We start from the raw sequence: 122,122 nt of genomic DNA, 5'->3' as shown, positions 1-122,122 counted from the left end.
TCCAAGCATGGGTACACTTCACAAGGGATCTCGAAGTCTTTCTTGATCTGGCCCGGCACATAGGACCTATTTGCCCCAGGTGACCTTGCAGGGGGGCATAAAGCCCCAAATAACTTTTCTGCTTGGATCAGTGACACACTTTAAACCCCTCCGCCACGATAAGGTGATGACTCCTGCAGGGGAACGTAAAAACCTAGCTTATCTATGAGCGATTATGTTTGTATACAAATGGAGAGCAAAAGCCATGTGCAAGAAGCATCGATAGAGAGATGATAGACAAAGGAAGACCAAGATAGTTCATATTCTACACATTCACAGAATTTCTTTTGTCTTTATGCAAGAATGGAACAAAGAAGCTCAATCAGAAACCCCTGCTGCCACGCCAGCTTAAATTAATTACAGTAAAGTCTCGTTATATCGATATCGGTTATATCGATAGTCCCGGTTATATCGATACTATTTCTATGCACGCACGGAGAAAATTACATGCAAACAGGGTCGGATATATCGATAGTCCCGGTTATATCGATATTTTTTCGGACTCCCTTGAATATCGATATAACGATTTATTTACTGTATATGTGGAGTTGGAAAAAAACACAGATACAAACCTCTAAATCCATTAACTAACTAATCAGAGCGCAAAATAGCCCAATTTGTCATCTCATCAGGGGATTTGAGTATTTGAATATATGTTTTGTTAGGACTGTGTTCATATGAACAAAGAAAAGCCCATTCAGACTTGGAAGAACTTTAAGCTCATGGATGAAGAGTGAAAGTTGTTCTTGCACTGCAATCGGATTTTACATTCACATAAACAATGTTTAACCCATTCACTGCCAGGCGTGCAAACATGTGTCCACTCTAATGCCAAGGTTTTTGTCATTTTCACTCGCATTCCAGGACCCACAGAATATTGAGTTTTATGTATATAAACATTTATTGCAGCATTAGAAACCCTAGACTTTTTCTTTCATCAGAAAAAAAGACTTAATTCCCAAGTTATATGGGTCTGGATTTATTTGAGCTTGAAATGAGAGCAGCTGTCCAAAATACAATGCAATACATGGTGATTTATATCGCGCTTTAACATCAGCTGAATCTGGAAACAAAACACTAACAAGGGAAAAAGGGAAATGCCGCCCCTTGTGGAAGGGAAAAACATGACCAGAGGCCATGGCCAGCACTTTATCGGCACCCAAGCATGAAAAAAAAAATCGAACAAATTCGGGAATGGCGCTCTACGTCATATTTTCAATTCCGGAATTAATTCGTGAATGACAGTGAATGAGTTAAAAAAGTCATTGTAGTCAACTTCTGATTTCAAAACTATCCATTAATTTGTTCTGTGCTGTGTATGTAAAGCCATTTTCAATTACACTACACATTCCAATACACTTGAAGCATCCAGTCAATAATTTGCTCTACTGCTTATCTTGTTCAGGATGACTGGGGACTGCAGTCCATACCTGCTGACTCTGGGAAAGAGTTCCTCCTTTCAACAGTCTGAAATAGCGGCCAGTCAATCAGAGACCACTTACATTCACAGAAATACCGAAGTGGGAATGAAGCCATGCTGTCTGACAAGTGAGACACTCACGAGTCAATCAATGACCTGCTGTTGTGATTTTAATGTTTTTAATGGTTCCTTTTAATCTTCATTTCGAATATTGCCTTTTGTGGAGAGTTAGAATTAAAAGGGGAATAGAAGTATAATTAAATACTGCATGCGTTATTGGCCACAAGTGGGTGGTAAATAAACACCACCATTTTACTTTTATTACTAGTACAATGTTTATGTTTAGGTCACACATTCTAAATTAGTGTTTAACCAATCAGCTATCTCAACTTTGTGTCTTCTCCAGGTGTTTCCTATTGTCTTGTCATTTACATTTGTATTTAGTTCCCTGGGTTCTGTCGGTCATTGTGAATTTGTATGTGTGTGTGCGCCCATGTGTCATATTTTGTTTTGGCCAGTTTTTGTTTGTTTGTTTCTTACTTTGTTTTGGTTTTCAGGACTTTTGAGATTTTTATTTGATTTCTCCATTGTACTCTGCAAGTGTTTTTTAGGAATCCGTTTTGTTCAGCTCACCCTCTTCCAAGTCCTCAACTATCTTGTAAAAGGTAACAATTTCTCAATCTGTCAAACAAATACATTTGATAGCAAATAAACAGATCTTAGTGGTACAGTTGAGCTGTTTCGTGCGCAGAGAACAGAAAGTTCAACCAAGCAATATCCAAATGAAAGGTGACAGTACTTTTGAATCCTTTACTTTGTTGTTGACTCTTTTGCTTTGTGTTGAGCTTCAACACAAAGCAAACATCAACGTGTCAATTATCATAGGCTGTAAGACTGTGCTGATGGGTCTTTATTACCAAGGTGTTTTATTGACTGTGAACCACATAATCGACTTGGGTCAATTTGCTAGCCAGAGAGAACAAATTCCTGGCAGGCAATCCACTTGGATTGCATTTAAACAGCTGGGATATACAATAAATACACTGCATGCCCATCAAACACAAACACGATTTGTCTTGTAAACTTATATTAAACTGATTCATCATAAAATACATGTGTACAAGAAATCATGTCCTTGTTGGATTATGGTGCCTTTGTGAAGTGATAGCAAATAGTTGACGTTTTAGCAGTTTCACTACTTTTAGCAATTTTAGTTACTTTGAAGTGATCCTCACATGAAACATTGCTCTTTTTAGATGCCTGTTATCTTAAATAAAACTATTTTCACCAAAATATTTGAAATGATGTGCATGGCTGGTGCGTCCTGGTATTTATATCAATTTGCAGAATTTGAAAAGCGCTGAAAAATTAAAGAGGCGGTTATTGCCTCCAAAGTTCATTGCGAATGCAAACGGATTGGGAATGCCGTTTAAGATCGTCCGCAGCACCTTTACAAATGTAACGCATCTAGCATGCAGTGAAAACATTCACTACTTAATTGATTAATTGATTGATTTGGAAGTAGTCAGTAGAATGTATGTCGTGATCTGGTTGGCGACTAACGGGTTCTGTCAGGGAACCAATTAAGTTCATAAGCCAAGGCCCCACTGTATATGTCAGCGTGAAGCACAATTGAGTTCAGCACCATGGACAGTTCATGTCAACGTTAAAAGTATTGTATGCAGCATCATTGCAGGTTATTTTTGTCTTTCCAAAACAAAATATGCACACAAAATGACTCAAATGATTTGCAAATTCATGTTTATACTATCTATCAGTGTTCGAGACACGTCAATGTATTAATCCGAGCTTTGGCACTGTTTGGAGGTGATGATGTTTCTTCGGAACTGTAACTGTACATGGGATGTCAAAAAAGTTTTTAAGTGCTTCAATATTTTGCCCACCCCCTAGAAAAATATGTTTACAGACTCCTTAATTCCTATTGATTTTACCCCTACTGATGTTCACTTTTGTCATATCGATCATCAAACCATTTAAACAAGTAAGCACTCTACATTATTTGTAACATATACCGGTACTGTTGTTGTTTTATTTTTTATTTTATTCAAAGAACTCAGTTTTCTGTGGCCATTTGTTTCCTCTCATGGTTCTTTCTTTTCTTTTTTTTCATGGAGTCTGACCCAAACGTACACAGACACACGAGGCAACTTTGGACCAATGCTTCAGTATGGATTGCGTTTGACGCAGGAAAAATCCTTCATTACAACTTATCAAGAGAAACAAGCTAATGTGTCTTTTCCCTTGTGACTCGTCAAATGAGACTAACACAGATCCGTAATCGCTCCGAAGATTACAAGCGTGTAAGAAAGTGTGCAAATGAGCGCCCAATCACCAGCAGCTACACGGGGGAGGCAAAAGTATATGATGTAGAAAGAGTGCGTGTGAGACTGAAAGAGGGAGAGAGAGCGCCAGGGAGGAGGTGGCGCGCATGTCCAGTTGCTCCATGCAGTCTGCTCTCCAAGCTCGCCAATCTTGCAACGACTTTCTCTGCTCCTTCTGCCCGCCTCTGTCTATCCATGTGCATCGGACGCACAGCTCTCTCCTGAGCGGACCGTAGATACAGGGGGGGAATAACCGCTAAAAGCCCACCATGGAATAGGAATACTATCCAGGACAAAACGTACAGCACGCAGACAAAGCCTGCCTCTTTTTTTCTGCCGTCTTTCCTCCCTTTTCCTCCCTGTCAATGTATCGCAACACTTTTTGAAGGAACCCAAGTGAAGAAACATGAGGATTAATATTTTCTCTCGGCACTTTCTGGGCTTGTGTTCCGTCTGGTGGGGGTTGTCGACGGGAGCGTTCCCCAGCTCAGTGCAGATTGGTGAGTTTTATATATGGTGCATTTAAAGTCTCTAAAAAAAGAATCTGGAAAAAAGAAATGTAAATTGTTGCAGGGTAATATTTGGACCAAGGTTTTTTTAAGCTCATTCTCAAAGTCATAAAAATGAAAGACATGCAAAGTGTTTGAATTTGTCCATGCATGAAAATTTCAAAAGCTTTTTCCTTGTTCAGTGTCATCTCTCTTTAGACACTGCAGTATTTCTCTCTCTTATCTCTCTCACTCTCTCTTTCTGTCCCTCTCTCACTCTCTCTCTTGTTGGCCCTCGAGCTCTCTTTACTTCTACTTATTGTGCAAGGCATTTTTTTCTTCGTCAAGCCCATGAACCAAGTGATGAAGTTTGCAAAATAGATATCACTGTTGCAGATGAACGCGGGCAGGTGGTCAAATGTGTGATAATGAATTCAATGCATCACTCCTTGCGGGGTGCGGGCTGCAGTTGGAACTTGGGAGGTCCTATAATGGGATTTGTTTCCTTGACTGCCAATAAACTGGGTATGCGGACTATATATTTTTTAAATTGGCACCCCATGCACGGCTGCATTGCTTTCTGAATGCACACCATATAACATATACAACGTGCACTGTACTCGCCAAGGGTACTTTCGGCTGAAAGGTGGCTATTATTGAGGGTCATAACTTACAGGGGGCCTTCAACCACATTAGAGTTTTACATTCGCGTAATCGTTGTCCTAAGTTGGATTGGATATGCCTTTATTAGTCTCACAGTGGAGAAATTTACATTTCACAGCAGCAAAGTGATGAAAGGAAAGTTCATGCTGTCTACTTGATATCTAATTTAAAGCAGATTCTTTACTTACAGACGGTGTATTGTAGGTGTTCAAATACCTGACATGTTTCGACGTAGGCGGAAGTATACGCCGAAACATGTCAGGTATTTGAACACCTACAATACACTGTCTGTAAGTAAAGAATCTGCTTTAAATTAGAGTTTTACATGGTTCAGACTGCTTCATGTTTTTTTTAGTGTGTGGGTGTTGTCATTGCCTTCATGCAAGGCGGCATGTATACAAACGCCACTTCATATGCGCAGACGCTGTTGATAAGGGGGGAACAGTTCTGTGTGCACATCAGTGACCTTTTCGTTTGCCTGTGGAGCCATTCAAGTGAGGAAATGAATCTGCGGTGTAGTTTCGGAGGAAGCTATGCTCTGCGTTTTTCACATTGAGATTCGGCAAAGTGTAAATCTAGTCAAGAGAAGTGTTGTGCAATGAAACCTGCCTGGAAAGGGTGTGGGGGGTGTTTAATGTGCTGCCACTTTCAAATTGTCCAATACGGGGAAGCCTATTGCAATTTGAAAGTGGCTTTTTTGAAGCCTTTTAATGAGGACTTCGGATCATCCATGTCTGGCTATTAAGACACCGATCAGGGAAACTGACGCCATCTAAAAAAAGGGTAGCAGTGTGTACCACTACACTACCAGTGCAAAATCCCAAAGGCCTTTATTAACTGAGGTACATTTTCAGTAACGTTTAACATGCTTTTAATTCAATCGTCATGCAAGATTGAGTCTATCACCATAAACCAGGCCATTCCTACTTAACAAACAATGTGAACCATTCACAAAAAAAAAATAAAGGGATGGTGTGGGTTTATTGCCTCACAAAGCTTCCTTATCTTCTCAGGTTACTCCCTGTATTTTGAAATAAGTCAATCAAAAGCCACAATAAAGCAAAGAAAAAGGAAATAGTCAAGTCTTTGATGGTACTTGAACAGTGATTTCTAGACATGGCGTCAGACAGGACGGTCATCCACCTTTTTGGAATAAATGCTGTAAAAAGACAAAGCAAAACGCACGGCAGGAGTTAAATCTAGCGGATGATGGTTTTCCGTTTGAAGTTTTGTGTGTCACCATGCATAAAGGCCATCAATGATGATTGTCCAAAACAGAGTCAGAAGCCAAACACTTTCAAACCCCAGGACTTCATGTTGGCATCATCATAATGCGATTAATCGGCATCGCGTTTCTAGTTTTGATAATTATGAGCTAATTATCTGAGATGCACTTGCAAAATGAGACACACTCAGGCAAAGGTAGTTGGCACATTGTGGTAATAATGACTGTTCATTAGGTGCTGCCTGCTGACTCCTCCCTTCTCATCTTTTCTTTTCTCCTCCCATCTCCTTTGCTCTTTTGCTGTGAAAAGTCAAATCAATCATTTGGTTTCCTAGTCAGTTCAACCCCTGAAGCATTGACCAAATCTCAGAGGTTAACATAAGTGCGGAGGAAAAAAAGGGAGTTTAGATGCATGGACAAAAGTATTGGGATAGTGCACTAGGCCCATTAGTTGCTCCTGAATCATGGTGGGACCAGCTGAGGGAAGGCCCCGTTTTGTTTCAATATTTGGCTCAGTAAACCAAGTAATTTATGAATAGAGTGGCTGATCAAGAAAAAAAAACATTTTGTCATGATAAACTCATTCCCTCCCAAACATGCAAAAATATGTCCACTCAAATTCCAGGGTTTTTGTCATTGTCACTTGAATTCCAGAAGCCACAGAATATTGAGTTTTGGGACTACTTAAACATTCAATACAGGTTTAAAAACCTTAGACTCTTTTCTTTCATCAGAAAAAAAGAGGTATTTCCTAAATTATATGGATCTGGAGTTGTATGTGCTTAAAATGAGTCTGGCTGTCCAAAAAACAATGTACAAACACAATGGTTTATATAGCGCTTTAACAACAGCTGAAGCTGGAACAAATTGCTAAGATTGAAAAAAATGCTGCCCCCTTGTGGAAAAGAAAAAAACATTGCCAGAGGCCATGGCCAGCGCTTTATCGGCACCCAAGCATTAAAAAACTAAACTAGAACAAATTTGAGAATGGCGCTCAATGTCATACAGTATTTTCAATTCCCTAATAAATTTGTGAATGGCAGTGAATGAGTTAACAAGGCTTTGGACAAGCCACCGCGTTTGTTGATTTTATGTTCTGTGTGCATATGTTTATTCTCCGATTGCATTTGTACTAATGTTACAAGTCATATTCTATTCATTTTCACTTCATTAGCATAGTGTCTGGTGTTAGTCAGACAACGATGTCTCTGGCTTTGTTCATAAAAGGAGCCCCTCCGGGACTCCTTGGGAATTTGTCAAAGCTTTTCTTTGCATGAAACCCAGAGTATGCAGCGTTGTGCTTTTCACAGCCATTCCATGCTCAAACGTTCCTTCTTTCCTGCTCATCTTTGCGCTCCTTTTTTAATAGTTTGATTTTGTCTCAGTTTTTTATCTTTCATCTCATTCTCATTTGGTCCCATGGGATACGAGTCTCTCATAAAAGGTCAAGTGACACTTTGTATCCACATCGTCATCCTTTTTTTTTGTGTGTGGCCTCTGCTCTTCCTTGATGTGGCTGACATTTTGGTGATCTGGCCTTTTCCTGTTATCTGCTACCTCTCAACTGATTCTCTTTTTTTGTCTACTGACTTCTGACAAGGGAGTTGTTTCAATTTTTTTCCTTCCCTCACATTCCACTCCTTTTTTTTTCATCAATGAAAATGCGCAGCACTGGTATCCGTGAATTTTTCTTTCACGGGTGGATATGTTTGTGTGATGAAAAACAAGTGCTGAATGAAGGTCTTACTTTTATTGTCTCTCTCCTCTCTTTCTCGCATGCTCTTTCTCTGTCTGACTCTCTCTCTCAAACCGTCTCCCTCTCCATTTTTGACATCCGCCCTCTGTCCTTATCAATCTTTCTTGGTGCGCATCCCTCTTTCTCTTCTCCATCACCTCTTCCCTTGTCTCACTCACTAGGTGGCTTGTTCATTAGGAATACTGATCAAGAGTACACAGCGTTTCGACTCGCTATCTTTCTTCACAACACCAGCCCAAATGCTACGGAAGCCCCTTTCAACCTGGTCCCACATGTCGACAACATAGAGACGGCCAACAGTTTTGCGGTCACCAATGCATGTAAGTAATTAAAACTTTTTTACACTCTGCTGAATATGAGTCAGTATTTGGAACTCCTTATGTGTAAACGGGTCTATCCGGTGCTGTCTTTGCATTTTAGTTGTTGAATAGCATCTTCTTTTGTTTCTTTTTTTGTTTTTTTGTTTTTTTGTAAAACACAGAGATGTTATTTAATTGTGATTTTCTTTTTTTTTACATCGGGTAAAACACTTCTTGTAGGCCTATAGAAACGTTGCCAAACAATCATATGATCTAAAAGTTCATTACATCAAAACAAAAAAAAGTGAAGACAATTTATCATCCATCTATCCATTATCCAATTTGCCTGGTATCAATCATTATGCTTCTCGTGTTCTGCTCGGCAACCGATGGTTCTGCAGCATTTATAATCATCCAGATTATAGTTCATGCTGCCTAGTTAACATTTTATTTCAGTCGTTACATTTTATAATGTAACTACTGATCATAAATGATTTGTGGTTTGCGTGATTCATCATGTGTCTTCTCTTCAGCGCTTTGAGAAAAAAAAACCTCTGAACAGTAATTGTGACGACAGAGGTCTCCTTAAGTGCTCGGTTACCCCACCTGTCTGCCCTCCAAAAAATCTATCTGGTGGGGTGTGGTCTTTGATAGCCAGGATGTAAACGAGCAGTCATGCAATAACTACTGATTCAATTAAAAAAAAATATATACAAACTGTGGAGCAAATCTGCAGCATTATTCTTGCTCTATCAGTTTGGCCTTCTCAGAGGTCTCTGCTCTCTAAATGGTGCATTTTGTTAAATAAATACCAAATGCAAACGGCTAAATTGTCCTTGAAAATATTTTTTTTCCTCCGTGTAAAATGGATGAAATGTAACTTGAATGTGCTCAAATATAACACTTGTTCTGGACCACTGGTGCTAATGTTACATATATTTTTTACCATCATAAAATAAGTCTTTGTGGATTGCCAGAAACGTTTTTTATATATTGATTGCCACCCAGGTTATTTGAAGCAAATTCTTTCAAATTATCTTTTGATTGGGTGCTTGAAATCATCTCAACCTAGAGAACCACTTGTGGTACTTGTACTGCCCCGTCAACAATTTCTTGGGGTCAGGTGTGGCAAGTCTTCGTGTCCAAAAATATTTGTTTGGGAGATAATGAGTAAGAGAAGATGTTGAGTGAGATATTTAGTGAGTGTATGATACATCCATTCATTTTTCAGAGGGTCGCGGGGGTTGCTGGAGCCTATCCCAGCTGTTTTTGGGCGCTAGGCGGGGGACACCCTTAAATGGTTGCCAGTCAATGACAGGGCACACAGAGACAACTCACACCAAGGGACAATTTGGAGTGTTTAATCAGCCTGCCATTCATGTTTTTTTGAATGTGGGAGGAAACCGGAGGACCCGGAGGAAACACACGCGGGCCCAGCGAGAACATGTTAACTCCACACAGGAAGGCAGGAGCGGGGCTCGATGCTGCCCTGTTTATGATGCATTACTCAGAAAAATGTTTGGGGTATTTGGCTTTTGGGTGAAATTTCAGGACGACCCAGAACTACATTCTAATCTTGGCAGGTGAACTCCTCGAAGCTTGAATGCATGTGATCCAACTGTTAAGTGTTTCAGTTGTTTTTGCGCCAGTTGCTGTTCTCGGTGGCGTTTGATCGTTGAATCGACCAATGAATGTCCTGATTCACTTAGATCTGGTGTTAAACTGTCATTCTCATCATCGAAAGTGTCTCAAAGTCTGAATAAGAATCAGGATTATCATTATTGGCCAAGTATGTAAAACACACAAGGAATTTCTCTCCGGTAGAATACGCTGCACTCGTGTCATCATAAAAAACATATGACAAATAAGTATGGGTGTCATTAATACAGGTGAATCTAATCGAATCGAATTCCTTAATGCAAATGGCACCTCTCAGAAAGATACCTCTGTGGTACCTGACCTGAAACATAAAATAATTAAATACCGTATTTTTTGGATTATACGTCGCTCCGGATTATAGGTCGCACCACCCAAAAAATGCATAATTAAGAAGAAAAAAACATGTATAGGTCGCACTGGATATATACATACATATATAAGTCGCATTTTTGGGGAAAATGTATTTGATAAAATCCAACACCAAACAGCATACATGTCATCTTGAAAAGAAATTTAATATAAATTAATTAAATTAAAATAAAATAGAGAACATCAGGGTCCGTTTCACTTCTTTTTTTTCCAACATAACACCGCAGCTCTCGCTCTACGCAACTCCGATGGACACACCTCCTTTTTGGTAACCCAGAACAGTCTTTTACAAGAGTTATTCAGATAACTCTAGCACAAAGAACATGCTAACAAGTTTACCAAAATATCAGGTTTTACTCCAAATCACCAAATCCAAGGAAATCTTCATCCTCGGTGTCACTTTTAAATAACGCCCCCAACTCGGCAGGTAGACAAGGCGCCACTTCCTCTTCCCTGCGCTCTTGCGGTTTAATGTGAAAATAACATGTGAAATCTTATACAGTAATAAAAAAAACATATAAATCGCTCCGATTTATAAGTCGCACCCCCGACCAAACTATGAAAAAAACTGTGATTTATAATCCGAAAAATACGATACCTACTAGAAACGAGCTGTTGTTTCATAATGCGATATGAATACTGTCACAAAAAACTCCCAAATCGAGTCATGCAAAAGCCGATACTGTGCTGTGCAGCATGCTCTTCCCAATGATTAGATTTTGTCTACATGTGCGTCATTTACCCCTGACAAGAATTTTACCATAAAACCAGCTAAGAACATTTTGATAATTGATTGTCCATTTATTTCCGTAATCTCACGATCTCACAGCGAGCATGTGTGCGTGGGAAGGAGCACAGTGAATACATATCAGATTGCACCCCGTTGTATCATGGGGACATAGGAATTACCATTGCGTTAAATGGATGCGAAGCTTTTGGAGAGAGCAGAAGAATCCAACTGGCATTTTACAATGCATCTGTGCACGGCCGTGACAGTTCATGCATAAAATGAGGAGCCGGCTCTTCTCTCCTTGTACTGTATTTACAATTACATCCTCATTCAATCCTCAAGTCATGACCAAGTAATGCAAACAAGGCCTAAAGTTGCATAAACATTTTGTTCAGTCCAAAGGACACCCTTTTTTTGTTTCATTTCAAAGAAGTGTGCACAATCATAAAAAATTAAATTGAAAAAATACCAATGGAACGCTGCTGGCTTGTTTCAGTGTTCTTCATCTCTTTGCTCTACTGAGGGAGTGTGAAAGATTACACTGAATAAAATGTGAGGTCAGAATATTTAAATACATTTGGCCAGAGAAAAAATTGAGAGGGAAAGAATATGAATAACAGTGTCTCTTTCTCCCACTTTTGAAATCAATTCCTGACAACCTTTTGGATTAATCTGCCTTTATCTCTCATTGGCCGAATGGCAGCAGTCCAAATAACTGTCCATCCATCCATTTTCCAGACTGCTTCATCCTCATTAGAGTCACCGAGGGTGCTGGAGCATATTCCGGCCATCTTCGAGGACTAGGCAGGAGACACCCTGAATTTGTTGCCATCCAATCGCAGGGCACAGACATACAAACAACCATTCACTCTAACATTTACACCGAAGGACAATTTTGAGCGTTCAATCAGCCTGACATGCATGTTTTTGGAATGTGGGAGGAAACCGGAGGACCTGGAGATGAAATGCAAACTCCACACAGAAAGGCCGGACCAGGTCTTGAACTCACAACCTCTGAACTGTGAAGTCAGTGTGTGAACCACTCGACTACCGGGCCAGTATCTAAGTGTCTATCCTTCAAATGAACAGGCTCATTGTTAGGCTTCCGTAGAGCTTGCTGGTGATGTGATCATTTGAATCAAGTGTTTTGCAACAGCGGAGGCTTGGAAAACATGCAGGGTGGTGGCCCGCCAGGACCTGAGTTTGACACACATGAGGTAGAGTGTTCAATCAGACTGCCATGCACATTCATCTACATGTACTTGCATATTAACCGGACAGAACATTCTTGTAAAGTCTGAGGAAGCTGTAGGCCATGGAGAAAACCAGGCCAAGTACATGGAGGACAAGAAAACTGCACACAGGAAGGCTACAGCCCAATTCACGAAATGTCAGGCAGGTGTGCCAACCACTCTGTTGCTTTGTTTGTTTTTTTCAGCCTCTCCTGGATTGACTGACTGTTTTGTGTCTGTTACTATTCCCTTTTTCATACATTTCCGGTGTTTGCTTTGTGTAATTCTATGTCGGATGCACTCACACGATCACACCCGAGCGATTATCCACACGCGCACACGCCCACTGCTTCCAGTGAGCAATACGGCGAGAAGTGTCTGCCAACTGAAGCTCTTCGAAGTGAAGTAACTGAACACTCAAAACGCTGAAAACACTTCGCCTGTGTCTTGGTTATAATTCTCTCATTCTTTTCCTCCTCCACCTCACTTTTGTCCTTGGCTTTTCCGCTTCATTGCTTTCTCTAGATTTCTGCATGTTTCCCCACCTCTCCCTCAGCATGGGCGCAGTGAATGGATCTCTAAATTAATTCATCGCTCTTGCTCCTGGGTGGTGAGAATTCTCCCACTGACCTTGACCAGGTCCCTATTTTTGGGAGGAGGGAGGTATTCAATGAGCCTGTGGAGATCATTTTGAATAAGTCACATATCTTCCTAGCATTGCCACACGTTCACACTGTGTATCTTCTGCTGCTGTCTATCTTTTTGGCTTATTTGTCGATGAATACAGTACATTGAGTGTATAGTATATGGATGGTTGTGTATTTGTCTCTTTTTCTCCTAAATGAGGCAGCAGAGTGCAGTCGCTCACATTTCTGTGGTTGTGTGTGTGCACTTCGCCTGAGCTTGTGTGGGTCTTGGCTCTGCACTATTTTTCTATGATATTCCATCAATAAATCCCTTACCTTTATTATATCTTTCCGTTTGTGGCACTGAGAGTTTTAGGGACTATTTGTCACCTCATATTGAGTCTCTGAAGCAATGTATTTGCATTCATATGTCACGCCGGGCACAGGCGCATCTTTTGTCGACTGGGCTTGACTTCAGTCTAGAAAAGGGATGGATAGATGTCACGCCGAAACCTATAGAATATATTTGCAATACACCATGCATAGTGCCTTTGAAGGAAGGCCTCTCATTTAACGGGTCAGTAATCCTGTCAAGTTGATAAGAGACGTTCTGTAAAGCGTACGGTGCGATCATCGTCATAGCTGATGTTTTGTATGCGTGTACATCTTCTTAATGGCTACACAGGAGAAATCGAGTGAAATAATATTTCAAAGCCAGGCGTGGCAAGGAGATTTACAATGCAGCAGGAACTGCTTTTTATCATGTTATTTACATATACAAGTGGCTGGGTGACTTTTTGCAAATACTAAATGTTTTCTTGCAACTGTGACTGTAAACTGTTTTAAACATACATGTTGTAGAAACAAACGAACAAAAAGCCTTGATATACATTTACTGATTTTGTCATGGAACAACTGTCATAAGAAAAGATGAATGATATACATACAAACAGAGGCATTCCATAAAGGCTAACAACTATTCATTCTCATGTTCGCATAGAATTTGAGCTTTATAGGGGATTTTTTTTATCACGCAACCCACTACTGGGTTCTTTTTATCCCCCTCCACATTGCATTAAAACAAACGCTGCCTTGTTATTTATTTCCTTGATGATTCCGATTATTCTCTCTCTCTCTCTCTCTCTCTCTCTCTCTCTCTCTCTCTCTCTCTCTCTCTCTCTCTCTCTCTCTCTCTCTCTCTCTCTCTCTCACACACATATCAGTTTTAAATTTGCCCCCATTCCTTTCATAAGTGGTAATTTAAGCACTCGTTTGCGCTCACTGGTGCCGTGTTAACTGACCCCCCACTAAGTGTTTCTTTGTCAAATGTTATTGTAGCCTCAGCATCATCAAACAAGTCGGAAGGAATATTATTAGTGCAAGCCCTGTGGAGCTGGGTGTTTGCTCCTGTTTATCTGATTTCATTTCGCAGACCAAAATTATTAAAAAATCTTTATTTGACACAACTCTTTCATTGGAAGGTCTACTGGTAGGAAATTATACAAAACATACATAGTGAAAAAGGTTGTTTGACAGTAAATAATGTAAATATATCACGATTCGCAAGGTGGTGGTGAGCCCCAAAAAAAGCAGAAGGAAGGAGCAGGGTGTATTTGACAAATAAATAAAGTCAGCAAATCTCAAACAACAAAGTAATCAGAACAAAAAGGTGCAAAGTAGCAAACAAAACCATGAGTAAAACATGATAAGATGAAACAAATCTGACAAGGGTAAAATAAACAAAGACCGGACACCGAATGGTCATGCCGGAAGTCCTTTTAAATGCCACTGATTAAAACGACCAACATCTATGCACCTGCAGGCGGAACCTTACAGTACCACCTGTAGGTCACGAACTGAAACGTGACAAAATAATACAATTCACTAAAGAACGGAAGTTGTCATATGCCAGCCGGTTTCACTGAAACCTGATGATGTTATGATCTGGTTGGCGACCAATGGGTGGCGCTGTCGGCCCCGCATGCACATGCACAGGTGCTGGTCGTCCCGATCAGTGGCGGGCTGCCACGTTCGGATTGGCGACCAACGGGTAGCGACGACAGCCCTGCCTGCAGCCTCGCAGGTGCTGGTCGTTTTAATCAGTGACACTTAAAAGGACTCCCGGCACGACCATCCGGTGTCTGTTCATTGTTTGTTGTATGCTTTGTCTGCAATCGCATGCATTGTATGTTGTGCATGTGTTTGTTTAACCTTGGCGGACTTTTACACTTGGTTTTCTTTTGATACTTTGTACTTTTTTTCTGTTCCGTTGATTTTGATGATTTACATTTTGTTCCTGCTGACTTTATTTTAATACAATTTGTCAAACACAACCTCCTGCTCCCTCCTGCCTGCTTTTTGGGATCCACACCCGCCATCACCACCTTGCAAACCGTGACAGATGAGGTGACACTTTCACCACAGACATGAAACTACTGGCAAAATGTAGGTAAAAACACATATAAGCTGTCCTGGCTGTGTGCAACCTTGAGGCTTGACTCTGACTGTGTTACTGTGTACTGATTTAATGGTCAGAGACCAAAGTTTTTTTTTGAGACCCCTAACACACCTTCATTTTTAGGGCAATAGTTGGATCATATAAGTCTCCCATTTTTTATTTAATTGTTTGCATCTACTTACTTGCCCACTGCGCTGTTAATTAAAGTGGGAACAATGTTCAGACACCTGCAACGGAGCACTCAGCCCAGAGAATTTCAGGCATGATTGATGATGGGATGGTATTTTTCCACCGACATCATATATTCAGTATGAGCTTCTGAGATGAAGCTATGATGACCAAAACACTTTGTAGCATGCTGAGGAAATGAGTCTGGTGCTTGGAGCTGCATCGAAAATCATGTTAATGAAATTTTGCTTTTTGGTCTGCAGTTTCTTGAGGAGAGAAAAGAAGCAGAAGTCAACGACTCTTAATGCGCCATTTTAAAGCCGCCCAAAGCTGAATTAAGCTTTTTGACCAAAACCTCCCAGTATTTGTATGGTTCAACCCAGTGAGACTTTATGTTGGGGTCAAGAAGCAAGTGACCCAACCAAATTAACACAATTGGAGATCTGAACATTGAGTGTTGATATTGAATTCAAGTCACTTCAGTGATTTTTTTTTCCCGCCAAACTGCTGCTCGTTTATTGTCAAACTTAACATAAAAAAAGGGCAATGAGATATTGTAGATTGAAACAACCACATAGGTCGGTTATAGTGGACTGTTCCAGATGAAATTGGAGTACACAAGGGTGAAAATTCATTTTTGTATCTGCTTTCAAATTTCCGCACGTCAATCTCCATTATCGAAAAATCATTCAAAGGGCATGTTGCGCCCCTTAATGCGCTGAATTTAAAGGTAATGAGGTGAACAACTTCTATTAGAATGCAAAAGATGTAACTGCGTTCCCACCATGCGCAAATGCCCACTTATACCCTTGAAAAACTCCCATGCCTATGCGTACAGTAAGAGTGCACTCCGCCCTCCCAATTCACCTTGTCTGCCTCAAACATTATTCCAGTCCCCCTAAAATGTTATTTGATTTCAGTCCTGAAATATGAGTTGAGATCCAGGATATTTGACTTACTGTATGTGCATGGTCAAGAAATAATTTAAACTCACATCTGGCACCAGTGAAATGCAAATTAACTATCACCATGATGAAACATGATTATAAAAAGCGATTTTAAATTCCTATTTTCTTTTTCATTAAAGTGGTCACACAGTCACAAGTGGGACGGAGGCGGGGGGGGGGGGGGATTCTTGCCCAATACAATGCTATGTTGCCTGTTCGGCCAAGATTTGTTTGTAATGAAGAGTGAATAATGTCATTACAGCATGCGCCCACTGAGTAGATGTTGCCTTCAGGAAATCTGACTTCATTGGGATAATAAGCAAACTGAGTGCCTTTCTCCTCAAACCACACACACATGCACACACACAATTCCCCTGTGCAGTCATTTAGGTCTCTTGATTTATTATCTTCCCTAGTGGGCAAACTGGTTCCAATGTAAACACCATGTGCACCATTTTTTAACACTTGTTTTCGTAAGATGTAAAGCATGCTCAGAAATGTCAGTAAATTTTAAACATTACACGCCGCTTCAGTCACAACATAGGTTGTGAACAAATAGTCATATTCACTGTAATTGCCGGTAACATCATCGTGTTGGCTCTCACTTCCCACTCTTGTTTTCATGTTCTAATCAAAGCATTTGCATTTACCGACTTTTCGCTCGTCACTTTTACTCTTGCAACTTTGCGTTTTGGCGCTGAGAGGCATAAACGTTCACGAGTGTGTAATCACAAACACAAGCGTTGCATATTTGTGCATTTTACCGCTGCTCATTCTCCTCCTTGATTGTATCCCGTTTTGATAAGCTAGCTGCTGTTCTATTGAAATTTGTGACAGACAAAGCACTTGCATTCCTTTGTGATACAATTACTTTCATATGGTATTTTAAATTACACATGATTCTTTATAAATTGAAAGCCTTCTCACAAACAGAAGTTCAGTGATTCACCTCGCTCAAGAGAACTTTCCAAATCAAATACGAAAGCTGCATCAGTTTTTTCCCCATCCATCCGTCTTCTGTCTCTTATTCGGGATCAGGTCGCGGGAGCAGCAGCTTCAGTAGGGAAGTCAGACTTCCCTCTCCCCAGCCTACTCCTCTTCCAGCTCTTCCTGTCGGATCCCGAAGCGTTCCCAGGCCAGCTGGGTAACATGGTCTCTCCAACGTGACCTGGGTCGTCCCAAGGGTCTTCTGCTAGTGGGGTATGCCCGGAACACCTCACCAGGGAGGCGTCCAGGATGCATCCTAATCAGATGCCCGAGCTACCTCATCTGGCTCCTCTCTATGTGGAGGAAAAGTGGCTCAATTCGGAGCCCCTCCCGGATGACTGAGCTTCTCTGGAAAGCCTGGACACCCTACGGAGAAACCTCATTTCGGCTGCTTATATCCGGGATCTCGTTCTTTCCGTCACAGCCTATAGCTCGTGACCATCGATGAGATGGTTGGGACAAAGATCAACCGGTAAATTGAGAGCATCATTCTTTGGCTAAGCTCCTTTTTGACCACAACGGATCGGTACAAAGTCTGCATCACAGCAGACGCCGCGCCGATCTGTCTGTAGATCTCTTGCTCCCTCTTACCCTCATTCATGAACAAGACTCACAGATACTTCAACTCCTCCACTTGGGGCCATGTCTCCTCTCCAGTGACAGCTTGAGACCCCCGCCTGAAGGCGCCAACAATACCACATCATATGCTAAAGCAGAGATAATACTGAGGCCACCAAAACTGAGCCCTTCAACGCTTCGGCTACATCTAGAATCCTGTCCTTGAAGGTTCTGAACAGAAACGTGACAAACAGCAGCCTTCCAAACAAAGATAAAATTGCTCATTTTTGATTTGCACCGTAGAATTATTTTTGATCTGGTGGAATGTGTTTCTCACAAAGGGTCGATGTGTTTATATTTCTTTCCATAGATTTAAGGGGTGGAATAAAAGTAAGGGCATTCGTTAATATGGATAAGTGTCACGTGGAGCCACATCTTTGGAGATGAGAAGATTGACCTTTACCAACCGCAAAGGTGTGCAAGCGCGCACACACACGCATACACACACACACACACACACACACACACACACACACACACACACACACACACACACACACACACACACACACACACTCAAGGGCAGCCACATGCGCTGCAGGGCAGCAGTGCAGCAGTGCATTGAACAGGCTGTACTTGTCCTCAAGCGCAGATGCAACCAGGGCTGCTGGATTCTAATTCCATCCCAATTAATTCTTGTCAACAAATACAGTCAGGTTTGATTCCATATGAAAGCACAATCCTCCAAGTTTGGCATATTAAAAACATGTGCATCGGTAATATCATATTGATCATGCAGATCCATTATCTGGTCACTCAACACATTGCTGACGGCCGCTCATCTTCTTATTGCAATCAGCATGTGGGCTGCATTTCCAAAATGAGATCCCGTATCCAAGTGGTCAAACTGATTTTCCTCCGCATGTATAGATAAGGTGAGAAACTCGGTTACACGTTTTTTTTTTAATTTATTTTGTTTTGTTTTGTTTTGTTTTTAGAGAAGCCTGATGAGGTGGCTAGGGCGTCTGGTCAGGATGCTTCCTGGCCTCCCCTCTGAGATGTGTCTGGACATATCACACTGGGCCAGAATTACAGTCCTGAATTAGCGCAGACACACACACACACACGTGAAACAGTTGTATTTACATTTTGCATTCTGTTTTCAGGACGTGCATAGATGTACAAGCACACAACACAACACTGCAAAGTGTACCCATTGATAGCATGACAACACAGCCCTCAAAGGCAGAGTAAGCCTTAAAGCATTGCATCCCTAATGGCCCATTGCTATTCTGCGGGGGTAATAGATTCTTTAGTAACCACTCGGTAATTCATCATACTTACAAACACGAAGAGACAGAGTACCAAGCAAAAAGCTATTAAATCTATCAGAGAAGGACCAGGGCTTTTCTGAAGAAACGAATGCCTTCATAGAAATGAAAGGAACACAATTAATTATGCAATCTCTGGTGATTATGACAGGGGGCAGATGCCTCGGGAGGGAATGAGTGCACATGAGCAAAGATGCATGTACTTGTCTTCTCGTGTGTAAGCGGGGCAGAGAGCCGGCTACCGAAACGCTATGGAGAATTTTGTGTGTTTTCTCACAGGTCAATGTCGATTGGACAGCTTTGGTATTTATCTCTTTAAAATTGATACTTGTACATTGCTTTTTTCCCACTCAAACACTAATTTCTCGCTTTGCAAGTGCAAATGCGTATGCCACATACAAGTTAAATTTGCACGCAATAATCAATTGGGCCTTCCAGGCAAGTGATGGAGGGACACTCCTTGTTTTCTAGTTTTATCCATCTTATGCCTGCCTTCTTATCTTCACCAGAAACATATTTTGTATTATGAATATACTTTGTACAAACCAAACACTACAGCAGCCTTTCCTGACCTACCTGGGAGATATTTATGGTTGTATACATTCCTGATACATTTAAATAATTGATGACTAGTGTGTGTTTTTGCCTTGGCAGCAGCCCAGTAGTTTTCCCTCAGCAGCAGTAAAGCACAGCACCACGTTACAAATGGTAGGAGACTGCAAGCATAACTGCTTATATGCTGCGTTCATCAGTATATTTTTGAGGACTAAACATATTTTATATGACTATAGAAGTTGATATGATGTTGTTATGGCGGTGACAAAGATACAATCCGCATTGTAAGGTCTTATCTTATAAGCGTTTGTATTATTTTAAAACACCTTTGTGTCTGCCTATCTGATAGTTTGAGGGGGTAGTAAAGTGCAACATCTCCAACGTTGCCTGTATCGGACCTCCATTGAAAGTTGGTAAATAAAAACTAGTTGAGCATCCACATTACCTCTTGGCAGTGTGGAAATAGTTCAAAACAAGGTCAAATTTCATCCCATCTGGGGCCCTGTTAGTTGGAGGAGTCACCAGAGGCTCTTCACTAAATGGGTTCACCAAGTGCCTAAAGGAACCTACTGCAGTTGTTTTTTCCCATGCAGCCTATAATTTTCTCCAACTGACACAGAGGTCACTAATTGTAGTTTTCATTAACAAAAAAATGTACTGGCAAGGCTTTGATTTTCAGCCTGGGTGTGTCCATATGTCTGTCAGCAAGTGTATTTCAAAAACCTTCAATTTGCAGCCATTAAACATTGTAAGAAAGGCACTTCACTCTGAAAAGATGATTTGGAAGTAGAGAAAAAAACTAAAAATTATTATATTACATTTAACACCATTGAAACAATGAATGAGACCCTGTAGAAGACATTAATAACATATTACACTTAAAAATATCATCATATTTTATCTATCGAGCTAGCTATCTAGCTAGCTGGCCAGTTAGCTAGCTAGCTAGCTAGCTATTACTTGGAGGTTGGTACTGATGCACTCGTCAGGATTGAGGGAAAGAGGAATGCAGCAATTAACAGACACATCCTGGATCAAATCTTTCTCCAGAGCCCTCTCAGGACCTCAAGCCAGGACAAAGGTTCACATTTCAAAAAGCCAACGACCCTAGGCACACAGCCAGGACAGCTTCAGGAGAACTCTGTGAATGTCAGAAGCCCTGACTGCTCTGGAGAGATTTGAAAATGGCCATTCACAGACACTCTTTATGCAGGTTGGGAGGTTCTGTGACCAAAAATAGGTTTGCCAAGCTAGTGGCTGGAATGACTGCCAAAGGTGCATCAACAGTCATGAACGGAGGCTGTGAATATCCAAGTACATAAAATGATGACTTGACCGTCAACAGAGGTGAGCGTGACACACTTTGCGTTCCATTAATTATTGTTGTAAAAATTCCACCTATATAAACATGGCACTTTTATTGAATAATTATCATCTATTCTGCTACCTGCTGCGAAGGTTAGCAATCTTTAATCCAACATAAACCATATGGTTGTCTGGGTAATAATTAAGTTACTTACAGTGTTTCCAGCAGGGGTTATTGTATTTATGAGAGTGACAGCTTTTCTTTTATTAATCATCACAAAGACCAATGGAAATGATTACAGTGTCGTATCATGGCCACATTACGGTAAATTATATGCATACATTTAAATCTTACCTGACTGACGCACTCAATCATACACCTATTGATACATGCGTTGTCTAGTTCCCTCACCCATCGTCCCACAGACTCGCTCCCTCGCACACATCGCCCGCACACATGGTCACATGCCGGAGGGGATGATGGGATGATTGTACAGATGGCTTACTAGAGTAATGTTCTCCATATGAGAAGGTAATATAGCATCAGAACAGTCATCTGGGGAGACATAGTTGCTGATTAGCTCTGGAGACACGAGATGCTACATGATTCAACTGAGCTGCATTGGGTCAGATAGAATAGGTCAGGGTTGCAAAATTTAATGGGTTTAATGCATGTTTGTTTGTTTTTTGCAAATTCTCAACTACGCTAGCTGTCCTACTCAGAAGTATTCATAATTGTTCATATTTGTATGTGTTGTAACTATTTAAGATAACTCCGACTTTAGCAAACTTAAATCCTAGTCTATCTTTTAGCGTGGTTGCAAGTGGGAACTCATGCAACTGCCTCTCTTCCCTTTTTTTCTACAGCTTTCACCGTGTTTTTTTTTCTGATGACCGAAGCAATAAAACATTGAGTGCCGTGTTCAAGGACATCTCAAAAGTGGCTCTTCTATAGTGAAGTTTAGTCAGAAGACTACTGATTGCAGTGTCAGCCCATACTGACTCTAGCTTTTCTGTGTAATCATAGTCTGGTCGAATGCTACTCTTATAAGATGCTGCCATCGTTTATGGCCTACTGAATATTTAAATGTCTTGCGCTAATTCAGGACTATAATTCTGGCCCAGTGTGATATGTCCAGACACATCTCAGAGGGGAGGCCAGGAAGCATCCTGACCAGACGCCCTAGCCACCTCATCAGGCTTCTCTAAAAACAAAACAAAACAAAACAAAACAAAACAAAATAAATTTAAAAAAAACGTGTAACCGAGTTTCTCACCTTATCTATACATGCGGAGGAAAATCAGTTTGACCACTTGGATACGGGATCTCATTTTGGAAATGCAGCCCACATGCTGATTGCAATAAGAAGATGAGCGGCCGTCAGCAATGTGTTGAGTGACCAGATAATGGATCTGCATGATCAATATGATATTACCGATGCACATGTTTTTAATATGCCAAACTTGGAGGATTGTGCTTTCATATGGAATCAAACCTGACTGTATTTGTTGACAAGAATTAATTGGGATGGAATTAGAATCCAGCAGCCCTTGTTGCATCTGCGCTTGAGGACAAGTACAGCCTGTTCGATGCACTGCTGCACTGCTGCCCTGCAGCGCATGTGGCTGCCCTTGAGTGTGTGTGTGTGTGTGTGTGTGTGTGTGTGTGTGTGTGTGTGTGTGTGTGTGTGTGTGTGTGTGTGTGTGTGTGTGTGTGCGTGTGTGTGTGTGTGTGTGTGTGTGTGTGTGTGTGTGTGCGTGTGTTCGTGTGTTCGTGTGTGTGTGTGTGCATGCGTGTGTGTGTGTGTGCTTGTGTGTGTGTGTGTGTGCGTGCGGGCGGGCGGGCGGGCTGTTTCTCAAGGGAGCTGGAAGTTGAACTACTCATCCTGTGAGTTCAGCGGCAGTCAGAACTCACAGAACCACAGCCATTTAAAAACAAATATTGAACCGATAGTTTCGAGTAGACACCGTAGTTTCAATCGCTTTAGTCATAACTGTCATATCCTTTATTTCAGAATTTTACATTTCACCAGGTAATGTGTTATCAGATCACGAGGTCACTTGTACAATCTCACTCATATTGATTGAGAGTACATCATGCATTGGATATCGGCATTCACTATGGCATTTCGTGGTAGACACTCAAAGCTAGTTTGGATAGCAGTCTGGCACCCGACATGAAAAGAGCACATGATTAGAGACAAAAATGTTGAAAATCTAACACACCGGGTTGACCTTACAAGCAGAGTTTAAATGTAACGAGAGACAGAACAGGCACTTCCCAACTTGATGAGACCGAATCCCGAGCCCCACAGTCTGTCACAACCCATAACACACACTTTTAATAAAAATTATTATCATAGCATCATCTATGTTCATCATCATCATTATCAATGCATCCATATATTTTCTGATCGGCTATATCCTTAAGTGTCACTGATGTGCTGGAAGCTATTCTAGCTGTTTTACGAGATAAGGTTGGGGGCACTTTGAACTGGTTGCCAGTCAATCGCATGGCACACAGAGACAAACAACAATTCATTCTCACCTCCACTGAGGGACATTTTGTAATGTTAGTTTAACCTGCATGTTTTTGGAATGCAGGAGAAAACTGGCGTACCCGGAGAAAACCCACATAGGCCCAGAGAGAACATGCAAACTAAATAGATATTTCAGCCATGTGTCACTCGAGAATTGTTTTAAAAACGATCAGGAAATTGTATTTGAAAATATTCCTATCACCCATCGGTAACAAGATGCAAAGGGCGGCATGTACAGACACACCAAACGCTCACACAGTCAAGTGTTAGGTTCTGTTGTACCGATACACCGTCTCTCATATCTTACAAGTTTTGATGAAACATGACTGCAAGGCAGTCACCTTGAGTCCCTTTGATTCACGCCTTTGATTTCAGTCAGCTGAGTGTGATAAACTGAGCTACTTTGTTTTTCCCATGAAAGGAGCACCAGCTGCACCACCACCTCAGGTAACAGACACTCATCAAAGCCGTCACTGCTGCATTCAAATCTGAAATTACTGTTATTGAATAGTGGCCAAATTTCCATCGCCCTCATTTGATTGTTTGTGACATGCACATGAGAAAAAAATGCATCCCCTCTAGGACAAATTGGCATTGAAGCCGTACTTTGCTTTTACATTATGCTCATGCATCTACTTCAACAAATACATTCAGATACATGAGGATGGTACAAAAACCTTGAAAGTGCTTGGTGGCTCTGTGGCGTTTAGGCAGTGTAGTTGACAAGTTGAGCATACTTAAAGGTTTATGCAAGATGACAAAATTGCTGGCTAAATGAAAAAGCAAAAAGCATGCCGCAGGAGAGGCTCGCTTGCCAAGTCCACCATGTCAGTGTGAAAATGTGATTGTCCTTACATGCCATATTACCTACATACTGCCAGAGTCTTGTGGGTACCTTTTTCTCCTTACTCCCCATCTACCTGCCTGCAATGACAAATGGTTTTGATATCAAGAGGGCATGTGTTTGTGACGAATGACTGCTCATACAGAAAAGGGCCACTCGATATGAGTTACTGTTAGTATCGCTTAAAGTTGACCGGGTTACAGGGATAAAAGCTTATGTGTCACATTAGGGTACCTCGCCACTGTTTCTTCCTTGCAAAGGCACAGAAACACAGATTCTGATACATTTTTTGGTAATAGCTGATCAATAAAATTGTAAAATAGGATGAAGATTTCAGGATATGGTCCTCGTAGAACACCACAAATTGCTTTTTATCAACAATTAGCATATTTTCCATACTGTAGGGCGCACTGGATTATAAAGTGCATCTTCAATGAATGACATATTTTACATCATTCACCGTCAGACATGCAAAAATCTGTCCACTCCAGTGCCAGGGTTTTTGTCATTGTTACTATAATGCTGGAGTTAATTGAGCTTGAAATGAGGATGGCTGCCCAAAATAAAATACAATACAATACTGTACATACATATTGGTTTATATAGTGCTTTAACAACAGCTGAAACTGGAACAAAGCACGAACATGGAAAAAGGGAAATGCTGCGCCCCCGTGGATGGGAAAAACATTGCCAGAGATCTGGCCAGCGCTTTATCTGCACCCCCAGCAAGAAAAACCAAAACCCGAACAAATTCGGGAATGGCGCTCTATGTCATATATTCAATTCTCGAATAAATGTGTGCATGGCAGTGAAAGAGTTCAACCTTTTTCCTTATACATACATTTAAGGCGCACTTGATTATAGGGCACACCATCAACGCATGACATATGTAGAAAATCTTTCCATACATGGACGCACTGGATTATAAAGCCTATGGTGTGCTTTATAATGTGGTAATATTTACTCTTCGCTCAGAAACAGAAGAACTTCCAATTAAGACATATTTTTTGTTGTTTGCACATTTTGCTCATTATTCTTAATGCATAGTCATTGTTGACAAATGATGAGACCCCTCCAAGTAACTCGGTTAAGATAATGATACAATGCTATGCTTGGCAGCCAGACACAGTAGGATCTGAAAAGCGGAAGAATGGATTTTTGCAAAAGGTCAATTTGAAAGTCTGCCACTTTAGACATTAGTTATTTTCAATCACAATATATCCTGCACCATTCGTCCCATCACATACCACCACTTACCTTAAAAAAATAGACAAATTGCAGATTGAAGGTGAATTCTTCAAAATAAGGATCACAACAAATGGTGCCTTAGAGCCTGGTCATGACTTGGATTATTGGAGGAAAACTGGACACAATACGTATTCTACGCAGAAAGTATTTCTGTGTACACCAGAGGGCTTTTCTCCCATCTGGGTCATTTGCATGCTTGCCATGACTACTCAGAAGAAAAATGTCGCTCTAACAAGACGCTTTCATTTTCATCAGTCATTCCGGTTCGTTTTTTTGAGTAGCCATTTCCAATGGTAAAGGTGAGCAAAAATGGATCACTTTTTTGTACCAATGACAATACCCAGTGATTGAAGCGAGACACAGCTCAGTCCATTGATTGATCGACAAATTATCTCACACCACACTTGTTTGTTGTATATCATTTCCCTGTTTGAAACACACAAATGTTTTGTCAGTTTAACACATCTCATCTCATCTCATTTTCCGTACCGCTTATTCCTCATTAGGGTCGCGGGGGTTGCTGGAGCCAATCTCAGCAGTCTTCGGGCACGAGGCGGGGGACACCCCGAATTGGTTGCCAGCCAATCGCAGGGCACACAAAGACATACAACAGTCACTTTCACACTCACACCTAGGGACAATTTGGAGTGGTCAATCTGCCTGCCATGCATGTTTTTGGAGTGTGGGAGGAAACCGGAGGACCCGGAGAAAACCCACGCAGGTCCGGGGAGAACATGCAAACTCCACACAGGGAGGCCGGACCGGGACGTGAACCGGCGACCTCTGCACTGTGAAGCCGGTTTAACACATTTTAAAAGAAAATACACTCTATTAGGTGGACTAGAATCTAGCACTTGGAGTACCTCCATCGATCCACCCATCCATTTTCCAAAAGGTCGCAGGGGGTGCTAGAGGTTATCCCAGCCGTCTTCGGGCATTAGTCCGGGGGGCACCCTGAACCAGTTGCCAGCCCAGCACCGGGCACACTGGACGTTTAGTTCAAGTTCTGCTTACTGTTTTAATGAAAGTCGGAACCATTGGAATCACCATGTGACTTTCCTATTTTTAACTGTCCCTGGGACAACATCGGGGAAATGGCCGTATGTCAGGAACTATTAGCATATTCAGGAACTGCGACAATGCTTAAGACTATGAAGATAGCATCTTGGGTACCGGCTCTCATTTTCCCTGATCATGACTTCTATTCTTAGATTGTGTATTCCATGCTGCCAGGGGGAGCACGCCTGCACATGAAGGTGGCAGGGAAGGGAGCATGCAGGATAAGGTGCAGGGCAAAGAAAATATATGATCAAAATGAGTAAAGAAGTGAACTGTGCAAGTTTTATCCAAAAGCTTCTTCTCGAGCTCTCCCTCACGTCGCTGATTTGACATTCAGCACATCTTTTGGACACACGGATGCCATTTAAGGAAAACTCCTTGATGTGGCTTTGGTTGCAACTTCTCTTCAGATGTATGGTTGTAATACGGTGGCTTCATTCACTGCATTTCACTTTGAGGATATCACAACACAAAGTGAACATAGTTTCATATTTAAAAAGTAAATGGCAAGTCGTGTCTGCCGTAAGATGTCCGGTTTGGCTGCACAAATTTAGACATTATTTGTTTCTTACACTTCACTCATTCTCTGCCATTCCCGAATTAGTCTGGGTTTTGTTTTTTCTTGCTTGGGTCCCAATAAAGCACTGGCCATGTATTTTCCCTTCCACAAGGGGGCAGCATTTCATTTTTTCCATGTTAGCACTTTGTTCCAGCTACAGCTGTTGTTAAAGCGCTATGTAAACCAATATGTATGTATTGCATTGTATTTTGGACAGCCACCCTCATTTCAAGCTCATATAACTCCTGACCCATATAATTTAGGAAATAACTTTTTTTCTGATGAAAGAAGAGAGTCTTAGGTTTCTTATTCTGCATTGAATGTTTATGTAGTCCTAAAGCTCAATGTTCTGTGGGTCCTGGAATTCAAGTGACAATAACAAAACCCCTGGCACTGGAGTGTACACATTTTTGCACATGTCTGGAAGTGAATGAGTTAATCCCAATATTATTTGTCAATGTTACTATTAACTGATATAGATGCACAAATAAACTATTCTTATTTACTTGACCCCTGTTATCGTCATCTGCTTATGATTACTCATATGAAAAACTGGACAAGACAATTTTACTTTGTGCAATCAATTTTAATTCTGTGGGAACTGCCAATTGTGGCTTTGCACATGATATACCACGACATCTATGTTGCCACATTGTAGTAGCAGGTACAGTAAATAATTATGAGCTTTATTTACAAGTCCTTACGGTTCAACAAATTGCAATTATCCGCCTGAGCTGTTAAAACATGAATTCCTGAATGAACAAAAAAGGGCTGTCTGGTGCAGTGCAACGGCTGCAGAAGCAAAGATAGCTGCAGAGTGTTTTTCAAGGCTAACTATTCTATACCTACAATGAAAAGGCAAATGATGGCGTAAAGACATGACAGCAAAACCAAAAAAAAAAAAAAATTGTTAGTCAAATGGTTATGTCTAGAGAGAACAGGTGAGATCCACGGAGACCTATTATGTCAGATGTGTTAGGTGTGGTGCTGAGGCACAACCACAAGGTCCCCTATTCTCATTAAAACTTATGAGGCAAGGATGGTGCATGTTTTATTGCAATGAGGCCCCTGTCTGGCAAGTTGCAGGTTAGGAGCCTTGTGCTACAAAAACGACAATGCCGATGTATCTGAGGGGAAGCGAGGGACTGGAGCATCTTTGAACAAAGACAGCTGATGGCAGACTGAGTCATGCTGAGAGTTACAATTCAAAAGACCATCTAGGCCAGTCACTTTTGAATAAAAATCCATAATAATATGTATAATATAATGTATATAATCTGTATAATCTAATAATCATAATCTGTTTTGGGAACAGTATTCCAAGACCCATTATCCTTTTTTGGGGGGGTTCGAATGTTTCAGCACAAATCAAACATCCACATATAAACCAAAAAATATATAAATCATCCCACAGCATGGAAATGTCATTTTCCACAACCAAGCAGTCAAAGAAATGCCATTGCATGTGGCTCCGCATTTGCCCATTTGTTAAGCCATCATGTATCTCAGTAAAAAAGCAACTTTTATCATCCAAAAGCCATCATAGATTTTTCTTGCAACTTTCTGTAGAATATGAATATTCGATATTTACAACCACACTGTCTGCTTGCTGATAACGACTCTCAGGATTGAAGGTTGTTTTCAGAAGGGGAAAAAAACCTCCAATGTCCACATGTTCAGGTGGGGAGGCAGCAGACCATTCCAGCCAGTGGGGCTGAAAAAAACATGAGAAAAATGGATGCAGGCTGGGTAAATGTTAAATAATAATAATAATAATAATAATAATAATAATAATAATAATACATACATAATAATAATAATACAGTTCATTTATAAGCGCCTTTCAAAACTCTCAAGGACACTAACAAAAAGCACGTGTTTTATTTATTTATTTTACTTTTTTATTTATAGTTATTTTTATGTATCTATTTATTTATTTTTATTTTTTTGTTTATTTATTAGTTTTTTTTTTGCATGTGTTAATTTTTTAACAACCACCTCTTTGTAAGCAAAGATGTAAAGTTTTAAAAATGTAAATAAAAATGTCATTCTCATGTCTGTGTTTTGGAAGCACTTGCTCAAACACAGCTAAATGTGACAATTCCCTTGTAAATATCAGAAAACAATGAACTTACAAAATAGTGTATCCAATTTGCTCACAGAAGTAAATTATCTGATGAAGTAAATAAAAATCTAAATGATTGGGTGAAAAAAAATACATATCATATTGTACTATTATTTAGAGGACACTAGTTTGTGCTGAATGATTAATTCCAAAAAGGTTATATACAAGTCATCTAAAATTAAGACTTTCAGTGTTGCCCAAAATCAAAGACGAAATCCCTGCCTTTTCGCGCACAGGTCTCAGCTTTGCGTAATTGCCACAGGGCGAAGCGTGAAAGCTGCATGTCCCTCACTATTTACCCCACACTGAGGTTGAGCGCTGATAATGGAATTACTCTCGGGTCTGAGGAGGAGGGAGGGAAGGAGGGGACCAAACAAGAGGAGGCGAGTGCGGACTGACATTCAGGGTGAAAACAGACAAGTGGAAGCTGTCTTAAAGATATGAAGCTATAAACACATGGCATTATTTGACGACAACCTGCAAGAAATAAGTAAAAGCAATGGCTGACATTTTATTGGCTTGTAATTTCTGTACATGTTTTTAGAAAGGCTGGCGTTCCCCTAAATATATGCAAGGTTCCTCCCCAGCTATATTATGTATTAACACATTTTGTAGGCTTGGGTGGTTTCCCTTCAACTGATATGGAAAGGTCAATCATTTGTGTGGTGAGCAACAATTGAATCTGTGTGCGTACTCCCTCACGAAATGCGCGAAGGCACTGCCTGCGCTAAACATCTTATATTCTGCTGTTGCTATTGATGCTAATTTGATGTTTGAAAGCTCGATCAATGAGTTAAAACACATGCAAATGGGAACTCGATACACCTGTCATTGGTTGCCTGAAAGGGTTGTTAGATAATATAGGCGTATGGACAATAATGTAAATATACAGCGGAACATTTCTTCATCAGCATGTATAATCTTTGTTTGATTTTAAGTGACTTTAAGTGTGTAAAGTCAACGTTTCTGATCACATTTGCCTTTTTGTTTCATCTGCATCCTTCATTCCTTTTCCCTACTTTCTCAATCCTCCATTTATAACCCCCTCGCAGTCTGCTCCCAGTATTCAAGAGGCGTCTTCGCCATATTTGGCCTTTACGACAAACGCTCAGTCAACACGCTGACGTCATTCTGCGGGGCCCTGCACATCAGCCTGGTAACACCAAGTTTCCCCACCGAAGGAGAGACCCAGTTCACCCTGCAGCTGCGACCATCCATCAGAGGGGCTTTGCTGTCCCTACTGGACCACTATGACTGGAGCCGATTTGTTTTTCTCTATGATACGGATCGAGGTAAAAAGCCACAAACACACCAATTTTGTTACTCAGGCTCACTACACTGACATTATGTACTCATCACTAATGCAAATAGACAAAGCATTCTCAATATAATGAAATAAAGCAATTCTCAAAACAGAGAGAGGAAATAAAGGTCAGACGTAATACACCACCGCCTTTATGTGAGTACACTTGCGTATATACGTATGTTGTGTGTGTTTTTTGCTCCTTTGGTCCAGGCTATCTGAGTTCGTACCCTTACTGATGATTGATGAAAGTAAAGAGAGAGGCGGAACACAACAGTCACTCAAGTTGGCTAGGCAACCCGAAAGAATGGAAACGTGAAGGACAGGTGTGAGATGAGAGAGGAAAAGGACAAACTCGTTGATGGGAAAGGGACAGCTACGATCAGTCATCAAAAATGCAAGAAAGCGGCGGGTGGGCCTCGGTCGTCGGTGTGATTACATTGACTGGATGAAAAGGCGGGAGTGGGGGGGGGGGGGGGGGCGCAGGGCGACTGGAATGGCAAGAAGGAGAACAAGAGAGGAAATAAGGGGAAATGCAGCATAGGATGGATGTGAAGACTTTTTGTGTGTTCACTTGGAAGGGTCCCATATTATAAGCTCTGCGTCTGGTAATGTGCTGGAAAATGGGTAGCAACACTGTGCTAGGTTTTATACTCAATACTGTGCTAGACACAGAAATATTTACAGTAGAGTATATTATATATTGTTATTATATATACATACAGTTGGTAAATACACAGGACTCTTATTGTGACACAACTGCACAACCTACAAAGAGCAAAGCGTGCCTTTTTGAAGGCAAATCTTCAAATAACATGTTGACAAAGACAACCACAATGAATTCCGTTTCTTGAACTGCAACATGAGAGGCGTTTTTTTAACATCCGCAAATGGGTATCTTGCAGTTCCTTATAAACCTACCTTGCACGTGCAAATCGCCTTCGTGGACTTCAGTACATTTTCTGTTTTGGCAGTTTTAACTGCACATCTAATCTGCAGTTAATTCATATCACGGGAACAAGGGAAGTCGTTTCAATTGGCTGTGAATCCAGTCAGCTTTTACAACAGGGCAAACGGCTTTTCGTAACTGCGGCCGTCTACGAAAATACAAAAAAAAAGAAAAGGCCAGTCATGCACACATTTAGATTGCACTTTGCACTACACTTATGTTAGTTTTAAAAATAGGGCCTTTGTGTTTTTATTGGCATATGAGTCATTCGCGCGGTATATCGTTCTTCCAGTCATGCATGTCCATTGCATATTTAACTGCATTTACGGTTTTCGGAGAAAGATGATAACACCATTCATCTGTGCTGTATGTCATGCATATTAGCATATTTGACAATAAAGCTGACTTTGACTTTGATTTAATTAGAAATGCTGTGGTCCTTTATCATTTCTACTTTAAGAAAACATCAATTATGGCTGAATTGTTCAGATGTTCGCGAACAAACAATTCTTACTTATACAAATACTGGGGATTGTGTTTTGAGAATGATTTTTTTTTCATTCTCATCGCTGTATGTAGCTACAAAACAGTTTTTTTTTTGTTTAACTCATTCACTCCCATTCCCAAATTTATTTGGAGGGGGCTGAAAATAAGCGCCTGTCAAACCTCTGACAATGTTTTTCACTACCACGAGGGGACAGCATTTGCCTTTTGTACTGCCACCCCACTTGCACTCCTGTTACACCAGATCCATATAACTTTGGAATTAACTCTTTTTTCTGACGAAAGAAGAGAGTCTAAGGTTTCTTATGCTGAATTGAATGTTTATGTACTCCTAAAACTCAATATTCTGTGAGTCCTGCAACTTGAGTGAACATGACAAAATCCCCTGACACTGGAGTGGACACATTTTTGCACATAGCCTGGCAGTGAAGGAGTTAATCAACTCAACACAGAGTTCGATGCATTGATACCACTGAGCGAAGGTCATGTCTCAAATCATGTAATTTATTTGACATTTTCTTAATTTACTATATTTAAATTCAAAGCGTTCCACATTGTGCGCAAATGAATAGCATTATAAAAAAGAAACATTCATTGACTCACAGTCGAATAGTGTCTGTCACATCATTTCCTGTCGTACTGATGTGATGGTCAAGAGGAGGTTGTTGCGAGGGATTGTACAGTAGGTTCTTTAGCCTCTACCATTGGAAGACAAGACATTAGGGTATTGTTTCGGTAAATGAGATGGGCTGATGACTCTGCCGGATTTTAATGTACACCTGCAAGCACTTTGCTGATATTGCCAATATGCGCTCCCTATGTTGTAATTGTGATGAAATCAAACATTTTCTGAACACTGAAGGGAGTATTAAGCGAGAACATTTATTTTGAAAAAACAGCAAAACATAATTGCTAATTCACATTTTAAGCATGCTTCCGTTTTCTCACGTGTCTAGGTTATGCCATTCTGCAGGCAATCATGGAGAGAGCGGGGCAAAATGGCTGGCAGGTAGAGACACTCCAAAATAAATACACACATGCAGTGTTTAAAAATGGTTTACATAACCATGCATGACTTATTTTTTATGCATTGTTGTGATCTGAATTATGTCCGTTTACTTAATTTGTATGCAATATTATCTCAGGTGAGTGCCATTTGTGTGGAGAGTTTCAACGAGGCCGGATATCGCCGACTTTTAGAAGACCTGGACCGACGACAAGAGAGGAAGTTTATTATTGACCTGGAGCCAGAGAGACTACAGAGCATGCTCGAACAGGTGATGTCAATAGATTTGTAGATATCGAAAATGCATGTTGTATCTGCAAAAATCACATACAGTAAAGTCTCGTTATATCGATATTCAAGGGAGTCCGAAAAAATATCGATATAACCGTGACTATCGATATATCCGACCCTGTTTGCATGTAATTTTCTCCATGCGTGCATAGAAATAGTATCGATATAACCGGGACTATCGATATATCCGATATCGATATAACGAGACTTTACTGTATATGTATTTGCGCTTAAACCAGTGTAATTGCCACCTCCACCTCTGTGTGCCCAGTGCCCGTCTCATCATGATGGGGCACAGGGCTTTCAGCTGCTCTGCCCCCCAAACTCTGGAACTTTCTTGCTCTCAATATCCGTAATATTGATTCTCTTCCCACCTTCAAATGCCATCTCAAAATCCACCCATTTAAAATCACATTCTCCGTGTAGTTTTATCTCTTGTTCTTATTTAGAATTTTATTTGTATTTTTGTCTCTGTTTTTTTGTTGTAAAGTGTCCTTGGGAGCTTTGAAACGTGCATATAAATGAGATTTATTATTATTATTATTATTATTATTATTATTATTATTATTATTATTATTATTATTATTATTATTATTATTATTATTGTTATAACTGCTCAACTACACATACTTTGTCCCAGACGTTATTTATTGATTTATTTATATTTATTCAATTGGAATCTGGTGAGTGAACAGACAGACGGCGATACACACAAACGCACGTTAGTGTTTACAACAAACACACACTTGTGCCATAATGGGCTCAACAGTGTCTGTGTTGGCTGGCATCCCTAGTCGGAGACGCTTTTATGTTTTTTTCATCAATGTGTGTGTGTGGGGGGGGTCAATGTGTGTGTGGGGGTGTGTGTAGTAGAAATACAGTACAGTACTTATACATTGTTAAAAAAATAAACAAATGAAACAAGCTTCATGTTATGATCGAATATTGTCCTCCATTCATTGTTCAGAGGATTGTATCCACAAAATTATATCTATATACAGTTTATTGCCAAATGGCAATAAACATAGCCAAAATGGAACTGTATAGTGCCACTTAGCAGTTTTTTTGACGACGATACTAGTGCAGCGTGTTCTACCGGAAACAAATTCCTTGTGTGTTCTACATACAGTAAAGTCTCGTTATATCGATATTCAAGGGAGTCCGAAAAAATATCGATATAACCGGGACTATCGATATATCCGACCCTGTTTGCATGTAATTTTCTCTGTGCGTGCATAGAAATAGTATCGATAAAACCGGGACTATCGATATATCCGATATCGATATAACGAGACTTTACTGTACTTGGCAATAAAGATGATTCTGATTCTGATTCTGATTATTGCAAGATTCAACAGCATCACTTTTTCAACCAATATCATTGTGCCTATTATTGCCAAACTAGTATTTCATCATTTTAATGTTGCATTTTGTCAATGTTTCTTTCAGGCAGTCACTGTGGGGAAACACATAAAAGGCTACCACTACATCATAGCAAACCTGGTAAGATACCTTTGGGATTTTGCTGGTATTATCCTTGCATTGTGTTTTGAAGTTGCCCGACATGGGCGGTGGTGGGGAATAACAAACAAAAAATAACAGATCAGACGATGTTGTGGTCAGAGTCTTATGATGTCAATATTAGTCCAGGAAGTTCCAGATGTAAAAATCAGATTTAGAAAAGTCTATTTAGCAATGCCTCATCTTTAATCTCTCAGTTACTTGAGCCTAGGCTGTGAAGGAGAGAGCTGGAAGATGAGGTCAAGTTAGAAAAAGCTTCTCGGTGCTTTGAGCAATTACTTTTCATCACTTCAGGATCAAGCTCACATGTGTGTCTACCTTGTACTCCACCTTTTCTCTCAATGAATCACTCGACATGACCACCCTTCAACAGAGAATTGGCCCGCACGAAATTTATCAAGTAACAGAAGCGACATCATATTCATTAGGGATAGATCGTTGTTGATAATCCGTGTAAATACGACAAGTATGATTATTTGGCATGAGATCTCTTATACTCTTGATAATAAGAATTGGAGCATAACAGTTTGTTGTTGCAATTTTGCCTTTTTCCAGGGGTTTAAAGACATTTCTCTGGAAAGGTTCATGCATGGTGGCGCCAATGTGACTGGTTTCCAGCTTGTGGACTTCAGCAAGCCTATCGTCATTAAACTGATGCAGCGTTGGAACAAACTAGATCAAAGGGAATATCCTGGATCGGAGAGCCCACCCAAGGTATTTGAGCCTTCTTACAATGAAATAAAGATTAAATGACAGTAGCCAAAAGCGCTTCTATCTACTTGAGTCACTTCCAAGTTGAGTGAACGCTGGCGCATGTGGCTGCTGCTGCTCACCCGCAGAAAAACATGTAACAGTGACTGTTAAGTGACTTTGAGAGTTTTGAAAGGCGAATAAAATATGAACAAAATAAAATAAACATGAAATGTATTATTATTATTATTATTATTATTATTATTGCCTTTTCCCATATTGATGACAAAATTATTTTTTTATGATTGGCATGTCATTCATTCAGCCAATCACTCGCGTTTATTGGTTTATCGCATTCTCACTTTCCAGGATGAATCCTTTTTATTCATTTTCCTCTCCAGTTTGCACAACATTTGGTTAATGGTGCGTTGTTATCTGTGTCTATGATAAATAAGAACAGTCTGTGTGTAGAAATGCCCAACAGCTCGCAAAATGACAAAATTGATCTACATCTAAAAGCAGTGGCGGGCCATGGATTTCATCGCTAGGCCTTCGGTAGTGCTACTCTGAATTAATCCAGACTGAAAAAAGTGTGGTGTGATTTACTATGAGTCCACTAGAGGATACCTTTGCCAGGAAATAACTGACCGATCTTTCTTAATGATGTCCATTTTTTTCTTGAAAAGTCAATCTTGAAAATGGATTTAATATAAATCTCCAACCAAACCAACAAATTAATTTATTATCCTCCCTCAGCCATTATGGGTTGACAAAGCTGCTAAAATCAAATGTATTTGCTTATGCAGCTCGCCACCGATACAGTGTGCTAGCTCTGGCCAGTATGCATTTGTCACTAGAGGCTGGTGATCAAAGTAGTTTTCACAAACTATGATTAGCTAGTCACTAGCCAATCATAGTTTGCAAAAACGATGACCAGCGCCTTCAAGAAGACCTTGGTACCCCTTTTGGGTTGCCAACTCGAAATCTGATTGCTTGATTGAGACATGATGCTTCAGGGCCCGCAAAACTGATTGTGAAGGCATCCAGGTAGATTTCTGACCCTGGTAGCAAATGAATGTTGAAATATGATTGGTTAAATACGAAAACACACATCTGGAAGCAGAGCAACAGGGCAAAAGTAATGAAAGGAAACTGAAAAACAAGTTGGAAATATTGAATAAGAATTCATGGACAAAATATAATTAACATCAGTCCGTGATTCAGATAATTTTAGGCCAGCAGAGAATGCTTTGCAGGCTTTGACAGTCCACCACCATCTACAAGTAGTTTTTAGATTCTATGCTTGTCTTATCAGCATAGTCATGTCGCCGAACCTGATGAGTTGGTTGCGCAACCTTCTGCTGTACTCTTGAAGGAATCCAAATAATCAAGGCATGTCAGTGCGGACAAATCTACCTGTTTAGGTGTGAAGCACATTTGCTGACTTTGTCATTTTGCTCGTCTCAATACTCCAATCACTCTGACGCCGGTCGTTGCTGCTGTGAAGTGAAGGCTACACGCTGTGCGGTTGAGTGCCTCCAACCGAGTGTCTGCATGAGGCCTGGCATGTGGTGCCGCAGCTGGATGAGTGTAATGATGTTCCCTGCTGAGGCATGAGTTCCTTTTAATGAAAGAAAAAAAACATCAATACTTTTCAAACAGATCACATATTGAACATCTCTGAATGTTAAATTCTTAGTAGAGTTTCAAGTCTTATTCCAACGCAAGTTAAACGACCGTTACTTCAGCAGGAAGTCGTTTACCCTGTCCAGTCACAAAGGATGTTTCATCATTGAAAGTTGGAGTGAAACGCCATGACAAGTTTACGATTGGAAAAATTCCCAAACAATCATTATGTTTGGACCTGTTATTTCTCGATTGTGTCAATAGTCAGTCTGATGAGTTGCACTTAAACACTTAGGGGAATGAAATAATTGATTGTTCATGAGTCAAAAAAATTGAAACATTTTGTTCCATTTTTTTACTTCTTTTTTGCACACGGTGGCTAACTCATTCACTGCCAGACATGTTTTTGTCATTGTCACTCAAATTCCACACAGGATATTGAGTTTTAGTACTACATAAAAATTCGATTTAGCGTAAGAAACCTTAGACTCCCTTCTTTCATTAGAAAAAAAAGTTACCGGTCATTCCTAAATTATATACGTCTGGGGTTATCAGATTGAAATGTGGGTGGCTGTCCAAAATACAACGGAATACATAGATATTGGTTGATCGAGCGCTTTAACAACAGCTGAAGCTGGAAAAAAACATTGGCAGAAGTCTGGCCAGCGCGTTATCGGCACACAAGCAAGAAAAATCCCAAACCAAAATGATTCTGGAATGTCGCTCTACATCATATTTTCAATTCCCGAATAAATTTGGAAATAGAACTGTATAGTGCCTCTGCAACTTTTTGATGATGATACTAGTGCAGCGTGTTCTATGGGAAACAAATTCCTTGTGTGTTGTACATACCTGACAATAAAGATGATTCTGATTCTGAAATGGCAATGAATGAGTTAAATGGTGCATGAACGGCATGTACTTTAGATATCTGTATTAGAGTTCTAATACAGGGATTTCCCGCTGTTTTTTTTCCCGCTTCTCTCTTCAGTATACGTCAACCTTAACTTATGATGGTGTTCTTGTGATGGCTGAAGCCTTTCGCACACTTCGTCGTCAGAAAATTGACATAAGTCGTCGGGGAAATGCTGGAGACTGCTTGGCCAATCCCGCTGCTCCTTGGAATCAAGGAATAGACATGGAGCGAGCACTCAAGCAGGTACTGATTTCAATTCAGTTTTTCATTGATTGAAAGTCGACAGTTGTTTTTTTTTTTCCTGCTTGTACTTGTTAAATTTAATTTCAAGAAGTGGATGATTAATTATGAGACATCCGTACAGACGTTCCATGGACCATTTAAAATATTTGTCTTTTGACTTAAATTGTTGTGATAAATCCAGGTGCGAATTCAGGGCCTGACTGGCAACATCCAATTTGATCATTTTGGTCGGAGAATCAACTATACAATGGATGTGTTTGAACTGAGGAGCAATGGACCACGCAAGGTAGGCATTTTGTGTGTGTGTGTTTGAATCAGTAACAAGATAAACATTTCAGAATGATGTTTTTTTTTCAGAGAGCACAGATTGATAGTGTACGATGCAATGTTGCTTTGATAGAAAGAGAAACAAAATAGCAAAGGCTGTCAGAAAGCTTGAAAAATGTTGTTTCCTTTGACTCATGTCACAATTCAAAAGCTGCCAAGCTGAAACCACAAGGTCACACTCAGCTAAAGGAGCCAACAACAAACATCAGGAACAGAAGAGAACATAGGCTGTGCCGACAAGTACAATTTGTGCGTCTGCGGTTGCTCCCCCGGGTGTCATGAGCCCTGACATTTAACACAATCTAAAAGTGGAACTTTATTCTGTAACTGTTATTGCGGTTCGTAGCTCTGAAAATTTCAACAAACCACACTGCAAATATTTGGGGCGATAAGGCCAAACAAATTTTTATTATTTAATTTTTATTATTTAGACTCTCATTTTTGATTGCCTTAAGACCTTAAAAAAATGAATAATAGTCAGGCAAGCAGTCGGAGAGAGACAGAAAAAAATATATAACAAAACCATTTAATGATAACCTTTGACAGGGGTAAAAAATAATCCATCATGATGAACTAAGAATCTTCTAATATTTTCTGATGCGGGGAAACACATTCTTACAACAAAGAGATCAAATTCCTTTGACAGTGTAGCGCAAGTTATTGAAAGTTTTGAGCTCATACTCAATATCGTCAGTTCCAGGGGGAAATTTGAAGCTGGGCTCATTCGGTTGGCTTTTACTTTTTTATTCTAGGTCGTGTTACTTGTTTTAAAAATATTTTCCCCTTGTCTTTACTGTGATTGTTTTTTTAATTTGAACTATAAAAGACACTAATTGAATTATATCTTTTTTGTCACTCTTCTGCTCCACATGTTTGGGTCAGATTGGTTACTGGAATGACATCGACAAACTTGTCTTGGTCCAGAATGAAAATTCCTTGTCCAATGAGAGCTCAGCGATGGAAAATCGGACAGTGATTGTGACAACTATCATGGTAATGTTTCAACTGCCTGCTTTCTTTTCTCTGCATAACTCTGGTGATATATACGAATTGGGCTGCTGTAGTATTTTTAGCGCTGAATTTTACCAAATTTGTATCACGTTTAATTTCCACCACATTACACAAAATACAATATAACGTATTTTCCACACTATAAGATACATTTAAAAGCCTTCAATTTTTTTGAAAAGCCATGCGCCTTATAATCCAATGCACTTTATATATGGATTTTTTTTAAAAATATGTCGTTCATTGAAGGTGCGCCTTATAATACAGTCCATCTTATATATTGAAAAGGTTTTAAAATGTCATTCATTGAAGGTGCACCCTAAATGCGGTGTGTCTTGTACATGGAAACCATTTTTAAATATCATTCATTGTAGGTGCACCTTGTAATCCTGTGCGCCTTATATATGGAAAAAGTTTTTAAATGTCATTCATTGAAGGTGAGTTTTATAATCCGGTACGCTTTATAGTCCAGAAAATATGGTACTTAAAAGCAATGGACTTTCTGTTTAGATGGCTGGATTTACACTGCAATTGTTTTTCTCTGAGAATGATCTACGTGCATCTGTGTTGCTATTGTTGTTTGTTAATGTGCCTGTTTGTGTAGTTTAGGCGGAATGGGTATTTATCAGCTAGCAGTGTGTTTGGATCATCCTTGCATTGACAGGCTATATCCACTGTATCTGATTTGTCCATTTGCACCACTGTCACATTGATGGGAACATAATGCATTTTTCCCTGACTATGGTCCATCAGAATTTGAACAACATAGTGTAAATTCAGCCTAATCGAGGGAGACCAGAGTGAATTTCCTGCAGCAAATTTCTTATTCACGCCTCAGAAAACTCTGAACAAGTTTTAGCAATCGTCTCAGAGCGTGGCCACAAAGGGAGTGACACTTGATTAGACTAATGGCTCATTAATAGGCAAATCTAAAACTGACCTCGGATCAGCGTTCGAATGTGACCTCGGTCTGGACTGGTCTAATGACTTTCACATGCCAGCCCACTGTCAATTAAATAAGCGTGGCACGGTGCCAATCAAGGAAAAGGGAGGGTTGAGCGTGTTTGTGGAAGTGATTTGATATCCTTCATTTGTGGATGATTTGTGGTAGGTCACCCACTTTTCCACTAAATGGCTTCTGTTCAATTTGGCAGACAAGGGCTCATTTCAGCGCATAGGAGCTATCGCCTGTATGACATATCTTAGAGCTGAGGCAGATTCCCCCACCAGTCCCGACAAAAATAAATAAATTAAATAAAAGCGGAAGGGATGGATGGATGGATAGAAATGTGCCTTTACAAGTTATTAGAATGACATGGCCCAAAATGCAATAACGTATTTTCATTATGAGCCGAATACTTTCATGAGCTTATTTGACTCATTCACTGCCACACGATGTGGAAAAATGTGTCCATTCCAGTGCCAGGGTTTTTGTCATTTTCACTCAAATTGCAGGACTCACAGAAAATTGAGTTTTAGGACTCCGTAAACATTCAATGAAGCGTAAGGAAACTTCGACTCTCTTCTTTCATCAGAAAAACAAGAGTTAATTCCTAAATTACATGGCTCTGGAGTTATCTGATCTTGAAATTAGGGTGGCTGTCCAAAAGACAATGCAATAGATACATATGGGTTCATATAAGGCTTTAACAATAGCTGAAGTTGGAACAAAGCACTAATATGGAAAAAACAGAAATGCTGCCCCTTTGTGGAAAGGGAAAAACTTTGCCGGAGGTCTGACCAGCGCTTTATCGGCACAAAGTAAGAAAAACCAAAACCCCAACAAATTCGGGAATGGCACTCCACATCAGGCTTTTTCAATTCCCGAATTCATTCGGGAATGGCAGTGAATGAGTTGTCAAGTGATAGATTGACAGTGGAAAACCCATGGAGGTACACACAGCTCTTAATATGGTTGCAAGAGACTATGTGTGTGCACCCACACATTTTTGTGGGAATTGTGAACTTTAAATCACTTGTCTCTGTCTTTTAAAATGTTGTTTGCGGTGGGGATGAGGGAGTGAGCGGGGGGGGGGGGGGTTTGGTGGCAGTGCATTACTGTACACGTCTTTTCGATGTGGCTTTCCATTTTCTCCCCAAACACGCCTGTCCTCTTCCTCTCCCATGAATGCATCTGCTCCACTGTTGGCTCCACCTTGGCTAACGTTAGCTCAGCCACCTCCTCCTCTTTGCAGCCTCTGATGAAGAAGAAGCCTCTCCTGCAACACTGAAGAAACAGCGTCTCAACCGAGTGCTGGCCTGGAGAAAGACATAAAGGGTGTCTCCAAAAACCTTTACACTCAAATGTGTATTTACTTTTGATTGCTGTGTTTTCATTGGCATGTGTGTGGCCAATTGATCTTTGTGCAACATGTTACATATCCATATCCAAAATATAGCAATGTGGAGCATAATGAATGATACAACTGTCTTCCGTGGGAAAAACTGGTCTACAAAATTGTTGTATATACTGTACCGTATTTTCCGGTGTAGAAGGTGCATCGGAGTATCAGGCGTATGCCCAATGAATCGTGTATTTGCAAACGTTTTTCCATTTATAAGGCCCACATGACTATAAGGTGCGCCTTCAATGAACAAAAAAGGTTTTCCAAATATAATATATAAATACATGTATACAAACGTTTTCCAAATATTAGGCACACCGCATGATAAGGTGCTGCAGTAGAGGCTGGGGTTACGCACTACTTCTTCTACACGGGGGGTAATGGAGTCGGTGGCTGCTGACAGTCGTTGCAAGACCTGTTGTGACTCAATATGACTTCACATACAGTAAAGGCACACTGGCGTATAAGGCACAGATTCATTATTTGAAGAAAGTGAAGGGTTTTGGGTGCACCTTATACACCGGAAAATACAGTATATATATATTTGTTTTTATGCAAAACAATGGTGATGTAGTGAGAGCAAATGTGGGGGATGTAAATTAGAATTTCAGTTCTGCGATTGTTCATATTCAATCTGCATCATTTGTGTTTTCTGCGGTGCAGAGAGACATCGGCCCTCCTACACACTTCTCTCACTACGGAAATACAAACTCCTCATTGAACGCAACCGTTATTAATGCTAACAAGTGCTACTTTTATTGTGCTTTTTGTCATTTTATCCAGACACGTACTTTGTTTACAGCTTTGCGGCTGAGCCTGCTTTAAGGTACTCGAGGTTCATGTGACGACATGGTGACTGGAAAGGAACAATAACAGCAAATAATGTTTAACGAGGGCAGAACAGGTTGTGGGGTTCGAATTTCAGCTCTGTGTCGTATTTGCATTTCCTCCAAGTGCTTGCCATGCTACTTCTCAAACGACTGGAGCATATATACACAGTCATAATCTGTAGAGCGTCATTCCATTGTATAACATCAACCTAAACCATCGTACCGCCATATACGCATTCATCCAGCAACTTTTGTCATTTTTCTTTCTCTGTGAAAAGGATCATGCCAACTTAGCCCTATTGCATAGAATTGCTGTTGACTTGACAAACCGACACAAAGACGAAGGAACTAAATGTATGTCAAGATAGCTCAGACACAAACATGCCGACTCACTTGGACAATACATGAGTGCGCAATTATTTCTTTTGACTAATTGAGGCACCCTGTTGTCCTTCTGACACACTGAAAGTGGGCTGTGACCACCTGGCTCGGCCTCTTAGGCTGACACATATTTTATGCCTCGGCCGCCGGTTATTCATTTAGCCACATTCTAGCGTATTCGAATGCAGAACTGATTGTTTTAATGTGAGTGGAATTTTCAATGTCCGGCTGTTTGCTTGATGGAGTAAAATTGGCCCTAAGAGCAAGTCATAGTGGCCTTTTTGGCATGTTTCAGAAACCTTTCATGCCTTATCAGTCCCAAACATTTGCTCCTATAAAGTATTCTTTCAACCCAACAAGTTTTTGTACTTCATAGCCGTTTGGATCTTTTGTTGTCAATTGCTCCCTTCTCTCATTTTGTACCTTTCTGCACGCGTTTATATTTTCAACTTTTCCATGTTTAGGTCTGACTTTACTTCGCATTTTGCTTTCATTCTTGTTGAAGTTTAAGTGTTTCCAAACTTTTAGCATTTTTTGTCTTTCTTTGTATTGCTTACTGGCCAATATAAAAGTAGTCCCGCAGATTCACTTTGTGTGTGTCTGCAACAAATGTTGGTGTAGTAAACATGTACGCTGTGAGCCAGGCGGTTTTTGAGGTTCACTTTGTATAGTTAGCTGATTTTTTTTTACCCCTCCCAACCCCAATACAGGTAAATAAATAGTCAACATGAATTGAAATCACGTTAGCGAACAGCCAGCACATCACTTTTTCATCTTCAGATTCACATTGCTGATTTTGCATTTATTTGTCCCCATCGCCACATTTTTTTTGACTCATTCCTTGCTTTGGGACAACACAAACAAGCATGATAATATTGTCCCCAAATAACAAAGTCGTGCACACACACACACACACACACACACACACACACACGCACACACACACACACACACACACACACACACACACACACACACACACACACACACACACACACGCACACGCACACGCACACAGATGCACAAGTGCGCAGGCACACAAACGACCTTCTCAGTGAGACAAAGGCATGTGATACAAACTAATAAAAAAAAGGCAGTGAACAAGATTCATGCATATGTTTGACTGCTTGTGTATGTGTGTGCGCGCACGCGTGTGTGTGTGTGTGTTCCTTCATATTATCTCCACAGAGTGGGCTTATCACATTTTCACCACTTAACCTTCTAACATGATGAACTTGAGGGCAATTTGAAGAGGAGACAAGGGGAATGATGAAGTTCTTCTTGTTGGCACAGATAAAGTAAACGATTGATTTCATCGATGAAGAGAATGACCGTAATTACGGCAAACTCTGGGTAATGCAGTGGCATTGATTGTGTATCCATAGAAATATTGATTATTATTGAAATATGCTGTCTTCCATGCAAATTATTGCAAGTGAAATTAGTCTGTTTTACTGTTCTTTGTGTGCACACCTGATATAGATACACAACCTGCTTCAGGATCATCATGTTCCTTTTAACTTTGTTAAAACTTCTGAGTCAAACAATTGCAAATGATGTGATGGCAGTTCATTTGAAGTAAACAGCAAATGAGATAAAATTGCGAATGACTACAAGATGCTGTCAAGCTCTCATTTGGGGGATATTCGAAGTCAGTGAGCATCTAAGAAGGCTGTGTTGATCTATTAGAGGGTGCACGCCTGATGTTCATTAATTTTATGATTCATGTTGAGTCGATGGAATGAGCACCCAGAGACCTGCTAATGTTATGTTTCGACTGATGTCATTGGAGATCTTTTTTTTGTGTGCGTTCCGACACAACGGGGCAATATATTAATGTGACGGTTATATTAAAGCACATTAAAGTGGAAAATGGAATATCGTAATGAAACTAAGAAAACAATGACATGTATTATTATTATTAAAACAATGTGCTTATTTTTGGTGGAGAGAACTTTCATAATGTTTTAAAGGCATTGGAAATGGTTTCATTAGACCAGATTAATTGTTTTTCCAGTGACTACGAAGTACAGACATTAGTTCAATTTCTCAATTTCTGAACATTGCGGATGGCGCATTCAACATATTAAGTGTGCGATTCGAGGTTCCATTGTATCTAAAAAACAATTGTGCTTTCATAGAGCCTCCATCTTCCATCCTACTCATTGCAATGCTATTTCAAGTAATTCCTTTGCACATTTCCATTGCACTGCTCATTTGAACATTTCAAGGCTGAAATTCGCCATTTTCTACCACACCAAAAAAGCCGACTTGATTCATTGGAGGACATTTTTTTTGTTTGATTAAAAGAGCCCAATATCATTTTAATAGGCTTGGTGCAGTTGGATTACCAGGGGCAACAGCCTCGGGAATAATACAATAATTCACAACTTCCATCAATCTACGCAGGTGTGTGTGTGTATGTGCACGTGAGTGTGCATGTGCCTGTGCATGTGCCTGTGTCTGATTTGGAATTCTAAACACGCAACCGCCAAACCCTCAAAATCACGCTTTGCTTTCATCTAGCAAACTGTATGCTCAAAAAGTCATTTTGCCTTTTAAAAACGCGCCTTCAAAGCAGCAGCCTCGTCCGTATTTCCCTTTTGTTGAACATCTCTCCCCTTTGCATCGCAACACTGCAGCACTGAGGCAGGTTCACGCCCCAACGGAGGCACGCCAAGGCTGATAAAGATAAGACAGCGCACGAGCAGTCTGAATACTTCACATATAAGGCATCCAGAAAGATGTGAAAAGAACTGTAGTAATCGTTTATCCTCGGTTTTATCATATAGTTGACACTTCAGCGGTGTTTTCTCAAAAGAAAAAATGTATGTCACTGTCCATTTTTCTTTTTGCCTCTTCTGCCGTTATCCCTTGTGAGTGATTGTAAAAAAAGTATGTTAGAAATCAAACTTTTAGATTAAATATCATGTTGTGAAGATGGACAATATTCACTAGTTATATAAATAAATAGAAATACCTGTATTAAGATCTGCTTGGAGAAATTAAGTCAATATTGTTGTTGTTGTTGTTTATTAATATGGAAATAAACATGCCTGACACCACTCTGTTTGTATTCTCATCTTTTTTCATTTTTAGCATTTTTTTCCCTTTTTCCTGTACATCAATCAACAACCTCCAAACGGTGTATTTGTTGCCTTGTGCCGCTTTCATAGGAGGGCCCCTACGTGATGCTGAAAAAGAATTGGGAGCTATATGAAGGCAATGACCAATATGAGGGCTACTGTGTGGATCTAGCCTCGGAGATTGCCAAACACATTGGAATCAAATACAAGATCTCCATTGTACCTGATGGGAAATACGGAGCCAGAGATCCAGAGACTAAGATATGGAACGGGATGGTGGGCGAGCTTGTTTATGGGGTAAGTGTGGATGGATAATATGAGAATAATATAGCACCATGGAAAAGCCTTGGGCAATCATTTGCCATCATTTTGGTTAGGTAGCTAAACATGACTGACAAATTATTTGAGTTTTTATGCTAATCCATACCCACATGTCCACTTTTGTGTCAAGGTGAAAAAAGCAGGCGAGGGAGGAGTACGGTGTAATTGACACTCTGTATTAAATAAAGTCAGCAGGAACAAACTCTCAAACAACAAAGTTAATCAGAATGAAAAGGTCCAAAGTAGCAAACAAAACCATGACTAACTCATAAGACAAAACAAACCTGACAGTGTGAAACAAATAATGTCCTGACACTGAATGTTCATGCAGGGAGTCCTTTTAACTGCCACTGATTAAAATGACCAACACCTGTGCAGCTAACCCGGTCCAGCCTCCCGGCGTGGAGTTTGCATGTTCTCCCCGGACGCGCGTGGGTTTTCTCCGCGTACTCCGGTTTCGTCCCACATTCCAAAAACATGCATGGCAGGCTGATTGAACACTCCAGATTGTCCTGAGGTGTGAGTGTGAGCGCGGATGGTTGTTTGTCTCTGTGTGGCCTGCGATTGGCTGGCAACCAATTCAGGGTGTCCCCCGCCCAATGCCCGAAGATGGCTGGAATTGGCTCCAGCACCCTCCGCGAATCTAATGAATACGAAGCGGTACGGAAAATGGATGGATGGACCTGTGCAGCTAAAAGTGGGGCCCTACAGTGCCACCCGTTGGTCGCGAACCGAAACATGACACTTTGGTGTCTTGTGATGACAATATTCAAACTACTGATTATGCTATACAACCACAGATACAGGAAAAAGAAATGGGACAAGATAAAACTTGATCATCTTCACAAAGTCAGCACAGAACAAACTGCAGTTCCACTTGGACAATCACGTATCCTGCCAGAGCGGCCCCACTTTATGGCCCAGACATTCTGCGACAGTGACAAACTTATCAGAAGCAGTGCATGCATGTTTCCTGCAGCCAAGCTTGGCCTTGAACAGTCCAAGAAGTGCGGGAGAATTTAGCTCGGGGACCATTTATGCGGTCGACACCATGCATGTTGTGAGAGACTTGGAAGAGAATGTCAGTCGTCACTTGGAGAGCGTGTGCAAGCAGAGATTGTCATAGAGGGCCCACACAATTCCTGATGGAAGTTGAGGAAACAGCACGTTGACTAATCAGGTTTGATTTGTGCTGAGTGTTCTGCATGCTCCCGGATAAGGCATTCAATGGGAAATGCATTTAAAAGGTCTATCTTCTCACGCACACTTTTGAATCTTTTTGTTTTTGTGTGTGTCTGAATTGTTCCTGCCTGTTTGTGCTCTCTCACGTCCTGTCTACTGTGCGCATATCACAACCAGGTTACTGGAATCAATCTTCAATGTACTGTAGCTTGCTCCCCCTCTATGCACTCATTCAGCTCTTGATTTTCTCCCGCCTCAAATTCTACCTAACTCACAACGCGCTTCGCCCAATCAATTGTCTTTGCTCTTGACACGACACCACGCTGTGAGGCTCCACCTTTTGCATAAATGGAGACGACAGATAATAGTCACAAGCTTGTAAATCGATTGAAACACCAAAAAAATCCAATCCCTTCTTTTCTTTGCAGAAAGCGGAAATTGCAGTGGCCCCACTTACCATCACTTTGGTTCGAGAAGAAGTGATTGACTTCTCAAAGCCGTTCATGTCTCTGGGAATCTCCATCATGATTAAGAAGCCTCAGAAGTCCAAACCAGGTGTTTTCTCTTTCCTGGACCCGTTGGCATACGAAATTTGGATGTGCATCGTGTTTGCGTACATTGGAGTCAGCGTGGTGCTGTTTTTGGTGAGTGTCAGGGTTGGGGAAGTCATGTTTGATTGTCTGGGTGTCACAGTAAATGGATATGTTCTTTATTTCTCTCCGCCATTGATACCAAAGACAATGTTTTCTTGCGTTGTCTCAGGTGAGTCGTTTTAGTCCATACGAATGGCATGCTGAGGAACCAGAGGAGGGCACTACAGAGCCGGGCCCCAACGACCAACCTCCGAATGAGTTTGGCATCTTTAACTCGCTCTGGTTTTCACTGGGGGCCTTCATGCAACAAGGCTGTGACATCTCACCGCGGTGAGTGAAGAAAATGCGGAATGTGACCCTGAGTGTGTGGGGGTGGGGGTGCGTCAGTGTGTGTATAATCATGCACACTCATGTACTGCCACCAATCAAATATATTGCTCATTCGCATATGTAATTAATTTAGGAGCTTTATACTGCAGATTTTGGATTTGTCGTTGCTTTTTCGGTTCTTGTTGGACAAGTGCAAGTGTAAACATCAAACTTCAATCATCAAAAAAACAATTGCCTTCAAAAGAAAACTTTTTAAACTGTAGCATCACCAGACACGGGCAATAATACTCAAAACTGCACCAAATAGTCCCAGGCAGTCAGTCATCCAGGCAGAGCAGTTATAGGATGTGATCTCAGGTAGAGTAATACAGACTGTTTACACTTTGCACATTTTAGCACTGACCTGAAGTCCGACCCAGTGACATGGTGTGAATCTGGTCAAATCAAATATACACACACATACCAACACTATAAAAGTGAAACATGGAAGTCTAAAAAGGAAACATGGGCATATTGTCCCTCGTCCTCATCTATATGGCTGAGCAAGGGTGGGAGATTTCACAGTTTGCTAGGTGTCCGTAAATGTTTAATGACCTGCCGAAGAGGCAGAGTCCGGCTGTATTTTTAGAATATTTATATGAAAATGGCATTCTATTATTGATAACCTGAGAATGCAGTTTATTGAAATATTCATGGACATCATAGACCTTTAGAGAGCAAATCGGAGAAAAGAAGGAGGAGCAGGGCAAGGTTGAGGAGGATGGCTCATATGTCCTAAGAGTGAGAGAGAGACAGGTTAAATGTCTGTTCATCCTTCAAAGGAAGTAAAATATAGCTGATTTTATCAAATGCATTTTTTTTCAATAATTACTCTTCATTTTACGAACAGATACAAAATCCTATCCATGTAACAGGTGTTAAATAGAACAATAGGAGACTTGCTTGCTATGTCTGGAAGTTTTTACACGTTGCACAAAAGGCAGCGAGCGGCAGGCTATGCCTTATGTATTGGATGAATGGTGCACTTAACTGTTTAACCTTATGTAACCTTTTCATCGATGAACCACTCCTGTACGACTGAGAGCTTACACAGACGTATTTTCCAGACCGCTTAATACTCATTAGGGTTGCGGAGTGTGCTGGGGTCTATCCTAACTGTCTTTTGGGACGAGGCGGGGCACACCCTGAATTGGTTGCCAGCTAATCGCAGGGCACATAGAGACAAACAACCAACCGCACTCATACCGAGGAACCATTTTGTGGTCAATCAGCCTGCCATGCATGTTTTTGAAATGTGGGAGGAATCAGGAGAACTCGCAGAAAACCCACACGGACTCGGGTAGAACATGCAAAGTACACACAGGGAGGCCGGACCATGTCTTAAACTCACGACCTCTGCACTGTGAAGCCAATGTGCTAACCATTCGACTACCGGGCAGCTTTAAATAAATTAAGTAAGTTATATGGGTTTGGAGTAATATGAGGTGCAACTTGGGGCACTTTACAAAAGGCAAATTCTGCCCCCTCGTGGGAGGGAAAAACATTGCCAGAGGTCTGACCAGCTCAGCGTTTTAATCATTCCATATGGTAACAATTGGATTGGATTGGATTTGCCTTTATTAGTCTCGCAGTGGAGAAATTTACATTTCACAGCAGCAAAGTTATGAAATGAATGATAGTAGAAAAACAAAATACAGGAGCTGCTGTGATGGAGAATAATAATTTATCATGTTTAAAAGTGCCGTGCTTTGCTGACCAACTAAACAATGGGCCTACAGTCAAAGCGCAGATGGCCACAGTAAATCTGAGTGAAACAGACACGGCAAGGTGAACTGTCGTCTCCATCAAGATTCTAGAACAGGGGTGGGCAAACTTTTTGACTCGCGGGCCGCATTGGCTTCTAAAATTTGACAGAGGGGCCGGGCCAGGAGCATTTAGAGGGAGTGTTTGGGCCGGAAATACTAAGCCTAAAGCATTAAAGGACAACCGACGCCTCCCGACAAGTTATGTCCATAATTTATAAAATCACTTCAAATGACTTTGACTGAGCGTATTTTTCCACAGCATATAGCTATAGTTTACGTTCTAAGACTTGCGCTGAATATTCACTAAGTCTTGTTTTCGAGTTGATGACGATCCCCATGTGACATCACGTTTGGACCGCCCCTGACCGAGAAAGCGACACACAATGCATTTTGGGTACTTTGTTTGGTCTGAAAACTTCGTGTTGATGGCGAAATTAGAAGGAAAACACATAAATAACGCCATGGTGAATCGTTGTGTGTTGCACCAAGACAACTATTTGATATTCGCTGACACAAATTCCCAGCTGACAAATCAGCCCATTTCCAACGGAGCTTGGGCGCAATCTTCTGCATTTTCTGGGTGCTACATTGCTGTCATTGGCGGCTCGAATTGATATGGGAGGACTCCTTGAATCAATTGCAAACATTTATGCTTTCCTCTTCAGAACTATTTGAATCATATTCATAACTGAATGAGTAACAAGAAAACAACTTCTCCGAATCTGAAGCCATTGTTTTGATTCTCGAGCAAGGCATGATGTCATGGCGTGACGTCACGAACAAAGGGGTGGGACCTTCTGAAACTGGCCATTTCCAGATTCATTTTGAAGTCATTTTTATTGGTGTTTTTCATTTAACTAAAAATATCAGCCTGCCTGTTTTGGGTATAATAGACGCTATAAAACGTTTTTATAATGTCAGTGGGAAACACGAAAAAAATGGTGCCGGTTGTCCTTTAAATGTAGTGTGTACAAACCTCATAGCACAGTAAGAACCCAATTTATTAACTGTCTTTCAAATGTGAAAAATATCCCTGATCAGTTAATAAATTTGTCTCAAGGAATATGGCGTTTACATACTATTTCGCAGATACGTACTTGGAGGAGGAAATGGAAATAGATTAAAATAATATATGCACTGTGATTCATCAAGATTGCGTCTGTTTTTAATAAGTTTTCATTGAAGGGGCAAAGTTAAAGAAATCAACATTTATTGAAAAATGGAATCACTTTCAACATTCAAAACATATTATTCCACAACGAAATATTCAAGCTCAATAATACCTACTTGTGTTAAATTCCGTCAAATCATAGATGGTTTGTCCTGACCGCGCGCTCAACAAACTCCTCACTGACGCCCTCGCCTTCACGCGCAAACAATACACGTGTACCGTCGCCGAGCACACAGACATAGGCAACCTGCAGTGAAATTTGCATACTCGGCACGGCAGCCAATCAGAAGCCTGCTTCTTTCTTCCGGACTTTCGCAAGCGTTATAAAGTCGTCCAATTGCATATAATTTTCCAAAATAGATGCACAGAACCTCAGCCCAGAAGAAAGATTCAAAAGAAGCTAACAACATATGTGACGCTACAAAACGTAAATTTACATTAAACCGTGACTGTAAAGTGTTCGTGAGACTCATGAAAGGGGCTGAGTGGCTCGTAGGAAGCAATCCAAACGTTGATTTGTGCACCACAATGACAATCGACTACTGCAGCAAAATCTAGCCATTCACATTTACCGTAAATTAAGCAAGGTAGCATTTGTATTAGGTACATTCTTGATTTAAAAGAAAACGTTATACTTTGTGACAATGTTTTTAATGTGATTAGTTGTCTCATTGTGCTTCAGGTTGTGAAAGATGGGGCAGGCAACTTTTCAGTTATCTGCTCTGTTGTCCGCTAACTTTTTGTCATGAGTTTCAGACGCTGTTTTTACTATAATTTGGGCAGGTTCGGCGGGCCGGATTAAAAAGCCTAACGGGCCGTATGTGGCCCGCGGGCCGTAGTTTGCCCATACCTGTTCTAGAAGGACCGGCCTTGCACAGAATTTAGGGCTTGAGATACTCCTTTTCCACCAAAGTTATTTACGGCTTAAACATCCTGCACAAGCGCCAGATTACAAATTTATCAGTTTTTGGAAAAGACAACCAATTAAAATGTCTTATGTTTTACTGCTTGCAGCTGTTGGTGCTCAGAACGCCCAGAGGCGTGGCATTATAATCAAGAAAACTGTGTTTTACTAATATATCACTGTAATTTGCATATACTCTCAATAAATAGCTTGGCAGAGGGGCGCACAATTCAGACGTATGTCATCTGATGACTGCGTCTCCTGCTGGCAGTGGGGACAATCTTTCTGGTTCTGAGTCTCTGTCCACGGTGTCTGTCTGTCATATCTCTGACATGCTGGAAAGTACGTACGTGGCATCGTACGTGGCATGCTGAAGTCATGAGACTGTTGAGTGTTCATCTCTGACACTTTTCATTTGGATTGTCATGAGGAAGCCAATCATAGATTTAAACACATATTGAGGGGGCAAAATGTTGCAAACTTTTTCAGCTTGACTTTGCGATGACCCATCTAGCCTTCTCTTTTACTCACCAGCTCACTGTTGTTCATTGTCTCCCATTCCTCTCTCACCAACAGCTGTCTTCTCCCCATCCATGCCACTTTGTGCAAATAACAGGTCGATTCCAATAACAATGTTAAAAACAAAAAAACAAAAACAATAAATATATGTGCTATCTGCAGCGTCATTCTCGCTCCAATGAAGAGTACCTGACAACATGGCGTGCATGTCATACCACAGCCACACATGAATGGCACCACGGTCCACGTCCCCGCAAAAAAACTCTCCATGCTCTTAGCTGGAGTGTGCGTGTGTCTGTGTATGCAGCTGTCCTTGCGATAATGCGATACTTAACATGGCATTGGTGTTCATCATCGAAATTGCCCAGCCCTGTCACCTCCAATACTGCCCGATTACTTTAAAAACCAGGATTACTGTGGTTATAAATGCTTGATCATAATCATACAGCGAGAAGTCTGTCACGGATGCATTGTTAAAACATTTTCCATCACCCTGTATCATCCATCAGATGTGGTTTTAGGAGGGACAAAATTAAGAATCGCAGTAAAACAATAAAACATTCATTCAAAAGGTTTTCAGATTTAGAAAAAAATATATATTTGTGGTCAGAGATGCACAGCTGGGCAAGTCATGTGGTTAATAGATTCAGTTGAGTTTTTTAGGGATATTTGTAGTTTCAAATTAACATGCACTGGCATTCAGCACTGGCACTGGCATTCAGCACAAAAATAACACACTGAAAAGTTATACTGTACTTCTATTATTTTGCAGAAGTTGATGCAAGATTAAAAAAAAATGTTTCAAATCTGCTTTGGTATCAGGAGAAAAAAAACGCAAACCCCAGAAGTGGGGATCAAAACCAAAAAGCAAAACTTGTTTTGAACAATGTAACGTCATTTGCTTTTCTTTAAAATAATAAATCAATGGGATTTTTCTGATGCGTGTTTTTTTAAGGCTGCTCCCTGACTCGAATAGGGTTGGTCAATTAAAAATTAATAGAGGTTTAGTTCAAGAGAATTTTTCAAGCTGAGCTCCAGAGCATCGTGTGAAAATTGTATCAGCATCGACTGTTATTACACAGTTATTACACGGCATTACCGATTGTGGAACAAAACAAAAAGACGTTATATATATTATGACATTATTTTGAGTTGATTTTCACACTAGAAGGACGAATACCTATTAAAATACATACTTTAACTCATTCACTGCTTTTCACAAATTGAAAATATAACGGAGAGCGCCATTCCCGAATTTGTTCGGTTTTTTTCTTGTTTGGGTGCCGATAAAGTGCTGGCCGTGGCCTCTGGCATTGTGTGTTTTCTTTTCCAACAAGGGGACAGCATTTCACATGTTAGTGCTTTGTTCCAGCTTCAGCTGTTGTTAAAGCGCTATATAAACCAATACGTGTGTATTGCATTGTATTTTGGACAACCACCCTCATTTCAAGATCATATGATTCCAGACCCATATAATTTAGGATTTAACTCTTAATTTCTGATGAAAGAAGAGAGTCTAAAGTTTCTTACGCTGCATTGAATGTTTATGTAGTCCTAAAACTCAATATTCTGTGGGTCCTGGAATTCGAGTGACAATGACAAATACCCTGGCCCTGGAGAGGACACATTTTTGCTCATCTAGCAGTGAATGACTTAATATGAGCATTTTTTTTTTCATTCGACATGTGCCACTGTCATTAGGATATTAGCATCTGAACTAATATGGCAAACTTCCTTCATCCCTTTGTCTCACTCCTCGTTGTCACGTATGAGGTGTTAAAATGCAATTTGTCTGTCAACTCCAATCGTTGACAGATAGCTGACAAGTACAACTACAACAAATCCCCTCCCAAAATTGCAACAGTTATTTTGAAGCATTTTTCAAAGTAATGCAATAATCTGGATCTTGGTTTGTCTAAAAAGACAGCTGGTGTCTTGGGTATTGACAATTTCAGGGTTACCAAGTTTATTTAAAATTAGATTTCGTTAAATCTGACTTTGGAAAACTGACGTTGACTGCCCACTTGATTTTATGGTTGCTATACAACAGGAGCAGTGCAACAACTGTGGGTGCTGGACTGTATGTGACGAACTTCCTGTTAAGGAGGGCAGATGGACTGTCTTTGGCTGCACGAGTTGATCACAATAACTGATTCAACCGTTGCTTCACAGATTAGTCAGATTTAAAAAGTGGCCATTTACATCCCCGTATTTCAAACCAGCAAAAAAGTTCAAATATATTTGGTGGAAAATACAAACACAAATTTATTAGCATTCCGTGCTTTGTTTGTTTTGTAAGATCAGGTATCAGAAAGCCTTTTATAGTGCCACGATGGGGAAATTTGCAAAATGAGTGAAAAGCGACTAAATGTTGCCCATTGTTTTCCAATTAATGGCACCAGAGCATCCAGTGTCGAGCACATACAGGTACAAGCACGTCACAGGGGAGAGCATCAAAACTTTTTTCCAAGTTTGCCATGACGACCAGCTGCCTGTGTTTTTATGGTTTGATCCTCTCCATCGCCGATGTCACACTTAGTCTGGCAGGTCAGTGGAGAGCCGCATATTCAGGCTGCCATTTATGCCGGAGCTTTAAATCAAGTCTGTTGAACGACCTCCCAAGGAAAAGGTTTTCATTGCAAAACACGATCAGCTATTCCTGTGCCTGCTCAGCTATTTCCCAACCTTCTTGTGTACATTCTCAAACACAGCACTTTTTTCCCATAACCTTCTTAAGCATCTTTTGGGGAAACAATCTATGACACGTGTTGTTTGAATATATGCTGGCGGACGCGTGAGCGAGAGTCAGCGTGTTGGGTATTGAGTTGCCTCGATTGGTATGCGGTTTGTGTCGCTCGCTCAATGCTGCTGCAGTCATCTCTGCAGTCAGGAGTATTACACTCCTATTCAGGCCTTTTACTTTCACGCTATAGGCTGCGCCATTTATATTCATCTATCTTAAGGAACGATCTTACCTTTCCAATTTTACATTCCATCGCATCCAATCTCCGCATAAGACTTCCTTATCTTCTTCTGCCTGATCTTTTCAAGGCCGCTCATGCTGATCCGTTGTCTAATCCTTGACTTAATGAATTGACTTCCCATGACAAGAACTGTCTGTGTCTTGGCACATAATGCACACTCCCGCGCCTTTGTGTCCACGTGCTCAGCGGTGAGTGGCAGGATACATGAAAGTATTAGCGCACAATGGTCCGCTTTGTCAGAGTGACCTTGATAAGACATTTACATCCCCCGCCTGTCATCTTTAGGTTGGGGCTCGTCGGGTGTTAATGTCACTGATTGGCAAGGTCACTGCAGAAGAAGTGCAGTGAAAGCAATGATGGGCATGTTAGCAATAGGACTGCAATTGTGAGCATAAATTGCAGGAAAGCGATGCTGATGAGGAGGAGGGTCGAGACGCAGTGCAGCAGAGTGAAGTCAACCGATCAGAAGAAAACACCTCGGAGGAATTGGATGTCTTTGTCAATAAACATCTGAAATTACAGCTCTCTTCTGCACTTGCTGCCGTCGCCGGCTGCATCTAAGTTCAGGGTGTGTGTGTGTGTGTGTGTGTGTGTGTGTGTGTGTGTGTGTGTGTGTGTGTGTGTGTGTGTGTGTGTGTGTGTGTGTGTGTGTGTGTGTGTGTGTGCGTGCTTGTGTGTGTGTGTGTGTGTGTGTGTGTGTGCGTGCGTGCGTGCGTGCGCGTGCGTGCGTGCGTGCGCGCGCGTTTGCATGTGATGTATTGAGTAAATGGCCCCAGGTGGCCTGAATACTTAATGATCGCAACAGATCCATCTAATGGAATGACTCACCAACTACAGTTGTGCACTGAAGCTTCCCAACACAGATTAGTCACAAGGTCGCTCATTAAAAATCCACTTGCACAGACTGCATTTCACAGAAAATCACAAACAATAGTTGTTGTTGTTTTTTTCGGGCTAGGTAGTCATCTGAGTGGCCATCACAAAATTAATGGCAACCCACCTGTAAATGTTGCCACGGAGTTTATCTTATACAAAATATTGGTCAGTGGATAAATGTGCTGTCGAATATTTATAAGGGGGTTAAGACATAATAGTCACAGCTTGGCAAGTAGCTTGCCTACCTTGATGCCAAGAAAAGAAGTAAAAAAAAGTTGTTCATTTAAATCTGTTTCTTTCTTTGTTCGAAGCATGGATAATTTTTTTCCACTCATTAACGCATTGCTTGCCAGACGTGCACAAATTTTTTCACCACAATGCCAGGGACTTTGTCATTGTCACTCGAATTCCAGGACTAACAAAATATTGAGTTTTCGGATGACATACACATTCAATTCAGCGTAAGAAACTATTTTCTTTAATCGGAAAAAAGTGTTAATTCCCAAATTATATGGGTCTGGAGTTATATGACCTTAAAATGAGGGCAGCTGTCGAAAATACAATGCAATATTTACATAATGTTTTATATAGTCAGTGTTTGAAATAGCATCTGCCCGGTGGCACGGGGCATACAACTTTTACGTCGGGAATACCTTCAAAACGTCTCGGCCCTGATGGCCGACAACTTCAAGAAAGAAAGCGATATTTTTTCAAATCAAACGTTTGTTTCATCAATAAACCAAAAGCCACAAACAAAATGCTACGAGCCATGTGGACTCCACTTTCTCAGCTGCTTTCAAAACTCTGAAGTACACTTTTCAGTCAGGGTGTAGTCCGAAGCAGGCTTCTGATTGGCTGCCGGTGCCGAGTATGCAAATTGCCAAACTAACGTTCGTTTGGCAACGTAGCTTTGAGCAGACAACACATCGCAAACGTTACATTGTACACCATGATGACAAACCACAACTGGAGCAAAATCTTCAGCAAGATATATTTACCATAAATTAGGCAAGGAAGCATTTGTGGTTGGTACTTCCTTAATTTAAAAAAAACCCTTTAGACTTCGCAACAATGTTTTTATTTTTTGGGGGCGACATCTTTATGTGTTTTAAGTTGTGAAAAATCGGGCAGGCAACTTTATGGCCGGGACGAAAACTTTTCAGAGTTGTCTGCCCGGGTATCCATTAACTTTTTGTCATGAGTTTCAGACCCTGATATAGTGCTTTAACAACAGCTGAAGCTGGAAAAAATGCTAACATGAAAAAAGAGAAATGCTGGGGGGCAAATCTGGCCAACCAAATTGTTTTCCTCGGCCTGCGAAAGCAAATCAAACTTGCAAAATTCCATGATGCTTGTTTAAGTCCGAACCAAATTTTTAAATTGTCCCATGTAAACCACAATAACAGTCATTAAGTTTTACTCCAAATTTGAAAACGAGTTATTCCTTAATCGGTTGTGCATTCTGTATACAACATGTGGAGGGGATTAAACATTATATTGGCTTCCCCAAATTTATGACGGACTCAAGAAGAAACTGTAATTACAATGTGGCTCGCGGCAAAAATGAGTTTGACACCCTTGACCTACAGCATACGACCCATTTTTAGATATTTTCCACTGAAATTGCTGTACATGTGCATACTAACAACACTGCAATACTCCACACATATTTTTTTATAATCAGGGATTAATTGTTTAATGGTGTCTTGATATCTGTTGATGGACGCATAGGTATTCAACTTCAAGTCCATCCATCCACTCATCCATCCTTTCACAAATCTATCCATGCATCCATCCATCCATCCGTCTATTTTGTGAACCACTTTATCCGAATAAGGGCCGTAGGGTGTGCTGGAGTTGATACCAGGTATGTTAGGGCAGTAATCGGGGGACACACCCTGAACCGGTTGCCAGCCAACACATCTTCAAATCCTTCTCTCTCGCTACTAGCTATAAAGATGCTGCATCTCTGTGATGGTTAGTTTTAGCACAATCATTTGAAATGCATTGATGGACAGATAAATACACCACTGTTGGCTGTTAGAAAATAAAACTGACAGTGGCCATGCCGGCAGCGCATACATTAAAATTGTTCGGTTCCGGACGTTGAATGAAAATACTGTGGTATCGCATGCATTTTTTTCCTTGGAAAAGTGTCATATATGAGAATAACAACCAAAAAAAAAACAAAGGAAAAAAGTCGGTACCATTAATCTTTCGCACACGGCTTTTGGGAATGCAATCTGTTGCCTATCATTGATGATACATGACCCGCCGTTGAATAAGTTGCCTGTTGCATAGCAATCCGGCATAAGATAAATGTGTTCAAACTCTTGTCACATGACGAATCAAGGACTTCACTCACTCTGTGCTCACCCAGCAACACACATACGCGTACACACACTCCATCCTATGTATGCGAGCATACGCTCCGTCTCAGCCTTATCTGAATGATGCACTCTTCGTCGACCTCCATCATCTCTAACTTGATGCAAGGCAAAATGACGTTTAATAACCATTTCTTTTTTGAAGTAATCCTCCTCTTCGGCAGCACACACAAACAAGTCAAGGGCAATGCATTCATCGCTAGACAAGACATTTATCTGTTTTCCGAAAGGGCATTGTTACTGTCCAATGCCTAATATAGAGGAGCATTTTGTTAGAATTGAAAGTCAAAGATGTTTAGGAAAAGTAAGGTAATAATTAAGTCTTTCTGTTTTTTTCCTCTTCTAATCCTTGTTGCTCTTTTTCTCATGTTTTTTTCTTTTATTTTTTTTTCTTTAATCCCCTTAACCTTCACCCTTCCTTGATCCTTCATCATCTACCCTCAAACATCCATCTCAAATCTCTCTGTCCCGATAATCGTTTCCTTCTGTTGCATCCATCCTCCTCTTTCTCACCCTTCCCACTCATTTCCTTTGCGCCACACTTCTTTTCTCGCTCTCCCTCCTCCATCTCCATCTGTCTTCTCTCCAGGTCTCTGTCTGGACGTATTGTGGGAGGTGTGTGGTGGTTCTTTACCCTGATCATCATCTCCTCTTACACAGCCAACCTCGCCGCTTTCCTGACTGTGGAAAGGATGGTTTCCCCCATCGAGAGTGCAGAGGACTTGGCCAAACAGACCGAGATAGCCTATGGGACACTGGACTCAGGTTCTACGAAGGAGTTCTTCAGGGTACGGTCTTAAAGCCCTTGATCGTTGGCATGGAAATGGGATTAAAAAGCAAAATTCTGGATTCTATTTAGAAAACAACACATATGGTGTCTTGTAATTGCCTTATTCATCCACAAATAAGCAAAACAGCGGCATTCAAATGGTGTTACAGGCATGGTACCTGTACCGAAAAGCTGATTTCAGTCTTCCAGAGTTGTGCACAAAGCAAAGAAAAAGTATTCAGCTCTGACTGCAAGCAGGACAATAACAAATGAGCGTCTAAACTTATTTATTCCACTCCCGGTGTATGCTGTGAAGAATACATCGATGGCCATTTCCAGAATTCTCAGTGGGGTTGGGGGGAGCTTTGCTGAAATGTGTGTGTGTGTGTGTGTGTGTGTGTGTGTGTGTGTGTGTGTGTGTGTGTGTGTGTGTGTGTGTGTGTGTGTGTGTGTGTGTGTGCGTGTGCGTGCGTGTGTGTGTGTTGTGTGTGCGTGTGTGTGTGTGTGTGTGTGTGTGTGTGTGTGTGTGTGTGTGTGTGTGTGTGTGTGTGTGTGTGTGTGTGTGTGTGTGTGTGTGTGTGTGTGTGTGTGTGTGTGTGTGTGTGTGTGTGTGTGTGTGTGTGTGTGTGTGTGAAGTATGTCTAGCTTGGCTATAAATTGACGTTAAAGTGTCAATGAAACTGTCTGCTTCTTTTCTGGTTATCGACAAACCACTTCTTATTTACTATGGTTTTCATCGATAAAACCTTGTATGCCTCGAATTGTGGAGGAAATATTATGAGTGCTTCCTGGAGAATAAAAAAGTTGGATTTCCATAAATTGGCACATCCTGGATAAGCCAACAGAAAATACAATAAAATACATATTGATTTATGTAGCGCTTTAACACCGGCTGAAGCTGCAACAAAACGCTTAACGTGGACAGGGATCATATCCTGGACATAAAGCAGTTAAAAGGTTAGTAGAAAGCATCAGGGAGTGTAGCCAAGATCAAGTCTGAATCATGCTGAGTCAAATGCCAAAGAGTACGAGTGAGTTTTCAGTCGGTTTTTAAAGATGGGAAGCAAGGTGGCTTACCAAAAGTTCAGTAGCAGGTCATTCCAGAGACTGGGACCAGCAACGGAAAAGGCTTGATCCCCTCTGAGCCTCTTATTAGTTTTTGGCACATCTAATAATGTCTGGTCAGCAGACCTGAGGCATAAGAAAGGTCTGTAGACGTCGATGAGCTTGGAGAAGTAAGGAGGAGCGAGACCATTTAAAGATTTGAAGACAAATAATAAGATCTTAAAAAGAACTCTAAAATGTATAGGGAGCCAATGAAGCAACGTCAGAGTAGGAGTTATGTGCTCCCTCTTACGAGTACCAGTCAAGAAGTGAGCAGCAGCATTATGACCAGCTGGAGACGCTTCGAGGAGGGTTGACTGACTCCAAAGTAAGTCGGATTACAGTAATCAAGCCGAGATGTGACAAAGTAATGAATTATTGCTTCAAGATGTTCATGAGAAAGGACAGGTTTTATTTTAGCCAGTTGCCAAAGACGAAAGAAGCTGCATTTAACAACAGCACCAATTTGTTGGTCAAGTTTAAAGTCACTGTCCAGTTTAAGAACCAAGTTTGAGACTGTTGACTTCAGATAAAGAGACAGGATCCAAATCAACCGGGTGAGATGTACATGGGCCACTGTGATCAAACAGTATCACTCCTGTCTTGAAATAACAAACAAGATAACGATCCAGCTCGGACACAGACTGGTAGAGCACAAGGAGGAGCTATTCCGCTTCAGTATCATAACGCAGACTTGGGAAGCACACAACCATGACAGTTAGTGTACGGTAGTGAAGTAAAAACAAAACATACGTTGGGAGCGGCTACAGCTCATGAGTCACCTTGAATGATAAGCTGCAGAGAATGAATGAGTTATTTTGAGCGTGGATGGTTGTATGTCTCTGTGTATTGGCTGGCAACCGGTTCAGTGTGTACTCCGCTTAGTATCCGAAGGCACCTGGGATAAGTTCTGGCATGCTTGCGACCTTGTGAGGAGAAGCGGATGAGAAAAATGGATAAATGGGTATTACTTTTCCCATGCCCAAACGTCCAAAAAATGTAGTGGGAAGATGTGATTTAAGCCGTCAAAAGTCATAACATTGTGGGCAAGTGCACTTAGCACTTAAGGTTTTTTTGGAGAAGTGATAACAGTGGGGGGTGCATGCTCGAGAATGATGGCATGAAGTTGAGTGATTGAAAGCCTAAGTTTGGTTTCGCTCACTCACATCTTGCTGCCAATGATAATTTTTGCCGAATCCCCAGGGCAACACGAATTTCTGTCACATGTGCTCATGCTCTGTAGTATTACAAAAAAATAGATTTTGAAAGACCTGAGCTGTAGTGAGAATCTTCGACGGATGTGTGGGGATAGGTGGGGTGCAGTCAGAGCAGACAGTTTGTGCTCCCTTGAACAGCTTTGGCATCATCAACATAATGAGCCGGCTGAAATCTGTGGAGGGTGAAAAAGCAATTTACTCCCCCACAGCTGAGGGGGATTCACCACTACCATTAATTATCTGTCTGTTTGTGTGACTACATGTGTGTGTATGAATGAGTGGGCATGAGCATATTCATTGGACTATACATGTATGTGAGTGTATGTGCACGAGCCACATCCCTCTCTTCTCAGCCCATTTGTGTGTCATTGTATAATTAAATGTTTTTCAAAGTGCGGATGCTTGAAGGTGAATTCTAGCATCCATTTCCTCCTTCACCGCCTCACTCATTGTTCAAGAATCTGGAAAGAGACACATCTCGTTGTCACACATCTTTCCCCCTCCTGGCTTCAATTTATTTGCACAGTCATCATCGCTGCATCAACTTCATGCACAGCCATTATATCATACATCATTATCATCAGTTGTGAATGTGTAATACGATACAATACAAATATGGTCGCAAATTTATGGTGACTTGTGGATAATTCGTGCAAGGAATGACGAAGATAAGGTTTATTTGAAGGCAACCCCACCCATCTTGCTATGTTCTTGTCAAAGAAAAACATATTTTCCAGTGTATAAGGTGCACTCAAAAACCTTCATTTTCTTCAAAAGATGACCCAGTAACTTACACGCCGGTGCGCCTTATATGTGAAGTAATATTGAGCCACAACAGGTACTCTCAGCAGCCACTGACTCCGATTCCCTCTGTAGAAGATGTAGTGTGCAGTCCATGTTGGGATATATAAAACGCGGGCCGTGGATTTCATCGCTAGGCCTTCAGTAATGCTACCTCTGAATGAATCCAGATTGAAAAACGTGTGGTGTGATTTACTACAAGTCCACTCGAGGGTACCCTTAGCCAGAAAATAACTGACTGATCTTTCTTAATGATATCAAATTTTTCTTGAAAAGTCCGTCTTGAAAATGGCGTTAACAGCAAATATCCAACCAAATCCATTTCTTCTCCTCCTTCAGCCATTATGGGTTGACAAAACTGCCTTAAATCGACACAATATATTTGCTTATGCAGCTCGCTACTGATATAGTGTGCTAGTTCTGGACAGTATGCGCTTATCACGAGCAGCTTGTGATCACAGTAGTTTTTGCTTTGACTACTGACCAGCCAATCATAGTTTGTAAAAAGTTCTGACGTTGACTAGCACCTTTAAGAAGGTGTTGGTACCCCTTTTGGGATACCAACTCGAAATCTGATTGGTTAGAGCAACAGTTTGATTGACACATTTGATGCTCCAGGGCTCACAGAACTGATTGTGAAGGCTTCCTTAGTCTGTGATTTACATATTATTTGGGCCAGCGAAGAAGGCTTTGCAGGCCTTGACGGTCCGCCACTGATAAAACGTAACCCCGGTCTTATAATGTGGTGTAACTTATATAACGGAAAACCTTTTTAAACATGCATTTTTTTTAAACATTCATTGTTGGTGCATATCACAGTGCGCCTTATACAGTGAAAAATACAGGAATGCTAGTTTTTTTTTTATTTTCATTGGGGCTTCTGCTGTGATAAGTGATAACACCAATATCAGACTGCTACGTTCGCAATCAGTATCTCTTTGGTCTCACAGTATCTCTTTGGTCTCACAAATAGATTCCAATGGTTGTTCTTCTGTAAAACATCAAGCAAAGACACAATTTGCTCTATAGTCCAATGTTCAATCTGGAATTAATCGCCGTCGTGTTTTCCCATCTTTCTTCTCCCCAGAGATCCAAAATAGCCGTATATGAGAAGATGTGGTCATACATGAAGTCAGCCGAGCCAACTGTCTTCACCAAAACCACCGCGGAAGGTGTGGCGAGGGTGCGCAAGTCCAAAGGGAAATATGCCTTCCTTTTGGAGTCCACCATGAATGAATACACGGAGCAACGCAAGCCTTGCGACACCATGAAAGTCGGGGGAAACCTGGACTCCAAAGGATATGGAATTGCTACACCCAAAGGCTCACAGTTAAGGTAGGTGGAATAGTGTAACAATAGGAAACAGTAACAAGAGTGATACTGTGCTATTGCTGCCATATTCCACCTACCCTGCTGTGTCTTTTATACAGTAATTTCTATCATTGCTGCCCGGTGGAAGCTTCTTATCCACAAATTTCGTTTGCATTGATTTTTTTAACCTCCATTCTGATGCCGCGCCCCACAAATCAAAACAATGCCAATATTTCTCATCAAACGTTTCACCCAGCAGCAATTATAGTGACATGTTTAGATATGTTGACATCATCATATAGCTCCTCTTGATCACCTTGAGTCTTCATTTTTTAGTTTGTCTCATCGTGTGTTTCTCTTTGTCACTTGTATATGTTTTCCATCGTTATGTCCCGTGTCACTTTATGTAGCCACTCCTTTACACTTGTTTCTTTGCAGGGCCACCTTTCAGGTAACACTATCCATGTGTCTGCCGTCTTGTGTCTGCGTTACCTTGAAGGCATTGTAGTGATGATGGTTATCATGATGATGAAGCAGATAGGTGACAAAACTGTGAGGAGGGGCAATAACCTCAAGCTTCAGACGCTGCGTCCACATCTACAAGGGGAAATTATAGGAAACAACAATAAAAAGGCGCTGACCAGAGGGGCTTGACTAACGGGGGACTTAAACTTGACCAAATTGAAACCAGTATTTCCTTGCAGTGAGGTTATATTTTACAGCAAATCAAGTTATAAACGTTGAGGTTTTTTCCCTCTTGAGGACACTTGTTTATTTGATATATATTATTGCAATGCTTTGCCAATGTGAACGTTCTCTGCTGATGGGGAAATAACAAATTGGAAAATTCCATTTCTCTCTTTCAAATATTCTTCTCAGTACAGAATGCAAAGCAACATGCCCATCCTATAACTTTCCCCGTGAGTGGCGAAAAAAAGTCATTGATCTTGTTTCTCTCCATCAAACCAAACGTGAACTAGTGTGTCAGGGAGCGTCAATGTGAGGGTGCCTCTCCTCATAGTGTCATATTGGTGAGGTCAAAATGTTATCTGATGATTATAGTCAATGTATTTTGAAGTTTAGATTTAAATAATATGTGACTGTTTATGACCTGTTTTTCACCATTGCTCCATTCATCTGATCCGGTGGTTCTTAACCTTCTTTGAGGTACCGAACCCTACACGTTGATATGCGCTTTCACCGAACCCTTAGTGAAAAGTCTAAGGAAAATAATTTTACAAATTGAAGATATTTTTTAAACAGAAAAAAAGTCAACACAATTTCCAAAGTTAGGTACATCTATTTTTTTCAATTGTGTAATGTACTACTATTGCAATAGTTACACGTTGACTAACAAGCAGACTTAATTTGCTACAGCACTAATTGGCCAAGCAATGTTATGTGATCATCTGCAGCCCACGATGGCCAAAAATCCAATAAATCCAATACAAAGTGGGCAAGTCATAACTAATTACCAGTAATAATAATAATAATAATAATAATAATAATAATAATAATAATAATAATAATAATACGTGTGATTTATAAGTGATTTTCAAAACTCTCAAGGACACTCAATTGTCATGTTGAGTCTTCCCCTTCACGAGAGGGGCTCCGTCAAACCCCTGAGACCGATTCGCTGAACCCCTCAGGTTCCATCGAACTCAGGTTAAGAACCACTGATCTAATCACAGATTGTAGATTAGATCACCCCAGAGAACACGGTCTTGATCAATATCTCTTAACTCTCTTGTGCAAAATCTTCGCCTCCACATGAACACAAACAACACGATAATTATTTTAAAAAAACAATCTAATTACGTATGGTTGTTTTTACTGATTGTTGCCCATTGAACCTTCTCACAAAAGGTGATGAGCTCCAGTTTGAAAGATATGCAAAATTCATGTAGCAATCCGTCCAAGCGGCCATTCCTCTCATGCTCGTGCCATACAGCAGCAGACAAAAGCTCAAGATGAGATTTAAGCCCAGAATTTCTCGCTGTTATTCATATATGGTAGCATTATGCCCCACCATGCTCTGCCAAAATTTGGAAAAGGAAAAGTGACTGACTCTAAGGACCCGTGCCTGACAGGTCCAAAAAAACTTATTTTCAATTTGCGACAGAGGTCATGGGTGTTTTTCCAGGGCCCCCACAAATCCTTGGGGTCGCTTCTTGTCACCGTGCGGCACGGAAAGCAATTCCCAAATGTTAGCAGTTGCGACCGGTATAGGATAGACAAATGTTGTGTTCTGATCTCTACCCCAACCTCAAGATTTGTGTCATTTCACCTCTTCTTACAAAATACAAGTAAACAACTTTAAAATATTTAGTAAAAAAAACTGTTTAGGCAAATTTTAACTATGACAAAATATGACATGCAAAAATTAGCCCAAAGATCCCCAAAAAAACTGAAAAAGCAGATTTCAAGGTGTTTATTTCCATTACCATTGAGACAATCATATATACAGTTACCATATTTTCCAGTGCATAAGACGCACCCAAAAGCCTTGGTTTTCTTCAAAAGATAACCCTGCGCCTTATACACAGGTGCATCTTATATGTGAAGTAATATTGAGCCACAACAGGTCTCGCAATTAGTGTCAGCAGCTACCGACTCCATTTCCCCCTGTAGAAGAAGTGCGTAGCCCCAGCCTCTACTGTCGCACCTTATAATGTGGTGTGCCTTATATTTGGAAAATGTCTATATATTTCTATATTGTATATGGAAAACCTTTTTCATTCATTCAAGATGTGCCTTATACTCCGGTGGACCTAATATATGGAAAAAGTTTGAAAATACACCATTCATCGGGTCTGTGCTTTATACTCCGGTGCGCCTTATACACCTAAAACAAAAATAATTCAACCTCCGAACTTTGCCTTATGAAAGTTGATTAGCCCAAAGTCATCAATAAGAGCTGGATTGAATTGAAACTTTAATTCCTGACCTTCTATTTAATTATAGAATAAAAGCAGACATATTTTCATTTGCATTTTTTTTGTATAGGGGTTCTCATAGGCATGAAAAGGCTCTTAGAATGACTTCTGCTTACGTGCAAGTCAGTACCTCTTCATTAAGAATGTGTGCCAACCTTTGCACACACACAGAGGTGGATAATTTGACATCATTAAATCATGCAGTGTTATTAGTAGTGTAATTAAATGTACACTTAATTTGTATTATACTGTAAGCACAAATGTGTTGCGATTGGACACTAATCTAAACTAATTCACATCGCTTCACAGCCTACGATGTTAAGCACTTAAAACAACTAGAGGGTACTTTTCAAAAACTCCCACTTCAAAACCCATTTTCAAATCCAAAACTCAGCCTATGTCCATGAATTTTGTTTGGAGGTCACAATCCCTTCAGGGGTGTGATAGGAAGCTTGTGGATTTACACACACACAACCACACACAAATTGAGACTAGCTGGAGGGGATTGAAGCTGCACAATAGGACAGGAGCTCCATCAGCAGGCTCCAGCCCTGGTTAACACCGTACATCGGCAATTTAACACTGTGTGAAACCTCTTGTCCAGTTTATCCAGATAGCCTTTGCAAAAAAAAAAAAAAAACATTATGAGGAAGAGAGTCAAAGAGGTAAAGATATTTTCTTTTTTCTGGGGTGATTTTCATCTTCTTTCCACCCCATCTTAGTTGTCCTCCCTTTTGCTCGCATATCCTTCACCTTTTCCTACCATTGGTACCCTTCCAGCTTGACTGTCATTCCTTTTATCTTTCGCTCTGACCAAACTATCTTATGTCCTCCCCCCTTCACCCTCTCCTCCTTTTTTTGTTTTTTTGTTTTACTGAAAGAAATGCGGTCAACCTGGCCGTGCTAAAGCTCAACGAGCAGGGCCTGTTGGACAAATTGAAAAACAAGTGGTGGTATGACAAAGGAGAATGTGGCAGCGGGGGAGGGGATTCCAAGGTTAGCCCTCTCTGTCTGCCCTCCCAACATGAGGGAACGGGGGTCAATCACTGGCTGAGGAGCCTGAGATGGTCCCCATCTTGAAGTAACGCAAACATCTACCTCAGTTATTAATCATGTTCAAAACCTCTACTTTGTGGACTCAAGTTTGCAGCTGTTGTCAACAGCGTGCACCTTCTCCATAAGAAAAGATAAAGATAAACATTTTTCTCAAAATACACATTATTAAATTAAATTAAATTAAATGGCTATAAACGTTAACCAATTATACTCACTCGTAAATATTTGGAACTTATTTCTGAAAGTAAAGAGCAAGTTGATGTGGAGGTTTTGGATTTAAGTGGACAACCTCCAAGGACTCGAAAGACAGTAATTTTCGCCCCCTAGTGGAGATCTAGAGTGAGATAAAGACAGGAATGTTTCCATCCATCATTCCGCTTCAGCCTCTCAAGAGCGGGGGTGGGTACTAGCAGTGACGTGCGGTGAGGTTCATGGCTGGTGAGGCACTGACGTCATTACGTCACCGCTCGTCTCTACTTAGTATTTGAACGGTAAATGTGAAAATTCAGCGATTTTGAAAAAAATCCTAAAACGGTGAAGTTAAATGGACAAGAACTTTAAAGTACAAATCACTAAATACATCTAACTGTTTAATTTATTTTTTCATTTGATATTTCCATGACAGCTTTCCATGATGACAGGTGAGGCACTGCCTCACCTGCCTCCACTGACTGCACGTCACTGGGTACTAGAGTTTATGATATCAAAATCAACAACAAATAATAACCAAAATACAAAACAAGGATCCATGAAAATGAGAGTGACTATGATAATGACAGTGATGGAGATATAGATGTGGTAGATGTGAACATTGTTAAAAAAAAAAAAAAAAAAAAGTATTTCATTGAGTGACTTTAACACCGCCACAAGGTGAAGGAGGAAAATGACCCTTTATTAGTCTTCCAGTGGAGAAATGTACGTTTCACAGCCGCAAAGTGGTGAAAGTAAAAGGAAATGAAAGGTAAAAAGTAGAAAAACAAAATCCAGGACCTGCTGTAAATGCGGACACTTTCGCAACGCCATCTTAAAGTTAAAAAAGTAAACAACAAATAATGTGACACAACACAACAGACACAGACAGTCATTCAATCTTCAGCACTTTCTGCACCCTCTTTGTTGTATGAAGCAGTTCTAGATGAAAGACTTTTCACCAGTGGATCAGGGATGTCATGGTGAAATGTGCGCGTCTGCTACAAGCTAAATGTTGAAAGCAAACACGAAGCTGTAGCATCTGTTGATGAAAAAAGAGTGTCTCCTGCTCCACATAAATCCGTTTCAATTCCAAGCCACGACAGTTCCACATACGCATCTTCTCATTGCGGGCTGCTCAAGTCATGCAGCCAGCCAGCCGCAGACGGTCCAGCAGCAGCAACCTTTCAAAACGGGGCTATGAAAATGCTGGTGCAAAAAAAAGCACAATCAAAAAATGTGCACTCCCAGGAACTTGGTGCTGCTCACTCTCTCCACTGCAGCACCGTCGATGGTTAGTGGAGCATGCTGGGGGCGCACTCTCCTGAAGTCCACAACAATCTCCTTCGTCTTCTCCACATTCAGACGGAGATTGTTGTCCTTGCACCACGTGGCCAGGCGGCTGACCTCGTCCCTGTAGGCTGTCTCCTCGTCGTTGTTGATGAGGCCCACCACAGTCGTGTCATCCGCAAACTTTATGAAGAGGTTGGAGCTGGGTGATGATGGTGAGCACTGATGTGCTGTCAGTCAAACAAATGTATTGTTAAATGATACAATAGAGTCATATCTGTCAAGTAAAAGTCTGGCATTCAGAAACAAACATTCACAAACATTCCAGTATTCTCTCCCAGCCATAGCAGAGAGCTACCAATCCGTTTTTGTTTTTTTGTTTTTTTTCAGTATTTGTGTGCATATTGCAAAAATAAATAAATAACAAATAAATAATAATCTGAGGTAGTATGGTTGCGTTATGTGAAGTGACAAAGGTGGGTCCCACTCATATGTCTGTAGCTCGCGTAGCTCCACTCCCCCAGCCCCTCTTCAACGAGCATACACACATGTACTCAGTGGGATCCGTGCTAGGTCACTTGATGAAGCATTTAATAACATTGTGACTGAGCTGTGCAATGCATATGTGAAAGACTTTAATAACATAAAATAACATAACCTATGATGTTATTTATGTTATTTTTACACGCAAAGAATCCCGGTAAACCTTGCCGTTTTGAAACTGAGCGAAGCGGGCGTCTTAGACAAACTGAAAAACAAATGGTGGTATGACAAGGGAGAATGTGGACCCAAGGACTCTGGAAGTAAGGTCAGTCTCACGCTGTTGCAGCCCAGAATGCTAGCCCCAAACTTGCATCCTCAACATGCTCCAGATCACTGCAACTACTGTCGCAGCAACACTTTTTGCTTTATCACACACACACACACACACACACACACACACACACACACACACACACACACACACACACACACACACACACACACACACACACACACACACACACATCAAATGTGTCTACAGCTTCTGTAGCAATCTGTAGCAAACTCATTTCCATTACTTCACCTTCAGAGATATAGTCGTGACTGTGCATCATCGGTTATTATTAGACGATGGTCACGTTCATGTCATTGTCATATTTGGAATGATTAAAAACAGGTTATTTCCCATATAAACACGCTCCACTATTTATTTTGAAGCAAAACAAACACTGCCTGTGTACATTTAAAAGAAGACTCCTAAAATTGGCAAAACTGCTTTTGTCATGTAAACCAGCAGCCAAAATGACAATTACTTTGCTTATTTTTGAATGCATGTAAATAAGTATGAATTTGATGCTGTGAACAATTTCTCCAATATCATTTTTAACCGTAAATGTTTGTTTCCTCGAGGAAATTTGGGGAAATTGATTGGCCTAATGGATAGATGAGGAGCATATTACATTGTACTGAGCAAAACCATAAAATATGCAGAGCTGCTTTGAATGGGAAATTTCTTCATTGGCAACCATTTGAAAGACAGTTAATTTAAGATGCTCTGACACAATGACACATTTGATGTGGACAAATATGCACTGCAGAAGTTGTCAGATCAGTGAACGTATTAACGGTCGTTGTAGACAGAGAAATTACCGGTTGTTAGAATTCACTAGGATTAAGCAAATTTGTTCACAATCATTCCAGATGCATGACTTGATGGTGGAATATTGACCCGACCGCAATGAACTGAAATGAACTGAAATCAATCATGATTGAATGTGCCTCACCTGCTTTACCCTCTTGTCTTTCTTCTCCCCACCGGTACTCATTCCTCTTATTTATTTATTTATTTATTTATTTATTTATTTATTTATTTATTTATTTATTATCATCCATCCATATTCATTTATTTATTTTTGTTTATTTATGTATTTATTGTTTTTGTTTGTTTGCTACTGTCTCCATCTCACCTTGATTCTCTTCACTCACTTTTATTTGTTTATACATTTTTTGACTTTCTTTCATTCTGATAACCATCAACAACATTCCCCGTTGGCTTCTACCACCCCCCCCCCCACACCCCCCACCTCCCACACGCTCCACAGGACAAGTCGTCTCAGGCCCTGAGCCTGTCTAACGTGGCGGGGGTCTTCTACATCCTCGTGGGCGGCCTGGGCCTCGCCATGCTTGTGGCGTTGGTCGAGTTCTGCTACAAGTCACGGGCCGAAGCCAAACGCATGAAGGTGGACCTCAGTCCCCCCCACTGTCCTAGCCCCTCCCCAAGCACCCAGAATCTAGCCACTTATAGGGAGGGGTACAACGTGTACGGCTCCGAGGGGGTCAAGATCTAGGGGTAGGACTTAGAGGCTGCCGTCTGTCTCGGTGGGGTCATGATGGTGGTGGTGGTGGTGGTCATCATGATGAGGCTGGAGTTTGCTGCTTATGTTCATGCCAGAGCCTGTCAATGCGCAACCGGATTGTTATTCATGTGCTCATGGGTATGTGCAGTCAAGCATTGTGGAATCTAAGCTGATTTATTATTTATGTATGTATGTATGTATGTATGTATGTATGTATGTATGTATGTATGTATGTATGTATGTATGTATGTATGTATGTATGTATGTATGTATATTTATTTTCATGAAACCTTATGTTGGCCATTTGTTCATTACCGTCCTGCAATTTTAGATCAATTTCTTTTGTCATTATCCTTCTGCTAGATTTGGTTCCACCATTATTGATTGCAATACTATTAGGAATGGCTATATGATGATGATGCTTATAGCTAATGACATAACAAGACAACTGCATTGTATTCTTCTAATAATTTAAAAATGGAGCAGGGATGCACAACCCTATCCATACATGTTGTTTAGTGCAAACACAAATGTATAGTAGATTATTGTCATGTACAATGGATGAGAATGTTTTTTAAATCACAGCAAGGGCAAAGAAAGGAACTGTAATTAAGTTAAAATTGAATCTAACCATACCACTGGATGGCAGTAGAATCATGATATTTCTTCAAAGCGGTAAGTGAAGCAACGGCATGATTACAATGAAAATACGTAATGCATATAAATATATCTAACAAGAAATACAAGAAAATTACATTTCTGCATTTTCCGGTGCATAAGACTGACCCAAAAGCCTCGATTTTCTTCAAAAGATGACCCTGTGCCTTATATGCGAGCGCACCCTATAAATGAAGTAATATTTAGCCACAACATGTCTCGCAACTACTGTCAACAGCCACCGATTCAATTTCCTGCTGTAAAAGTAATGCATAGCCCCAGCCTCTACTGTAGTGCCGTATAATAATGGTGTGCCTAATATTTGGGAAACATGTATATATTCATATTCATATTTATATTATATTTGGAAAACATATTTCATTCATTGAAGGTGCACATTATCGTCCGGTGCGCCTTATATGTGGAAAACGTTTGAAAATACACCATTCATTGGGGGTGCGCCTTATACTCCGGTGCGCCTTATACACTGGCAAATACGGTACATAAATATGTCACAGCTATAGACAATTTGGTATCTGTGGAGAACCTAACATGCTGCGACGCTCTATTACGTTTAAATACACAGCATGTAAAATGTGTTGGAGAGATGTCAACTGTTTCCTTGCATAATTTCTCATTAAAATACGACAGCTTCCAGCTACAAATTAATTAGCTTCGGCGTAGATGCCAGCTTTCATCAGTTATTTTCTCACTTCCAGCAGTAATGTGATAGAAATCACACCAAGGAAGTCCTTGTGAGAGATCCTCCACATTCAAAACATTTGCACACGATCCATGAGTTTCACTAACTATATTAGAACAACTAAGTCAGAAATGACAACATGTAAGAGTTGTAATCTCCATTCAAGCAAACCTTCAAATACTCTTGTTAGATCTTTCTCGTGTATAGTGGAGTTGTGCATCCCTATGGCGGATGGACTTGAGGGGTGCTTTCGCAAAATAGGGCTTGACCATGACAAAGTGGCCCAGCGTTGCTGGAGGGGGGAAAAACTGATCAACAAACACTTCATGCACAACTACTGAATGGTGTACAAAAAGGCGAATTAAATTGACTAAGTTGAATCTAAATACTTGACAATTGAAAAACTTGACATTTGAATAAATGTGAGCTGCCTAATTTGGGTTGTGCTGCTACAGTTAATAACGCGGCATATGCAAAATCATCATGGAGTAGTTTGTCCATGTGAAGTGCCCCCCTACAGTATCCTGTAGTCACTTACTCCTTTATAAATCTGAATCCTCAACCCAAAACACAATTTTATGTTCCTGTTTTCCCTTGATGTTTCTCAAATCCTTCCCAAAAATGATCTCCTTTTAAATGATATTCTGCCCAGCGATGGAATCACTTCAACACCTCCTTCCCCACTCTCCTCACCCGAAAAAAAAAGCATGGCCACTAAAATGCAGATGTCTATGTTACACATTTTGCATTTGTTGCTTGCTTTTGTTTTACCTGTATCAGCATTTTAATGTAGTGCTTGCCCTCTTCTGTGGTCCATGGTTTGGGGGTGCATTCACACCAGGAATTCTGAAATGCAGTTTTTTTTATGTTTTAACTCACTCACTACCATTCTCGAATTTATCGGGAATTGAAAAGCGTGACATGGATCACCATTCCTGAATTTGTTTTTTTTTTCTTTCAAGAGATGCATTTCTAGCTTTGGTCAGACCTCTGGCAATATCTCCCCCCCCCCATGAGGTAGCAGCATTTCCTAAAACTCATTATTCTGTGGATCCTGAAATTTGAGTGAAAATGACTAAAACCCTGGCACACATTTGTCCACATCATCTGGCAGTGAATGAGTTAAATCCAAAATAATCATCGGCCATCATGATATATGAAGCAGAACGTGTTTCACTGAGACGACTTGTTGTGACTGCACCTTCCCAACGTTTTTGGCTTCCAAGTAACATGAAGACCCATGCATAATATGTCAAATGCATGCAAATGTATTTTGAGAGAAATGGTGCATTGGTGTTAGCGCTTTTGTGCGCTAAATGCACTCCCCCCCTCCCACACGCATAATTTGTCCAACCTCTTTCCTGTTCTTCCTCATCCAGCTTTCTTTTTCTGAAGCCATGCGAAACAAGGCCCGTCTGTCCATCACAGGAAGTGTGGGGGAAAACGGCCGCGTTCTAACGCCAGACTGCCCTAAAGCTGTGCACACCGGCCACGTCCCCTTCCGACACCCTGGCCTTGCAGTGGTCTCCTCCGGACTGCCCTGAAAACCAAAAAAGACCCGCCGTGCCTTAGTGACACACCAACACGCAGACTGACATTGAAGGATCACATTCATAATCATCACTATCTTCAGACGACATACATTTGGACATCTTTTCCTGCTGTCTCTGACTTATATTACTTGAGAAAATGGAATACGGCGGGTATTGAACATTGCTCCGGTTGGCTGCAGCAACTGTTTTTTTTTCTTTTCTTTATATTTTTGGGTTTGTTTTCGGAAGATTCATCCAAATGAACTGAGACTAAAACGCTGAGCCGTCACCGCCATCATGATGATAAAATAAAAATCTCTCATTCTGATTTAATGGGATGGTCTCGGCCAATCAATGGCAGCCCTCAACAACGCCTTACAAAGACAAACTTTTTTTATACTGTCATTGCTGTCATCATCTTGCCTGCAAAGTGCCCGGTGTATCCTTTTAGAAGACCACTAAACTGTAAGCCCGATTGTATTGGGGGATAATACAGACTTTTCCATGGAAATTCAAATACGAAAGATAAAATGTTCTTACTTTTCAAGCAAAATTAATTTTGCCTCATGCAGCAGTACAGACATCCACAATAGAGAAGACAAAACCCTCCACATTGCTGTAAATGTGGCTTATATGGGCCCAAAATACAAATTTAACCATATTCTGTTATGACCAAGCCCTCTTAGGCAAGTGGCTTGGGGACAGTAGAGCGTGACCAGAACTCGACAGTCTTTTGAGCAGAAGCTTAGCGGCCAGTGGAATGTATGTATGTCCAGTTCATTGGCTACACTCTTCACAGAACCCACCCTAAGACATCTACGTGAGGCAGTGCATTCAGAGGGCAGTGACCCTTGGGAAATTGCATGGCATGTTCTTACACTTAGCCTTATGGTCATGATTCTTAAATGACATGTGACCATAGCCACTGACAAGTAAGTTAGCCAAAAGTTTCACATGAGTATTATATTAAGGTAGGTCAAAAAAAATGAGAAAAAATGACCTGGTTTGTATGAAAGAAGCCTTGAAATTGTGGCCAGTTTTGACTTTGGTGGCATTCAAATGCAGGATGCGGTGATTTGTGACACAGATAAAGACCCAGAAAAAATACCTGCAAGGACAACAGCCAACCAGTGAATACAACGGTAAATCCATCTCAATGATTTTGAATAGAATACCGACAGAGTGCTAAAGTGTGTGATTTGTATGAATACATCAGAAAGTTATGCTAGTTAAAGGTACAAATCAATCTTTGCATATTTATAAACATCTGAGTGTCCCAACATTTGCGCCAAGGTTTCAAATTATTCATCCATAATGTGAAAGCTTCGTTTAATCCGAACTGTATCAACATTTCGTCTGAATCTTTTTTTTTCTCTTGCTTGATTAAAAACAGCTCAAGGCATTATGAGAGCTTATTATCAGAAATTTTGGTTTTTAAATTTGTTGTAAATAAGGTGTAGCAAAACTCACATTGTCTTTTTTTTTAATGTTAGCCAATAATTCATTGCAATAATGAGGACAAACTAAACTTGCCACTTTGTGTAATGAAAATCAAATTGTTGTTTTATCAATCTACATATTATATATGTAAATATATAGCTATATGAAAACAACTGAACACATATGTGATATATATCACATACACTGTTTTATGGACTTCTTTTTTAATCACTTGACAAAAGTTTAAAATGCCACAGTCTTTGTGTGCACCGCCCAACACTGGAAGCCCATTTAGCACATACAAACAAAGATGCCACCGACAGAAACACGTGGAGGGTCGTTTATTGCCTGTGCACAGCAAAATGTTGTCTTTGTGAAAAAAAAAACTCCAAAAGTTACAAAAGTGAGAGCACAGAGAGAATGAACGATGTGACGAGTGTGTAGCGTTTGGGACATGTAGCATTTGTGTTCATCTCATGTTGCCTCAGAGTGAGGTCAGATGGAAACATGATGCCAAGAAAAGGTTAGTCTAAAGGATTTATTGGTTGTGGATGTTTTGATCCTAATTTGCATTGGCCAGTGTATACCTGCTGACATGTATTAACTTTATTTTATAAATTCACACGACACCACTTGTGCTCATTGAAATAATCATGTGCCAAATCTGAAAAATAAAAATGGGTCACATTTATTGTCATGAATTTACAACATATGAGTTTCTCTCTCACATACGGAAAAAAAGGTTAATGCCATTGTAATTTTGGTGTTTCTGGACACAAATGTAGTCCATATTCGGACACTAGTCATAGTTTGTATCACATGACTTTTTGGCAATTATTACGAAGTGCATACGAGTGAAGTGAAATATTCAGGGCAATTCAATTCGTTCCCCCAACCATTCACATTTAAACATTTAATCATTGAATGACTGGCTTTTGCAGTGTTAACTTATATGTCATAGTGTAGCAAGAATTCAGTGAGGCACAGGTGGAAGTGATTCTAAAAAAAATACCTTTCGTGTGTTCAAGTTATGAACGAGGCTGAAGATATTTTCAGGTTGGAATTGTACTATATATGGGAGAAAATTTAAAATAGATGTTCTATATATTGATACTAGATCAATCAACAAATTCATTTCAGGCTAAAACCACAAAAAGGGTATCTGCTGACTTGACATGTAAGAATGGCAGTACTTATTTATAGTAAACATTAGATCTGAACATCTCTCTGTGTGTTTATTTATCCGCTGCACTACAGTCAGCCTGCGGGGACACGTTCGCACAGCACAGGGGTGATGCTGAACTCAGGAGATTGACACTTGAAACGCCAGATTCTTTTGTTCCAGATTTTGTTGAAAACTAACACCTTTTGAAGCACCATGTAAATTCAAATTGGGGCAAAATGGGGTTCAATTCAATTTGGGGCAAAATTCAGAATCAGATTCAGAAAACCTTTATTCGTCCCACAATGGGGAAATTTGCAGTCCACAGCAGCAATTTGAAAGGGGATTGGGTTTGGTGGGGAGCGGGGTGAAAGGATAGAAAACAAGATATTCTAAGCATAGCAAGATAAAACTGTAGCCTGTAAATGTGCAAAACCGTTTCGTAAACAAACAGTACATAGTGCAAGTATAAAAAAAAGTAAACACAATGTGCATGTAAGTGAATGTCTTTGTACTGGCGTGCCGACTGGGAGTGTCGAGAGAGAGAATTGTCATGTCATTTTTTTTATTTTTATTTTTTGGTCTTTTCAATAACTGGCGAGGACATCGGTCTCACAGTACAGAGGTCAATGGTTCATGTCTTTTCTGATTTTGAGTGCTTATTTTTTTAATCATACACAACATGGTGAAACATGCAGGAGAGAACAAAATACTTCATCGACTAATTTAGATTGCATCGTCTCATCTCTAAAAATTCTGATTATCTTTCACCCTGGGGACAATTTATGGCTATGCAGTAACGTAAGTGATTGACTATCCATTAAATGCAGACATTGATCACCTAGTTACTCTTATTAGTCTACCAGAAATTATCATTTGTATGACAATAATATAATTGTTGTCTTTTCTCTCACACTAGGTCAGTTGGGATACATTTTTAGAGATTTTAAAATTTCCGAGTTTTTTACCTGCACCTGAATGCATCTTTAACGGTGCGGAGTGTCGGCGCGTCTTATTGGACAATCGGCCTAGCGTCACTTATGACTTCACATATCTCGCTGTGCTCTTCCGGGAATGTGTGGAGCCAGTTGCTGAAATGTAAACAAATTGCCCACTACTGTACTTTACGTTATAATACGATTGAAACGCGCGACGCTTTGCTCCGCTATGAAATATTGACAACATCTCAATGATTACTCACAGAAATCACAGGTATTTCTCTCGAAGGTGCAATGTTAACGTTAGCAAGGTGATAACTTGAGACGTTCACAACTGGTGGCCAAGGATGGCAGTGTCTGACGATCGAATGGGTTCTATTCGCTGGGCTTTTCGCTGCGGGTCGTGGACTCCTACAAGGGCTGACTGGCTGTTTGCTGCTCGCTGTGTTCAGCTGGAGGAGAAAGACCGAATCGGAAATTTTGTTTTCGCAAAAGATGCTAAATCAGCCATGGTGAGCGTGTGCGGAACATATTGTCATATCATAATGTTGGACTAAGATTTGTTTGTCTCATAAACGCATTCATGTGCCAGGCTGGCAGGTTACTGCTTAGGAGGTTCGTGTGCGAGAGGATGAACATTCCCTGGGCACATATCCGCCTGAAACGATCTCCAAGAGGGAAGCCTTACTTAGCTGCACAGCTTCAAGTTTGTAAAGATTACCTAAACACTACGTATGGGACGTGTATCCTTATTTATTTCGCAGGACTTGCAATGTGGACTGATGGAAAATGTAGTGCATGTGCCTATAACACACCTTCTCTCAAATACATGGACCGCTGATATAGTTATGAGAGGCAGGCATACTTATAGGGAAGTTCAATGTGGATTTTTCCAGGCCAGCCCAGATTCCCGAGCAGAACCCCAGACCTGGAACTTTAACATCTCTCACCAGGGGGACTATGCGGTGCTTGCTGCTGAGAAAGGCATTCAAGTTGGGGTTGATGTCATGAAGATAGCCATGCCAGGTAAGCGATAAAGCCAGCAGTCAAATTTGGACCAGGGTTGCTCATAATTTGACATCTGCTCTAAAAACGTGCAGAACCCGGCAGTTATTACAATGCATGATAATTATAATACAGTGCATACTGTAGAGTTGTTACAATCTTTGTACATTGCACAACTTTGACTACTAGGTGTCACTGTTATACCATCAAAGAAAAGAATACTGGGAAACCCTTTGCATACGCGTGATGGAGCCAGAGCAACAGTAATGATTTTGTTGACATCTTCACATCTGATACAACAGTCATCTCTCTTTCCCTCCATCACTCCCTCTCTTCAGGTAGCAACACAGTGCCCGAGTTCTTCCGCGTCATGACTCGTCAGTTCACGCCGTACGAGTGGAGCGTCATCAAGTCAGCTGACTCCGAGCAGCATCAGCTCGCTATGTTCTACCGCCACTGGGTAACCAGGCAACCATACAACCTAGTTGCCACATTGTATTGCTTCTGTGTCCAACAGGGACTTTTCTGTGTATGTGTTAATCAGAGAAAAAAACCTCATTGTTAATCCTACACACACGCACGCACTCACATACACACGCACACGCGCACACACACACACACACACACACACACACACACACACACACACACACACACACACACACACACACACACACACACACACACACACACATCCATATGTACAAAAACAATTAACTCACACTGTTTTACTTGTGCATTGATTACCATCTATTGATGTGCATAATCTCATTGTTAATCACTGTCACCATCAATATATGTTATTTATGCTTCAAGAGTTTAGTCCCTCAACGAGAAATTGACTTTACACCCTGCTGGATTTATTCTTGCTTGTTTTTCGAGAGCATCCAAGTAGTGATGTCGAAGTTATGGAACGTACAAAATTAGTAATAGCCTTCCTACAACTTTCCTTGAGCTAATTTGGATTTTTCATCCTTCTCAAGGCCCTGAAGGAGAGTTTCCTCAAGGCCATTGGCACAGGACTGGGTTTCAATCTCCAAAGAGTTGAGTTTCATCTATCTTCTGAAGCTCTCACACAGGCCCGTGTTCTCTGCCAGACCAGAATGTATCTGGACGACGAAGCCGAGGAGAGCTGGCTGTTTCAAGTGAGTGTGCGTCGGATCTAGTTGAACCGAGATGATCCAGATGAAGAAGATTTTTTAGACATATTAATTTTTGAAATGTTTTGTTATTTTTTCACAAAAAAGGGCAGTGTTGACAGTTGATTCAAATATTTGCTTTTGGAAGGTCATGACTACAGAGCTGTCAATTATGAATCGTCCGTAGTTTTTAGCGTGTGTTGCTTAACAAGCATCATGTCTGTATTGTACTTCCTGGTCTATTCGTGGCAGAACGCCCGCGTACTTGGGGATAACCCACGCAATTAAACATTCAAAATCCACAGGTCTGAGCGGCAGACGCGATAGTCATTTAGATTCCCAGTACATCTTAATAAGAGCAGGTTGCATAAGAGTGCCATCTGTTGACAGAAGGTATCTGTCCAGTAATCCCTTGCGATTTTTTTAACCTAAAAAATTAAAAAGGCCGCAAATGGCAGTGAAGGTCAGTACAGTACTGTAAAACAACGATGGGTCACAGTGAGTAGCATACAGCATTCATTATATTACAATGTAATATAATACATGTTGATTTATATAGCACTTTAACAACAGCCAAAGCTGTTGTTTTAAGAAAGTCCTGAGAAAAATTAGTTCCAGACACAGCGGAGGAGCAACCAATTACCCGTAACATAACATGCCAGGAGCAGAATGTGGACCTGTACACCACCTTCGTGGACCTGACGAAAGCATTCGATACTGTCAGCCGCAGCGGCCTCTGCAGCATCATGACAGTGACAAACGGAGTGAAACAAGGCTGTGTACTGGCTCCAACACTCTTCAGCATGATGTTTTCTGCCTTGCTGATGGACACCTTTCAGGACTCCGACCCAGGCATCAACATCAGATACAGAACAGATGGCAAGCTGTTCAACTTGCGACACCTCGAGGCTAAGACCAAGGTCCACTTTGACAAGCTTCGTGAATTCCTGTTCGCTGACGACTGTGCCCTCAACGCCAGCAGCCCTGACGACATGCAGCGCTTCATGGACCTTTTCTCCACTGCCTGCACCAACTTTGGGCTGACGATCAGCACCAAGAAAACTGAAGTGATGTACCAACCCGTTCCAGGGAAACAGTACCAAGAACCCACAGTGATCGTGAGTGGACAGAAACTGGCAGCTGTAGACAAGTTCACGTACCTTGGCAGCACGCTGTCTCGCAGCGTGAATATCGACAACGAGACCGTCGCCAGGATTGCCAAGGCCAGTGTGGCTTTTGGCCGGCTGCGTTCATCAGTGTGGGAGCGCAAAGGTGTGAGTCTCGCAACGAAGCTGCAAGTCTACATGGCCATTGTCCTATCCTTAGCACCCTACTGTATGCCAGCGAGACCTGGACTATCTAGCAGAGGCACGCAAAGAGACTCAATCGTTTCTATCTCAACTGCCTTCGAAAACTGCTGAAAGTGAAATGGCGGTACAAAGTGAGAGATTCTCAAACGAACAGTAATGTCCAACGTCTTCACCATGCTACGGAGGTCTCAACTTCGCTGGGCTGCCCACGTCAGCAGGATGTCAAATGATCGACTACCCAAGCCCCTTCTTTACGGAGAAGTACAGACTGGAGTGCACTCGCAGGGTGGTCAAAAGAAACATTTCAAGGACACACTCAAAGTATCCACGAAAGACTTTGGATTGGACCACAACACATGGGAATGGAAAGGCAAGTCATCCCAACACCTGCTCCTCTGTGGGCTTCCTAATGGAAGCTTCCTCTCTGCGAGTCCCAGGTGGTCTCACACTGCTGAGATTGAGAGCGAGGTGCAAGTGATGCGTGATCAAGGCAGAGGAAACGTCAATTCAGATTGTGCTTTTTTTATGTTATCCGTGTCCTCAAACGCATATCTTTTCTTGTCATCTTCCATCACCTACCTTTACTGCCCGCCCCCCTCCAGCGTTGCCTTCTCTGATGTTCTCTTTTGCCATCCTCTCTTTCTTCTCCTCGCCTACATGCACACCATCAGAAAAATTTGCATGTGACCGCGAAAGGTTACCAGCAGTCTAAAGTGAGCAAAGTGCGGCTCTCTCGTCCCGTACTTACCCTCGAGAGGTACCCAATGATGCTTAATGCACTTCTAGTGTTAAGATTTTGTCATCAGGGAGTAGCAGCTCTCTCACATTGATAATAGTGGAGTGTATTTTATTTATTTATTTTCATCTTCACCACTGTACCATTCTAGCATAAATATTAAGGTCATTTTGATAAAAAAAAAGTATACTGTATTTTCCGTTCTCTAAATCACATCTGAAAGCCTTTATTTTTTTTTCAAAAGATGACCTTATATATACACCTTACCAATGGAATTGTAAAAAAAGTACCATATTTTCCGGTGTATAAGGCGCACCCAAAAGCCTGTACTTTCTTCAAAAGACAACACTGCGCCTTATACTCAGGTGCGCATTATATGTGAAGTAATATTGAGCCACAACAGGTCTTGCAACTACTGTTGGCAGCCAGCGACTCCATTTTCCTCTTTAGAGGAGTAGTGCATCAACCCAGCCTCTATTGTAGAGCCTTATGTGGCGTGCCTTATACTTTAATTGGAAAAGTTTTATACTGTATATTCATATATTTGAAAAACATGTTTCATTCATTGAAAGTGTGCTTTATAGTCCAGTGCGCCTTATATATGGAAAAAGTTTGAAAATACATCATTCACTGGGGGTGTGCCTTATACTCCATGTAATATGTATGTATGCGCCTTTCAATGCAGAGCATCTTATACTGTACGTATACGGAAAAGTTTTAAAATGTCATTCATTGAATTTATGCTTTATAATCCGGTGCACTTTATAGACCGGAAAATATGGTAGTTACACATGAGATTGAGCATTTACCAGTAATCTCCAATAGATGAGTGGTTTTGATGGACAATGTTCGTAAATTTGTGTCCATGCAGGAGAGTTTACTTGATGCTGATCATCTTGTCGCTGTTGCATTGGGACACCCGACAGTAAGTATTATTAGAGGCCTCGCTCTTATTTTTAGGTTATGGTGGATGAGCAGCCAGCGCTTGCCACCTTGTAACCTCTCCTGTGTTACAATGTACGAGGGGTCACAATGTCACACCTATCTTTTTTTTCTCGTTCTCTTTCAGAATCCTCCATCGCTTCCCCCACCCACCACTTTCACGCTGCTGACGTTCACTGACCTCATTGCGTCAGCCTCACCTCTGACTGAGGAAGACTCCGCCTACTGGGAAAGCTTCCAAATCAAAGCCGAAGCACCTGTGAGACAAAGAGACATTCAATGCAGTCCCCGTTCACTTTGACACATTTTTCTGACATTTTTTTACTTAGTAGCTCAAAATAGGCACTTCATGAGGGGTAGTGTTGGCGCCTGCTTGAACGCCTTCGGAAGGTTTTTAAGTATTCATGACATAATACAATACAATATGCACTGCCATGTTTTAGAAATGGCATCATATTTTAAATTGTTCTCAATCTGTTTGAAACTATTAAAAGAACAACAAATGTTGGAGGTTATTTGGTTTTTATTTATTTATGTATTTATTTCTTTATTTTGCATCACTGTGCTAATTAAAAAAATGGCTATGATTGAGAGCTAATTGACTGGTAACACAGAGTTTTACTTTTGTGCAAAAGTCCATTTTTTCACATATGAGGAGTCAAGTACAGTAAAGTCTCGTTATATCGATATCGGATATATCGATAGTCCCGGTTATATCGATGCTATTTCTATGCACGCACGGAGAAAATTGCATGCAAACAGGGTCGGATATATCGATAGTCCCGGTTATATCGATATTTTTTAGGACTCCCTTGAATATCGATATAACGAGACTTTACTGTACTTAATTATTGTTTGTTTGTTTTTTTATTTCACCCACCACTCTAAAAGGAGAAAGTCCACTTCTCAGCCTTTTTTTTCTTTTTTTTTTTTTTGCTTCCATGTACAGACACTATTTTAAGTCCATACCGTAACGGAGATTATGGGAATGGCCCGGATGTCATCCATGTCTGCAGACAGATAATTGTGTTTCTATTTATACACGAGTATGATTGGATAAGTATGTAAATGCACTCCTTTTTGCTGCCCTGAAGACATGTTTGCACAAATGCTTGCAGTCAATGCCTCCATCTGGCCTGAATAACTTTCCCTTTGCCTCTTGGCAATTTTGACCATATGTAGTAAGGCGTTTTTAGCAAAAAAAAACGACTATGTAATGTAAGGCATTTTTAGCTTGAAAAAAACGACCATCTATAGTAAGGCGTTTTGAGGCTGAAAAAAACGACCATGTATAGTAAGAAGTTTTTAGACAGAAAACAAACTACCATTTATAGTAAGGCGTTTTTGGCTGAAAGAAAACCACCCGTGTACAGAAAGGCGTTTTTAGCCCAAAAAAACACTATGTAATGTAAAGCGTTTTGAGGCTGAAAAAAATGACCATGTATAGTCAGGTGTTTTTAGCTCGAAAAAACGACCATCTACCGTATAATAATAATAATAATAATAATAATAATAATAATAATAATAATAATAATAATAATAATAATACATTTCCAGTGACGTGTGGTGAGGTTCATGGCTGGTGAGGCACTGACGTCATCACAGTCAGATTTACAAATATATGAACTCTACAGAGTAGCTTATTCACCATTTGATTGACAACAGTTAACGTGTTTTGATTAAAATGTCATGTCAGCATTCTTTATATACTGTATACAAACTGTAGTAGTAACTTCGCCTATGGACCCCGGCAATTTAACTTTCATTCCGATCGTTTGGCTGGATGTTTACCAATCATGAGGAACGGAAAACCATTCATGTTGACGGTGAGTACTATCACAAAGTTATTTTAAATAATACATTCTGACATTGTGTTGAAAAGTAGCCGTGCGTGCGTTTGTGTGCGTGTGTGTGTGTGTGTGTGCGCGCGCGCATGCGCGCTAGCGTGTTGTGGTTCTCACTGAAAAACATTTCTAAATATTTTACTTTTATAGCTCTCTACGTCAAAAAGTTTACAAAGGTTCAAAAAGTTTCCCGACCCCTGATGTACAGTAATGCGTTTTAGCCCAAAAAAATGACCATGTATCATAAGGTGTTTTTAGGCAGAAAAAAAAACACCATGTAAAGTATGCCATTTTTATCTCCACCCCCTAAAAAATACACAGACACTGGGAAGGAATGGAACCAGCACTGCATGAAGTCAAAGCCAGCAAGTACACCTCGACACTACAAGTGACTCTTATGTGCTTTGCACTTAAGTCATATTTGACCATAACATTGAAGGTTCCGGGCGGCCCGGTAGTCGAGTGGTTAGCACACCGGCTTCACAGTGCAGAGGTCGCCGGTTCGCGTCTCGGTCCGGCCTCCCTGTGTGGAGTTTGCATGTTCTCCCCGGACCCGCGTGGGTTTTCTCCGGGTCCTCCGGTTTCCTCCCACACTCCAAAAACATGCATGGCAGGCAAATTGTCCCTAGGTGTGAGTGTGAGAGTGACTGTTGTATGTCTTTGTGTGCCTTGCGATTGGCTGGCAACCAATTCAGGGTGTCCCCCGCCTCGTGCCCGAAGACAGCTGAGATAGGCTCCAGCATCCCCCGCGACCCTAATGAGGAATAAGCGGTACGGAAAATGAGATGAGATGAGATTGAAGGTTCCGAGGAAGAAGTATCAAATGGTTTGAAGTTGTATTCCCACACACCACCATGTGAGTTTTGAACACACACTGCCCGCAGCCAAAGAAGGAGAGTATACCACACGTCTACCTGTGACAGTGACTTACTCCGTACATTGGTCAAACTTGACCAAAACTATGGAGGGTTCCCAGGAAAAAAGCAGGTGTTTAAAGTTATATTTTGTGACGTCACTGAACAGGGTTTGATGCTGCACCATCTGCACAAAACTCCACTTGGAGTACCACTACCCCACCACTGACAGCTCGGTGGGATCTGCCCAAAACGACCATGTATGGTACAGTGTTTTTAGGCAAAAAAAAAATGACAATGTTCGAAAGGAGTTTTAGACCAAAAATACGACCATGTTTAGTTAGGTGTTTTTGGCGAAAAATAACTATGTATGTGAAGGCGTTGTTAGCCCGAAAAAAAAGGACCACTACATAGTAAGGTGTTTCAAGCCGAAAATACGACCATGTTTAGTAAGGCGTGTTTCGTCTTTTCGTTGTGTTTTTTTTTTTTTTTTTTTTTTTTCGAAAAATTAGATTTTAGACAAAAAAACCCGACCATGTATAGTAAAGCGTGTCTCGTCGTAAAAAAAAAAAACGAAGTGTAGCAAGGCGTTTTTAGGCAGAAAAAAACAACCAACCATGTATAATAAGGCATTTTTAGGCCATACCGCAGTAAGCCGTTTTTAGGCAGAAAAAAACAACCATGTATAGTAAGGCGTTTTTAGCCGGGAAAAAATCGACCATGTATACGAAAGCCTTTTTAGCCCCCCAAAAATTACCGTGTTTCGTAAGGTGTTTTAAGGCCCAAACAAACCCAACTATGTATAATGTATAGTCAAGCATTTTTAGCTTTTATACGTTTTAGATTTCTATGTTTCCCTCAGTAGCTGATTAAAAAAGTCCTCTTGAACAAGGAACAAAAACAAAATGAATACGGGAAGAATACCACTGAATCATACCACATATTCAATCTCTCAATGTGGCCTTCGGATGTCACTTTACACTGTGATACAGTGTATCTCGATACAATGACTGAGAAAAAAAAACGTTTTTACATGAAAACTCAATTCTTCTTTTTACTTAAGATCAAAATGGCCATTTAAGCGAAAATCTGCATTTTACTTGATCTCTTTACTATTATATTAACTTTCTGGACAGTTGGCATTCAGCTCATAGCATAATTGAAAATGAGATGTAATGGACAATAATCACTTCACTCAGGATCAAAACAGTATTTACAGGCGCTCTCATTTCAATATGCCTTTGCCTTTGTAGTCGCCGTTCTACACGAAGCCAAACCAATAACTATGGTCACGAGCGTCACTATTTTTAGTCGAACAGGTGTTTTCCCACCCTGGTGACTCGATTAACTGTGGCCCAGTTCCACTTAATGCACTGCAGCCATCTCACTGGGCTTGTGTGTAACAGCGAAGGCCATGCCAGCATTCCTGTCATTTAACAGAGTTTTCCTACATAACACAATTAGAAGAAAAATCATCCAATATGCAGCTCGGCCTCATTATTCAGGCCGACTGTTCCTGAATGTTTATGTGCACGCGGGTACAATCAGCCATCACCATTTGTTTTTTCTGCTTTGGAAAACTGCGGCACGTGGCGATTAGAATGTCACGCCACATTTAGCAAAATCAAAACACGGACATGTAATGATATTAGTGGAAATAGAGCCACATGTGCGCAAAATTTCCACTTAACTCAAGCTGTAATTTGTATGAATGAGATGAGAAATGTGCTTTTCAGTTCAATCAAAAGTGAATGAAACGGATATATAGTTTTTTTGCATTTGGTAAACCCCCAACCTCCACTAAGATCAGTGACGTGCAGTCGGGGGAGGCAGGTGAGACTGTGCCTCACTTGTCATCATGGAAATATCAAATAAAAAATAAATTAAACAGTTATATTTATGTAATGATTGAACCTCATCATTTTTGGATTTTTTTTCAAAATCGCTGAATTTTCACATTTACCGTTCAAATACTTAGTAGAGAAGAGCGGTGAGGCAGCAGCTGCAGACAGGGGCATGGATTTCATTTATAAGTAAAGGTAACATAAGATAAGACGTTTTTTTCTTCCTTTTTTCTATGTTACGGTTTGTATATATAAAGAATGCTGACATGACATTTTAAACAAAACACATTAACTGTTGCCAATCAAATGGTGAATAAGCGACTCTGTAGAGTTCATATGTTTGTGTACGTACGTACGTATGTGTGTATGTGTGTACGGACGTACGTACATACGTACATACATAAATGTGATGAAAAGGTGAAAAAGCAAGCAGTGACATTGGCTCCCCTTAAGACAAACACATGCACAGCTTGTTACAAACCACGGACTGTTTTTCCATCTGAAACTGGGACATCGACATGCAGCCAGCTGCACTAATGAAAAAGAAAAAAAAATATGAGTGTGTGACAGGGACCGTGTGCGCGCCCACTTATGTGTGTGTGCGTGTGCGTGTGCGTGTGTGTGTGTGTGTGTGTGTGTGTGTGTGTGTGTGTGTGTGTGTGTGTGTGTGTGTGCGCCAAGATAATCCAGTGCTGCCGGCAGAGGCAGAAGGATGCATCACGAAGACAGGATGGAGGGATAGGGTGGGAAAGGGCAAAAACGCGGAGTCGCACAAGAATCAAATACTTTGAGGATTAGACAAAAAAACTGAGGAAATATTTAAGAACAATAAATAAAAACAAACATGGCCAACATGCTGTAGTATAACAAGAGTGACAGAAAGGTAACTTATTTGAAAAATTTGCATATTTTCATCCTGGAAACTTTCGTCAAGCTTCTGGCCGCATTGAAAAACAAGCAATGTGACTTACAGCGATGGGAAATATTGCAAATGGTATCATCTTGTTTGTCTCTGTAAATCTCATCAGGAAGTGCTCTAATTGGAAGCATTTTTTTTACTGCTTTAATGACATATTTCCATTCATGTGTCGGACCAGCGGTTATGAAAACATAACACTGTGCCTCTATGGAGACAAATTACTGCATGGAAATATACAAACCACATTTTTCCCTTGACTTACCACTAAAAGGTGAATAATTATTGGATTGGATTGGATTGGATTTGCCTTTATTAGTCTCACAGTGGAGAAATTTACATTTCACAGCAGCAAAGTGATGAAAGGAATGAAAGTAGAAAAAAGAAATACATGAGCTGCAGGAAAGGCAGCCGCTCTCGCCGTCTTGAAATCAAAAGAACAAAAAAAAAACTAAATAACAATATGACAACACAAAGACAACATGACAAACAAAGACACAGAGAGACATTAATTCTTCAGGATTTTCTGTACCCTCTTTGTGATGACATGAAGCAGTTCTAGATGAAAGAGGAGAGGATCAAAGCGTCTTTCCAGGGACATCATGATGGAACGTGCACGTCGACTACAAGCTAAATGTTGAAAGCAAACACGCAGCTGTAGCATCCATTGACGAAAAGAGATTGTCTCAAATCTCCTGTCCCACATAAATCTCATTCAATTCCAAGCCGCAGCAGTTCCACATACGCATCGGCGCTCTGTGCTGATGCTCCTTTTTATTGCAGGCTCCTCAAGCCATGCATCCATCCAGCCGCAGACTGTCCAACAGCACCGACCTTTCCGCTGAACAAATCCGGGGCTGTGAAGATGCTGCCCATTACAGGCGCAAAAAAAAAACACAATGGCCCCTTTAGTGTCCAGCGATGACAGTCGAATGGCACAGACGTTCCTCCCATTCAAAAACAGTACTGGCATATTCATGCTTCCGAAAAGGTGCAACCGCTTAACAGTCTCCTCCTTGATGAATGTCGTGGTCAAAAATGCTGAAAAACAATCCGTATCCATTCCACATGACGCCCAACAACACAAAGTGACGAAAGAAAACACAAAACAAGTCAAAAACAACAAAAAAGCAAGGCTCATGAGAGCACTTGCTGACGGCTGCCTACTCGGGCGCCATCTTGGACACACACACACACACTTTTTTAATATATATATATATATATATATATATATATATATATATATATATATATATATATATATATATATATATATATATATACAGTAAAGTCTCGTTATATCGATATTCTAGGGCGTCCGAAAAATATCGATATAACCGGGACTATCGATATATCCGACCCTGCGCGCATGTAATTTTCTCCGTGCGTGCATAGAAATAGTATCGATATAACCGGGACTATCGATATATCCGATATCGATATAACGAGACTTTACTGTACTTGACTCCTCATATGTGAAAAAATGGACTTTTGCACAAAAGTAAAACTCTGTGTTACCAGTCAATTAGCTCTCAATCATAGCCATTTTTTTAATTAGCACAGTGATGCAAAATAAAGAAATAAATACATAAATAAATAAAAACCAAATAACCTCCAACATTTGTTGTTCTTTTAATAGTTTATATATATATATATATATATATATATATATATATATATATATATATATATATATATATATATATATATATATATATATATATATATATATATATATATATATATATATATATATATATATTATTATTATTATTATTATTATTATTATTATTATTATTATTATTATTATTATTATTATTATAGGGCGGCCCGGTAGTCGAGTGGTTAGCACACATATGAGGAGTCAAGTACAGTAAAGTCTCGTTATATCGATATCGGATATATCGATAGTCCCGGTTATATCGATGCTATTTCTATGCACGCACGGAGAAAATTGCATGCAAACAGGGTCGGATATATCGATAGTCCCGGTTATATCGATATTTTTTCGGACTCCCTTGAATATCGATATAACGAGACTTTACTGTACTTAATTATTGTTTGTTTGTTTTTTTATTTCACCCACCACTCTAAAAGGAGAAAGTCCACTTCTCAGCCTTTTTTTTCTTTTTTTTTTTTTGCTTCCATGTACAGACACTATTTTAAGTCCATACCGTAACGGAGATTATGGGAATGGCCCGGATGTCATCCATGTCCGCAGACAGATAATTGTGTTTCTATTTATACACGAGTATGATTGGATAAGTATGTAAATGCACTCCTTTTTGCTGCCCTGAAGACATGTTTGCACAAATGCTTGCAGTCAATGCCTCCATCTGGCCTGAATAACTTTCCCTTTGCCTCTTGGCAATTTTGACCATATGTAGTAAGGCGTTTTTAGCCAAAAAAAAACGACTATGTAATGTAAGGCATTTTTAGCTTGAAAAAAACGACCATCTATAGTAAGGCGTTTTGAGGCTGAAAAAAACGACCATGTATAGTAAGAAGTTTTTAGACAGAAAACAAACTACCATTTATAGTAAGGCGTTTTTGGCTGAAAGAAAACCACCCGTGTACAGAAAGGCGTTTTTAGCCCAAAAAAACACTATGTAATGTAAAGCGTTTTGAGGCTGAAAAAAATGACCATGTATAGTCAGGTGTTTTTAGCTCGAAAAAACGACCATCTACCGTATAATAATAATAATAATAATAATAATAATAATAATAATAATAATAATACATTTCCAGTGACGTGTGGTGAGGTTCATGGCTGGTGAGGCACTGACGTCATCACAGTCAGATTTACAAATATATGAACTCTACAGAGTAGCTTATTCACCATTTGATTGACAACAGTTAACGTGTTTTGATTAAAATGTCATGTCAGCATTCTTTATATACTGTATACAAACTGTAGTAGTAACTTCGCCTATGGACCCCGGCAATTTAACTTTCATTCCGATCGTTTGGCTGGATGTTTACCAATCATGAGGAACGGAAAACCATTCATGTTGACGGTGAGTACTATCACAAAGTTATTTTAAATAATACATTCTGACATTGTGTTGAAAAGTAGCCGTGCGTGCGTTTGTGTGCGTGTGTGTGTGTGTGTGTGCGCGTGCGCATGCGCGCTAGCGTGTTGTGGTTCTCACTGAAAAACATTTCTAAATATTTTACTTTTATAGCTCTCTTCGTCAAAAAGTTTACAAAGGTTCAAAAAGTTTCCCGACCCCTGATGTACATTAATGCGTTTTAGCCCAAAAAAATGACCATGTATCATAAGGCGTTTTTAGGCAGAAAAAAAAACACCATGTAAAGTATGCCATTTTTATCACCACCCCCTAAAAAATACACAGACACTGGGAAGGAATGGAACCAGCACTGCATGAAGTCAAAGCCAGCAAGTACACCTCGACACTACAAGTGACTCTTATGTGCTTTGCACTTAAGTCATATTTGACCATAACATTGAAGGTTCCGGGCGGCCCGGTAGTCGAGTGGTTAGCACACCGGCTTCACAGTGCAGAGGTCGCCGGTTCGCGTCCCGGTCCGGCCTCCCTGTGTGGAGTTTGCACGTTCTCCCCGGACCCGCGTGGGTCTTCTCCGGGTCCTCTGGTTTCCTCCCACACTCCAAAAACATGCATGGCAGGCAGATTGACCACTCCAAATTGTCCCTAGGTGTGAGTGTGAGAGTGACTGTTGTATGTCTTTGTGTGCCCTGCGATTGGCTGGCAACCAATTCAGGGTGTCCCCCGCCTCGTGCCTGAAGACAGCTGAGATAGGCTCCAGCAACCCCCGCGACCCTAATGAGGAATAAGCGGTACGGAAAATGAGATGAGATGAGATTATTATTATACACTCACTCATACACATACGCGTGAATGAACGAAGTGCCATCAGATTGTTTTTGCAGCTGAAAGAGGAAGGCGGCCAGTGCAAGTTCACAAAAGTCAGACGTCAAACAGGTCAGCGGAATGTTTATTGTTTGTGCATATTGAAATTTTAAGTTTCCAGTCTTGTGCAGCATGAAAGCATTGCACCACTGTGTACAGGGATGGAGTTTGTGTATAGGGAGTGATAAAAAGGATGATACCAGAATAGACTAGCTGAACATTTTACATCTATTCATTTTCTGTATCCTCACCAGCGTCACGGGGTAGCTGGCGCCAATATGATCACACTTTGGACAAAATCCTGGGTGTGCTCTGATCTGGTTTGAACATGTATTTTTTTCCCATTTTAATCAGAAAATGATTGAATCATAGCTCATCCAAGATTCAGGCCTTCAGCTCTGTTTCTTCGTTCTATAGCTTTGATCAGATATAGCAATAAGTTTCCCTGTTTTGCATCAGAGAGAGCTACAAATCCATTGAGACCCCTCAATCCTTATCCTGATACCTTGAGAGAGGCTTGCTAAGAAAACTATTTGTGATGCGGAAACGATTGCCTCAAAATAAGCGTCATTCACACCTTCTCTGTGCAAACATGGAAATACAACAGTGCAAGCCAAAACACATCACATGCACACCGATGACACTAATAATAGATTCATTAATGCAGCATGATTGGATTTTAGAGCAAAGAAAATGAGTATCTAATGGGAGCATTGTAATGAAGTTAAAGGATGTTCCAGGAAGTGTGAGGATACACATGCACCAGCGTGGGTCTACACACACACAGACACACCCTCACAGTTATGTTACTTCATATGTTGTCAACGGTGAGTATGCCGAGGTTCGAAAAAGCTGTGTTTCCTGTTCTTTACATCGCAGTTGTTATTCAAATGAGAGTCAAGTCATGCGCTCTCACGCCTCTCACACATCAAGTAGGCGTGTGTACCACAAGCAGCTGCAAATCTCTTCCAAAATAAGACTCCCGTCTGTCACTCAGGACACATTGTAAAGGAACAACCCTGCTGCAGCCGTGATGTTTGCACTCTGTTTCGGGTAATCCTGCATTTTAAAACATTTGCCATGGAGAACCTCAAGGGAAAGAAGCCCCCCCCCCCCCCCCAAAAAAAAAAAAAAAAAAAAAAAAAAACTCTTTCACCACCATCAACATGAACGTTAAAATGAATATACCCCCCTCCCCCCAAAAAAATGAATGGGGTGTGTTTTTCTATGAGAAATGTCAAGCACACATGCTTCACGTGTCCTTAAAAATCCTGCATCGGGGATCCTACTCAGGCAGCCCTGGAGGGTCTCTTTCACAAGGTTTTAATTTGCATGGATCAACTCTAATCCCCAATCCTGCCCGTTTCTTTTGCGCTGAGGCAACCCTGATGGAGAATATCAGAGTTGTGGAGCGGTGGCAGAACTCAAATTGTGTCATGCGGGGGAAGGCGGAGGCTCGGCGGGGGCTATCTCAGGGGGTCTGCAAAACAAAAACATGGTAAAAACATCTGAAACACAAACCTAAACATTTTTATATTGAATAAAATTGGGGTGCACGTTGCCCATGCGCATGCGCACATACACACACAACAATAGCACTGATTTCAAGATTCAGCTTGCGCCTTTTAACTCCATTTTTGCTCTTTTAGGCTTCTGAGCTTCCTGTCATTACACAACACTTCACATCAACATTCGAACATTAAAATGCGGAGCATTGCACAGCTCTGCCACTCAGCTGTGGACCTGTCTCCCATGAGACTGTCAAACATTGACTTCCTCCACGTACCGTATTTTAGGCACAATAAGACGCACCTAAAAACCTTAAATTTTTCAAATGCTGACTATGTGGCTTCTCATCCAGTATGCCTTATATATGAAAAACAATCTAGAATAAATCATTAGAATGTGGTGCATCTTATATGTGGAAATTTCAAAAAATATGTTATTCATTGAAATTGCGCCATGAAATTTTTATAGTCCGGAAAATACGGTAGGTACGTAAATGGCAGTTGTGTAAAATGTTTTGTAATACCTGTACTTTAAGTTCAGTGTCACGAAAGACATAAAATTAGCATTTTGAATGATCACAAAGCCAGATTTCAAAAGTTAATTAGACAATGTTCAATATAAAGAAGAGAAGCCCGACAGTAAGTTAATTTATTTTTGGATTGGATTGGATTTGCCTTTGTTAGTCTTTCAGTGGAGAAGTTTACATTTCACAGCAGCAAAGTGATGGAAGTGAGAGGAAAGGAAAGGAAGACGTAGAAAAACAAAATACAAAAGCTGCTGTAGCGGTGCAAACCTGAAGTTAAAAACAAAAAAAAAAACTAATAATGTTACACAACACAAAAGACACAGACAGTCATTCAATCCTAAGCGCTTTCTGCACCCTCTTTGTTGCCTGGAGCAGTTCTAGATGAAAGAGGAGATGATCAAAGTGTCCTTTTCACCAGTGGATAAGAGACGTGCATGTCTGCTACAAGCAAAATTTTGAAAGCAAACAAGAAGCTGTAGCATCCATTGATGAAAAGAGATTGTCTCACATCTCCTGTCCCACGTAAATCCACTTCAATTCCAAGCCTCGACAGTTTGCAGGCAACAAGTGAAATTATCGCAGTGTAAAACACAACCTGGCATTTTTCAATCTACACACATCACATCCAGAGATAACAGTGTTTCCTCTTCGCATGCGGCTGCAAGAAACAACCGCATCTCTCACGTCCATCCGGCATAATCTCACACACAACATGGACACGATACACACACATACACACCACTCAACGTATTTTTTTTTCTTGTCTGCACTACCATTATTCCATTCGGCTCCGCTTCATTTGGCTAATATGACGGGCAGCGTGTGTATATTGCCTGACCTTTGTTTGTCCATCGATACCTGCGTTTGCATGTGAGCGTGCACTATTGTCTGTGTAATTATTGTTAGCACATTAGAGTGTGCGATGTCATGTCACAACCCACAGTCAACCGGAATTTGCAGTGGAGAACATTCATGTAAAATATTCAACCCTCACAATGCCAATTAGTGTAATGGGGACATATTTGCATAACAGGGTCGAGGGGCATAAATAAAGAGCTGCACGAAACGACTGCGCAAAGTTGAGGGATGAACAGCAGTGACAGGCAAGGATTGTGTTTTGTTGCCATCGCGGAAAAGCCGTGGGCGCCGGTAGCACGCAAATGGGGGGGTGTTCGGGTTCAAATGTCAATTACGGCCTTTTTTTGAGGTGGATTTTAATGGGTTGACCCTAGGTTTATTTTTCTTACATGCTTTAAGGGGAAAATATATACAGAAATGTGAAATGTATCCAGAAAAAAAAACAGAGGAACAATGCAGCACTTTGAGGACTTTTGGGAAAAGTTTTGTCATTCTTTTGCCTGTGATGGAAAGGTCAAAAGAAGGTTGAAAATTATAAAGGACGCCATTACGTCTATGTACGCACTCAGTGGTACAGGAGTGGTCCATTGATGAAAAGTTTTCTTCAGCCGTCATCTGTACTTTTTTGAAGATGTATGTAATTGTACATTTCACTCCTCATCCGAAAAGCTTCGTCAGTGAGCTAAAGTTGTGCTGGTAACTCTGGCCCTATAGATATATATCCCTAATGGACAGAGGTGGCGGTACCATACTTATGCTCTGATAGGTCCCTGCTCTACGGTTGACGGAGCAGTACTACTCCCTGAAGCTAATCTGATGCTAATCTGATGCTAATCCCCTTTCAAGCTAATCTTGAAAGGGGAGCAAAAGAAGCAATTTTTGTAAAGCAGCAAAACCCTTCACGAAATCGCCATGGTGGTGTAAGGTTTAATTTAGACCGTGCTTACAACAGACCTCTTAGGTCAAGCAGCCCCAGGAAGACCACAGCGTCCGAAGCTCTTATACAGTTTTATTCTCCCACCCGCAGTTTGAGATCATCTGAGCAACGGTTGCTGTTTGTCCCCCGTACCTGATTTAAAACTAGTGGTGACAGAGCTTTTCAAGCGGTAGCCCCTCGGCTATGGAATGCACTACTGCTATCACTACGCTGTATGGAGTCAGTGACACTTTTAAAATACATTTAAAGACTTTTTTATTTCAACATGGGTTTGATTAATTGTTACGTTCTATGCCTGCATAAATTTCCACTTGCACTTTTTTGTATATTGTTTTTATTATGACTGTTTTAAATTTTGTGAAGCACTTTGTGAAACCACCTGTGAAAAGTGCTATATAAATAAAGCTTACTTACTTAGATCGTTACCACATAGGCTTAGTCATGCTAATGAGGTGACACCAGGTCTAATAGGGCAGTCAGACCTTGGCATTGCACATGAGAGAAGTAATCAGATTAGCTTCAAGGGGTAGTCTACTGCTCCCCCAACCTTTGAGGATGGACCTATCAGAGCAGATGTCTGGCACCGCCGCCTCCATCCATTAGGGATATAAATAGGGACAGAGTTACCAGCACATTTTAGTTTTCTGATGAAGCTTTTCAGATGAGGAGCGAAACATCCGACTTCTTCAAACAAGTACAGATGACGGCTGAATAAACCTTTTTATTGAAACTGCGTTTCACAAAAAAAACTAACTCTAAAACCAAGCACGTGATGTGGTTTTCAGATCACAGGTTCAAACAAAATAACAATAATCTTGATGCTCCTTGTTAAACACACTTGGTGTTTTATTTACACATGTTAAGACAAGAAAATGTGCCCTTAATGTCAATCATTCAGCTTTCTTCGAACCATTTTCTGGTACATACCAGCTTTGAACACGAGTGGTTTTTATGGTCAGCCTTCATAAAAAACAATAATAATAATAATAATAATAATAATAATGCATCCAGAGATTAATCAACCAAACTGAGATGTTTCGCTGGATACATTGGGGCCCATAGAAAACAGCGTAAAGCAAACTTTTAAAATCTGGGTAAATGCAATCATGTGCCCAACCCCCCATTACTACAGTCAACACTGTGGAATCAAAAACCTCATTTTCTAAAATTAAAAAAAGGATAATTAACCACATACACACACAAAAATCCATGTACATCATAACAGAGGGGTGATTCGATGCGTTTTTAGTTTAAATCTATGAAATAGTGTTCAATTCATTATTGTGTTTTTTTTTCAGTAGCTTGTTGACATTTATATCACCAAATGATACGCTGAACTCTTATAAATCAATGTCATCAAATTGTAGAATTCTTGTATGTTATTTTACGATTCAAGACACTCCTCTTCACTGTATATTTTGTGACCAATTCAAATATGATTTTTTTATTTGACATAAAAAATTATTTCCATTATCAATGGCTAGTGTAGATTCTTAACTTGATCCAACTCCGACAGTCAAAATAAGGTTTATTAAGTGTGTGTATCTGTGCCACAACAGCCCAAGATGTGTAAGAAAAAAAGAAGCGGAGCAGGATCCTTCAGCAGGTGTGTAGATTCAAGAAGATAGTTGACACATTTAGAGAGGATGAATCATTTGTGAACAATTCCCAGTGATCAATTTGATTTTGGAGCATCCCTATATATGTGAAAGATCTGCATTTTTGGGGGGGAGGGGTCCGGGATGCCAAATATGTATCGTGAGTTCACCAATGTTACATATGAATGTTAAACAACCTATAACAATGGCCTTAAAAAGCAAAAAGGATGACCATCTCATTTTATTTCATTAAAGTATCTGTTAGTGAGCTACACTGACACATTTGGAAGGCCTGTGATTTCAAGTAAGTTGCAGGAAAATGAATCAGAGAAGAACAGAATCCTAATAAAGTTGAAAGAAAAATGAAATCTGCAAATGTGACGCTTTGCATACGCTGTGACCATAGAATCCCAACGGCATCGTGTATATTAATGATCAAACTTGATGTCATGTATAACTGCAATCTGAAATATTTGGAACATATGAAGTGCACTTTATGATGTTTTATGTTTTTTTTTCTTTTCTGACAAATCAAATGAATTTCCGCCACTTGCTGGTACCTATGGTGGTGATGTTCAATATTTATGTGGCTGGCCCATGGGCGCGATCATCGTTGATGAGTATGGACTGTATATGTGTGGCGCTTTCCCCCCTTAGATATCTGAAATTAATCCATCCTGCGGGTTTTTATTTTTCTTTCTTTTTATTTTCTCCTGATTTTGAGCAGAAAAGGCACTGAGCTGAGAATCACTATCGGATACTTTTGGAGATATTCGCTGCAATGAAATGGCTGGATTGTTGTCAACTGCAGTTCACTGTTAATTAAAAGCAAAAACAAAGGCTCTCGTTCTAGTATTTTTTGGCATTATTATTTTCTATTATCAAGCTTTTTTTTTCTCGTTTTACAACTATCCCCTCATTGTTCTTCTCAGCTGCCCCTATACCCCCATCCCATATAACCTTTCCCCTGGGGAGTGCAATGCACATTGATGAATTTGGTCAGTTGGAAGGGATGGTTGCAGGTGTGAGTTGCTCTTCCCTCGTGGTCCTCCGAGTCGTCCACAGACTGTCCTGACGGTCGTTCAAAGCGCCTCTTTCCTCTTGTTAAATTGTGAAAATCCTCATTGTGATTCAAATGACGCACCCAGATTCTCCAAGCATCAGGACTTCAAGATCTTAAAACTTTCATGTGAAAATCAAGACAGCAGAAGAGAGCTTGATTAATCGACGGGGCTCAGTAGGAATCATCTGGGATGAAAATTCCTTGTATGTTCTTCCGTCCCAGAGCAATGAGTCCAGGTTCTCATTTGCATATCCGCAATGTGCGCCATTGGGGGTCCTTCCGGCTCCACGTGTTCGATTCTGGTCTGCCCATTGTGACCCCTACAAACTTGTTTCTCTGAGAAACATGGTCCCAATGCTGTAGGACACTTTCCTCATAGAGGCCGGGGGGGCGGAGCGAGAGCTGGTCAGTGATGCATGGCTGTGAGACGTTCCGGCCTCCAGGAAATAACAGGTTCCTGCAATCTCCTGAGGAAAATTTTCAGGCAGCTCCAGTTGCGAACGAGGGACAAAGGAAAATGATTGATCATCTTTTAGCAGCCTAAGGAAGAAATAGAATTAAAGTTTTGGTGGGAAAACGGTGATTTGCTAAAACACTCACTTTACACAGTATTTAATCTTTCATTTCATAGCATGGGACTGGGTTGCACCTGTAATTTGATGTGTATTTTATTTCTTTTTTGATCCAACAAGAATTCAGTGTCTATGTGTTGCCATGTACCATATTTTCCAGTGTATAAGGCGCACCGCAGTATAAGGCACACCCCCAATCAATGGTGCATTTTCAAATTTTTTCCAACTATAAGCCGCACCGGACTAAAAGGCGCACTTTCAATGAATGAAAACAGTTTTCCAAATATATTATATAAATATATATAAATGTTTTCCTAATATAAGACGAACCACATAATAAGACGCCACAGCGGAGGCTGGGGTTACGCACTCTTTCTTCTACAGGGGCAAATGGAGTCGGTGGCTGCTGACAGTAGTTGCGAGACCTGTTGTGGCTCAATATTACTTCACATACTGTATAAGGTGCACCTGCATATAAGGCACAGCGTCATCTTTTGAAGAAAATGAAGGCTTTTGGGTGCGCCTGATACACCGGAAAATACGGTAATCGTGATTTTGCAGAACACCAAATCCTCACGTCCACTACACACACACAAACACACACACAGACACGGACAAGTATGCACATGCCACTTACTGGTAGGTTGTCGGGCTGACATTGATGCACCTCGGGTGACTCCCTGATTCAAACTTGCTAGCCAGAGTCACGTTGTTCCCAAAAAGGCAGTACCGTGGCATTTTAACTCCAACCACACCAGCCAGGACGGAGCCTGTGTGGATGCCGATTCTCAACTAGGGAGACAACAAGAAAGACAGCGAGCGGTTTGATTGTGTTTCAGTTGACTTGACCAGAGTGACGGCAGTTGGCTGGCAAGCAGTTCAGGGTCACCTACAGCCCGAAGACGGCTGGGATAAGCGGCAAGTAGCCATTTTGTTGCAATTCCTGTTCCTCGTGTTTGTCCTGCAGTTGTATAGTCAATATTTTATGACTTTATTGTGCATTTAAAAATGAATCAGAATCAGATCTGATTCTGATTCTGATATTTTTGAATGTGTAAGGAGTGATACTGAGCCATTTTTAAATGCACAATAAAGTCATAAAATATTGACTATATTGAATCAATTTCCGCAGCATTTCATTCTGTAAAAAACTAATCGGCATCTTCTTGAGGAGTAACTCACATATGGCGAACAGACAAGATAGGCATCGGAACCCAGTAGATTCCCACTGATCTACTGGAGCATCTCATCACCGTGGAAACCCAGGCTACTCTCTGCATGCCAGCAGAGTGTGATGTAGCCATGGCAACAGCAGGGGATGGGGTGGGGGGAGAAGGGAATAGTGAGACAGAAAGGAGAGCGATAGAAAGGTCTGGAGACAATATATTCGGAGCTTGAGGGGAACGTCAACCTCATCAGGTCATTTGATGGCAAAACATTAAAAAGAATGCAATCGGATGGTTGAGGAAAGGGCAATTGTCGGTCATTTTCAGATTGGAGGGTGACAAGTTTACTCTTAAATCATACGGTGTGGACATTGTTGGGAGGAAAAACCATGACTGGGTTGAAACCAAAAAAAAATTTTTTGATTGACAGTTACACAGCTATTCATACACTCGAATTACAAATCCGGCCGGGCCTCTGTGTGTCGCTCCCCGTAGAAACAATTCTTTCCAATTCTCATATCACACTCTCTCTATCGCTGTGTCAGTCGAGCTTTGGTTATTTTTTTTTTTCTTCACTGTAAGCTCTCATGCTAGTTTGCATAACAGCATGACGTTGGCTGAAGTTGAGTGCTCTCACCGAATAGCATTTATCAAGTGGTTATGGACTTAACACTCCGTTTGGACCAATAGGACGAGAATTGTCCAATGGCAAGCACGAGAGAGGGTGCGGGCGGGGGGGGGGGGGGGGGGGGGGGGTACAGGAAAGCGGGCACAAAATAACCTTTATAACAAAAAAGGAAGACACGACTGAGGCGGGAGTTGCTTAGTTTGTTTCGAATTGAACAAGGCAGGGAGACGGCCATGACAGGAGGGTGGATGTGGGGGGGTGGAAGAGCGAGCATGCAGACCAAAAAAACGCTTGGCAAGGTCTTTCTATTTTGAGACAAATGGAAAGCACAGAGAACCTCTGTGCAGTCTGTTAATCAGCAATTATGTTGCTGTTTCTTTTGCACACACTGGTAGGGCGTCATTGTTTTCATCGTCTTTCAACTTTCAAATTCTGGTTTCGTGCTGAATCATTAGATAAATCCAATCCAATCCATCCATAAATCCTGGTGAAAAGGACACTTGTATCCTCTTCTCTTTCGTCTAGAATTGCTTCATACTTGTTGCTTAAAATTGAATGAGTGTCTGTGTCTTTTGTCACATTATTTGTTATTTTGTTTGTTGTTATTTGGTTTGGCGCCGCGAGAGTGCCTGCCTTTACAGCCGCTCTTGTATTATGTTTTTCTACGTCTTACTTTCCTTTCCTCTTCTGCTGAAATGTAAATTTCTCCACTGCGAGACTAACAAAGGCAAATCCAATCCAAAAATAAATTAAAGTACAGTCGGGCTTCTCTGCTTTATATTAAACATTGTCTAATTAGCAGTTAAAATCCGGCTCTGTGATGATTCAAAATGCTTGTCATGATTTCAAATGCTTATCCAAAATAAATAAATAAATAAATAAATAAATAAATACATACATGCATACATAATAAAATAAAATAAAATAAAATGTTGTTCAACAGATTTCTAGACTAACTACAACTAAATCATTGTTTAAAATCAGGTCATGAAATACCATTAAAAGTGCAGACCCTGTGCTAATACAAGGCTTTGGAACCAGACTGAATCAACTCAGAAATATAATACGAATCAAGAAAGAGCTGTTTTTGACCATGAATGCACTGGTAATTTTGCCCCAAAACGGAAAAGTGATAATTAGCCAGAAATCAAAAGAATCAAGGAAGGTTCTTTTAAGAAATGGCTCAGTTACAGTATGCATAAAAAAGGAACAATATCATGAACAAAACACATATTTTGAAACGTTCATGGGTAACATCTGGAAAATTGTGCTCGTTTCAGTGTTGAGTTTTCAGCGGGCTTGTCCTCACGGTAATCAAACTCACCTTAATCGGCTTGCCATCAGGTGTGAGCACTTCTTCAGAAAGTTCCATCATCTTCAGAGCCATGTGCGCGATGGGCTTTGCGTGACTGTCGACCTTCTTCTGAAGACCTCCCGCCACGCAGTAGGCGTCACCTATGGTCTCTATCTGCAGGAAAATTGAACTCACTGTAAATTTCAACAAATATTTGCAAGCAGAGGCCAAAAATTGGCTTTTGGATTTATCTTATCACAACACTACCGAGGATTCCCACCACGTGACTGGTCGTTATAACAGATGTTGGTTGAAAGACAGCAACTGAAATGTACCATATTTTCCGGTACATAAGGCGCACGAAAAAGCCTTAATTTTCTTCAAAAGATAAACCTGAGCCTTATATGCAGATTCACCTTATATTTGAAGTAATATTGAGCCATAACAGGTCTCACAACTACTGTCAGCAGCCCCAGACTCCATTTCCCTCTGTAGAAGAAGTAATGCATAAACCCATGTTGGACTGTAGCGCCTTAGAATGTGGTGTGCCTTATATTTGGAAAACGTTGATATATTTATATATTATATTTGGGAAAAATGCATTCAATGAAGCTGCGCCTTATTATAATTATATTATTATTATTATATTATATCACTTTGCTGCTGTGAAATGTAAATTTCTCCACTGTGAGACTAATAAAGGCATATCCAATCCAATCCAATATTTGGGAAAAAAATGCATTCAATGAAGATGCGCCTTGTAATCCAGTGCGCCTTACATATGGAAAAAGTTTTAAAATACACTGGGGTGTGCAATTATACTCCGGTGTGCCTTATACACTGGAAAATACTGTATTTTCTAAAAAGTAATCTTTTTTTCTAAGTATGGACTCAACTATAAGTGAGGCCCCATTTTTGAACCCATTTCTTTGAGTCATACATCTGTTCTTTGAACAAATAGGATGGAGAAGACCAGGAGAGAAAGACGAGGGGAAAGAAAAATGGAGGGGGAAAAGAGAAAGACAAACAGCTTTAAGCATTCCAGCGGGTAAGTCGTTTGGACAGTCACCATGACAATGTCACGATACGCCTGCCTCACTTTCCTCATTGCGTCCACCTGCGTTCTATTTTGGTTTTTCCACACATATTTCACTTCCATGCACACATGCATTCAATTACTCACTGCAATTAAACCTGCTTTGAAAACAGGAACCCGTAAACCAATACATCTATAAATAAATAACATCGCAACAATGAAAAATAAGGACATATAGGAAAACAACACTCAAATCGTTTCACGGGTTGAATTGCGTGAAAACAACACTCAAATCATTTCAAGGGTTGAATTGCGTGTGTATGTGTGTCACTGTTTTGTATAAACAACCTGAACACAGAGTGCAGGTTGTGGGAATTCCTTTTTCCAGCCAGTGGGAAATGCCATAGTGCCAGGAGCATAGTTTGAAGTTGAACTCTGACGGTCGATTCTTTTGTGCGGTTGTGTGAGAAGCAATCATAAGCACTAGACACCAGAGTTGTTGCTCTTGCGCATAATTATCTGATTGTAGGTTGGCACGACAATGACATAATCAGGTATGTGTCTATGAGGCAGTCATTCTGTGTGATGTCCGTGATAAAGAAGCCGTTTTTTTTCCGCAAACAAACACGATGCACCTGATATGCGGATATCCTTTTGTTTTGTTTACTAACCTTGTAGACATCCAAAATCCCACACTGGTAGTCAAAGCGAGTGTACAACTCGTTCAGCATGGAGATGACCTGCATCGGCGTGCACTGCGCGCACACGGCTGTGAAGCCCACGATGTCGGAGAATAGCATGGTGACGTCATCAAATTTGCGAGCGGGCACCGGTTGACCTTGCCACAGTTTTTGCGCCACATCGCCCGGAAATATGGAATAGAGGAGGTCAACGGTTCTTCTCTTTTCCTCCTCCAACGCCTGGTGAGTACGCTCCAATGTGGCCTAAAAGAGGAGGATGAGAATGAGGAAGAGAGAGATTATGAGGTTTGATGTGAAATGTTGCGCTCCGATGAAGTGATGCTGGAATGTGGGAGGAGTGCACCAGATTACAAGAAAAACAATACAATCTATCTGCCTGTTAATTTGTTTTTTCATGCGATTATTTGTGTCTGTGGGTGGTCTTCTCAGAGTCCGTCTGATGGAGTGCACTAGCACAGTTCATCTGGGAAACTTGAGTGAAATGGACTTATTTATGAAAGCGGCACGGGGGAGTACGAGCAGCGAGCAGATGATGCACAGAGCAGATACGGGGATCGGGTCGGAACCAGTGACTTGCTCGTAACGGTTGCTTTGAAAGCAAATTATAAGAGCAAGTCCCAAAAGGGAAAGAGATTTGACTCATCGCTACAGCCGATTTTAAGATCTTTGTTCAAGGTAGAGGTGCATGACTGGATTCAATACTGATTCGGAGGATCGAAAGACATTCTGTAACATACCTGCAGACTGCAATTTGCCTTCAGGAGATTAGAATTACCGGATTTTCCGGTGTATTAGGCGCACCAAAAAACCTTGATTTTCGTCCAAAGATGACCCTGTGCCTTATACGCCTTATATGTGAAGTAATATTGAGGCACAAAAGATTTCACAACGACTGTCAGCAGCCATGACTTAATTTACCTCAGTAGAAGAAGTAGTGCGCAGTTCATGCTGGGATATATATAAAACGGCATTTTCAATCTCTTAAAATTTCTTTGCAAGGTGGTTTTTTTTCTCTTGATTGATTTTTTCTTAATTTAGCATTTTTGGTACAAAGATTAGAAATGGAAAATGTGGCTTTTTTCCTGCTTGTTTTTGTATTTAATTTTTTGTCTTTAATGTCACATGAAAGAAAAACATTTGTTTATTTCTGTAGATTTTAAAACCAAAATATTCCATGAAAACCTCTAAGGATTTTTTAAAGGAGGAATCTGAAAATTATTTTTATTTTTGTATTGTGATAAATTCTGATAAAACCCTGGACTATTCAACCACTGACTATATGACTGCTTTGTTGAGATTCCCTTTATCACAGCAATGGCCGAAATGATACATACGGTAACCCCAGCCTCGACTGGAGCGCCTCATAATCTGGTGCATTTTATATATGGACAACGTTTAAAAACATAATTCATTGTAGATGCGCCTTATAAGTCTTCCTAATAAACACAGGTGAAAAAAAACTTGTGCTCATACATTGTAAATAGCACAGCCACCTTATGTAGAGTAAATACAGTTACATACTGTGTATCATACAGTATATGATACTGTATTTTTATACTTTGCATGGTGTACAATTCTTTTTATGGGACATTTTTGTGCAATTGTACAGTTCAGTCTTCTGTCATTTTTTTTGTACATGCAATACTTTGCGTCTGTGTAAGCTCTCAGTTGTACAGGAGTGGTCCATCGAAGGTGTCGGACGTTTGGCTTCGAAGCGAAACCTTTTCATCGATGGACCACTCTTGTACGACTGAGAGCTTACACAGACTTTAGTTCCCTGCAGAAGCATCTTGGATAAGAAGCGAAACGTCCAACACCTTCAAAGAAGTACAGATGACGGCTGAAGAAACCTTTTCATCGATGCAATACTTTGTTTTTTCTTTCCCCCCCCCCCACTTCCTTTACACCCCACCCCTTTCAATTTTGCTGTAGATTGCTCACTATAGGACTATTTAAGATTTTTGATTCTGATAATCCGTTGTGCCTTATATATGGAAAAAGTTTGAAAATACACCATTCATTGGGGGGGTGCGTTATGAACTGGAAAATACGCTATTACTATGACGAGACATTATCTTACCTTGAGTTTGTCCATCCTTTTTTTGAGTCCATCCTGAGCTTTGGCCTGTTCCCCCACCAAGATGACGTCCCGTGTGGCATCGTGCATGGGGATGTCCGATAGGTAGAGACCTCGGCCCATGAGCTCCTCCAATTTATCAACACGCGGCGAGCCCAGAAACATCAATGAGCAGGACTCTGGCACGTGGATCATCTGACCCTTCAACTCCATGACCTGATCATTATATTATAAAGAAGACACTAAAATGGGCATCATGGCAAATCGTCACATGGGATGATGACCGACATTGCGCTTCTTTTGAATATGAATACACAGTATGGTACTCTGACACGCAGAATCTCCCTCCACATGGTTTCTTTTTACCAGTCTTGACCCCAATTGGTTACTTCTGTTTACTCTTCCCTTCTTCACCTGCTCCTTACACACACACACACACACACACACACACACGTACACATCCACACTCCTTCCTAAAGCGTCCATCCTCCCTCCATAGTGTCAAATAGATTATTCCGCCGGTGAGCACACTGCAGCCCTGTTTTATTTATAGCGCCAGGCTCTCCTTTGTCTGCATAATACATTGGGACTGCATTAAACACACCACACCATATTTTGGTTGCACACAAACACACAATCGCAGTGGAGACATCTTTTTTCCAAGAAAAGCCAACAGACAAAAACATACGCAATCCATGTGGTCGCATGGCGCGTCAACCGCACATGGTTCAAGTTCCAAGTGCTCGCCCTCTGAAGCGGAGTGGACCGATCGTTTGAACGACTGTTGATGAGAGATGCATATTCACATATCTATACTGTACAGGTGAAGGGATTTTTAATGCATACGTGTTGCCATGTTGGTTTATCGACAGTGAACGCATCATTTGCTGACAGCAACAAAGGCTGCCATAAGATTTAAGCAGGCATCATGGTTTTTAACCAATTCAAATTGCACTAACAAAATAAAATAATCATGTAAAATGGGAGGGTCAAACACATCAACCATGCTGGCAAAATGTAAAAAAAAGAGTACCATACAAGGTGAGTCATGGGGGGGGGGGGGGGATCTGAAATATTGTTGTGCAATGTCTATTTTTTAAACTACAAAGTCATCCAGTCGATTAGATTGGAATGGATTAGCCTTTATTAATCTTGCAGTGGATAAATTTAAATTTCACAGCAGCAATGTCAGAATCAGAATCAGAATACCTTTATTCTGATTCTGACATGATGTGATGTGTTCTGATGTGATGAAAGTAAGAGGAAAGGAAAGGAAAGGAAAGGAAGAAGTAGAAAAAAAAAAAAACAAGCGCTGCTGTAAAGGAAGCCACTCTCGCGGCACCATCTTGAAGTAAAACAAAAACAACTAAATAACAAATGATGTGACACAACACAAAAGACACAGTCATTCAATCTTAAGCACTTTCTGCACCCTCTTTGTTGCATGAAGCAGTCCTAGATGAAGGAGGAGATGATCAAACCATCCTTTTCACCAGTGCATCAAGGGCATCATGGGGGAATGTGCATGTCTGATACAAGCTAAATGTTGAAAGCAAACATGAAGCTGTAGCATCCATTGATGAAAAGAGATGGTCGCACATCTCCTGTACCACGTAAATCCGCTTCAATTCCAAGATGAGACAATCCCACATACGCACGAGCGCTCCTTTCTTCGCATGCTCCTCAAGCCATGCATGCACCCATCCAGTCGCAGACTGTCCAACAGCACTGACCTTTCCGCTGAACAAAGCGGGGCTGTGAATATGCTGCATTACAGGCTCAAAAAAGCGCAATCACCCCAGAACTGTCCAGCGATGACAGTCAAATGGCACTGACATTCCTCCCAAATACAAAACTGTGCTGGAATATTCGTGCTGCCGAAAAGATGCAACCAATCAGCAGTCTCCTCCTTGATGAATATCATGGACAAAAATGCTGAAAAACAATCGATATCCACTCCACATGATGCACAACAACTCAAAGTGATAAAATAAAACACAAAACTAACAAAAAAAAGCAAGGCTCGTGAGATCACTTGCTAATGGCTGCCTACTCGGGCACCATCTTGGACTTCTTGCAGCCTTTGGCTTTGCTTAGTGCACGAGAAGAAGCGAGCATTGTGGCAGGATAACACGGGATTGCTTCATCGTGACAACACACCTGTTCACAAAGCTCTGGGAATCCGACAGTTTCTAGTTGCTAGTAACAACGCCGTGATGGAGCAAAGTCTCTACTCAGCACATTTTTCCCCCATCTTTCAAAAGCTCCAAGAGGTTATCTAAGAGAGCTGTTTTGAAAAAGTGAAGCTTTTTTTTCACACCTTGTAAAATGATACATTAATTCTATTTGTACAGTACATGGATATTTATCTACACCTTATGATGACGGAAAAGGCTTGTGATTTGTTTTGGATAGCAGACATGTACTTATATTCCCATCAAAACAATGCTTGTGGATCATTCACTTGATCTTTTCATTGGTTCAATGACCCAATTAGAGGCTAAAATCTGATGTGTATACAGTACATTTAAACAGGAATATTCTAATTAGGTACCCCTACCTGAAAAGCTTCGACAATCACACTTGTGCTGTTATCTCTGGCAACATAAACAACAAGAAGCATACTACAAAGTCAAAAACAATCCAACACACACGTAATATCCAGTCAACCAATTTTAAAGGTGTGTTTAAATGTCTGAGCATGCTGGATATATTACTGTATGTCTTTGTATATTTCACTCAGTGACCTAATTTTGTTTCTCTGTCACATACACATGTCATGGACATAGTGACACACTCATCTGCACACATCCCTGGTCTGCATGAGCATCTGTTTAACTCAGCAGTCTGTTCTGTACGTGTTTACATCACACACAGAGAAGATTAGAAGATGGAAGCAAGGGGTAGGCGGGTGTGGAGGTTAGGGGGTATAATATACAAGCAGGGAGATCAGGGGTGTCTGAATATAAATAAAAAATATGAAGTAAATTGGCACAATGTGGCAAATGGTCGTGGAGGGCATACGTGGAACTGTCGCGGCTTGGATTTGAAGCGAATTTACGTGGGACTGGAGATGTGAGATAATCTATTTTCGTCAATGGCTGCAACAGCCTTGTGTTTGCTTTCAACATTTAGCTTGTAGCAAACGTGCACATTTCACCATGATGTCCCTGATCCACTGGTGAAAATGATACTTTGATCCTCGCCTCTTTCATCTAGAACTGCTTCATATAACAAAAAGGGTGCAGAAAGTGCAAGATTGAATGACTGTATTTATGTTGTCACATTAATTTGTCTTTTTGTTGTTGTGACTTCAAGTTGGCGCCGCCAGAGTGGCTGCCTTGCAGCAGGTCCTATATTTTGTTTTTCTACTTCTTCTTTTCCTATCATTTCCTCTTACTGTCATCATTTTTCTGCTGTGAATAATACAATACAAATACAAAACAATAACAGTCATTATTCTTGACTTCAGATTTGAAAACTAGTTATTCATTAATTAACTGTGCGTTCTGTATGTAATATGTGGAGGAAATAAAACATTGTAATGGTTTTCCTAAATTTATAATTGTCCTCGAGAGCAAAGCGTAAGTACAATGTACCCCGCAGCAAAAAAAAATGTTTGACACCCCTGCGCTAATCAATTCGAGGACATCGAATGATGTGTATATCATGTCGGGCCCTAAAATGAATTTGAAAACTGATCAGGATCTGTTTTTGTACATTATACTTCTAAAGGTTCTAAAACTGAAGACAGATCCCCACACTCAGTGCACATTTCTTTCTATTGTGGAGGTAATTTGACCTTACATCAAAATATTATACTTGAATCAATCTGCAAGGAATCTCGGGTCAAATCCTACAAACGTATACAATACAAATGTGTGCCATTCTGTTCTACCCTTTGCAGCGCTGTGGCATGTAATTGACCTCTGTGTCGTCCGCCAACGCAGCCCACCTAGCGTTTACTGGTACACATCAAGTAGGAACAGAGCGAGGTGGGATTTAACCTTTACCGTAGGGCTTTGGATGTCTCTTACCCAGCCAATGTCCCTGGGTGACAAAAGAAAAGAAGTGCAGCGGTGGGGGTTGTTGGATTCTTTACCTTGGCCTGTCGCCTTCTCTTGTTGCCCTCTCATGAAAATGTCAACACATCCCTCTCTTTCTCCCCGTTTTCTGGTTTCTTGCCTTGGTCATACGAAACGCTTTTAGCAAGGCAAATGAGTACCAATGTACATTGCAAAACAGCTGCTGATAGTTGACAGATTAAGTTTTAACCCTGATCAAGATGCTTTATGGTGTATGCGGAAGAACGGAACGACAACTACGGTAGTGTTTGGTCATCCAGACATTTGATGAGAGCTATGTAAACGCCACTGTCTCTCATTTTACAGCCGATAGTAGAAATGTGATGGAATTAATTCTACAAGAAATTATTTCACCAAGCCTTCCTTGACCTAAAGATGAGACCCATTTTCCACCTTGTCATTCAACATGCTCAAAAAGTGTGTGAAGTTGTGTATCTTACCTTTTCTTTGGTCCCCGTTTGCGTAGCGTCTGGTCTAGTACGGATAGTAAAAGGGGATGCAAGCCTCAATAGGATCCCCTGGAATGAAGGCTCTATCTTGGGAGAGATGATCTCAAAACAGTCCCTGAACGAAAGACTACGGTGAGGCTCGATGCGAGCCTGCCTTCTTAATCCCTCGCCAAGCTGCAAAAATTCCATCCGAGGACCGAGAACGAGGTGAAATGGAAAGGCACGGCAAAATGTGGCCAGGCCGATGCGTAGATCACTGGGGTTGGTTGAAAGTGAAGAGGGAGCTTTTTTCGGACATACGGGAACGGCATTTAGCAGGGAATAGGAAGAATATGTCTCTTGAATTTGGAAGGACACACAAACAGTCGGAACGGTGGTTGGGAAAGTTGAAGGGGAGGAGGGAGGGGAGGGAGGGGAGCCAGATGGGGATCCGGTTGGAGTTGGTCTGGCGGAATCCGCATAGCTGTGATCTGCATCTTGTTTGGGCAGTAAAGGAGTCAACGGGGAAACTTCTTCCACTTCCACTTCAGAATGAAAGATGCGTCTGGAAACGGCTGTGATAAGGCCAGGCATTATCAATCCCACTACAGGGGCCGGGTTAAAACAATGTAGGAGCAACAACTTCCCTTCAGCTTGAGATCTTAGCTTTTTATCCAATTTGCTTCGACCCTTCTCGCCCTCACCAGGATCCTTGCACTGAAAGGAAGGGCTTTCCGATGAAGCGCGGCGACCCGTGGAGGTGCGAATATGTTCCAAAATGGCATCAAAGCCATTAAAAAAGTCCTGGAGGTTGCCACCAACTGCCCTGAGCACACGTTCGTTTTCTTCAAAGCAAAGGCCAAAGAACTCCTCGCCAAAATGCTGACGCAGCTCCAAGAATGGGACTCCTGAGAGAGAGAGAGACAACAGTCAGCCAGGGTCTGATATTAGAAACAGTTAACTGCCTGAAAATGAGTTTTTAGCTCAATCATTTCACAGGAACTAAAATTGTAGGAAAAAAATGGGGTGTGGATTCTTTTTGTCCACTTGTCTAGAACAACATTTGTGACATCAGAGGTCACTGAAGACCATTATCGTTTTTGCCAACATGCAAAGATTTCCCTCTGTCTTACCCAGTAAGGTGACCATGTATTGTAGGATTTGAAGGACAGCCTCTTCGGAACCAGAATTTTCTAGAAATGGACACTTCTCATCAGTGCTGTCTCTTCGCTGGTCCTCCTGACTCGAATCTTGACACCTGTGAGTAACACAAAGACCAATGAGGATGACTACTGTGATCTGTCTTTGTGTGACAAGGTAATTAAATCGAGCAGGCAGTAGAATACACGCGCCACAGAAAAGCAGTGGAGCATAGATAGCGGCAGATGCCATAGACAAGACAACCACCAACAATTTACCTGATTTCTTGTTGCCTGTAAAACGTCAGCGTCCTCTGCAGAGCCTCTTGAACAGTCTGTGTCTGAAAGAAGTTAGAACATTTCATTAGGAGCTCGTTAGAAATTCCTCACACATCACTGTCTTGCTTCGCTGCACTCCAAAACCCATATTTTAAAATCAACAAGCACATAAAAAAGACAAAGAAAAAACATGTTGATTTGTAATGAACATTCTTTTCTGCAATCTCATTCATTGTGGTGCAATACTCCTGACTAACTGCGAATCACTTCGAACTAGTGTGTGTGTGTGTGTGTGTGTGTGTGTGTGTGTGTGTGTGTGTGTGTGTGTGTGTGTGTGTGTGTGTGTGTGTGTGTGTGTGTATGTATGTGTTTGTGTGCATCAGCACAGCTGGTGTGTATTTTGCACATCTTTGACAGAATAGATTTGAGAAGACCGATCCAATGTGATCCTGTGTGATGCTGCTGAAATGCAAGGTTATAGTGACAATACTAGAACACAGTGTGCCAGCTGGAGAGGTCATTCAGAGGCCTCCGCCCACCATGGACATTTACAGGAGTGATTTCAGCTGCGCGTGCTCGTATGGCTGCGCATGTGTGGGAATTGAAACAGATGAAGCAAAGTCAGAAAGGGACAAGTGAGCATATATATATATATATATATGGAAATATCAAAGGAAAAAATAAATTAAAGTCATGAGGGGAAAAGCCGAAAGGAAAAGAAGAAGTAGATTAAGGGTCCCAACTGAGTCAATTTTAGAATATGCACACATATATAGAAACAGATGAAATATGATACGTGTGCATATCATAAATACATTTGACAGGGAAATGAGCTTTCCTTAAAATCAGATTAACAAATGTATAGTTCCCACATTCTTTGTCTGGCTACGTTTGCTCTGTCTCTTTACATTGGGGGCAGGTAAAATCCCACCATTAGTCTTTCACTCCTGCAGTCAACGCTGTACATTGAGTTGCTCTTACCCGCACAGGATGCAACCTCGAAATTGAGTGTACAACTTGGAAAGCAACTAAAAATAATTTGGAATGGGTGGGAATACACCTCAAAAGATTTCGTTTTACTACATTATCTGTTGGAATTTTTGTGGCTGCCGAGTGATGGCAGGGAGGGAAATAGTCATCAAGACCAGGGGTCCCCAACCCCCGGGCCGCGGACCGGTACCGGTCCGTGGGTCATTTGGTATCGGGCTGCGCAGAAAGGATAAATAATTTATATAATTTCCATTTTTTTATTATTTGAGTCTGAACTAGGTTTTATTTTGAAAAATGAAAAGTCACCGCTTGTAGCGCATTTCCTTGACGAGGTATGGGTCGCAAAGCTCGCTTACTTGTGCGAAAATGACAACTGTCTTCAAGTTGGCTGATAAAGTAGCTGCATTTAAAGCCAAACTGGATTTGTGGGGACGGCGTGTGAATAGCAGTGTATTTGACATGTATCAAACATTGGCTGGGTTTTTGGAAAAGACTGAGCCCGAGCTTTCATTCCCCCAGCTGATGCACGAGCACCTGTCTTTGCTTTTAAAAGAGTTCGAGCGCTACTTCCCAGTCACAAAAGACCCGCGAACTGCCAAAGAATGGATCCGCAACCCATTTGAACAACTGCTGGAGTTAGCAAATGATGGCGGACTTAAAAGTATGTTTGAGACGACAACTCTGCCGGTGTTTTGGATTAAAGTGATGGAAGAATACCCCGAGATAGCCACAACAGCACTGAAAACCCTGTTGCAGTTTCCGACATCTAATTTGTGTGAAGCGGGGTTTTCTGCAGTGACGGCAACCAAAACAAAACTACGGAGTAGACTGGACATAAGCCAGACACTTCGGGTGTCATTGTCTCCCATTAACCCTAGATGGGACTGTCTCGTTGCAGAGAAACAAGCTCAGGGGAGCCACTGATTCAGTTGTAGTGAGTTCAATATTTTCATGCGCTTTGTACAGTGAGACCTCAACATACGAACACCTTATATTATGAACTTTTCATCTTACAAACGTCAAATTTATGAAAATTAAAACTTATAATAAGCACTATTTTCATAATACAAACCCACCACGGCTGGTCCATCAAGCACACGACCTTCGGATCTGGCGGAGTGATCTTCGGCTCCAGCCGGCGCTAGTTTCCACACCCCCTCCCATTGAATGCACACGTCGATCGCTTACTTGGAGCTTTTTGCTGATAATTTTACTATGATGTGACCGAAAAAAAACACCACAGGCTCGTGTTCAGCCCAAGAAGACACAAAGTCGCTGAGAAGAAGGGGATAATTGAAAAACACGAACGAGGTGTGCGTTTGTGTGATTTAGGGTCCAAGCATGGCTATGCTAAGTCAACCATTGCTACCATTCTCCGGAACAGAAAAGCCATCAAAGATGCGTCTGTTGCAAAAGGTGTTTCCGTTCTCTTAAAGCGACGGTCTCGGGCAATCGAAGAAGTTGAAAAACTTCTGTTAATTTGGATTAATGAAAAGCAGCTATCCGGCAACAGTGTGAGTAAAGCTATTTTATGCGAGAAAGCATGGCTAATTCACGACAATATTGCCATGCGCCAACCTGGAAGTTCGGCGCTTATTGAGGATAAAGCCAGTAACAGAACATCTGAGGAGGAGATGGCTGCAGCATCAAGTGAGCTCATAAAGGCAATGTTGGCAAAGTGGAATGATGTGCAGGCTTTTACCGAACAGTTCCATTCAGAAAAGACAAGAAATGACAATCATCAACTTGATGAACAATAATGTGATGCCTCAGCTTCGTAAGACCTTACAAGTCAGAAAGCAACAGGTGTCAATTAAGAGGTTTTTAATCAGCAAAAATAATGAGGAGAGTCTCCTAAGAAAGAAGAAGAGAAGCCACACCAGAGGTTAAGTTACAAAATGTCCTTATGCAAGGTGACTCTCCTTCCACAAGCCATCAACGACCATCAAAAAGGTAAATAAAACTTTATTTTACAGCACAGTTTATTTCTTTAATTGCAGTCCTCATGTAATGTGCATCTCTTTCCAAACAGCAATTCCCTTTGACCTTCGACTTCCAACACCATTCCATCAAGCCATCAATCACCAGCATAAAGGTAAATAAAACGATTTTATTTTATAGCACAGTTTATTTCTTTAATTATAGTCCTTATGGAATGTGACTCTTTCCAAACAGCAATTCCCTTTGACCTCGGACCTCCAACGCCATTCCATCAAGCCATCAATGACCATCACAAATGTAAATAAAGTGACTTTATGATACAATGCAGTGTATTTCTTTCATTACAATACAATAGCACATTTATTATACATAGAATAAGGTATGTTGTGTGTAGCTTTAAGGCTTATTTAGTTGAAGAGAATATTTTATGGAAACCCGGGAACGGATTATTCCCATTTTAATGGTTTCCTATGGGATTTTTTTTTTGAGATACACACTTTTCACCTTACACACTATGTCTGGGAACCAATTAAGTTCGTAAGTTGAGGTCTCACTGTACTTGTTTTTGTGGTGTATCTTATTTTGAAGGCACGTTTAAACATTACCATGGTGACCATAGAGTGTTAAGTGGCAGAAACGATGTTACATATGTATGTTGTTGTTGGCGCGATGTTACCAGGACTCTGCTAATAAAGTTGTATAAAAATACACAATGTATTCATTTATTATTATATTTAAAAGAAAGAAAAAAACAGTTTCCATGCCTGTCGTATCATTTTATTTTGTAGTATTTATCCACCGGTCCGTGAAAATATTGTCTGACATTAAACCGGTCCGTGGCGCAAAAAAAGGTTGGGGACGACTGATCAAGACCATCAAACTGGAAATGTAGCAGTGCAAAACAACATCTAACATCTGGAATATCCAAACATGCACTTTCTACCTTGATCACTTTGAGGTGACAGCTCTGATATTGGACCGGAGAAAAATATCTGTTCAGAGTATTTGTGTGATTAATGCCATATAGATCAACAGCTTGTCTCCATTTTTAAAAGTCGCTAAATGGGTGTTATCAAACCGATGCCCGTAGACTGATTCTCAAAACTGAGACAGAAATAAAGCTAGCACTTTTTACAATATGTCCTATTTCGAATGATGCAGACACACGTGTTACTGTATGCATCGGACAGAATGCATCAACCGACACACTCACACATTGGTTTCACACTGTTCTGCATTTGTGTGCAATGTGTTGAAGCCTTGATCAGTGTCATGGATCACTAAGTTGATGAAAAGAAGAAAGGAGACAGAGAAAATGAATGTTTGCTCAGATATAAGTGTTTCTGTGTGCGTGCATGTGTGTCATTGCTTCTGGGTCAGCGTGGTCAGGGAGTGAAGACAGCCAGAGAGAGCATGCTCTGTTCTCTCCGTCACGGTCCATTGCAGTCAACAACAGTCACTGCTGCTGCGCGCAGTGACTGAGTATGCAAGCAGCAACGGTGTGTGAGAAAACGAAGGTAAGAAACGCACAGGTGTGCGATACACTCCGAAAAAGCATGGGCCATTTTCAACCATGCACATTTACTAAATTTTTCTACAAAAATGACAACATAAGGAAATGAGAAGAAAAAGCTGGCTTTTTATTTGTTCAGAACAATTTGGGAAAAATAATATGCCATGGTTGCCTCTGAACAGTTTAAAAGAATAAATAAAATGGAAAGTTTTCCTAATCAACTGGAAGTTACAACACAATTATAATTATTTGTAATAATGATTATTATTATTGTTTTGTTTGAAAACACGCATAAGATTTTTTGTCACCCCAACCCAAAAGAAACATGACACAAAGCATGCTGACGGCAACGGGTTGACTTGAAGCAAACCAGTTTCAGATATTTTGGGACTGTACATCCATTTTGGTGGAAAATACATAACATTTTACATCACGTTTTTCAATTTTTTTAAATTTGAGTCCTTATACCTTGGTGCAATTACATCAGAAAATGTTTCTAATCATAGTAAATATTGATTTCAGATTTTAAGTGCGGCTAGCAGAAAAGCTATTACAAGAAGGTGGTTAAAACTTGAAACACCTACCATCGGAAAATGGTTCGACACAATCTCTGATATGTATAAAATGGAGAGGATTCTATATGCTTTGAGATCGCAACAAGAAACGTTTTTGAAAAGATGGATGAAGTATATCACACCAATATGAACATCATTACACTTTGTTCCCGCAATCCTAAAAGCCGCATGCTAGTTCAATTGGTACGCCATGTAGGTGTAGAGGTAAGTGTAAACGTTTTTTTGTTTGTTTTTACTTCATGATGGTGCCGCGAGAGTGACTGCCTTTCCAGCAGCTCCTGTATTTTGGTTTTCGACTTCTTTCTTTCCTTTCCTCTTCCTTTCATAACTTTGCTGCTGTGTTACTTCCCGGGTAGAGTAAACTCCGCTGCTCACCCGCGCAAAAAAAATCTTATCCCGTGACTGTAAAGTGTCCTTTAGAGTTTTGAAACGCGCTTAGAAATTACATGTATTATTATTATTAGTTTAAAGCCAAGCACAGTGCCACCCCTCCACTCTATTTACTTTGTTCTATTTGAGCCTGCATTTAGACCATTCCATAACAGAAAGCATTATGAATCAAAGAAATGATGTGTGATAGAAGGGTTTCAGCTAGGATGAAAGGAAAAGTGTATAAAACAGTGGTGAGACCAGCCATGATGTTTGGACTGGAGACAGTGCCACTGAAGAAAAGACAGGAAGCAGAGGTGGAGGTAGCAGAGCTGAAGATGTTGAGGTTTTCTTTGGGAGTGACCAGGTTGGATATGATCAGGAATGAGTACATTAGAGGGACAACTCATATTAGAGGCTTTGGAGAGAAAGTCAGAGAGGCCAGACTGAGATGGTTTGGACATGTCCAGAGGAGAGAGAGTGACTATATCGGGAGAAAGATGCTGAGCCTTGAACTGCCAGGCAGGAAACCGAGAGGAAGACTGAAGAGGAGGTTTATGGATGTGGTCAGAGAGGACATGAAGGTAGCTGGTGTGAGAGAAGAGGATGCACAAAACCGGGATAGATGGAGGACATTGATTCGCTGTGGCGACCCCTGAAGGGACAAGCCGAAAGGAAAAGAAAAAGAAGAAGATTATAAATCAAAGAAATGTAGCCCCTTTTTTTCCTTTTCCTTCTTTATTTTCATTTTATTAGAATATTAAAAACATGGTTACACCGTGATATTATCTAATGCATTTGCATGTTTTGTATTACTCGCCTAGTTTTGGTTATTTTAAAATGGAACTATTCCAGCGTCATAACAGATGTAGAAGTGAGCTGTATGCTTTGGTCTTTTCATTGACTGTATGGACCTGAGAAACCATAATAAACTGTAAATTGCCCCCAAAAAAAGATACACATATTCAACATTCAGCTGCAGTCTTCCTAGATAAGCAGCGTGTCGCTGTCCTTGAAAATATAAAACGATGAATGTCAAACTCCTCATTTGTATGACATTTCTACTGATGTGTGGAAATCTTTTGTAAGAAGTATTAATTAACTATTCCAGACGAATCGTTCCCTGTTGCTGTAGCAACACAAAGCCACGATGATATGAGCCAAGTTCCAAATTTGATCCGCTCGCACGCCGCATGTGCTGCGGTGGAACCCCTCGGCGCTTTCCCTGTTTGTAAGCTTTTGATCTGACAAAAGGTACATCAAAGTACGATATTCATGGCGACACAGTCGTTTAGGCCGTACAGTACATCGTAGGACAAAAATAGATCCCTTTGACAGTACAACAGAAAATAATCATGCGTTGTGCTGCTTGTATCTGAGCGTACATTCTATAATCTGCCAGATGATTCCGGCTACCTCGGGTAAGGTTTTGCTGGGGAGAAGAAAACCCCATTTAATCCTGTCCTATGCCAGTGGTGGATGTGGATATTTGAATTTTATTTATTAATTTTTTGGGGGAGCAAAGCATATTTTTCAGCCTCAATATGCTGCCATGTCAGTGTAATCTAACAAGGACCTTTCAGATTTGGTATAACTGCCCGACATTATTTCATATTATCTATGTAAATTTCTCCACTGCGAGACTAATAAAGGCAAATCCAATCCAATCCAACATTCCAATTCACTTTATCCTTGCAAAGGTGGTCACTGGAGCATATCTTTGGGCAGTAGGCGGGGGACACCCTGAACTGGTTGCCAGCCAATCACAGGGTACACAGAGACAAACAACCATGCACGCTCACACACATCGATAGACAATTTAAAGTTTTCAAACAGCCTGCCATGCATGTTTTGGGAGTGTGGAAGGAAATGTCTACAACAACATTGCAGCAAATGACAAAATCACAGACCCCTTACCCCCAGCACCAACACCCCAGTCAACTATTTTAGCACGCAACAACCACTGTCAATTTCCTATTCCCAACAAGGCCCTCTTGCATCACACTTCCTCTTTCATCTTAAATGTTCCTGCTGTGATCTTTAAAGACATCACAGCCACACTACAACAAAGCATTTAAAGAGCAACAGTGGCTGTGTCAAAATTCTAAGATGCAACCGCCACGGGGTCAATTCATTGGCCCAATAACATAACTTCCGGTGTTCCTCGACTATACCTCGGTGTCTAAATTCCTGCGGCGTTCAAATCCAGCCTCCAAATCTGGCCTTCGTTTCCATGGAGATGGGTAGTGAGTGAAGAGAATTTTGAAGCACATTTTCCTAACTTATATTGCTCCCTTCTTCGTCTATGCGAGGCCTGTCCAAATTTGCAATGGTCCTCGGAGGTTCCATTAGGAGCTTTCGAAGAACCCAGACAGTGAAAGGGTCTCGAGAATGCAGTTTATGAATTTGCACATGGCTAATTAGTTCTGTAGAGTGCTGAGAAGCCTGCCCCGGAGTGCACACGTTTAACATCGTTACAATAATGCTGATTGGAAGAAACATTACTTCTGTCTTACAGACAGTGATATTCCGCTCTCAACTAGAATTTTCATTTACGGGTATTTAGAATTGCTTGTACAATCTATTTTGATTGAGTGTTTGACTTAATGCAACATAAGCATGAGAGACATTTGACTCCAATCCAATCAAACAGAGGTAGGCAATCACGTGACCACAAAGAGCATAACGTCAAAGCAAAGTTTTAAAAGTCATTCATTTATCAGGAACAAGGTAAAAATCTATATTTAGTGTATAGAACAAGGAATTGGACGTATGAGGAAATTAGCTTTCCGCCATTTCACAGAAAAGAAATACAATTGTAGAGCTAATTGTTCCCAAAACTGCCCACAGCTTAAAGATATAATGTTAGTAAACCAACTCAGCAAAATGTTTTGGAGAAAGCAATGTGTTTATTTTGTTGTGTTAACTAACATCTTTTATATTTTGGAATTGTTCAACTACTGTTTTGCAAGTTGTGTTTTTTTACAGTGTACTTGAGCGAGTTATATTTGGGGGGGGTTCCTGAAATTACTTTCATGCTATTGTCGATTCGTAATTTGACATTCATTTTCAATTCAATTAAAAAATATAGATATCCTAAGTATTCACTTGTTAGTCAGTGCCCGAGTACCTAGTTTTTTTTTTCCAGTACTTAATCTTCCTCAAGTAATTTTTGGGGAGGAAATTACTCTGAAGTCAGAATTCTCTTGCCTGATCGAAACCACCTAATGCGTTTTGAAATCTCCCACAATCTTTTCTAAGGTGACCTCAGTGTGAAC

General features: G+C 40.7%; 3 protein-coding genes across 13 annotated transcripts in view; 2 read left to right on the top strand and 1 right to left on the bottom strand.

Moving 5' to 3' along the window:
- The first annotated feature begins 3,909 nt into the window (after positions 1 to 3,909).
- On the top strand, positions 3,910 to 78,286 carry gria4a (glutamate receptor, ionotropic, AMPA 4a). Of its 8 annotated transcripts, none has more exons than XM_089012939.1 (18): positions 3,910 to 4,301; positions 8,095 to 8,253; positions 30,585 to 30,824; positions 33,245 to 33,297; positions 33,434 to 33,565; positions 35,035 to 35,088; positions 35,662 to 35,820; positions 38,414 to 38,581; positions 38,763 to 38,867; positions 39,791 to 39,901; positions 46,649 to 46,855; positions 48,490 to 48,705; positions 48,824 to 48,984; positions 60,220 to 60,418; positions 64,609 to 64,856; positions 68,653 to 68,767; positions 72,391 to 72,528; positions 75,434 to 78,286. In XM_089012939.1, the coding sequence occupies exons 1-18, from the start codon at positions 4,208 to 4,210 to the stop codon at positions 75,461 to 75,463; spliced, it is 2,589 nt and encodes an 862-aa protein (XP_088869065.1). In that variant the 5' UTR covers positions 3,910 to 4,207; the 3' UTR covers positions 75,464 to 78,286. The 8 variants fall into 8 exon arrangements, with proteins under 8 accessions (XP_088869065.1, XP_088869061.1, XP_088869060.1 ...); XM_089012935.1 differs by lacking the exon at positions 68,653 to 68,767 and adding an exon at positions 71,000 to 71,114 and having other exon boundaries at positions 75,385 to 78,284; XM_089012934.1 differs by having other exon boundaries at positions 75,385 to 78,284.
- Positions 78,287 to 79,198: 912 nt separating this feature from the next.
- On the top strand, positions 79,199 to 84,812 carry aasdhppt (aminoadipate-semialdehyde dehydrogenase-phosphopantetheinyl transferase). 4 transcript variants are annotated; one of them, XM_089014495.1, is made up of 8 exons: positions 79,199 to 79,351; positions 79,424 to 79,589; positions 79,670 to 79,783; positions 79,974 to 80,103; positions 80,421 to 80,542; positions 81,066 to 81,227; positions 84,139 to 84,192; positions 84,337 to 84,812. In XM_089014495.1, exons 1-8 carry the CDS (start codon positions 79,329 to 79,331, stop codon positions 84,508 to 84,510), a joined length of 945 nt encoding a protein of 314 aa, XP_088870621.1. In that variant the 5' UTR covers positions 79,199 to 79,328; the 3' UTR covers positions 84,511 to 84,812. The 4 variants fall into 4 exon arrangements, with proteins under 4 accessions (XP_088870621.1, XP_088870618.1, XP_088870619.1 ...); XM_089014492.1 differs by lacking the exons at positions 84,139 to 84,192; positions 84,337 to 84,812 and adding an exon at positions 82,061 to 84,129; XM_089014493.1 differs by lacking the exons at positions 84,139 to 84,192; positions 84,337 to 84,812 and adding an exon at positions 82,061 to 84,129 and having other exon boundaries at positions 79,214 to 79,589.
- A 13,380-nt stretch (positions 84,813 to 98,192) lies between these two features.
- Positions 98,193 to 122,122, bottom strand: part of gucy1a2 (guanylate cyclase 1, soluble, alpha 2) — a 26,061-nt gene continuing 2,131 nt past the window's right edge. The window contains exons 2-9 of the mRNA XM_089014230.1: positions 113,457 to 113,518; positions 113,172 to 113,296; positions 112,051 to 112,946; positions 107,529 to 107,741; positions 105,419 to 105,691; positions 103,742 to 103,885; positions 101,261 to 101,415; positions 98,193 to 100,591 (exon numbers count right to left, since the gene is read on the bottom strand). Coding sequence (XP_088870356.1) covers positions 100,372 to 100,591; positions 101,261 to 101,415; positions 103,742 to 103,885; positions 105,419 to 105,691; positions 107,529 to 107,741; positions 112,051 to 112,946; positions 113,172 to 113,296; positions 113,457 to 113,518 — 2,088 coding nt within the window. The 3' untranslated portion in view covers positions 98,193 to 100,371. The remainder of the gene's footprint in view (positions 100,592 to 101,260; positions 101,416 to 103,741; positions 103,886 to 105,418; positions 105,692 to 107,528; positions 107,742 to 112,050; positions 112,947 to 113,171; positions 113,297 to 113,456; positions 113,519 to 122,122) is intronic.

This window comes from Hippocampus bargibanti, linkage group LG14, assembly GCF_051943395.1.
Source record: "Hippocampus bargibanti isolate YZ-2025 linkage group LG14, ASM5194339v1, whole genome shotgun sequence".
NCBI lineage: Eukaryota > Metazoa > Chordata > Actinopteri > Syngnathiformes > Syngnathidae > Hippocampus > Hippocampus bargibanti.
The sequence above is the reverse complement of the archived record's forward strand: the minus strand, read 5'-3'. Positions and strand labels throughout refer to the sequence as shown.

Excerpts from the sequence above, each read along its gene's own strand:
- gria4a (XM_089012935.1), top strand. The coding sequence starts at position 4,208 with ATGAGGATTAATATTTTCTCTCGGCACTTTCTGGGCTTGTGTTCCGTC. Across the intron at positions 60,419-64,608 it reads CTACGAAGGAGTTCTTCAGG|AGATCCAAAATAGCCGTATA; the intron begins GTACGGTCTTAA and ends TCTTCTCCCCAG. Across the intron at positions 72,529-75,384 it reads CCGAAGCCAAACGCATGAAG|CTTTCTTTTTCTGAAGCCAT; the intron begins GTGGACCTCAGT and ends TTCCTCATCCAG.
- aasdhppt (XM_089014492.1), top strand. The coding sequence starts at position 79,329 with ATGATTACTCACAGAAATCACAG. Across the intron at positions 79,784-79,973 it reads ACTTAGCTGCACAGCTTCAA|GCCAGCCCAGATTCCCGAGC; the intron begins GTTTGTAAAGAT and ends GGATTTTTCCAG. Across the intron at positions 81,228-82,060 it reads AGGAGAGCTGGCTGTTTCAA|GACTCCGACCCAGGCATCAA; the intron begins GTGAGTGTGCGT and ends GACACCTTTCAG.